At 39.1% G+C, this 144179-nt stretch overlaps 1 protein-coding gene across 1 annotated transcript; it reads left to right on the top strand.

Moving 5' to 3' along the window:
- Positions 1-32418: 32418 nt before the first annotated feature.
- PRKX (protein kinase cAMP-dependent X-linked catalytic subunit) lies at positions 32419-99468 on the top strand. Its single transcript, XM_060769898.2, has 9 exons — positions 32419-33020; positions 62001-62169; positions 66291-66554; positions 83635-83754; positions 88073-88168; positions 91059-91116; positions 92900-92977; positions 93738-93885; positions 94226-99468. Exons 1-8 carry the CDS (start codon positions 32837-32839, stop codon positions 93861-93863), a joined length of 1095 nt encoding a protein of 364 aa, XP_060625881.1. The 5' UTR covers positions 32419-32836; the 3' UTR covers positions 93864-93885; positions 94226-99468.
- Positions 99469-144179: the final 44711 nt, after the last annotated feature.

Genomic DNA, 144179 nt, shown 5'->3' on the forward strand with positions numbered 1-144179 from the left:
CTTATCATCCTTTGCCCATTCTGTTCCTTTCTGATGAAAACACACAACTCTGCCTATCTCTAGCCCTATCTGACTTGTGTTGAATGCTGTTTTCTTGTCAGGTCTTCCTTTCTGTCTCAGCTTTTCACCACCTATAATGCCATCTGATTCCTGGTTTCAGTCAGGTATTTAATCCGTTCCACTTCCTTTAAACTCTCTGACTCCCTGCTATCCTCTTTGCTTGCCCAAGTCTACCCCCATTCCATTAACAGGAAGAAATATTGCTAGTATTTTGAAGTCCTGTATGAACCACTTCCACAGCTCCCTTTTATTGAATTCACATTTCTTTTAGTCTCTTTTATCTGTCCCCATCCTTCTTTCCGGCTTGAATACCCAATCTTAAGGTTCCCTTATTTAAATGACATACCTTTCCTTTTCCATGTGCCTTCAATTTTCTTTGAGTCCTGTCTCTTCATGGGCCAACTATCCCTGGTCATCATCTCCACGTCCCTTTCCAGAATCAGTGCCATGTCAGAAAGAGAAGGGGGTGGTTGTTTTTTCACCCTTAACGTTTTCCCAGGATAGACTAAGCAATTGCCTCCCATGCTCTACTCAGAAAAGGGTGTCGTTCCTCCCCTCTCCCCGAAAAGCTAAGGTATGGTACTCACATTGATCCATGGATAAGTCATTCCAGTTTTTTTACAGCTGGTTTTTTGACAAAATTTTCTAGACCTATCTATGAGTATATAACAGGCATGGGCAAATTTTGACCTTCTAGGTATTTTGGACTTAAACTCCCAGAATTCCTAACAACCAGTAAGCTGTCTGGGATTTCTGGAAGTTGAAATCCAAAAAAGGCATAGGCAAATTTTGGATGGCCAAAATTTGCCTATGCCTGTTATATAGGGGTACTTCTACTTGATTCAAATACTTCAAAACACTTCTAAACATGTGTTTCTGACCTTTTGGTTGCCTATCTTACTAAGGAAGTATTCGAGTAGAATGCTAAAGGAGGATTTACTGTTTGAAATAGCTTGTTTTCAAAGAGGGCCATCTGGTATCTTATTACTTTAATGCATACAAACATGTAACACAATATCTATTCTACTAAGGATATACTGTTGCGGTGGTATTATATCCTCGTAATCCAGATGGTTTGTAATAATTTAGACGCACAACATTTTATACTGCACTTTAACTCCTTAATTTCTTATGATGATATTATACATGACATGTAAATTTGTATCATAAATAATTCAGTAGGATTTTTTTAAACTAAAAAAGAAATTAATAGCTAGTGATGTGTTCAAAATAATGTCTTTTAATGTTGATTGGAAATAAGGATTCACAAACAATATAGCTGTCTGTAATTCATAATATATTTAATAAAACAATTAAGATTCTAAATTTCAAAAGTAATATTATGAGTGGATTTTTTTTATCTAACAATTAATAGTTCTATTTTTGTATGCAGTTGAGAAACTGCAAGTCACTTCTGGTGTGAGAGAATAGTTCTAGTTACTCTTTAAATATATTTCTGGGCATTTAAAAGACCTTTTAAGCAGAGTGTTTAAACCTTTCTGCTATTCCTTCATTTATATGCTCATTTATTTTATTTGAACCCCACATTTCTTTCCACATATGACCTGATATTGCTATCAATATTTAAATAAAAAAGTATTGAAAGAGTAAAGTGCCAAGTAGCACATTACTGTGGGAAGCCTTTATAATAAGTTACAGGAAAAAGTGCTTTTAAGAAGTAACTTTCCAAGGTCCCAAAGGTACAAGCAGAGCTTAGAAGGTGTCTTTTAAAGAAGCATTAACACAGAAGAAGTTCATAACTAAGAAGCAGCAGGAAGATGCCCAATGGAGAAGTGGAATCATGCCCTCCCATTAAATGGTAAACAATCAATAAAGACATATGAACTACATCTAGAGCAGCACTTGGTTCATACCACTATCACTATATGGTTTGATCTTCTGGCCACCAGAAACCACATTCTCCTTTCTTGCAGGAAACATAGGTGATAGAGTAGCTGGGAACATACACTGACATTTTTCCCTACTACTGAGATCAAGAACCTGCTCACTTAGGAGCAGGCCCGTAGCCAGGATTTCGTTTTGGGGGGGGGGGGGGGCTGAATTTTTTTCAGGGGGGGTTCAGGGGGGCTGAGTTTCAGGGGGGGCTGAGTCTGAGTGAAAGAGGGTCTAGCCTAGCAAACCTTTTGTATCATTACCCCAATACCCCCATGCATATGGGATATATTGAGTATGGTGATCAGATCATGATATGAATAAACATAACAGTTTAAATAATGCACCAGTAAGGCCTTTTCGCGAACCATCATGAGAATTTGGGGGGGGGGGGGCTGAAGACCCCCGAGCCCCCCCCCCCCCCCCGGCTACATACCTGCTTAGGAGTTAAACCCTTGTGTTGGCAGGACTGCTAACCGACAGTTTGGTGGTTCGAAGCTGGGGAGCAGGGTGAGCTCCCTTCAAGGCTCTAACTTCTCATGTGGAGACATGAGAGAAGCCACCCACAGGATGGTAAAATATCAAACACCCGGGCATCCCCTGGGCAACATCCTTGCAGACAGTCAATTCCCTTACACCAGACGCGACTTGCAGTTTCTTAAGTTGCTCCTGACACAAATAAAACAAAAAAACCTGTATTTACTCAAATATAATGTGCCCTTTTGGGGCTAAATTGGATTGTCAAAATCAACATACACATTACATTCGGGTATTAGGTAAAGCAGAATGGGAAACCACTTCAGGAGCACCCATCTGGCAAGATTAGGAAGGCAAAGAGGAAACTGAGGGGAGAGAGAAGCCAGAAGCTTGCTTGGGAGGTGGGGAGGAAGCCCATGTGGCAAGTGGGCCAGAAAGAGAGAAAGAAAGAGTAGCCTGTAGGTGGCTTGGGATGAGGGAGAAAGGTGAGGGGTGCATGAGTGAGCAAGAGAGAGAAGCCTAAAAGTTGTATGGGAGAGGGGAGGAAGCCAACATGTGCTTCTAGATCAGGCATCCTCAAAGTGCAGCCCTCCAGCTGTTTGGGCTTCCAACTCCCAGAAGCTTGTTCAATTGTCAGGAATTCTGGGAATTGAAGGCCCAAACAGTTGGAGGCTGCAGTTTGAGGATGCCTGTTCTAGATCCTCAGACTTCTAAAGCAGAGAGCCAGTTCACAGTCCCTCAAATTGTTGTGGAGGGGAACACTATAGTTTGAAAAAAAAAAAACAATGAAAACATTCCTATGCATGCTGCATATATCTTATTTGTAGTACAAAAATATATATGAAAGAATACAATGTTTAAGATGAAAAACTATTTTAACCAACATAAATTTGCCATTATATCAATGGGAAGTGTGGGCCTGCTTTTGGATGATGAGATAGTCAAGTTAATTAAGGTTGTTCTTGTGTGATTTCAAGTTATTTCAGATTTAGGGCAACACTAAGTCTAAATTTTAGGGCAAGGCTGGGTAAATTATCTTGGAGGGCCACATCCGGCCCACGGGCCTTAGGTTGAGGACTTCTGTTCTAGATAGCTCCCTCATGCTGGCTATCTATGTACCATGCACATTTTAATAGACTTATATACTAAGTAAGCATGCTCAGAGAACAAATATGTTAACAACAATAACAAAAATCTGGGTAATTGAAGATGTTGACGATGTTTCTATGTTCTATAGTTTTTATATATATAATATATATATATATATATATATATATATATATACACATATACACACACACACACACACACACACATATATATATGTGTGTATGTAAAGGTTTCCCCTGACATTAAGTCTAGTCATGTCCAACTTTGGGGGATGGTGTCAATTTCTAAGCCAAAGAGCCAGCGTTGTCCATAGACACCTCCAAGTTCATGTGGCCAGCATGACTGCATGGAGCACTGTTATCTTCCCACAGAAACAGTACCTATTGATCTACTCACATTTGCACGTTCTCAAACTGCTAAGTTGGCAGAAGCAGGGCCTAACAGCGGGAGCTCACTCTGCTCCCCAGATTCAAACCACCAACCTTTTGGTCAGCAAGTTCAGCAGCTTAGCAGTTCAACCCACTGTGCCACCAGGGGGCCTGAGAGAGAGAGAGAGAGAGAGATATTTAAATTCACTATAAAGAGTTTAAGTGACACTTTTTTGTTGCTTTCTTCAAGAATATATGAAAAGTGTGCTTTTGAAGCTTTACCAAGAATATCCTAAGTACTTTCTTATCTCTGGAAGTGGCCAGGCTGGGTTTTGTTTTGGTCATTTCATAACCAAAGAAGGAACAAGACACACATTTCAAGATCCTCTAAAAGGGGATTCTTAATCTTGAGGCATTCTTTGGAGACTGACTAAAATCATACAAAGAAATCACATAAATACATAATATCACATCACATAAAATCATTTTTACATTTGTGTGCTGTCTACAGACTGATAGTATATGATGTGGCATTATGTATGTATTAGGGCTGTCCAACCACGGAAAAAATTGTTTCTAAACTCGATTTGTTTTTAGGGGGTTTTTGCGTTTTATTATTTAAAATAATTCCAAAATTTTTCTTTTAAAAAGTTCGATATTTACGAAATTTCGGAAATTACGAAACAATTTCGAAACAATAACGAATCGATTCGTTAATGGCGGATGCGATTGCGCAATACGCTAAAAAACCCTCCAAATGGGACAGGAGGAACTTCTGAAGCTTCCCTCTCCTTCTGTTGTTGACTGTTGGTGTGATAATTTTTTTTATCACTGATAAAACAAACAACGACTATAAAACTTGCACCAGACATACGGAAATAATAACGAAATAATAACGAAACAATTTCGAAACAATTACGAAACAATTTCAAAACAATTACGAAACGAATTGGAAAAATTCGTTTCGTTTTTTAGTTGCTCCTGAATGGTTCAATATCGCTTCGTTATAAAAAAAATAACAAATTAATAACGAATTACGAAATTAACGAACGAAACCGCCCAGCCCTAGTATGTATGTGTTCTTCTTTTTTGATTTTATATATTGCTACTGAAAGCCTTTAGAATAAAATGCCAAGGTCTTCAATAGAGATATCTTTTATGTTGAAAATCCTAAAATCTGTTAGGCTTTACAACATAAAATACATTCATCTTTTGAACATCTTGAGGCATGTCTCTTGTCTTTTCCCCTGGATTCTATTCTACTTCTTTTACTAGCAAACTTTAGACACATAAAATACTAGATTCACTCATTTGAAGAAATGATATGGCTAATGCTAAGGAGTGACAATTCAAAATGTCAAGTATATTTGGTTGCCTGAACCTGATAGAATTTGTTTTTGGCTTTTGTTGGTTTTTTTGTTTGTTAGGCGGTTCAGACAAATATGTGAATTATGTGAACGTACTGTTTACAGCTGCTGCTACAAAAACCATCAGAAAGAGTCTTTTGTTGTATCATGTTGGTATAAGTGCCTTATGTAAGGATATGACACTGCTGGTGATATATTGTATTAGCTTTGTTGTAAATTTTATGCAGCTTTCTATTCATCTTCATTTTTAAAAAATGATTTTGAATGACTTTGATAAAACTTCTAACATATCTATTATTGAGGATGTTTGAACATAATAGATGAGGTGGTGTATGGCCACAGATATTAATATCTCAATTGCTGTCTGTCAGCAAAAATCAGGACACATCTTCTGTATGCCATCGAATAAATATAATTTTATGAAGTGCATTTGAGGATGATTTTGTTGTATGGCAAGGTATTAGGCCAAGAGATGGGTAGCACAGCTATAGATTCCTTTTGTGATCCTGAGCCTGGCATATTCTACAGATAATCCTTTAAAAATACAATAAACAAATGCACTCTGGCCTTGCTTTGCCAAATGCTATGTTACAGCATCATCACTTATGACATTCTGGCTTGCTTGAATGGAGGCCAGTCAGTGACTAATGCGATTACATGTCCAGGATCCTTTTAAGTGGAAAATGGTTTAGAAACCTGCAATTGGATTGAATTTATAATCCCCTGAAAGCAAGGTGGCTTTTCAAATCCTGATGCTGAACGAAATATGTCTAGCAGCCCCACTTTTTAAAGCAAAGGCAGCAGAAAGCTACAAAACTCAGTGTAAAGCTGTTCTGTTATTTTCTTATCAGTCTAACCCTGAAATATATTACAATGCCTATCAGTTGGACATGGATCAAGTCAATGTTCACCTCAGGCATCTCTCTGAGGTAAAAGAAAGAAATCATTCTAATACAACCTATTTAATCTGTTGAGCTCTTCTTATGTAGGTTATGATCCTTAAAATCCATGTTACTCCTATACCTTTCAGCAGCCACCAATAAAGAAACTGATAGATGTATTTAAAAATAAACCTGTGTGTTTCCTCATGTAGTTTAGTTAGAATTACATGTACTGGAAAAATGTTTATTATGTCTGCATGGAAATACTAAGCACTAAACATCTGTTTATAGAAATCTGCTCAATTTAATCAAGCCACTTATGTTTACTTTCCATGATGTAATCTTTTCATGAATTAGATTTTGCCACCTTTCTTACTGGTAGTGCTCCAATGCATTCAAAATGGAGCCAGCCTTCCTTGTTCTCTGGGGTAAGGGGCACAGGAGGCTTGTGAAAGTGGATAAAACATAATGACATTCCTAATCATTTTTTACCTGAGATAACACCTCTCTAGGACCTCCAACATGATTCTTTAGTCAACCACTGCTGAAATTTGACTATAGAATTGCAGTAGAGAATCAAAAGATTGCTAAATAAGTGTTATCTCAAGTAGAAAAAAAACCCTCTAGCTTTCTTGAGGAAGTTGGCCATAGAGTTGTACTGAAAGACAGACATAGAGATTCCTAGAGAGAAAATTCAAAACAAATATTTGAATAATCAAATCTGCAAAAGTAAAATACACAGAAGCGGAGGGCTGACCTTAGTTTATTTATTTATTATTTATTTACCACATTTGTATACCACCTTTCTTAGCCCAAAGGCAACTCAAGGGGGTTCACAGTTGGCAGCAATTTGATGCCTTAAGAGTTATAAGAGTAAGGGGGTAAGAACAGAAATGATCTCTCCCGCCCCCCACCCCATGGTGAAAACTGAGAAGGAAGCGTTTGTCTGCTGGTTTGTGCATGCCAGACATAACAATAAAAAAGAAGAGCATGAAGATACCATGTATTTGTTTGCTAGTCAATCTTTGCGGTGCCATCTTAGCCTATTGGGTTCATGGCCAAACCTTTATACCAAATGTAGGTTGAAGCTATCATTTATGAGATTATAATAGTTCTCCTGGAGGTGGCCCCTTTTTATTTAATGGTTCGCCAAATTATCATTCCATGTGCTATGATCACTAGATGCCACCTCAGTAGTAAGAAAGCTCAGTAGCAACTGCCAATCCACATGATGAGCAACTGACAACTAATGAAATGGTATACACACAAAAAATATGCAGTGTGAAGTTACCTCCAGCAAGTGAATGTTTTGGGTGAATTGAGCCTTCAATTATAGCAACATACACTGTATAGTATTATTTTGTTGAGTCCACATCAACTCCTAAGATATTATTATTATTTCATGATGTCTCTGTATTTAAAGTGCATCTTTTTTCTACTCAGAGGATTAGATATTCTTTCAACCTAAGTCTAACCAGTAATATTTGGGAATGTAGTCTCACAAGTAGTGTTTGAGAATATAGTCAAATTAACTAAGCATCTTGGTCATGCCTACTAAACCCCTTAATAAATGCTGTCTAACATTTCTTTGGGGATTCTGTGTAGTGTCATTATATTACTGTGATTTTCTGTCATTAATGTGAGCATCATAACACTAAGGGAAAAGAACTTAAATAAACAAAGATGTGTATTACTCACTAAAGATCCCATAGTATTTAACTTAAAAGCATAGTTGCTAGCCAAACTGGAATGTGACCAAAGCACTGAAGTTATTTTTATACACTGCCTACACACATTCCTCTTGCCGTGTCAATTGATTTAGGGACTTGTCACTTCTTGTCCTGGATATCTTGTAGGCTGCAATTCTTGCCTGGAAGGAAATAATGTGACATGACCCACATTGCAACAATGACTGGATTTCAACAGGGTTATCTGTACAGTTTAACCCAGAGAATTGTTTGCCTTCAAGTTGGTTGCAGACTGAGCATTGGCTGCTACTAGTGAGCTGCACCTGAGGAAAAAGATGGGTTCTTAACCAAAGCAATGTAGCAACTGAGGAGTGTTTGGCAGAACTATTTTGAAGTGTGAATATCACATTCTGGCCTTGGCAGGAACCCAAGGTACAAACATGGGTCTGGATGGTACTGACAGAGCCAATCCCTGTCTAGCACCTTCCTTAGTCCCTTTAGTTGATTTTCTCCCTGGGCGTGACAAAATGCTTCCTCTCATATTGCGTTAAAGCCAAATAGTGTTCTGGAGTGTCAATTTGGGAATACTATTGGTGGACACTTCATTTCAGGAATGAAACTAATGTATTAGTCCATTGCATACCTCAGAGTGAATCAGTTTAAAAACAAAACTTCTCACCTATCATGAACAAGTAAACAAGCCAATACACACGGTTCAGTTGTTTTCATTTGGCTCCTCTGTCAACAGGAGCAACCAAACTAGCCAAGGATTCTCCTCTGCATTTTTTTGTTATATGAACTGGCATCTCTGACTTGGTCATTTGATAATAGGTTAATCATAATCCATAATTTATTATTGGGATAAAGTTCTGATTTGTTGGGAATCTAACAAGCTGAACTTACCAGTTCAGATGGAATGCTAAACAAACTAAAGATGGAAAATCTCTTGCTGAATAGTATATTGGTCCAAACTCTCAGCTTGAGGGACATTGAAAGATTGTGTTCACACATATACTATATTCCATTTCATTTAGATTCTTTCTCCACCACCCCTAACTCCCACTCAGAAATGCAATGTACTTAAAGTACACACAATAACAATATATTTCACTCACTTCTCTGCATCCATATTTTGGGGAAAGTGTGTATCAACAACTCTTTCTTATTCTCTAGTGAGCAATATGCTTGATGCTGGACTAGGACTATTGAATGCCACACACAAATCTCCACCTAGACATGAAAATCAGGGGCTGGCCTTGAATTTGTCACTGTTTTTGAAATTCATTTTTCTTCACTTGATTCTGATGAGAATAATAGTATGGGTTAGAACCTTGTCCTATCTTGAATTTGTTGGAAAACATATAATTGGGGGGGGGGGGGGCGGGGAGAGATAGCAAGGTGAGATTCAAGAAACATTTATGAAGGTATAGTATGTGCTCTTCCTGTCAGCCCACTTACACAGTAGGTGGGGAAGAAGTTGTAGAACATTTCTGGGATGTCATCTTGGCACTTCCCCTATGACTATATGATTAATGGTTCACGTGTATGGTTATATGCTTGTTGATTCATTCCATGGATGGCTCATGGAGGCATGCATTTGATAAGCTACAGTTATGGATGAATGCTGAAAGAGATGCATGCCAACCCTGGAAGGCAGGCAGCACAACATAAATAAAAATAAATAAACCAGTTGCTATGGTCTAACTGCCTATTTGTGTTGCTACATTAGATTGCTGCTGTTATGGATACCTCAGTACTTTTGATTTTGAGATTAAGGGAGAAATTACATTGCACCATTTTAAGTCTTATTGCAGTGAATATTACCACTTCAGCAGGATTGCCCCCTTACCTGTACTAATAAAGTGTTTCTTCTTGTAGGGCCCCCAACAGAATGAGAGTTCCTATCTCTATGCTCTTCTCGGTGGGGAAATAAAGGACTTGAAGGAGAAAGTCTTGTATTAAAGCGCTTTCAACAAATTCAGATCAGGGTGTTGTCTTTATCCAAGGAGTTGGAAAGTGACAAAGACACTCCAATTTCACATTTTTACACCTTAAGGAAGGAATAGACAAAGTGTGTCCAATTGAGTCTGTGTGGACCCTAGAGTGGTTTTTGCAACCCCAGCATTACAACATTCAATTTCTATGGAGCACAGAAGGCATATTGGCACATTTTGGCTTTCTGAGCCATTTTTGGACAAGTTGGCTTTGTTTTAAAAATCAATTGAAAAGTAAGGCCTTGAGTAACACCCCCCCCCCCCCCCCACACACACACAAAAGAGTCCTTTTCTGGCTTGACAGGTGAAGAATATAGTGAAAATGCCCCGCAAAATGTTTGGGGCACTTTGGGACAAAATTTATTTTCTGAAAAGGGTTTTTTTGGGGGGGGGGATTCATCCCATCGCTTGGACAGGGGCCATGTTGCCCCCTACCCTCTGACATTTGTTCACTCCTTATTTCAAGCACCATATAAAAATCATTAGTTTTATCTTGTACTTTATTATTCTAGTGGATTTGCTACAAGATAATAAACATTTCCCCATCCTTACATTCAGGATATTAGAGACAGACAAAAGAAATGGGACTTTGCTCACTTCAGCTGAAAGTGTATTAATAAAAGCTGAACATTTATAAATAGGAGAAATAATAGGGCTCACATACCTCCTTCTCTCCACCACCTCCCCTGTATTTTGCTAGGCTTCCAAGTTACAATGAAACATGAGTGACAGCCTAAAGTACTCTGTTCAAATGGGCACTCTTCTCTGTCCCAATATCCATGAAAAACAAAGGAAGAGCCATGCCCACTTGCAAAAGTGTTCATTATCCTATACATATACAAAAGCAGAATTTTTGATAAGACTGTGTAACACTTGCAGGAAAGCAGTGCTTTGATTAACCAACAATTATCCAGGAACAACCTGGAGTTATTTTGATGGGGTAGAAACTTGCCAAAGACATGGACTGCTAAAAATACATCTCATGAGCACTCCTACATTGTTTTGGATGGCATAATTGGTTGTTGTTGTGAACATAAACTGCAGACTATTCTTAGTATTTTCAAATTGTTGTTTTTAATCATATGTCTCTTACACATACATTAGTCCTAATCATTGTTTAGATCATTGATAGAAGACTTGCAAGAATATTGCAAGTCTTCTCTACCTACAATCTCAAAGCTGGAATATATATAGCCGTGATTCTCAATAGTTTTCAGTTATTGGTCCTCTCCATGCTCTCTGGGTTAAATGGATTGCCAGAAGTCCTAGAAGTCTATGACAACATGGCAGTGGTCAAGACTTCTGGGTTATTGAAGTTCTAAATATCTAGGGAACAAAAGGTTGAGAGCTCCTATCTTAGATGTTTTTTCAATAGGTTATTTATTTCCATCTTTAAGGAAGAGTCTTTTATCTCGCAAATTAATGATGTTTGTAGCATTTGCCTTATGAAAAATAAGTGCCCAATGTGACAAATCTGATAAACAGCTATGGATAGGATATAATAGCAGTTATAAAAGAGAGCAGCATTGTATTTGGTGGATGGTTTTAAAAAAACTCACCCAGAAAGGTAATGAAGCCAGATAGTGTGGCTTAACTAATGCACCATATCTGAAGGATATTCAGTTCATGCAAATTTTGCCTGGCATGTATGCATAGTTCCATCTAAGGTTGTCAGGTTAGCAGTATTACATTCCCTAAGATTTCGAGGCCTACATTCAAAGCCAGATCCTTGGAGTGCAATAGTGGGAGATCCAAATCACATTCTAGGGATGATGGACAAGCAGGTAAGGTTTGGCAGAAGGGCTAGAACTGAATATGAGTCAGTTGATTTCAGAAACGGGACTGGGGACTATTTGAGCAAATGGACTCAGAATTTGGTTAAAACACAGTTAACTATGTAATATGCAAATACAAAGAAAATACAAACAAAGCATTTTTGGGTCGCTTGACAGGAGCCACTCCTGTTCCACCCACATCTTATGCATCTTTGGCAACAGCAAATGTGGCATCTAGGATTTTTTTCCAAAACTTTGTAATGCTTCTGGGCTTTATGGGAGTTTCATGGCCAGACCACTGGAAGTATTTCTTCTCAAAGTCCTTGAGTTGCTACAGCTAGGCTCATAACTTATGGCGATGCTGCTCCATTCCCTACAACGAAGCAATGCATCCAAGTACATGCACCTACTATTTCTGTTTTGGTAGAATTGTGGTTCAGGATCATCCTATGCCCTGCTTGCGAGGGAGGGAGTTCTGTTTGAATATTAAGACTAAGCCAAAGGGGCTGTTTCCAAATCAAGGTAAAATTAGTTGATTTCTTCTCACTTACCTAGGGAGATGGGATAAGGAATATTTTAGGCAACCCTTATGTTTCAAGCCAAAAGATGGATGCAGAGTAGGGTAGCTTCTAACACTACAAAGAATGTGAAGAATGGAGAAAGCTCTTCAAATGCAGACTTCTCCCTCCTCATAGGTCTTTGAAAGTTGTAAGGACAGAAGACTATCACATGTTTTGCACTCATGTCCTGCCTAAAAATATCCCATGAGACCTGGGGACTTAGGATCAGGCCCTGAGATCTGATAAACCTAAACCCTGGCCCTATCCTTACTTCTGGCTGTCTGGTGCATCAGCAAATGCTACATGCAAAGGATAAACAAGGATCTTGGTGTTTTAAACTAATCTCACATACAAAATCAATTCAGTCTAGTCCAACAATATCTGGAAGGCTGCATCATTCCCAGGCATGCTATACATAATACAGGGGGACCTTAATCTGCTTTGTTTGGTTTTAAGACCCAATGTGGATATCATAATCAGTGGAAACCCAAGCCCCATTATATACAGTGGTGTAGTAAAGTGGTGGTGCTTATATAGATAAGATGGCAAGATCAAGGTTTGCTTTTTGGATATTTTTTCTTGGAATATTTTGAAGATGAGTATGGATGAATCTGGGGACTCAGAATCTGTGGCTACAGAAGGCCAAGTATAATATTCCTACCATATATATTTATTTATGTGTTCCATTGATGCAATTTTTTTTAAAATACCTCATTACAAAACCTTTTAAAAATCTTATTTTAGACTAACTCTCAAAAATGTTTCGGCCTCTTTACTTCACACAAAAGATTTGTTGTGATCAAGTGGCTGGAGTGGGGGCTTGGCAAGAGTATTATGAGTATTTGCAGTTCCTAAAATGAAAAAGAGCTTTTAAAACTTCAGTTCGGCAACTTGATGCAGTAAGAATGCTTTCACTTGAAATGAATTGTTCTGAATATTTAATCTTTATCCACCTTCCTCTTGCAACCCTCCAAAGGAACAGTATTCCCTCTTGGCAGCCAGCATTTCACATTATCAAACTAGGAAGCTATTACCATACTTTCTTTGGGTCATGAAGTTTGTACCATCTATACTCTCAGGTCATACTTGTATAGGCCAAACATATACATATTCAAACCCTTTCCATGATTAACAATTCGCATATAAACTCTTTGCAAATTTCTCTTACTAGTAATGCTTACAAAACCACACATCTGTTTCACATTTGGTTATTTTCAAAAAGGACAACATTGGCCAAAGTAAATGACCACAACAATAAACAAAGAACTGGATCTTGGCTTGCCTTGTACCATTTGAAACACACACAAAAAATACCTCCTAGCATCTGGTGCCCTTGTGAGAAATAGAGATCAGTTCCTACATGTTGAATGCCATTTTAATGGAGTCAATATTAAGAAATATTTATTTATTTATTTATTTACTCTATTTGTATCTCTCCTTTCTCTACCCCAAAGGGGACTCAAGGCAGCTTTACATATGGCAACTAGGGCTGGGCAATTCGTTTCGTTAATTCGTAATTCGTTAAAAAATTCGTTATTTTTTGAATTACAAAACGATAACGAATCAGTCTGGAGCAATCTGGAGCAATTTTTTTAAAAAACGAATTTTTAAAGCTGTTTTGTAATTGTTTTGTAATTGTTTTGTTATTATTTCAGCTCCCAAAGCTCCCGTGCAACAACTCGCCGGAGGGGGGTAGCAGCTCCCGTCCCCGCCAAGGTTTGCTGCTGCTGCTTCTGCTTCTTCTGCTGGGGAAAGGAAGAGAAGGAGAGCTGCCCTCTGCCAAGCCGCCTTCTCCCAGGCATGGAGCTGCTGGAGTGAGCAAGAGAAGGGCGAGCGAGGCGAGCGGGCAGAGCTCAGGCGGCTGCATGGATGGATGTGTTTAGCTTTGTCAAGATCGCCAAGCTTTCCGGGTAGGTTCATCGCCTCTCCCGGCGGCCCCAAGAGAGGGAGAGAGAGAGGAAGAGAAGCCTGAAGCGTGGAGAGGAGGAGGAGGAGGAGGAGGAGGAGGAGGAGGAGGCAGCAGTAGAGGCAGCGACGACTCCTACCAGGGCTCCTGGTTTCAGGGCCGCGCGCGTGCGCGCTCCCGCTCTCCCTCTCTCTGCCAGGGCCAATTCAGGGCGACCCAAAGTGCCTGCCGGGCGAAGAAGGGAGCAAGTTGCACAACCGCGTCCGCCATTTTAACGAATTCATTCGTTAATAATAACGAATTTTCGTAAATACCGAACTTTTAAAAAGGAAAATTTTGTAATTATTTTAAATAACGAAACAAAAAAACACCCCAATTACAAAACGATTACAAAACCAAATTTTTGCGTTGTTACCCAGGCCTAATGGCAACTATTCAATGCCTTTGGATAACAAACAGTTAAAATACACTTAAGTTAAAACATTCAAATTAAATGCACATTAAAATATATAAAACATTGCATTCACTATTAAAATCATACCACGCCCAATCATAATCTGGAGCCATTCTGAAGATCAATTGCACATATTTTGAGGCTATTATTGCACTATAGATTAATCTCCAAAGGCTTGGCCCCAGAGCCAAGTGTTCACTTTCCTTCTGAATGCCAGGAGAGAGAGGGTTGCTCTAATGTCACTGGGGAAGGAGGTCCACAGCCAAGGAGCCACCACTGAAAAGGTTCATAGGAGGAGATACGTTCGGACGGGTAAGATGGGCTGGGACCATTTAGGGCTTTATAGACTAAAGCTAGCACTTTGAATTGTTCTTGGTAGCAGACTGGCAGCCAGTGGAGTTGATGTAACAGGGGGATTGTATGTTCCCTGTGCACTGCTCTGGTGATCAACCTGGCTGTTGTCCATTGGACCAATTGAAGCTTCGAACATTCTTCAAAGGCAACCCCACATAGAGTGCATTGCAGCAATCAAATCAGGATGTAACCAGAGTGTGGGCTACCATGGCCAAGTCTGAAATGTGTGTGTGTGTGTGTGTGTAGCTGGTCACTCTATTGGAATCATGTTGAATGGTGGTGGTAAAAAAATTACCAGTACACATGAGCTGTTGTTCACTTTGGTCTGAGAACAGCTAAAGTCTAGAGCACAGTGAAACACATTTTAGATATCATATTTCCTATCAGTAATATTTATGTGCTAAATGTAGTTACAACATCAGAAGAACCTGGAGATTCATGATGAAATCACTTGTTAATGAGAACTGTGTGCTTTTAACTGAGAACTTCTATAATAATAAATAATAATAAAACTTTATTATACCCCTCCACCATCTCCCCAAGGGACTCAGGACGGCTTACATGGGGCCAAGCCCGATAACACATCAATAACCAAAAAAGCAATAAACAAAAAACAATACAATTAATATAAGTCCTATATAAACAATAAAACACAAAGATTTAAAAACTTATGGCTGGACCGAATGTAATAGTTTAAGATTAAAAAATTAACGCTGGGCTTGAACAAAGGTAGGATATATCTGGTAGGTGGGTTTTGAAAGAAATTAGGGAAATGAGGTTCTTCAATTGGTCATAATCCAGTGGATCATCAAATGTATGTAAGTTACTCTATTTGTTTTTGTGCATGTATAGAAATGTGCTTACAAACTACACATCACTCAGCTCTCCACATCCTTTGGACAAAGAGATTCCAACTTTCAGATGTCACATTTCCAGTTAAAAGGGCCTAAGACTTTGTAAGCTGCTGCAAGTGAAATGGAAAATACTGGGTTTAGATATGACTCAGCATAAGGCATGATCACATGTGGAGCATGTTTCCAAAAGGTATGAAATGAAAAATGAGTTATATGTGGAAGCAGATTTTTGGGTAGGAGTAAAATATTATGTATAGATCAAAATTATCCAAATACATCAAATCACTTCAGTATAGTGTAAAATTTCTATTGGAATAATAGCAATTTTTCACTTTTATGGAAATAAAAAGGTTTACCGGTTGGCTAGGGGATTCTGAGTATTATAAATTATTCCCCCCTCCCCCAACTCTGAAGTAGTCATAACAGTGCAATGGGAGCTAAACTCTCTTACTAATGGTTTCAATCAGTATCAATCAAATGTTATCTCCCACTTTGTCCTTTTTCCAGGTAAAGTCCATTCACTTTATAGCTGGCAGTTTTTATTTTTTTCACATGTTTGTGGAAATCCCATTTCATTATTCCTCATCACTGGCTAAAGAGACTTGCATTTCGAAAACTTCTGGGGGACTACGATGTATCCGGTTATGCTCTAGGTGCAGGGGTCCTCAAACTTTTTAAACAGAGGGCCAGGTCACTGCCCCTCAAACTGTTGGAGGGCCGGATTATAATTTGAAAAAAAAATGAATGAATTCATATGCATTCATTTTAGTGCATTTATTTGTAGTGCAAAAACACTTTAAAACACTATAATAATTAAAATGAAGAACAATTTTAACCAATATAAACATATTAGTATTTCAATGGGGAGTGTGGACCTGCTTTTGGATGATGAGATAGGATTGTTGTTGTTGTTATGTGCTTTCAAGTAGTTTCAGACTTAGGTTGACCCTGAGCGAGGGCCGGGTAAATGACCTTAGAGGGCCGTATCTGGCCCCCGGGCCTTAGTTTGAGGACCCGTGCTCTAGTGTAATACAAACTTGAACTGGAGCCTACGACATTAACAAACAACTATGTTTTATTCTAACTGGAGTATAGCCAATAGCCAAACTAGAGTTCCCGTAAATAGCCTTTAGTTTGTGTAGTATCAACTAGAACAGTACATAGTGAAAACCAATAACTTATAAGTGACAATGTAGGAATGTAACAGGAATGAGGTACGTTAGAACACAGTTGCACTTTGTCAAAACTGGGAAGGTAATCAGTCCCAGTTATGAAATGAAATGTCATTGATACAAAAGTAAATATTTAATGGAGAAAGCAGAGATGAGTGTATAAATGTTAAGAGCTAAGTACATTACTAAAGCTGCAAGGGCAATTAACTTTTGCTCTGTTTACATGTAACTGGGGCTGTCTGCATTAATAGCCTGATTTACTGAATATGCCTTGTAAGCCTTTGTACTAATGCCTCCTTGATTGTTCAGTTATTGGAAATATTTGCATTTGTCTGAACAATAAAATCTGAAGGGTTGCGCTTTAAAGTCCACTGAAATGCAAATGCTGAATTGCCTTCTTGTGATACGGAGATTTGAACTCCCTGACCCATAAATGAATTTCTCTTGTTGGAGCAGGATGTTTTATGCTTTAAACTGTTGTATTGGATACAAAAAGCTTAATTATAAGCAAAACATAATTAATCTTGAGCTTTAAAAAGAACCTGTTCTGCAAACACTTTAAACATGATTCATTGTTATTACAAGCCAAAGTTGTTGTCTCTGATGTTGAAATGCACACAAAAAAACTGGCTATATAATTAGCATTCAACTCACTTCATGGGGATTTTCTTCCAGAACTGATGTGCCCACTAAATGGCAGAAGAGTTTAAACTAGGAAACTAGGAATAATATAGCTGAGTAGGAAAGGGTGCATCTACACAGTAGAATTAATGCAGTCTGACACCACTTTAACCATCATGGCTTAATGCTATGGAATTCCTTGTGTTGTAGTTTGGTGAGACATCACCACTACTTGACAGAGAAGACTCGGGACCTAATAAAACCACAACTCCCATGATTCTATAGTACTAAACTGTAGTAGTAAGAGTGGTGTCAAACCGCAATCATTCTATAGCGTGGATGTGAATTTCTATTCGTTATCCTAGCCAACATTGTCCAGTTTCTCCAGTCCTTAATTCTGAAATGCTCCAAACCTTCTTACTTCTTCATATCCTTTTATTTGTTCTTTCCCATTTCCAATATTATTTTTAATTCTTTCCCCTTTCCCTCCCTGTACCTTTTGCTTCCTTACACCTTGTTCCATAGCTTAGTTGCCATACCTATAGCTCTATTCAGGTATTATTAGATGTAAGTAGAATACCTTAAGTAGCAACAAGTAGACTCCAGCTTATGGCAAGTATGGGGGATGGGACACCTCCAAATCTCAGAGGATAACTTTAAAAATGAGAAGTTCCACTATCTGCAGAAGTTCTCCACAAAACTTCGCATGCTATTTTTTATTGACCTAAAACTGATGCAATTACATAAGTCAATGGTGAATGAAGAATAGTGTGTATCTACTGCTTCTGTTGGCATAAAAGTACAGGCCTGTTTACTCTGATTAACTAGTTTTTCTTACTACAATTACTTTGTAAAGTTGGCACAACAGGGAGATTGATCTATAGCTTTTCGGATCATTACGGTCTTTGCCTGGTTTCAAGATGGCTATGACTCTTGCTTTTCTCCAGATTTTGGGAATCTGACAGGATGCAGTGCAGTTGTTCATCAGCTCCAGCAGCCAGCACCTTGCTTTTGGACCAAAGTTCTTGATTTGTTCCATCCGTAGATCATCCAGGCCAGCTGCTTTGCCATTTTTACATTTATTGAGAGCCATGTCCAATTCAGTAGAAGTAAAAGGTTCATGAAGGTTGTTGTTCTCAATATCTGGTTGTCTGGCTATTGGTTTCTTTCCTACTTTGGTGGCAAGGTTGGGTTTCCCATTCTTCAAGAGTTGGTGTGTTATCTGATCTGCCTTTATGTTGGCATTAGTTTGTGAGGGGTCATTACTAAACCGTCTTATCAGCCTCTGCGCCTTCTGGCTGCTCCTGCCCATGTCGATTTCTGTTATCAGCTTCTGCGGCTGAGTATGCATGCCCAGTGTGGAACACATCTCACCACGCTAAAACAGTAGATGTGGCTCTTAATGAAACATGCCGCATTATCATGGGGTGCCTTTGCCCTACACCACTGGAGAAATTACACTGTTTCGCCGGTATTGCACCACCTGACATCAGCTGGGAAGTAGCAACCAATAGTAAAAGGACCAAGGCAGTGACATCTCCAGCTCATCCCCTGTTTGGATATCAGCCAGCACGTCAACGACTTAAATAAAGAAATAGTTTTTTCAGCTCTACAGAGACACTCGCTAGAATACCTCAGCAAGCGAGAGTCCAAAAGTGGCAGGCTCAAACCCAGAACCTCAACCAATGGCTGATACCAAATGAGAAACTCCACCCTGGGCAAACATAAAACTGGATGACTTGGAAGGTGCTGAACTGACTGCGCTCTGGCACCACGACATGCAGAGCCAACCTTAAGAAATGGGGCTACAAAGTGGAATCCATGACATGCGAGTGTGGAGAAGAGCAAACTACAGACCACCTGCTGCAATGCAACCTGAGCCCTGCCACATGCACAATGGAGGACCTCCTTGCAGCAACACCAGAGGCACTCCAAGTGGCCAGCTACTGGTCAAAGGACATTTAATCAACTACCAAGCTTGCAAACTTTGTGGTTTGTTTGTTTGTTTGTTTGTTTGTTTGTTAAAAAATGCAATGCAACTGTTTGGTCTGCCCCTATCACGATAAAATAAACTACAATTACTGAAAGGAAGGGGAATTTAAATATATTCTTCCCTCATCCCATTCAAGTCTAACCAGATACTTCCCTTTCCCTTTCTTTTAGTTATCTTTTAATATTGTTCATTTTACATTTACGTATCACACAAAGCTTTCAAAAATTCCAGAACTATAAGGGGGCATAACATGTGAAATGCATCTTCTATGGCTATTGGTTCTATCTGAAGTCCTGTGATTCATTATTTAATGCATTCTATTTGTTTTCATGACTTCTATAACAGCTTCATTCAGAGTACTAAGGGTGAGTTAGGAATTTACCAAATACAATGGCTCCACTGTATCCATGGGGGTTTAGTTTCAGGACTTGGTGTGGATATGAAAAAATGTCAATGATCATGTCTCATATTTTAAATGATAGTAATATGAATGCACATGCTTCACATTTGCTAATATGGGGCATGACAATTTATAGTTACTGGAAATTGCATATCCCAATCCCACAGATCCAGGCCCCCACTATATAAACAAATGTATTTTTATGTACAGAGTAGTTTGTCAGGAAACACAGAGAAACATGGTAATGAAGACAAAATATATATTCTCAACTAACTCAACAGATTAATTAAAATTCATTAGTTCCATTAAAATGAATTCTCGATAAATGAAATCCACAAAACCTGAGATGATAGGCAATTGCTTAAATTGCTTATACCCAAACATTCAACAGGTGTTGTATTTTTAGTGTTACTGGCCCCCTACCCTCAGTGTCATTTGGACATGCTATATATAGTGTGTGTGTGTGTGTGTATATATATATATATAATTTTAATATGAAAGAAAAATGAGGCATTCTCTAGAGATATTATAACATTTATCCTGATCTTCTGTCAACATTAAGTCAGCATTACATTATAAAATAAAGCAGGATAAATTGAAATCACATGCAGATTCTGGACTTGCACAATTGCCATCTGCAAGAGAAAATGTGAGTCATTAATGTAATGTGTATGTTTGAACAAGGTCCAGAGTCTAGTGGTTATGTTTAGATGATAAATTGGATGGCAACTTGAGATACCTCATGAATCACAGAAGTCAAACAATGTAACGTCACAGTTGCCCCCACCGCTCTTATATGAGAGAAGGAACTTCACAATTTTATAGCCACATATACTTCATTTGTTTCTAAGCAAATTAACAGCCTGTTTGTCAAAGAGCTGAAATCCCAAGGCCACATCCACTGGTTGTAATGCTGCCCTGCTTCACTAGACACACAGTGTGAAATTTGGAACCACATCATACAAACTGGAAAAGGGCAACTGAGTATCAAAGTAGCAATACAGTAGTTTCCCTATCTATAAGGAGAACCTTTTATCTCCATTGCACTATCCAGGGAGAAAGGATGACAGAACAGGTGAAAATAGCTAGTCATGCTTTCCTTCCTAGTGGACATCTGTATTCCTTTCTATGGTGCTCAGGAGGAGCAAGCAAGCATGATTAGGAAATAGCAGCCACTGCCTTCTGTTTTTTCCCATTCTTTTCCTATGGTCATCCCTCAAAATGGCAAAGCTCAGATGAGGTGGCACCAAAGGACCGAGGTGGCAACTTAGGAGCTTCCTAACTTTGCAGGTCCACAAAAGCTGGGACACTTAACCCTTCCTCAGCCTGCTCAGAGGAACTTGTTTGCACTTGCTCTACTGGCTGCAAAGTGCTGTTTCCATGGGTTCTACTTCTACGCTTGGCTGAGGGAGCTGCTGGGCACTGCTGGGCTCTAATTCCAATGCTGACCCTTCAACCAGCATCTCCTTCCCCTCACTCTCTGAGCGAAACACATCATCACACTTTCCCTCTTTTTTGATAAAAAAGACTATTGATAGGCTGTTACATGTTGAAAAAATTCAGCTATGAAGTTTCTCTCAGCTGCCAGCCAAGGGAAGCCCCTTAGCTCCAAGGGGACAGGCATGGAGGAGGGTGAAGCCTCACTCACCCTTGGCCTTGTACCCTTTGCAGCTATGGGTGAGGCCTCATTCACCTGTGTGTCTGTCCTCTTTGCAGATACAAAGCCCCTTAGCTCCAAGGGGGCAGACACTCAGCCCGGCAGGTGTGCGGGCAAGTGAATAAAGGGTGCAACAAGGAACAGTAAAATTCCAATTCTGCCACCCCCAAAATGAGGGTGTGTTTTATATGTGATTGCCACTTTCATGCAATGAAATATAGTATACATATGAATGAAGCTAAACAACCAGTTCATGTAAGCATTAAACAAGTAACAAAAAACATTTTGATCCTTCTGGATATGTCTTAATGTCTTTGAAAATGCAAGGACAGCCTTCCCCCACTCCTTTACTTTTTATCTTAGAGCATCTCATAGTAGCAATCTAAATAAGCATGGTTCTTTGAGGTTTCTGCTGAAGGACTGAGATCTGAGTCACTGCAAAGCTGAATGTAAAGGGTTAATTTTTTTCTTACTAAACTGGGTGGGAGCTTTGAGAATCTCCTGCTGCTACATCCCACCTCTCTAAGTATCATTATCAGCCTCTTGGGCAGCGTTAATCAGCTCTACACTGTAAATATGTTTTAGTTCCAGTAAACCTTTGCCAGTAACCTAAAGAATAAGCCTCCTTCTAGATTGCCTGTTACATATAGGAAGTGATTCACATCTAAAGCTTTAAGCTTGATTGATAGAGTCCCTTGGGCTGCCCACTTTTTTCCTTTTACGAAGTGGAAATAGTGAAAAGAGTCCACTTTAACTCAAAAGCCTACATAAAAATAAGTTTTGTTCTCAGTAATTTCATTAACTGAAGTTGTACTTACCTGTGTAACTTCTCTCTTTGAGCAAAGAGTGGAAAGTAGTGTTATACATAATAATAATAATAATAATAATAATAATAATAATAATAATAACAACAACAACAACAACTTTATTTATAGTCCCTCAAAGGGACTTGGGGCGGCTAACATGAGGCCAAGTTCAAGCAATTACAATAAGGCAACCCCCCCCCCCCCAAACAAATATACAAAATAGACAATAATATCAAATAAAAATACTTATCAATAACATAATAATCCAATACAATAGAAACAATAACATAATAAAACAAAGTATGAGATAATAAACGAATTAAACAAGAGTGAGCTACATCTCTTTAGACAGACAAAAGAAACTATCTCCTTTCCATTTATTTAAATATTTATATTGTCAATTCAAAGATCACAAGAGACAATGTGTTGCAGAAGCTTGGATAGAGGAGTAGGATTCTGGGAGACATTTGAGTAAAAACCAGAATTCTAACTCTCATATGGCCATGGAAACCCACTGGGTGGGCTTGGGCAAGTCATGCTCTCTCAGCCTCAAAATAATGCAATGGCAAACCTCTACAGAATACATTTTGCCAAGAAAACCTTTTAATGACTTGGAGGCACACAACAAATGCTTCTAGCATTTGTTTCAGCATCAAATTGTTGCCTGTTGGTAGCCATCCTGAGTCCCCCCTTTGAGGTTGAGAAAAGACATAGTATAGATGTTCCAAGTAAATAAATAAATTTTAAGCTATACTGCGTTTTGTACGGGGAGAACAGTTGGATATAAAAATAGCAATAACAACAACAATAACAACTTACTAAGTTTACTAAGATCTCAGGACGCTACACAATAAAACCACTTTGAACAACTAAATATAAAACAGTAAAAGAAAGTTTACAGTCTAAAACATATTAAAGTACACATTAGAACAAGTTAAAACACATAAAAACTATGCACATGTGCAATTTGATTACATGTTAATTGTTTAATTATATTAATTGTTTTATATATGTATGTATTTGGATAAGGGCATCGAATTGTGCCTTCTTTTTGTAAGCCGCCCTGAGTCCCCCCTCGGGGGTGAGAAGGGCGGGGTATAAGTAGCAGAAATAAATAAATAAATGTGGTGAGTAAAAGTGACCGAGTTTTAGGATTAAAGGAGATGCTCTTGCCTTTCCCTGTTCACTCATGCTTTCTGGTTTAGGGAATTTTTATTAGCCTACTGAAAGGGGGTGCCTCTAAACTGTAGAATTAATACAGTTTGAAACTATTTTAATTGTCATGGCTCAATGCTTGGAATCATGAGAGGCATTGTTTAATAAGGTCTTTAAAGGGTATTAGTGTCCAACCAAACTACTACAACTCCTAGGCTTTCACAGCATTGCGCCATGGCAATTAAAGTGGTGTCAAATTGCATTCATTCTACAGTGTAGATTTCAAGATACCCTGTGTCATATAACAAACTAGTAAAGAAGATGCCTATATAAAAGTATAAACTGTGAATAAGGCAAACTTAGTATGGAAATGCCTGTAATATTCATGAGGTGGGATCGGAAATTTACACATCTCCAGCCTTTGAGACATATATTGGGCATCCAAACTATCCAAAAGGTATTGTCGAAGGCTTTTTTTTTCCTACTTCCAACAGACCTCACAACCTCTGAGGATGCTTGCCATAGATGCAGGCGAAACGTCAGGAGAAATGCCTCTAGAACATGGCTCTATAGCCCGAAAAAACCCACAAGAACCTTGTCCAAAAGGTTTTGATGTTCTGGCCAGTCAAATATGGTTCTTGAAAAGAACTCCTTATTGTTGATATGTGTGTGCATGTGCATGTGTGTAGAGAAATAGAGAATACGCCTGCAAGTACACCCAGCAATGCAGCCCAAACATTGTAAGTATGCAGCAAACACTGGGTACATCTACACTGTCCACTTACTGCAGTGTGAAGGCAGCTTGACAGTATGGTGTTTAGATGGTACACACCAGAAATACACAAAGCAATGTTTATTAGGGGATTTAAACTGGGATAATCAAAGTTGAAGGATACTCTAAAATAGAGCCCTTAATGTACATCAGCATGCTTAGTGTAAATCACATTGCATGGTGAAAGCAATTAAGGGATGGGTGTTCTGGCAATCAGCACATGCATATTGAAGCAGAGAGAGGTGAAAAAATGTGTTTTCTCTATGCCTGGGAAGCTGCAGAGACTGCAGATCCTGAAAATGGTTCAAGTTTAGCATTTGTGGTGCATATAAGCACCATGCAGACTTCAAACCATTTTAAGAACTCAAGATATAATCATCTGCAGAGTGAAATCACTTCATTCTCTGCCAGTTTTACACTAACCTGTGGGTAGTGTAGATGTTCCCTTTCTTAGGCCCCTTCTACACTATCATCAGGCATGTAGCCGTGGGGGGGGGGGGGGGCTTGAGGGGCTTCAGCCCCCTCCCCCCGAAATTCTCATGGTGGTTCACGAAAAGGCCTTACTGGTGCATTATTTAAACTGTTATGTTTATTCATATCATGATCTGATCACCATACTCAATATATCCCATATTCATGGGGGTATTCGGGTAATGATACAAAAGGTTTGCTAGGGTAGACCCTCTTTCACTCAGACTCAGCCCCCCCCCCCCCCCCCGAATCGAAATCTTGGCTATGGGCCTGACTGTCATATAATTCAGATTATTAGCTCTGGACCTTCCTGATTTTCTCTCTCTCTCTCTCTCTCTCTCTCCCCCCCCCCCCCCCCACTTCTCAGTCTCCTGGCGTGTCATTTCTATGCACCAGGAGGACTGAAGGATCACCTTAATGGCAGCCTAATAAGGTTTTTTTTAAAGGGTTGTTTTAGGGGGCTTCAGGGTGGCTGAATGCCAACCCAATAGTTACTGGAATGGCATCTAGAAACCCTCCCCCAAGAAAGCCCAGGGTTTTTTTGGGGGGGGCACTTAAATGCACACCAAATGGGGTTTTTAAGACCCCTTTAGCATGCATTTAAGTATAGTGTGGAAGCACCCTTTGTTTGTGCTAGGTACCAGTCACACCCAGTGGTAGATGAACTTTACTTCTAATGTTCATATTTAAATACATGTTCAAATATAAATATAAAGCCAGCCTAGAGACACACTTCAAGCTTCATCCACTTCTGCTATTTCACACAGAGCAAAATTTGACCCTTTTGCATTGTAGCAATATTAGCAACAGTTTGGATAATAGGTTACATCAATAACTTACTGTATTATTTTTCATATTACAAAGCATGTGCAAATTTTCATAGCTGTAAATCTTCCAGAGGGTTCTTTCCCTAAGTAAATAAGCATATGATTGAACACCAACAGCCCAATTCTACATGCTTATTCAGACGTAATTCCCACTTTGTTTAGCAAAGGCTACGCCCAAGTATGTACAAGATTGCACTTAATTAGGGTTGGACTAAAAATTCCTTGTGGGCAGCTAGCTTGCCATACTTGCTGCCCAAGCTTCCATGGGCTCTGACACATCAGATCACAAGTCAGGATGTTTGGAAATAGGTGTATTATTAGTTTGCATTTGTTTGATGAAAATGAGGCTGTGACAGAATGCTTTTAACAGCTGAAGACTCTTCTATTGATTCACTGAAACTACCTGGGCTTCTGTATCCAGATCAATCAAATGTAAATGCTTATGGCATATAAAGTGACTTATTAAATCATGAGTCACACCAAAAAAAAAAATTACACAAGCGGTCCCCAAGTTACAAATAAGACAGATTGTATAGGTTTGTTCTTAAATTGAATTTGTTTGTTTGTAATTTGGAACAGGTATATCTTTTAAATATAACTCCAGCCATAAATAGATAGATGAGAGAGAGAGAGAGAGAGAGCTTTGAATAGCATTGTTTTGCTGACTGTTCCCCTGTTCAGAAGATTTCACCTTACTTTCTGTCCCTGTGATCATTGGATTGTGAAAAAATTGGCTTCTTCTAAAAATTTGGGGACACCTTTCCCCCATAACACTTCCAGGGGTAAATTTCCCTTCCTTGGGCCAGATTTCTCTCACTTCTTGTTGTCTTGCCCCTGTTCATAACTATAAATCGCTTGTAAGTTGGATGTTGTAACTCTGGGACTGACTACATATGAAAAAATATTCAGTTCAAAAACAATTATCTGGCTAATTTTCAAAAAGTCTTTTCATTAGTCTTATACACGTCTCAGGAATTTTGAATATAACTGTATAGACCACAACTCAGGCAAAATAAAGCTATTTAGTCTTAAATTGTTTTGGTTGGGTTTTGCTCCATATTTTGAGATTCAAAATGAAAGGGAAAGCTGTTACTACTAAAGTAAAATAAAGGTACTAAAATCACATTACGGTATGAAATGTAACATACTTTGTGACTCTGTTTATATTTGAGTTTAAAACAGGATATTATTTACTATTTAACATGATGTATCCTATTCAACAATTCAAGCACCATTTCCTGATAACACCTTTGTTGACATCTTGTCATTTTCATTGTATGGATAATGGCCTTTGCTCATGAGTTACTTCAGTCAGTTATTGAGATGAGATGATTTCCTCAAATATTTATGAACACTTGTCACCGCAATTATTGTTCCTTATGAAAATTGCATTAGCAGCAACAACACATGGTAGTATTTTTAATAAATCAAACTCTAATATACACAATGAATCAACTCAGCTTCACTTCAGATCCATTGCTGGTTGTTACCACTATTTGTCAATGTCCGGTGAATATCAAGGGTTTTTTAAAAGTCACATTGATTTTGCTCCACTTCAAAGCAAAATGGAGGAATGCTCTGGAACTTGCTGGAAACTTCAAACTATCCTGTGGCTTTGGGGCAGGCTGGACAGTGGAATGGGGGCCGATTCAGCTCGATCTGCTCTCTACATGGGACATTGGTGCCAGTAGCACAAGGGAAGGGAATGGATCATGCCCATGTGGCTGCCACTCGAAGATGGCCGCAGAGCTCCTAGCTATCATGGGCACCTCATTCCATCATTAGCAATTGTGTCAATGGGACTAGCGAGAATGGGGGAAGATCGCTGGCTGGATTGTGTTGATTCTAACCCATATAGACGCAGTGGGTCTGGCCTCTGCATAAATGTTCTGGACTTGGACTAATTTTAGTGACCATTGTAGACTCATTCTAGCATTCTTTTAGTTTGCAAGCTTACACCAGTTTAAACATGTTTAAGATAAAATACTCCAATCCAATTGGAATGAGCAAGCCTGTTTGAAGCCCGCTTTTTGTGTCAATCTGTCATTTATAATAAAGCAACAACTTTCTTCCCTGGTGAAAAGAAAAAAAATGAACTCCTGTGTCTATTTGCCATAGAAATGTGGGTTTCCTTTTGCTTTCCCCCTTTTGAGCCAGTGGTTCAAGCCTTTAATGGTAATTACCCCGTTAAGATGATTTATTCAGTGACAGTTGTAATTAAAACCTTATTCTCATTATCATTTTTACTTCAAGGGGAGTGAAATTGCCCACATAAAGCAGCTGGCTTAAACTATGGACAAGAGGGAAGGAGAGGGAAGGAGAGGGGGGGGAGAGGGGAAACAAGTTAGTCCATAGGATGTTGTTCTATGTCCATTTTTTTCACAGTACTGAATCTGACTTTTCTATTTGAAACTCTCCATGGACAATAACCAAAAATGGATAAGAAGTCAAAATGTAGAACTGAAATGCCAATGCAGCAAGCTAGTCATGCAGAAATATTTCAGATTTCCAACTTCTACATTTTTAAGTATGTAATCACATAGAAAGTTTGGACTCTTTCATCTTCAGGTCTTTTTCTTACTTTCTTCTTTATGAAAATAACTTTTTAAAATTGTGGTATAAAAACTAAATTTTTAAAAGAAATAAAAAAGCAAAATGAAACTCACATTTTTTGATAAATAGACACAGGAATTCACTTTTTTTAAGGCTTTGTACTTTTTAAATATTTTTATATTGTATGCTAATGTTTTTAACAGTATTTTATGATTGTTTTACTTGTTATAATTGTTGATGCATCAAATTGTTGCCAATTGTGAACCACTCCAAGTTGCCTCTGGGCTGAGAGAGGCGGTATATCAATGTGGTAAATAAATAAATAAATATGGAGTCTACTATGGATCTTTTAGCCTTGGCAAGTTATGACTGGATGCACAGAATAATGTGGATCTCTCCCTCTATAGAGCCATGCATTGACTGGCACAGAAAGCTCTGCAATAGTACCTACTACCCTGCCATTGGTTGTCCATGGGTCTGGAAAAGTTTCTGATTATAAACTTTTGAGAGATTGTGGTAGAGGGAGCAATATCAGTGTATATCAGTAGAGATTTGGCCCAAAGCTCACATGTTCATTGACATAATTCTGGAACTGGATTACTCTGGAGCTGATACACTAATTTCCCCACATTTACTTGCCCAATAATGTGATTTAGGAAGGGTGTGAGCAATTCCAATTTGACAACAGTACATAATATGAAGACACTGATAAGTGCTTTCTTAGGTGTAACACCATGGCTGTGCAATGCCTACTCTTTGAAGTCCCAAATAGTGCTGACATTACTTTTATTTCTGCTGATCTAGGCTTGCTTATTGCTCTTGCAGTTTGCTTTTGTTTTTCCAGTTTAAATAGTTAAACTGTTTTAAACTGCTAAAATCTTTAATCTGTTACAGTGTTTGAATTATGTTAGTTTCTTTCAAAGAGATTTTATTTAATTTACTGTCTTGACATCTGTTGATAAAGGGCATGCTAGAAATTCTCTAATAAATAAATGCTTATATGAATACTTTCTACTTTGGCTCCCTTCCTCTGCAGACTTTTCTCCTCTCCATGGAATATCTCTATTAGTCTAAGGAGAAGACGTTGAGGCATTATGCTCCCAGTGTTATCTTTCTCCTTCTGCTTTGCTATCGGTTGATCCAGAGCCTCCAGAGGTTTTTTTTATCTTTCATTTATATTTTGTAGCTATCTCTAAAAAAAAAAAAAATGACACGAGTGCACTGTCTCTGGCTTGTTATTTGTACATACTTTTACAATTGTAGAAAGTGTCTTTAAGAAGAAAATAATAGGATACAATATTCATTCTTATGTTCTCTGCATTAACTGCACCTACCTTGTACAGATGGTGTAACCGTTGGCCAACTGTACCATCTTAGTGCATACTTAAGCAACATGCTTGCATTTGGTATAGGTTTCATCATCAAATCATTTCCTACATAGTATGAGAGCTGTAAGAAGCATGCTGCCCACCTTCCAAAAGCAAAAACAGTTGAAGTGGCAGTTGCAAGCGATTTTCTAAATAGAGTGGGCCCTTCGTATCCACTGGGTTGGTACCAGGACCCCACATGGATACTAAAATCAAGTCTCATTTATATACAATGGTGTAGTAAAATGATTTCCCGTATATAAATGGCAAAATAAAAAAGTGGAGGAATATTTTCAAGCTATGTATAGTTGAATCTGTAAGTGCAGAATGCATGGATACAGAGGGCTGACTGCAATACATGAAAACTACATGGCCCTTTAGATAGACTGTAAAGGTAAAGGTTTCCTATCGACATTAAGTCTAGTCAAGTCTGATTCTAGGGGGTGGTGCTCATCTCCATTTCTAAGACAAAGAACTGGCATTGTCAGCACCATAGACATCTTCTGGGTCATGTGATTGGCATGACTGCATGGAGTGCCGTTACCTTCCCTCCAGAGCAGTACCTATCGATCTACTCACATTTGCATGTTTTCAAACTGCTAGGTTGGCAGAAGCTGGGGCTAATGACAGGAGCTCATCATATGCTCTATGAATTCGAACCACCAACCTTTTTGTCAGCAAGTTCCGCAGCTCAGTGGTTTAACCCTCTGCACCACTGTGGCCCCCTTTAGTAGAATGTACCCACCAGAATCCCTCTCTATTAGCTAGGGAAGATGGAAATTGCAGTCCAAGAACTTTAGAAAGGTTGTTTGCACCCCCAGTCTAAATGGTTACTGCTTCACACTTATGAGTTTCTATGCAACTCCGTTCCAGACTTATCATGCTTTTATTCACCTGCATCAGATTTCCTATTGTCCCTCCTGCTCCTGGAATACGAAGGCAAGTGTTGAGCTCCTTATCTATCAATCTCTATGAATGTCAAGACACTTCCCAGTATCTTCCAGCTCATTTATGGCCTGTTTTGGCCATGTCAGAGAATTTATAGTGGAGATAATGGCAGCTGGGGCGAGCGGAGACCCACCTTGGATAGCTCTGGAGGACTACATCAAAAGAACGAAAAGAGGCCCAGGCCCAGTAAAGGCACTAGGAGCATGCCAGGGTGCCAACTATATCAGGTAACACCACTGGAGGGAGTGACACAAAATTTTAACTGGTTAACCAAATGCAAAGTATATGAGACGCAAAAAATTAAGAGTCCCTCCAGAACTGCAAACACTATCACAAGCAAATATTGACAATTTATTCACACTCTCATTACTTGCAGCAATAGCCGATGTAATAAAGCAACCAAATTGGCGGGGGGGGGGGGGAGGCGTTGTTGAATATTCTCATTAGGGAGGCCAGACTTGGTGGAGGTGGTTGACAGGGGCGGAGCTGCGGGCTACTGAAGGCTGCTCTGCCCCCCACTGTGCTCTTTGACCCTAACCCCCTCCCTGAAATTGTCAACCCCCCCCCCCCGAAATTGTCAACCCCCCCCCCTGAAATTTTCAACCCCACCCCCCAAATTTTCAACCGTCCCCCAAAAAATTTTCTGGCTACAGCCCTGTTCTGGATAGCAATCATAATGGGCCGGGGGAAGGGGATCACCTATGATGATGATTATGTTGTGTATCCCTTATTCAAAATGTTTAGAACCAGAAGTGTTTGGGCAAATGTTCCAAGATTTTGGGAACAAGACTTTGGAACATTTGCCTATTCTTGATGTGACATCTTGGGAGATTTGTTGATGTTCCAGATCCATGTTACACTCAATCTTTTGGAATAATGGTGTGCTTGAAAACAAAGTTTGCATAGCATGGATTCAAACGGCCGAACTTTCAGTCAGCAAATTCAGCAGCTCAGCAGTTTAACCCACTGTGCCACCAGAATTTAAAAACTCTAAAAATCAGGACAGTAAATATAAAGCAACACTCAAAAAGCAGAGGAATTCCAGACAAAAATCAATCAGCGCCAGCTAACACCTCCCAACAAAGGATTTCCACAGGCAGGAAGCAGCCAGGCATTGAAGTTTCAAGGACATTCAATGCTAATAAAGGTGGCTAATTGCACACTTGAATCAAGCAGACAAGTGTTCTTTCTCCCACCCTGAACATTCCACAGATAGATGAGAGATAGATGACACACACATACACCACTTGTGGTATTTCCAATAGACCTCAGAACAAATTTCTGAGGATGCTTGCCACACATACAGGCAAAACGTCAGGAGAGAATGCTGCTGCTACATGACCATACAGCCCGAAAAGCTCAGAGCAACCCAATCAGGATATAGATGGAAAGTCTGTCATAGCCACAGCTACATTCAGATTAGTCAAGGCAGCATATGCTAATAAGTTCAGGTCTCCATAAATCTGGGTTGTCAGGCAGCAATCAGCCAGGCTTTGAATCTACAAGGCCATTCAATGCTAATCAAGGTGGCCAATTGCAACATTCACACTAGCCTCAGGCAGACAAGAGTTCTTTCTCCCACCCTTGACATTATTCCACGGATATATAAACCTAGCTTGCCCAGTTTCCAAAGGAACCCCTCAACCTCTGAGGATGCTTGCCATAGATGTGGGCGAAACGTCAGGAGAGAGTGCTTCTGGACCATGGCCATACAAATCGGAAAACTCGCAGCCCCCCAAACCTAGAGGTGTTTGTGGACAACTTGAAATTTCGGCGCATTTCCAGAGACTGGCGAGGCGTGGAAGGGCTCCCCATCCGGTTGGTTGGGGCGGTCGCTGCGGCTCTTCCTCCTCCCCTCCCTCCTTCCCAGGCCCCGCCCTCTCAAAGCCTCTTGCCGCAGCTGCGGGAGCCCCAGCCCCGCCCCCGCCCCCTCCTCCTCCTCCTCCTCCCCGCGTGCCACCGGCTGGCTGGCTGGCTGGCTTTCTAGCTGGCGAGAGAGCGATCCGGCGCTCACCCGGCAAAACCCATTGTCTGCCAGCCAGGCGCCGGCGGGAAAGGCGCGCGCAACAGACAGCGCGAGAGCAAGAGAGAGAGAGCGAAAGCGAAGAGGGCGAGAGAGGAGCGGAGGCGCAGCGCTTCTCTCCAGAGGCAGGCGGGCAGGACACCCAGGCCAGGCGCGATGCAGGGCGCCGGCACTTGTTTTGCCAGGCTGAGGCCAGCGCCGGCCCGGAGCAGCTGCTGAGAGGAAAGGAAAGGGAGCAAGACGCAGCGAGAAGGAGGAGGAGGAGGAGGGCGGCCTCGGCGGCGACTCCCAACTTCGCCCTTTGGCCTGCCAGGGCGAGCCTCTTCCCGCATGGAGACGCTGAGCGCGGTGAGGGCCAAAGTGGGGGCCAGGAGCCCCGGCGGCTGCGAGGCGGTGGGCAGCGGCGGAGAGCCCCAAGCCTTACCCCAAGCCGGACCTACACCGCCGCCGCCGCCGCCCCCGGAGCCCGCCGCTGGGTATCGCCTCGAGGACCTGGAGACCTTGGCCACTGTGGGTGAGTCAGGGAGGGAAAGAAAGAGGGCCCACAAGGTAACAAAGGGAGCGCGAGGGGAGACGAGTCCGCCCCCTCCCCTTCCCTTCCAGGGACCACCCACCGGGCTAGAGAGAGAGAGAAGGGGCTTTTCTCCCTTCCCTTCCCAGCAGCGACAGGGTCACCGGCATCGCCTGCCTCCCTCCCTCCCTCCCTCCCTCGTCCAGGTCGGGGAAACCCTGGCTTGCAGCGCCGAGGGAGCCCAAAGAGCTGCCTTCCTCCAGGGCAGGGGTTCTCGACCTTCCTCATGCCTCCACCCCTCAAGTTGGGGAGACCCCTCAACCATAACATTATATTCCTTGTTACTTCTCAACTGTCATCTCGCTCCTGTTATGAATCCTCATGTAAATATTTGAGATGCAGGATGTATTTTCATTCACTGGACCAAATTTGGTACAAATACCCCATACGCCCGAATTTGAATACTGGTGAGGTTGGGAGGAGGGTTGATTTGGGAGTTGTAGTTGCTGGGATTTATAGTTAACCTACAATCAGAGAGCATTCTGAACTCCACCAATAATGGAACTGAACCAAACTTGGCACACAGAACTCCCATGACTAACACAAAATACTGGAAGGATTTGATGGACATTTACACTGAGTTTTAGAATTGGAGTTCGCCCACATTCATAGAGCACTGTGGACTCAGTGATGGATCTGGACCAAACTTGGCACCAATACTCAATATGCCCAAATATGGAGTTTGGGGAAAACAGACCTTGACATTTGGGAGTTGTAGTTGCTGGGATTTATAGTTCACTTACAATCAAAGAGCATTCTGAACCCCACCAATGATAGAATTGGGCCAAACTTCCCACACAGAACTCCTATGACCAACAAAAAACACTGTTTCCTGGTGGTCTTTGGTGACCCCTCTGACACCCCCTTGCAACCCCCCCCCCCCCCCGCCGGGGTCCCAACCCTCAAGTTAATGGGGCTAGCTGCTCTCTTGGGGCAAGCCCTGCAGGCATTCATGTCACTTCACACAAACAGGGCAACCTGGGACTCCTTGATCAAATTTAACCCCTCCCACACACACAAACGCCTCCCTCAGGGCAGAATAATAAGAAAAAAATAATCATAATAATTGATTAGAAGCAACTGGAAAAGCTGACACGGTATGAGGATTTAAAGATGAAACTGCAAAGACTGGCACAGACCAGTAAAGGTGGTCCCAGTGGTCATCAGCACACTGGGTGCAGTGCCTAAAGACCTTGGCCTGCACTTAAACACAATTGGTGCTGACAAAATTACCACCTGTCAGCTGGAAAAGGCCACCCTACTCAGATCTGCGCACATGATTCGCCGATACATCTCTCAGTCCCAGTCACTTGGGAAGTATCCAACGTGTGATCAAATATAAAAGCCATCATAGTGATCTTGTTTGCTGTGTACAAATCTATGTATCAAATAATAGTAGTATTGGTACTCTGCTAATGGCTCCCAGGGGGTCAAAACATATCCACATCAAATACACCCCCACAAAATAAATATATCAAAACACTGAGTGCAGTGGTCAACATGCAGCAGTAAAGGTAAAGGTTTCTGCTTGACATTAAGTCTAGTCATGTCCGTCTCTGGGGGGTGGTGCTCATCTCCATTTCTAGGCCAAAGATCCCGTGTTGTCCATAGATGTTTCCAAGATCATGTGGCTGGCATGACTGCATGGAGTGCCGTTACCTTCCCACAAAAGCGGTACCTCTTGATCTATGCACATTTGCATGTTTTTGAACTGCTAAGTTGGCAGGAGCTGGGGCTAACACCGGGAGCTCGGACCACTCCCTGGATTCGAACTGCCCACCTTTCAGTCAGCAAGTTCAGCAGTTCAGTGGCTTAACCTGCTGCACCACTGGGGGCCCTCAGTAAAATAGGAGGCAAATCCAAACTCATGGATCCAAAGTTGGCTGGACAGTCTTTCCTGCCAGAAGAGATGGGTCTTCAGTTAGCTCTTACATTCTGACATCTCATGATCTATTGGTGCTCTTCTGGCAGGTCATTCCACCTTGTTTTGTATTTCCTCTCCACCTTGTTTTAGGAGGCACAGCACAGGTTGAGTCTGCCTTATCTGGAATTCTGAAAAATGTCCACACCAATGGGAGATCGTGATGCCTTTGCTTCCTGATGGGTCCAGTGTGCACAAACTTTTCTCCATGCACCAATTTGGTGGAATATTGTGTATACAGTGATTGTCAGGCTATGTGTGTAGCTTTTTTATCATGTCAGAAGCCACTTAGGAAACTGAAAGTCACTTCTGGTGTGAGAGAATCGGCCATCTGCAGAGAAGTTGCCCAAAGGATGCCCAGATTTTTTAACATCCTGTGGGAGGCTTCTCTCGTGTCCCCACATGGGAGTTGGGACTGACAGACAGGAGCTCACCCCGTCTTGCAGATTCGAACCACCAATCTTCAGCTGAAACATTAGTGAATTTCATGCTCAGATTTTGTCCCATCCTTGTATATGCAAGTAGGCCAAAATCTGAAATATGGAAGACTTCTAGTCCCAAGCATTTTGGATAAGGGATTCTCAACCTGCCTTGTACACTCTGCCAACAGAGCCAGGGTTTTTTTTTACAAATGTCAGCAAAACAACTGGCAGGTGTCTGCTGTGGCTTCACAATCCACCCAACCCAAGATGTTAAAGTCTGATAAGCTTTCTCTCACTGTTTTTTTTTACTTTTGCTGTTGTTTGGTGAAAAACCCATCTGGTTTTGTAAACACTGTGAGGTACTGTTTATTCAGGAATACTTTGAGTTTGTGGCCCACCGACTCTTTAAATGGGGATATTTGCATTCAAATTGGTTAGAGTCCTGGTGAGCAACCGTATTTGAATGAGAAATTTGCTGTGTAAGTTGTGCATGCATCATAGCTTTTCATTCCAGAGAATGATCCTTGTTTTCCTGAGTGGTTGATGTGAAGTAGTTATGTTTAATTGTGTAATGTGCTCATAGCATTTCAGGTTTATGAGGAGTATTCACTAAACCTATGTGCTCTTCTTACCAGTTCCACCTAGGCTCTTGTTAATATTAAACATGGTCATGAACAGTGGAATTGTTCTATAGTTCAGGTACTCAGGTTTTATTAATCTTAAGCATTTTAGAATTACTCACATGATCAGCTAGAATGTGTGTATTGTTTTCCAAATGTAAGTAATTTGTGGCATTTCACATGTGTCCAGGGATGGGTGAGTCGTCGTGAAGGCATAGTATTCTTTCCTTGTTATTCCCTCTTCAAGGAATATTTGCTCAGATCTGCATATGTGATTGTTTTGACAGCCCTTGGCTACAGTGCCAGAGGAAGGAGAAGATACACACAGAGATACAGACAGGGAACCATATGATACATGAGAAAACGTGAGAAGAAGCGGTTTATGGGGGAGGGCATGTCATGAAAACAATCATCACATTTTAATTAAACACACAATCCTTTTTGGGTATTATTTTATGTAGGAATGAGTGCAGAAGTGGAGGTTAAGCATGGCTCTTGTGTCTATGGAAAAAGACCATAGGCTCTTTTCAGACATTGAAATGAATAGACAGTTAGGGAAGAGCCTCATGTCAGACAGGCTGCCATATTACTTATCATTTGAAAAAGGGTATAGCAACTTTATATATTCACAAATAGGGATGAATGAGTTACTGTGGTCTGTATCAGTTTCATAAGTACTGAGTCATCGATTTGGTCTGGTTTCCACATCAGTTTGCGAACTTGAAAATATGCAAGAAAATGTGACAGTTTTCCATAATATGCAGTTTTTGGAATGGAGAACTTTTTGCAAAACACGAAGTTGTGCAGCCTAAGAATAACGTGTGTTCTGAGGCAGGTATTAGGCCAGGAAGTGTATAATGAAATGGGTTGCTCAACCCAAATGAAATTCTAGCCTCTTCCTAGCCAAAGGCAACAATGAATTCCATGTAGGCAATTAAGCGGTATTGTGGAGATGCATATTTCCATCCATTCTTTATTAATCCATTCCATGGAAGGAATGCTCAGGCTGATTGGTTAAGAAACTCATGTGTTTCTAGACAGGGTTGAAGACTTTAATTCCTGTGCAACCTGCATACATTACTATTTCATGTCTGTATATATTCTAAATTGTGTCTCTGATAAGATAACTTCTAATTTAAATTAGTTTATGTTCATATATGACCATTGTGGTGAACACAAAATGGGGTGTAATCTCTGTGAGTTTTTCACTTACATTTCTTCTGGTTTGTATGGGATTTGAAGTAAATTGAAGTCTAAATACTATATATTTGTTTGAATGTTGGACTAAGTAAGACTCCGAGAATAACAGTTTAAATTTCTGCTTGGTCTTGGAAATCTACTGTTTTTTTGTTTTTGTTTTTGTCGTGTCAGGAGTGACTCCTGGTGTGAGAGAATTGGCCGTCTGCAAGGACGTTGCCCAGGGGACGCCTGGATGATTTGATGTTTTTATCATCCTTGTGGGAGGCTTCTCTCATGTCCCCTGCATGAGGAGCTGGAGCTGATAGAGGGAGTTCATCCGCCTCTCCCCGGATTCGAACCTGCGACCTGTTGGTCTTCAGTCCTGCCAGCACAGGGGTTTAACCCTCTGTGCCGTCTACTGGGTGACCTTGAACAAGTCACACACTCTCAACTTTAGAGGAAAACAGTAATACACTCCCTCTGAACACATCTTGTGTGTGTGTGTGGGGGGGGGGGGGATCCCATGATAAGTTTACTTTTCATTGTTGCTGTATGTGTATGACCTTAAGCTAGACAAACCTATCACGGGATTTTTTTCCTCACAAAATTTGGTCAGAGGAGGTTTGTGTGTGACTTGCCCAAGTTGACTCAGTGGGCTTCCATTAACAATTCATGATTTGAATCTTTGTTTCCCAGTGTCCTAGCCCAACACTCAGACCAATACACCACACTGGTCTTATGGTTATTTTTGGCCAGAAATGGCTTGAAGACACACAACAGCATTCAGAACCAAAAATATTATTGGTTACTACAAATTCTCTCACCACCAGTTGAAAAAATAGGTATACCTCATCACTGTGGGGATTTAGATTCTTTTTTTGCTATTTCTATATTAGTTTTTTTTTTTGTAACAAGATAGGGCAAGAATAATTGAAGGTGATTATCTTTTTCTGGTAATTGGAGAGTATAGTCTTTATTTTACCTTCACTATCCTCTTGGAGGTTCAGTAATAGAAGACTTTGAGAATTCATTTTCACATGAGAGCTAGGCTGGATTTTTAGTTGGAGCTATAATACCAAACATGCAAGGTTTAAAACAGTAAGGATTTTACAAGCATGAAGGGTAGCATGTATTAAATTTTGCCCTGATATGTGGCTTCACTGTGTCTACCCCTTGATGCCCACTATTAGCTATGGACAGGCCCACAGCCAGGGGGCGCATCAACCCCCCCCCCCCCCGAAATTCTCAGGGTGGTCCGCGAGAAGGCCTTACTGGTACATTCTTTAAACTGTTATGTTTATTCATATCATGATCTGATCACCATGCTCAATATATCCCATATGCATTGGGTATTGGGGGTAACAATACAAAAGGTTTGCTAGGATAGATCCTGAGCCCCCCCCCCCCGAACCAAACTCAGCCCCCCCCCCCCAAAATTACCCCCCCCCCCCCCCGGAATCAAGATCCTGGCTACGGGCCTGGCTATGGACACTAAACTCAGATATCTGCATCCAATGTGTGGTGATCATTAGCCAAGATTAGGAAATCTTTATCTTATGGCCTCCTCACTTCTCCTTTCTGTACTTGGGAGATAGTGCACAAGTGAAGCTATTTGCTTATGAGTGTATATCTTCTAATTTTAAAAAAAGCTTGGTGTTTGTGTGTTTCTTCTCATCAAAATAGCATAATCTCATTTTTCAGTGTAGTGAACACTATCCTTGACAGGTTTAATAAAATAATGTGCATCTTACAATAGAAGCAGATGTGGCAAAGGAAGCATAATAAAGCATTACATATATAGTGGGAAGCAAAGCACGCTTTTTCTCATTTCTTCATATGTTTTCCCCTGGGAAATTGGTTGTTTTCAGTCTTGTTTTTTCTTATATCTAAATGTTCTATAAAAACACTAGTCATCTTCTCTTGCTATGTATTATCTTCAGTGAATATGTCGAATAGATAGTTATATTTCTTTAACTACAGATTGTAACTGAGGTGGTTTTTACTGAATTTGAGTTGTAGATTTCATCATTAAATTATGAATGTTTTTGATATTGTTTAGTTTATAGTGAAGTGAATTTATAGTGTTTCCCTCCCAGACAAATGACATCACTCCTAAATAGCAGATGAATAAATATGTGAGAGGAAGCCACAGGGAGGAGGGAGCAAGCTTGTTTTCTGCTTCCCTGGAGACTAGGACGTGGAACAATGGCTTCAAACTACAAGAGAGGAGATTCCATCTGAACATGAGGAAGAACTTCCTGACTGTGAGAGCAGTTCAGCAGTGGAACTCTCTGCCCCGGAGTGTGGTGGAGGCTCCTTCCTTGGAAGCTTTTAAGCAGAGGCTGGATGGCCATCTGTCAGGGGTGATTTGAATGCAATATTCCTGCTTCTTGGCAGGGGGTTGGACTGGATGGCCCATGAGGTCTCTTCCAACTCTTTGATTCTATGATTCTATGAATGATTCTGCTTGTACTGAGTATAGTACATGCCAAAGTTGCTCTTGAATGTTATTGTTATGATCATTATTTTGTTAATTGGACTCTATATTTGGAAATGCAAAAGGAAATGGTCAGTAATTATATTCTATCTAATGACTGTAACATTTGAAATGGGTTCCAATATTGCTATTAAATGTGCCTTAAACAGTGGCATCTATTGGCACGCGTAGACTGTAGGATAAACAGGTTTGAAGCCACAATGGATTTTTACATGGTCTCCTTGTAAAGGAAATGAACGTAGGCTTCGTGTTTACCTGGAAGTAAGCTCTATCGAACAAAGTAAGACTTACCTGTTCTGAGTAAACACACATAGGATTGCAGTGTAAATTTGTGGTATCACTTATACCATTTATCAAGATAGCAGATTGAATCTATATTTAAGTCACCACACAATAGATAACTTTTATGGATGCAGTTTGTTTATATTCCATTGAATATACTGAGCTTCAAATAGTTTTAACTATGTGTGCTCAACAGCACCTTTCTTCTTAAGAAATAAAGATTCAGTTATCATGTAAAGCATTCCTGTAAATAACAAGGAAATCTGGCAGCTACAGTCCTTTTAAAACAAGTAATTTTTTAAATGGTGAACTAGGCAATTATTTCTGCTTTGAAATAAAGACTGGCATTGCATCTTCACAACATAGTACATGGCAAGAGAGCCTTTTTGGATGGTTTTGTTTTCATTCTGTATTTAAATTGTAGCAAAGGTAGTAGACAGAAGTGCAGCAATAGATCATTTTTATTCTTCATTGTTTGTCTACTTGTTTCTCAGCATGGTCAAATTTTCAGCTAGTTTTTAAAATAATAATAATGATAATAATAATTTTATTTCTTGCCCACCTCTCCTCATGTCTCAAGGTGGGTTACAACATCACAAATGCACCTTTCCATCAAGTGTCCCAGGAAGTTTTTCTGTTCCCCTTTCGGTCATTTATTCTTTCTGTTCCTCGCTTTTTCTCTCCCTCCCTTCCTTAGCACTGTGCCCATAACTGAAGAAGTGAGAAAAATAGTGTGTAAGAGAGCTGATGACTATGTAAAGTGCATCTATACCATATAGAATTAATGCAATTTGACACCACTTTAACTGCTATGGCTCAATGCTATGTAATAATGGGAATTGTAGTTTTACCAAGGCTTGAGCCTCCTCTGCCAAAAAGTGCTGGTACCTTACCAAACTATCATTCTTATGATTGCATAGCAATGAGCCATAGCTGTTAAAGTGGTGTCAAACGGCGTTAATTCTATAGTGTCAATGAAGTCAGTAATATGACCAAAAGGGAATTGGAACTCCTGTTTCCCTTTTCCTGTTCAATCTGTATAGTCTAATTACAACATTATACATCTCAAAATATGCTGAGACCTATGGAAATCTCTGTAAATGTTTAGAATTCGAACCTGTGACCTGTTGGTCTTCAGTCCTGCCAGCCTAAGGGTTTAACTCATTGCTCCAGGTCGACAGGTGGCTTGAAGGCATCTAAACATGCCTTTGGTGTGAGAAGGGTGTGAGGTCACTCTCTATCCCTGATATGAAGTGAGAAAATAATGCTTCTTGTTCTCCAGTGAAACTAAATCCTTTGGCACAAGTCCTCATTGAGCTCTTTTGAGAAGGCAGACCCCAAAACAGTCATCACAATACCAATGGAAACTGAAGCAAGACTCTGAAATGACTGGTTTTAGATTAATTGAGCAGTTTTTCATTTGTGTTGAATTGTTCTTGTAATAGTTGTATGTTCCAATTTCTGTTACAGAGTTTAAATGTAACTTTAGTTCTAATACGTAGTGCTGTTTAAAATAAATTAAAATTATTGTATGGGCAATAAGCATTTAGTCTTTGGTTCCCTTGGGCCAACACCATTTGTTATCTATGTCACTTTTCACATATCCTCTTTGGTTGTTCTGAATTTCATGAAGCCAGTTACTTTTACAGACAGTCTCCAAGTTACGAACAAGATAAGTTCTGCCAGTTTGTTTTGAAGTTGAATTTTTAAACCAGGACAGGTACATGTTTTATGTGTAACTCCACACACACACACTCACACACACACACGTATGCTTGGAATAGCACAAGGAAGGGTTAACAGCCCAGTGGCATTTGTTTTGCTGTCTGTACCCCTGTTCAGAGGATCTCACCTCACTTTCTGTCCCTTTGATCATTGGATTTTGGAAAATGTGTCTTGTTTTGGAAACAAGGATTGGTGATAAGGCTTCAGTGGAGACATCTTTCCCCCATGATAACTGTTTCAGGAGTGAATTTCCCTACCTAGGGGTAGATTTCTTTCACTTCCTGTTATCTCACCCCCATTCCTAACTATGAGTCATTTGGAAGTCAGTTGCTTGTAACTTAGGGACTGCCTGAGCTCTGATTTTCAAGATAGTTGGTTTCTCTGTTATGCTCAAGGGGTTGTGGTATCTTCTTATCTGCATTGACTGACAGTTCTGGCATTATAAAATGCAGTATAAAAATTGAGTCAGTGGTCTTATGAGGTACTCTGTAAATGTTTAGGATCTTTGTAGAATCTGTGGTCACTGGGCATGGCAGCTAGATCTAGTGACATTTGTAATCCAGAACTTTTGGGTTATCTGTTACCTCTGCTATGATAAGGTTCACTAGACAAACATTATTCTCAGTTTCAAGATCTGTTGTCCTAAATGAAATAACATTAGAGGGCACTTAAACCATGGCCTTCAAAATAACAACTTAGCATGATCTTAGTACTATAGCATTATTGGGTTTTTTTCTAAACTGCCTGCAGCTAGAATCTTTAGTAGCATCATTTAACCCTTATGTTTGAAATGCATTTGTTTAAACCAACTGGAGTATCCCATTGAACTAATGCCTTATCCTTGATATTATAATGATGCCAGTGCAACAGAATGTCCTTATTTCAGCTTCCTGCAGCCTTTGATTTAATCTGAAAGCCAGAGAGATACACAAGTGTATGCCTTAGAGAGATGAGTTCCCTCCAACCCTAAAACTTATGTTGGTGAAAGAAGTTCTATTAGGAAATGTCCCCCATTAGCAGTGGGATTTCTGTAGGTGTTGATTCGCCATAAAACTGTTGATTCAGTGAGTTGATGAATAGCAGTTCTGGAGCCAAATCAGTGTAGTAGGACTGTTTGACCAGAATATTAAGCTTTTAATAGTCACTGAGTCATGGAAACCCACTGGTGACCTTGGGTCAGTCACACACACTCTCAGCCACAGAGAAGGACAATGACAAATCCCCCTCAATAAATATTGCTTAGAAAACCTCATGATAGGATCAGCGTAAGTCAGACTCAGCTTAAAGACACACAACAATGACAAATTTGAAAAGTCTAATGTTTAGCAAGCATGTTTATAAAAAATGTTCTATTGACATGTGTAACATGTTAATAGAATAAAAGATTAGAGAGGTGGAGATAACAATTCTTCTTCAAGAGAAAGCTAACTTATTTATAACCTCATCCTATGTTTTTGATAGTTTAAGTACAGAGTTACTTCCTCTTTTGGTTGTCTTTCTCACTCTACAGTCTCTCTCTCTCTACAGTGTGAATAAAAAAATGCAACCAATTCCTTTTTTTATTGCCTTTGCCCACAGTTTTATCGATTCAAGCTGGATCTTCAATGTTGCAATTAGAAGATTCACATATTAAAGGTGTGTGTGGGGTGTGAGAGAGAGAGATTTCACAAATTAAGGGAGCTTGCATGCATGAATGTAACTTTTCAAACAAAAATGCATTGTATTACTAATTCTGTAAAGTCATCATTTCAGCATTTGTTTTAAAAAAACTACAATTTTTCACAGGAGATCCTAATAGTAACAGGTACATCTCTTTCACTTCCTTCTTTCTCCAGTGGCTTTGTCCTAATGTCTTGAAATTAGTGTGTTCACATGTGATAGATATCAAGCCATGGTTGATGCTCCAGGAAATGCACTCATGAAGTAATTAGCAATTAGCATACCAGAAGGGTGACAGAAGGAAAATTATGTTGTTATGGAACACTTTGTCACACTGCATTGTTCATGCATCCTTTTTACTAAGAGGAAGTTGTTCTTTTGTTTTTATGTTTCAGTTAAAGTGTTTGTCATATGATTCTACTACCAAGTTCCTTAGAACTTGTATTTAGTTTGTATTATGAAGTCACACACTTCTCTATGTCTGCTTGAATATGAGACCCTTTAATTTTTCTGTGATATATATAATATATGTTGTGTGTGCATGGAAACAAACAGAAATAAAGATATAGTGAATGTAATGTGTGAACTCTTCAGAATTCTTTTTTACCAACATAGCACTGTTTCATTTTTAATTGCAAAATGCCTTATGTGACAGACAGTATTGCCAGATGTCAGTATCTGACTTAGTCTCAGACCTTACTTATTTCTCTCTCTCCTGAGCCTAAAGGAGAGGAATCTGAGGGTAATAGCATTGTCTTTAAAACAAGTTTGTGCTTGTTTTATTCTGTTCACTGTAGGTCACGTGTCAAATGCGAGGCCTGTGGGCTGATTCCAGCCCACCATGGTAATTTTATGTGACCCACGAGGCTGTCAATGCTAGGACAATGTAGTTACATTTATATAATCTTGGTATTACAAGCAACCTTTTGAAGGCAATCATAAGACTGATGTGGCCCTCTGTGAAAATGAGTTTGACACCCCTGCTGTAGGCTGTAGCTCCCATGTCTATGAGTCTATGTCTAGAGTGATATGTTTGTAACTGATTTGTATTCACAATCTCTACACATTTAATAGTGTAGGGTATATATAGAAATCATAAAACTCTCCCAGTCCTGACTAATTGGGCATCAGCAACTGTGAGCAATTGATGTTTCCACTCCCTCCTTCCAAAAATCTCTGGTGTGAAGAGGAATTTTGACAGGGATCTCTCTCTTTTGAATGATGCACCAAATATTTCTTGTGGTCTGTGTATGTGAAAACATCAGGGAAGGACAGACTGCTTCATTAAGTATACTTAATTAAGTAGCTGATCTACAGGGTTGCCCAAAATTATATTTATAAGTTCAATTCTATATACATTTCAGATGTTAAATATAATGTTCAGACACCCTGTAGAAACTTGAGTCTATACCTTTAATTTGATGTAAATGTTTTATGTAAATGTCACAAAATTTCTGTAAGCCTAAGTATAATAATAAAACTGTTAAAAATACTTTCATGTGAACACTGAATAATCAATGAACCAGCTATAGAGAATCTGTGTGTACGTTGTGTATTTTAGCATAATTGTGATGGGAAAGAATATATAGTAGCTTTTTTGCAGAGTCACTTTTAATGCAGTTCAAATCAAATATTCATGCATCCATTATAAAAACTATAAATAGCCTTTCTGGACTTTTGCTGCTGTAACATGGCCATACAGCCCGAAAAGCTCATAGCAACCCAATAAGGATATAGATGGAAAGTCTGTGCTAGCCACAGCTACATTCAGATTAGTCAAGGCAGCACATTATAGTTATTTTAGGTCTCCAAAACTCTGGGTTGTCATTTCAAAAAACATATCATCCAATAACAACTACCGTTCTCTCAGCTATATTATATTTCATTTTCTAATCGCTTTTATTGTTTTGTATTATACAGGTTGGGCATCCCTTATCCAAAAGTCTGAAATTAGAAATACTCCGAAATCATGACACCTTTGCTTTCTGATGGTTCAGTGCACATAACTTTGCTTAATGTACAAAATCATTAAAATATTATGTCTAAAATTATTGCCAGGTTATGTTTTTACAGTGTGTATGCAATATTAATGAATTATGTGCTTAAATGTGGGCTCTATTTATAAAATATCTCATTATGTACATACAAACTCATGTATTCCAAAACCTGAAAAAATTCAAAATCCCGAACATTTCTGGTCCCAATCATTTTGGATAACTGGGTTGCTGTGAGTTATTTAACCTATCACTGTTTCGTGAATCACTTGAGAAACACATATTACGAGATGGCTCCTCCTCTACAAAGATCTTATTACATAGTAGCCACTATCAACTTTTATACCAGTGGATGTAATAAACTGATTAGACCATATTCTCAAACTCTTCATCCTGGAACAGAACATAATTATAGATGTGTGAGAATTGTAGCTTAAATGTGTTTTACATTGGCTGTATAGAAGGGACCCCTCTTGTTAGTCAAGATTTGATAGGCCAAAGGTCACAGACCTTGCATACCTGCTTGTAATTCGAAAGGAATTTATAGGTGGATATTGTACCTTTTGAATGAAGACAAGGTGAAATAAGTGCTGAAAGGAATTATAGATTTTCTTCTACATGTCCTTAAAAATGCCCATTAATGCTTGGACATCCCATCTCATACTATAAGGGTTCTAGAAAAAAACTCTTGGCACTTTTTGTTTGTTTCCTGATCTTTAGCCTCTTTGTAGTGGTCTCCTTAATCAGCTATAAATTTACTAAATTAGATAAGGGGTTAAGCTGGTAAAGAACCATAGTCCTGAACTTCATGTTGTTATTGTTATTCATCTTTCTGTAGTAGCTTTTGGATCTATTTACTTGGATTTAGTTTGAGTTTTGTGCTCTAGTGCATACTATTCAGCTCTTCTTCACTTCCCACCATGTTCCAAGCGAGCACATGTTCACAAGTTAAATTTGAAGGGCCTATATATTCAGCTGTTCTTTTTGATAATTGTTTCTAGCTGCAGTCCACACCACAATTATCTGTGTAAGCTGCATTAAAATTGGTAGGACATGCATCTACATATTTTGTGCAGGAATATGCTTTGAGTATGTTTCATTTTCAAATAACACGTCATTTAATAACTTGTGGACTTTGATGGGTTCATGTGCTATGCAATGCCATACTACTTGTTGACATAAGCAAAGCTATATATCTATGACATTCAATTGCAATGTTCTGTTAATTGCATTTGACATTCTTTATTTTATAATTTATACTATAAAGACCATTATACAGGCAGTCCCCAAGTTACAAACAACATAGGTTCTGTAGGTTTGTTCTTAAGTTAAATTAGTTTGTAAGTCAGAAATCCAGCCAAACATATATATATATATATATATATATATTCAGCTTTGGATAGCATAGGTAAGGATTAACATCCCTGTGGTATTTGTTTTGCTGTCTGTACCTTGTTCACAACATTTCACTTCACTTTCTGTCCCTGTGATCACTACATTTTGAAAAATTTGGTTGTTGTGGAAACAAGGGTTGGCGATAAAGCTTCAGTAGAGACACCATTTCCCATGATAACTCAGGAATGAATTTCCCTTCTGAAGGGTAGTTTTTTCTCACTTCCTGTTGTCTCACCCCCATTCTTAACTATGAGTCATTTGGAAGTTGGATGTTTGTAATGCAGGGACTCCCTGTATATCTGATTTTTATCTGCAAAATTCTGTATTAAAAACATCAGAAGTAAATAACTTGATATCTTACTATCTGGGTATATGTTGTACTGAACACTACCAAACCAGTTTGGCAGCATTTTATATGAAGTCGTGTTCAGAAAAGGAAGGGGAAAAAAGTATGAGCAGAATTGGTTGGTGGTAGTTTCAGTGACATCACTACAAAGTCTACTTAGTGTTCACTGCTAAACCTCCTACCTGTAGTGTTGTGGTAAATTTTTAGGGAAAGTAGTACAGTTATTCTCTATATGCTTTCAATTGAATGTGCAGATTATGGGCTTGTCTGGGGAAGGAAATACTCCAGCAAATTTTGTGTATCAATCCAGAAATCAGTAGCCTGTGTATTAATGTCTGCTTTGCTAAGCCATTTGTACTTGTAAACAAGGGACAAATCTTGTGATAGGATTTATTCTACATATGTAAATACATCAGTAGTTGAGTATAAGCTTGATACAGGCCTGAAACCACGCTAGAGACTCTGTATCTCAGAGATCAATGAGCACAGAAAAGTCCCAACACGGTGTTTTCAGGCATCTTCAACTAAGATGTGCATGCAAAGAACATAATATCTTCTGAAAACTAAATTGAGATTGATGCTATTTTGAGTGCAGAAGTGGATATATTATTGAATACTACAGTTATGATTGTCCATGCCATTCTATTTTCCATTTCTCTGCTGGACAGTGAAAAAAGCTGGAGTGTATGTAACTGTGGAGTGCTAAAAAGACAAATGGGTCCTAGGGTAAATAAAGCCTAGAAGCCAGGATGACTAAACTAACTAAACTAAGACGGTTGTCCTTTGGAAATGTTATAAGAAGACATGACTCACTAGAAAAGGCAATAGGAAAACAGGAAGACCACATTACAGACGAATAGACTCATTCAAGGATGCTACATCCCTGAATCTACAAGAGTTGAGCAGGGTTATTAAGGATAGGGTGACTTAGAGGTCTCTCATTCATAGGGCTGCCATAAGTCAAAGTCATCTTAAAGGAAGTTAACAACAACAGCAGTGATCTCTTGAGAGATCCTGATTGCAATTAGCTGTGATGGTTGTGGCCTAAAAGAACACTCTAACTAACTTAATTAAAAAGAAAAGAAAAAATGGCAACCCATATTAGTCTGTTTCTTGTGTGTCACTCTTTATTGAAAAGAGTGCTGGTGGATTGCAGAAATATCCATGTGTGCATGCTATAAGTAGACCCACAGGGGGAAAAAGTAGGACAGGCTGACTTGTTTGTTTGATATACGTGGACCTGCACTACACATGGGTAATGTTAAATGTTATTTTTTTTAAATAGGTGAGCAAGCTTTGCAAAATTCAGCCAAGATTAACTTCCCAGCAGTTATGAAGGTACTTTATCTCAGAAAGAAATGCTTAGCTTCCTTCCATAATAAAAACCCTGATAACATCACAGCTGAAAAGTTAATTTTAAATACTTGTATACAGTTTTCTAATTGGTGTACTTCAAGGGTTCTACCATGTCCTGAAAGAAATTCACTAATGGTGTATTGCTCAGTTTTTCGTTTCTGTTATTGCCACCCAATAAAAGATTGTAGTTTTACTTTAGTTTAGAAGGGGTGTATGGAGATCTAGGCCACATCCACACTGCCATATAATTAATTTTGAAACCACATTAGATGGTCAGGTGGACTCATATAATGCACTTCAACTCAGTTAAACTAGGATCTGCAGTGGTGCAGTGGATTAAATCCTTGTGCTAGCTGAACCTTAAGGTTGGTGGTTCGAATCCCTGAGACAAGATGAGCTCCTGTCTGTCAGCTCCAGCTTCCCGTGCGGGGACATGAGAGAAGATTCCTGTTGGTCCTGGGGGTTCTGTGTGCCAAGTTTGACCCAAATTTGTCATTGGTGGGGTTCAGAATGCTCCCTAGATGCAAGGTGAACTACAACTCCCGTGCAGGTGGGTCAGAAACACTGGGATGCCTGTGATAGAGGAAACAAAATTTAGAATGAAAAGGCCTCATATGAAACCCTTCACTTGTGCGGAGGACATTGAAAGGGCTCTTGTACATGTTCATTCTACTCACTATCACCTGCAATGTCATTGGAGGGAGGGCCATTGGTGTCTCCTGGGTAGTGGAAGTTATAGCTGTTTGTGGAGGCAGGAGTTTGTATGTGCAAGTCGACACCCCAGCCACACATACATATACAGATTTTCACTTTATTATGTGTATAGACATATGAGGCCTGGATAACAAACATGACAAGAACATTCTTAATAAAGACATAAATGTCTTCAGTGAGGTTGCAGAATCTAGGGATTTTTCACACCTATAGAGAGCAGTACAGTATGTTTCCCTCTTAAACATATCACCAATTCTTCCTGTATAGTACAGATAATTTTAATATGACTAGTTATTATGATAGTTCCAGTAATTTATGAGAGCCTTTCAAATTCGTTTTGGAAAAAGCAGTAAATCCCATTATGGAGAAACATTTATACATACCCTGCAATGTGTGCTGCAGCCATGCCTTTTCATTTGTATTTTAATAATTACCCACAATCTCATTAGATGTAGATGTGAAAAATATGTTGTGTCTTGCTTCACAAAATACAGTATTAGAGGCATTGTTGGTGATGATAGATGTGCTATGCAATAGTAAAGCAAGAAACAGGAATCTCTTATTTTTATCCTCAGTGGAAATGAAACAAGCATTTTCACTTCTACTATCAAATTGAGAAATTTGACTTCCTTCTTGGTACAAAGGAAAATCTGCAGAACTCGGTAGTTTCTGTGAAGAGTACAGAGTTTCCAGATTAAATGATAAAGTCAGTGTGAAACCTAAGTTCTTGTATAAATGATTAGCTGGTAAGAATGTTGCCTTTGCTGTCTTCAGTTCAGCTTTTGTTACCAGCCTTAACAAAAAAAAAAAAAGTCAAGGTGAAAACTCTTAACTAGAGACAAACTGGGAGAGCAGAGAATCTAAGTATAGTACTATTGCAGTGTTTGATACTTCAGAGAATGATGTAGAAATTAGGGAGAAGAACTGATTAGTGCCATAGGATAAAAAGTGAGTAACAATTACGTAAATATATTTTTATAGCATTTGCAACTATACAGGGTAAACAAAGAAAAAGAAAGTAATTTTTCCCATAGAAGAAAAAAAAAGATTCAAACAAGGGAGACCCTAGTTTAAAGGTTTGGGGAAAATGTTGGTGTCCTCGTCCAACATACCAATAATATTTTTACATCTTGGTTTTAAAAGTCTAGCATAGAAGCCACTGTGATTTAGTGCTTTGAACACAAGACTCTGACTGATGCCCAGGTTTCAAATCCTTATTCAGCCACAGAATTCCACTGGGTGACTTTGGACATTTCACACTTTCCCAATCTCAGAGAAAGGCAATGACAAACCCACTCTGAACCAAGCTTGCCAAGAAAACCCTAAAGATAGGTTCATCTTAGGGTCGGAAATATCTTGAAGGCATGCAAGAAAACAAAGTCCTACACAGGTTCGCCTTGCCATTTCACAGCAAATTATTGTTTTCTGTTCTATTTTAATCAAAAAAGAGATACAAAGAGATGGTGATGTAGAAACATTAAAAGGCACTTAGTCCTATAATGACACTATGAAGAAGAAGGTCAATTGTATTAAAAGGGAGAAAGGAAGGATAAAATACCGTACTATAAAATATGGTAATGTTCCAAATTCATGCAGATCCACAATGTAGGTAACCTCTGGTTCACTGCAAGGTGATAACATCTGTAGCATTTAGTTCAGATGGAACTTAGCCTGAGGTGTGTGCCAGAGTTAAACAGATGCATATAGTCTAAACTAGGGAGGCAAAGTTTTGATTATATCATTTTCTAAGTAGAACAAATAATTTCTGCAGTTATTACTGTGGGAAAAATGAATATTTATATGGAGTTCTCACCTGGTTTTTGTTCTTCTTAAGGTGTTTCATAATACTGGGGAGGTATGCATAAAATTTGTACAAAATTTATAGTTTTAATGAATAATTTTAGTTTTAACTTTATATTTTATAGGAAATTTGACTTCGACAAATCTCTCAAAACATGACATTTCTAGGGGCCTGAAAACTACATGCCATGAGAAATCAAGCCAATTAGGAGATGTGATTGTACAGCATTGTTACACAATCTGCATTTTAGGGAGTGCAGCTCTATCCATTTTTTGTAAGCATGTGCTGTTCATTTCATTTGACTTGGAACAATTTGAGTGTTGAGAGGTTTGATGTATGTCTTTATGTGGTATACAAAACTAAACACTTTGGTCTGCTTTGATCAGACATATTCTGTGAAGAGGTCTGTAGATAGTTTGTACTCTAAAATTACACTCTAAAATTACAACAGCAAAACAGCAGAGAGGAAACAACCAGGCACATCTTAACACCTCTCAATAAAAGATTTCCCCAGGCTCAGCCAGGCCTTCAAATGCTAATGAAGGTGGTCAGTTGAAACATTCACACCTAGCTCCAGCAGAGAAGAGCTCTTTGCCCCACTCCAGTCATTCCACAGATATATAAACCCATTTTCCTAATTCCAACAGACCTCACTACCTCTGAGGATGCTTGCCATAGATGCATGCGAAACGTCAGAAGAAAATGCCTCTAGAACATGGCCATATAGCCCGAAAAAACCCGACAAGAACCTAGTGATTCCAGCCATGAAAGCCTTCGACAATACATTGTGCATAAATGTTTATTTATATAGAGAGTAGCGATATGAATTGTATAACAATGTACACTCCAGACCCAGCCAGCCTCTCCAGTAATGAATCGTGTGTGGTAAAATTACTCCTTAGAGGCTATCGGAATATGTGCTGTATTCACAATTTTGAGGACCTGTACCTAAAAAAGACTCCAAAGCTGAGAGAGGAAGGTAGGCAGGCAGTGCCACTAAGAAGTGACTGTGTGTGGTCTCCCATTGGGTTCCCCAGAAGCCAGATCAGCCAGAGATAACCCCTGGGTGATTCACCAATTCCCATCTTTGCAATAGAGAAAAGAAAGCAAGTCTGACTATCAGATTTACTGTTCACCATACTCTGTGATACCAAGCAGTATATAGGTTATGCTAAACTGTTGGCTTGTTGGTGCAATAATGTTTCAGAAGCCTACTCCAGAGAGGCAAAATTAATGTGCTGTTTTGAACAACTGCTAAGTCAATGGATTTACAGAGTGAGCGGGTGGGTGATGACTTTGACTCAAAATATTGCCTGAGAACTTTTAAAAGAGGCACTTTCTGGTGGCTTCCTTGAAGTGTTATTATTCCTCATTGTGGTTTATGCCAGCCTTGTCAGGAAATAATTTATGGGTGTCACTAATGATCTGCCAACTGTGTTGGTGGGCCTCTGGAGAAAACTGTAAAAAAAAATGTCATTTATTACATTTCAGGTGATTCTCAAACTTAATCTTTGCTTGTTCTCACTTGATAAGTGTTGAATCGATAGGGTTTTTTGCTCCTTCTTGTTTGTTTGTTTAAGCATTTTAGAATTTTAAATAGCTACTGTTTAGGTTTACATATATTTGTTTAAGTAAGCAGAGCTGGGTCACTGTGCAGAGAGGTGAGAATCCTGATGGGAAGGCATGGGCTGAAAGAACCCCTTCTTTCAGCTCCACACCTTACCACCAGGACCCTTACACAAATATAAGCCGAGGGGGCTTTTAACCCTTAAAAAGGGCTGAAAAACCCGGCTTATATTAGAGTATATATGGTACTAGGTACCAAAGAACAATGAAATGACAGTACCTTTTTCAGTAGTTTTGGGTATATAGGTAGCTGAAAGTCAAGTTTCTGAGAGCTGAACAATTAAAAGACCTCCATCTAGGTACACAGATTTCTTGTTTGTTGTTCAACCTTTAAAAAGTGTGATTTTCATAAATTATATATTAAAAAACCACATCAAATTAAAATCTCACCTAATGAGCATAGTACTTGTGCTTTTTGAACACTTTATTTTAAAATGATTGAAGCTTGCTCTAATAGGTTCTTTCCTTCTAAGTTTTGAGCGAAATAAAAGGAGATCCCCCCCACCCACCCACCCACTGAGGATTTGGGTTTGGAGTTGCTTATCTTTTTCCTGCAGGGGGTCTGTAGGTGTGTGTTGTGGGGGTGTATTGTGGCACTGCAGTGCTCCCTTCCTCTACACTTTTTAATATGACAACAACAAGACAACAACTGCAGAGTTCTTTTTCTCCTATATAGGTTGACTGGTCCTCGGGGGCTGCCTAGTTAGATGATCTCAGTGTTTGTAGCTGGAGAAACAACATGTTTTTTTTTAAATTGAGAACTAAAAACAAAATTGCATCTTTTTATTTAAATAACAGAAGTCTTTCTACACACACACACACACACACACACACATATATATACAGGACCCCCAAAACTAGTGTCTATCAGTATTTTAAAGTGGTTGTTTTTTACCTTAATTTCTGCCACAGTATAGTCACCAGAGGTTTTCCTCAATTAAACATATTTGAAATGAAGTAGGAGAAAGCATGTTAAGGTAATGCGGTTTGACAATTTTGCATATTTTAGTGTCTGTTTCAGGGCATATAAATACAGATGTATCCATATTCTTCATGTTGAGATCCAAACAATCTTGACTGTTCTATTTTTTATATGAGGTAGCATTTCTATTACATATCACCCAGTTTCTTATAACCATGAAGTGATTCCCAGCACTGCTAGGCTACATACATACCTTTTTCATGACAAATTAAACTGCAATTTTCAGCTAATTTAACATGTGCATGATAAATCACAGCTCATCTTGCCTAATTGTGAGTTTTGTGCTAATATTTTTCAGCATATGTTTCCTGATTTAACTGTAAGTCCTCGATATAAAGAATGAGCATATTGACCTAAATCCAATGGTTAGTGCCAATTAGGGTTGACCCATTAAATAATTGGGAATGTGATAAATTCCCTTGATTGCGTGGATCTAATCTGGTCATTATAAAAGGCTATTTTCTGAACACAATCATTTCACCAGGTTTGCCATTCATGCATCTGAGGCATTTGAGACATGATAGGAGTAGTTTTCAAGTGCATAATTAAACGGCAACATTGTTAGAGATCATAGCAGTGTATTAGATCTGTCAACACTCAGCAGCTTGCAAGGGAACTTGAAATGCCAGTAGTTCCATGGAGTCAAGGGTTTTTGTTTGTGCTAGGGTTTTATGCTTCTGCTTAATTAAAACAAAGATAAAAGTTGTGTAACATTTTAAGCTTTTATGCAGATAAGCTCCGACAGAACATTGGCAAAGCAGAGCATTGTTCTAATATAATACAAAGTAACTTTTTACTGCATTCCTGGAGAATTGTTTTAAAACAACTTTCTAAGAGTTTTGTTTATTTTTTTTAGAAAAGATTATAATGTCAGGCTATTTTTGTGTAAAATGAGTTATTATAATGTAAGTGTTTCTTGTCTAATTCAGATTTGTTTATTTCACTTCAGACTTGTGAACATTTTCAATTCTTAGCATATTATGAAGAATATCTAGGGTCAGCAACCATATTTGGTCCCATGTAGAGCATGTTTTCTCAAAGGCACTAAAATGTGATAATCATATAAAGGATATATCTTGAGAGTTTTCCTTTGATGGCATAGACAAATATCAACTTAGCTAACTTTACACAATGTCCCAAGAACTTCTCTCTGACAAGAACGTCACCTTTTTGTTTTATTCTTTGGTTATTGAAATTTGAGAAGTAGTGTCTGTGGAAGTTGGGGGGAGGGAATTAGGAAACTTTTATGAATGTAAAACCCTGTTGGACATTGCATCTGAGTGTAACATTGTAATTGTTCTAGAATGGTAGATGGCATATTGTCATTAAATATGGGGATGGGTGGGGGTGGGGAGAATAGGAGGTCAGTGGTGAACACCAGAAGCAGGTGGCTAAAGACCAAGTTGCTGTTTTTCTCTATATCTTAGATAGTTTTGTTTTTTTCTAATTGACTAGTAACTCAAATTGCTACAGAACGAATATATGCCTTCCCCTTCATTTCTGATTCCACTGTTCTACAAATTTTCAGTTTTTCTCAGTTGCGGAAATGAAATGTGCCGTTTCTTAATAAATTTAACATGCTGAATGCAACAGCTCTTTCAATTTTCTCCTCAATAGGTAATTTGTTAATATTATGATAATGCGCCTAACCTTACCGCATGTATATAAACCGTGAATATTTACTAAATTTTAGTCAAATTATATTGCCAATAGTTTATACATGAGAAATCTTTATTTAATTAGTCTATTGTTTATGTTTGTGCAGCAAGAAACTATATTAGTAGGCCTAATGCAGTTGAAAAGTCTGAAAGTTTAAATGTCGCTTTAATCGTGACTTTAGTTTATATCCTGTTTGCTTCTCTTGACTTTTCTTTTGTATTCAAGGAAAGGATTGTCTCTTACAATGCTCCAGCAGTAGTCTGACAGCATTGACAGAGTCCATTTACCTTGATATCTTTTTTCCATAGTGCTTTATTTACACATGTGCGAGGCATAACTTCAGTAAAAAGAACAATGTAAAACGATGTTTAACAATACTGTCTCAGTCTTCAACTGACTGACCCTCACCGTTCAAAAGTCTGGCCTTATATAGGGCTTTCTGGCTTTTGCACACGGTACTAATACTGCGTCATCAAACTTTCTAGAATATTCTAGAATCTTCCATAGTGTAAGTTGCAACATGCATTTTTTCAACCATACGTGATCATGTGATTGCTTATATCATAAAAACTAGAGCCAGTATACATTTTTAAATGTCATTTTCAGCACCCCAAAATCATAAAAGAACAACTATTTTCAGGCCTGCAACTTTTTCTCTGTTGAACAGTGTTCTTTCTCCACTCAGGCTAGCTGATTGTTCATGGAAGCCTTGGCAATATCTAATGAAGGAGTAGTGACATGGAGACATTCTAGTGCAATAGTTCTCAACCTATGAGTCCCCAGATGTTTTGGCCTTCAACTCCCAGAAATCCTAACAGCTAGTAAACTGACTGGGATTTCTGGGAGTTGTGGGCCAAATCATCTATGAACCAACAGGTTAAGAACCCCTGCTCTAGTGTACTTGTGTCAAAACCATTTTCACCAAGGTCACATCAGAATTATGGTTGCTTTCAAAGGTTGTAAGACTGTGTAAAGTAACAATGTTGCTTTGGCATTGTAAACCTAACATGTGGTGGTGGTGGTGATGATGATAGAAAAAAATTAAACTTTGTTGCTCTGGTATTGAAAGCCTAAAACACCTCCTGTATGAAAGCTACCTACTGATTACCAAGGTCAGTTCAAAGTCATGTATCCATTATACCCAGACCCTCTGTGAGGAAGTGCAAAATAGGGGGAGGCACCATTCTTCGAAATCCTCTTCCTAATTTGAGCCATCAAGTGAGGCCCTTTGCATTCTGGCCCAGCTAGAAGGGAAGTGGACCAGAAGTAGGTTATTCTGATATGAGGCATGGTAAACATTGGTTTGTATACTTGCTGAGGTTGTTCAGCAAGCGAACAGGTTTGTTTGTTCTGTTTTATGGTATTTCTATGCTGCCCTGTAGCTTGCAAGTTATAATTCTTATTTACGTGCTGAGTCAGCAAAGGAATATCCTAAAAACTCTCAAGAAAAGACCTTGAGGCTCTGGAACAAAAAAGGATGATGAAGAATGGGTACGCAAAATGCTTACAAAGTTATTGTTTTCCATTTCTCATGAGTAGCAATGCTGTCACTTACCTTAAATTGTTGTGGCATGTTTTTAATGTGTTTAATGCAGAATCTTCTGCAAATACAAAATGAAAATAATGCTTGTGGGTTTTACAAGCATATAATTAAAACCTGAAGTTATGAAAAGTGTGCTCTTGTTTGATATTACAATGACAACTTCGTTGTTAGCAGATTTAATAACTTCTTCAATTTATTTTCCTCAGAGTTACATATGTTTGAATGAAATTGACTGGAATTTTAAAGAGAAAACTGAATTCTCTACTAAAGGACTAGCTTATTTTCTTTGTTAATAGGGGCTCAGGCATTTCCAATAGTTGGTATAGCAGAAATAAGCTTGCTTTCAATACCATGGTCTTGTTTAGTGACTATTGCTGGGCAGAAACCTGTTCGAGATGGTTAGTTATTCTGGCATGGTTACATTTCTTCCCCTAGAGCACAGAAAGTATGGAATTTGTATCACATCTGTGGACTAATCTGTCAAATTGTTTCTAGAGCCATATGCATAACAAAGCTACTGTTACTTACTAGAAGATTATTAGAGCCATGCTTGGAGCAAGTCTATTAGTAACGATCATTTGGGAATGTGCTAGTGGGAGACATTATATAAAAAGTAGCACATGCAAAGCATATATACAAACAAACAAAAACATATACAAATAAAAAATATGTGCCTTGAGACTTGTCACAAACAATGTATTCTGCTCTGAGCCTAGCATGGTTTGACGTGTCCGGGTTCCTAAGAAAGAAACAGCAAGTTGCCTTTCTCATTTTGCATGCAGTACCAGCAAAAATCTATAACTGATATGAGATAATTCATTTGAGCAGCCTTCTTTTTTCAAGATAAGAAGAGATGCCTTCCTGATCATGAATTATGATGTTTGTAAGCCTGGCTTATGGAACTGCCCTTTACTTTGAGGGTTGTTGTGCAATTTGAAATTGTCTTCTGACCATATGGTGAGCAAAAGTCCAGCCACACCCTACCCTTTAAGGAATGCACCCCTTCCCTTAACACCACAATTTCTGTGTTGCCAGAGAGCCATGGGAAGAACAGTGAAGTGCCCAGCTCTTTTTTTCCCTCCAATTGGATGTCCCATTCATCCTTCTGCCTCACCCTCAAGGACCATAAGTGAGGCACTGCCCAGCTTATAAGGAAGGTTGGGGGGAATTCTGAATCATAGCAATTTCTCAAATACTTTCTTGATAAAAAGATGGGATATAAATTTGATCGACAGATCAGTGGGTATATAGATGACAAGAACACATTGCATCTCATCTTGGGTCAAAGATGATCTACTAGACACGTGAAATGAAATCTCCACAGATTCATATCCTGATTCACCATCGTAGCCTATGTCTCTTACCTGAGGGCTTGTCAGATTCTAATATTTTATTTTGTATTTTGTTAAAACAAAGGGAGATTGGTTCCATTTGCCTTGCCTTTTGAGTTTTACAAACAGCTAAAGGAAATAGAATGAATCAATATATAGGCTTCCATTCATATCTCCATTAATTCCTATCAGCCAATTTGGTCAGGGTTTCATAATCTCGTGAAATCTTGTGTTGAACACTTGCTAGCAAAACTATATTATTGAAAGTTGAACTACAGTACTAAGACAGTGTGATTCAGAATTGCACAGATTGCTATTGCAGTTATTCTACCCAGGTACTATAATGAGCAAAATCACAGTTGTGTTGCAAACCCACCATAAAAATAAGGTTGTTGCAAGTCTGTTCATGCAGCATTACATCAGTGTTAAAGGGATTTCATCACATTTTGCATTTTTACAGAGTGGTTATATAACATAGTTGAATATGTTAAGGACCCTTTTCTGATTATTGTTTACAATTTTTCTGTTTTCATCAAAGTGCTCTAACTCAAAAAGACTATGATAAGCAACTGCTGTTAAATTAGTTTGCATTTACAAGGCTTTTGATCATTTTATGACTTTGGCTGTGTTTTATTCTGTTTGCTTTTTGATAAGCAAGTTAATACTGATTTAAGCAGCCCTTCATACAGGGACAATCACTAGAATTGATTTAGTCTGAGTTACAGATTCTAGGCAAATTATTCTCTTTACCATATTTAATTGCTGACTTTAACATATAGACAATTGTTTCAACAATGTGTGTCACACTCTAAACTTATTTTTAAAGTTTACCTGTGAAACGAGGCTAAGACATTAATCCTGTAATAAATGCAACAAATCTACCTATGAATTTTTTGTATTTGTGTGTGTAAAGAAAGAAGAAAAAAGATCTGTAAAACCTCTATTTAATTGTTAAATGAAACTACTTCAATCAGGATTTGATTCAAATTTATAAAATGGAGCTTTCTGCTAAGGACTGAAAATGTCACAAGTATTCAATATGTCTCAATTCTATTTGTGAAGTATAATATACACACAGCAAAGCTATGCTTTAGATATTATTCTGTATTTTTAAGAATCAATGTTTGGGTGGAGTGGATTTTTGTGCCTCTTCAACCTTGATACATATGCCCTAGGGAAGCTATCTGATTTTAGAGAACAAGATTTTGACATACTTCAGTTTACTCCAGTCACTAGTTTAAATATTGCTTTTGCTCTTTCACTTTTGAACAATAACCATAGAGGTCTTACAAGGTGTGCATATCAAGAAAAAGCGAGTAAAAGTTTGAACGTGGAAAAGCAGTGGAATTATGTGAAATTCTGTGAGCATTTCATGTTTGTTCTGAATTTTTATCTTTATTGCTATATCGTTTAAATGATTTGATACTATTTTGAATTATAAATGTTTTATGTGACAGTTAATTTACTGTATTTGTATTGTAACATTTCTATCATCAGATCAGATGTTTCATTGTACAGTGCAATTTCTTTATCCATGCACTGTGCTCTAGTGAGCACTTGGGGCTCTGAGAGAGCTGCTCAGGGGCTCTGCAGGCCCCCCACTTCCTTTTGCGTTCCTGCTATTCTTCTTCTTCTTCTTCTTCTTCTTCTTCTTCTTCTTCTTCTTCTTCTTCTTCTTCTTCTAAAGGCTGGATGGCCATCTGTTGAGATGCTTTGATTGTGTTTTTCCTGCATGACATAAAGGGGTTGGAGGGTTGGACTGGATGGCCCTGGGTCTTCCACTAAAATACTGTTAAGTTTATATTGGTTAAAATTGTTCTTAATTTAATTTTTATTTTTTGTTCTGCAAGAATTAGTTCACACAAACACTCTCCATCTATCTGCCACTGGCCTTGCCCATGCCTGATATATATATATACATTATATATAATAATACAATATAATATAATAACATTTCTTGGGGCTCCACAAGAAACTTTTGCTTCAAAAGGGCTCCACGGCTGAAAAGGTTTGCAAACCCCTGTTCTATGGCATGCTTTCAGGCCAAGTATAATAAGTGAAATTGGATATTGAATCTCTGAATAAGAGAGTCTTCCTGTATTAACCCCCCCCCCCCGCTCACCCCCCACACACACCTGTATAACTGTGAGTCTGTTAAAGTTCAATTTCTATCAGTTGTGCACAATTGTATCCTGAATCTGAAGACTACTGATGAACAGTCCCTTTCAAATCATTCCATGGACTCTAAATGAGTCTCTTGTCTGGGTCATTCCAAGAAACTCATTTTCTTGTTTTTAAATACTGCAGGGGGATACATCGGAACTTGTTTAGGCATTTCACTACAAAAATTGTGAATAATTATATAACCAAGGAGGGCCTTTTATTTTGTTAATTTAACTTTTATATTAAAAGGTATATCTCACGCTTAGTGTCTTCCATACATCAAGTGGTAACAATTCCAAATGAATTTATTTCAGTACTGTTCAGGATAACATTACAACATTCTTTAACATATAGACAATTGTTTCAGCAATGTGTATCACAATCTGAACTTATTTTTAAAGTGTACCTGTGAAATGAGATTCTTGGTTGGACTGGATGGCCCACGAGGTCTCTTCCAACTCTATGAATCCATGAAAATGGTTTTTCATAATTTCAAACTATTTTAACCAATTTTAATCTGTCTGTTAAACTTGTTAAGTTATTTAATATGTGTTCAGCCTTTTTAAATGGTGTTATTGCCAATGTTGTTTTACATTAGTCACTTTGGTTTTGTGGTACACTGTCCTGACATCCTAAGGAAGAAGGCAGGATATAAATGCTTAAATAAGTAAAGTGGGTGGGTGTGAATATTTTTGCACAGCATTATATATGGTAGTGAGTCAGGAATGGAAGTAATTTTGTTAACTCTTTAGACATTAAAATTCAAAGACACAGCCACATTACTCTTGATCAATATGCAAAGAGACAGAAAGAAGTTGATAGCATAAGCGTACTTCATCAGGTGCAAGTAGCTGTAAAGTTACTAATAATCATCATCACTTTATTTCTTACAATGCTAAAACCACACAACCATCTAAAATCATTCTACAAATGCACATATTAAAACAGATTTCTACAAATTACATATTAAAATACAAAGAACAAAGATTAAACACGAGATTCAAGTTTAAAATTTGTGATTAAAACTGGCTGGGTAGGTCTGCTGGAAGAGATAGGTCTTTAGATGATTTTTCAATTCCAACTGCATATTTAGCTGTCAGATCTCTTCAGACAGGTTGTTCCACACTCTTGGGGTGGCCGATGAAAAGATCCTCAGGGTTGCCAATCAGGTTCTGGCTGGTTGGAGTAACCACCCCCCAGACGACCTAAGTTTTTACGGTGGATTGTATAGTAGAAAGTGGTCCTACCTGGACCCAAATCATGTAGGGCTTCAAAGGTCAAAACCCACACTTTGCATTTGCCCAGAAAATAATTGGCAGCCAATAGAGTGACTTTAGTATAAGTGTAATATATTCATTCCTGGATGTTCCTGTAACCAATCTGGCTGCCACATTTTGAAGCAACTGGAGTTTCCAAACTTGATACAAAGGTAGCCCAATGAAAAGTGCATTGCAGAGGTCCAACCTTGAGGTTATCAGGCATGAACTACCATCTTTAAATCCTAGGAAGGGGTGCAGCTGTCACGTATTAGCCGAAGCTGATAATAAGGTTAACTATTAAAGATACTATTAGGACTCTAATTATATAGAAGTGTTCAATATCTGTCAGTTGGCATTTTTATAATCATTTGTTGCTTTTGTGCATTACTTATGCATCCTTATCACAGCATGTTCTTCCCAAATGATATATTTTTCTCTTTAATTTTCAGGAACAGGTACTTTTGGGCGGGTTCATCTGGTAAAAGAGAAATCAGCCAAAACCTACTTCGCGTTGAAAGTAATGAGCATTCCAGATGTCATTCGACTAAAACAAGAACAACATGTGCACAATGAAAAATCGGTCTTGAAAGAAGTGAATCATCCATTTCTGATCAGATTGTAAGCTTCACTAATTTCAGTTTTTGTATTTTAATGTTCAATTCTAACATTAAGTTACTTGTTAGTAAGAACTAATCCAGACATCTTTGGGTGGCAAAAAAACCCCAAACCATTTAATGTGGAGATATGTAAATCTATAGTCCTTTCACATGACATAATTGTAGCACTATGATTCCACTTTAACTGTAACAGCTCCATCCTTTGTAATTCTTAGATTGACAATTAAAAAAAAATATTTGGAATTCTGAGCCAGAGAGATTTGATGCCACATCCAACTACTTTTACATCAAGGGTCCAACAAGGACCATTGAAATTAAAGTAGAATCATAGTGCTATAACTGTGTTTGTTGTGTGAAAGAGTCCCTGGTCAAGATGTTTCTGAGTTCATGTAATGAAGGTGTCCCTGAATTTTCTTTTCTCAACTTCATTTCTTCTCCCAGGTTATGTTTTATGTCTTCTCATGATATTTGTCATGAATCTTGAGTTACCAAACCATAAATGTAAGGCTTCCTTCCATTTATGGAAGAGTTCCCAACAGAGGATTTTCTTGCTGACAAAAAGAGAAAGAAAGTGAGTTTTGCTCATTTTCTCTGCCTCTACTGTTGACATCCACACTGCCCCATCCTTCTGAAGATTTAATATTATCAGAGTGAAATACAGAAGGGATTGGTAAAAACTTTCTTTTTTCCTCAACATACTGATGGAGTTCTAATTTGATATAATTTGATATAAAACCATGGTGGTTTTAATTTCCAACCGTATTTTAAAAAATAACATTGTAGTTTTTTCATTCTATTTTTTAAAGCAGAGAATGGAAACTCTCATGAACTTGTGTAAATTTGACATTTTTTTCAAAACTTATATTTTTATTTTGAGTTACGCATAACCATATTTTTCCAAGTGATAAATAGAGCCATCTTGTGTAAAAGTTGGCAGTAGTATTTACTGAGAAGGAATAGATATTGGATGCTTTCCCTCTGAAAACTATGGTTATTAATTGCCATTGGCCTTTTAAAGTATCAGCTGTTATACTTGCCAGTGGGTCCTCTTTCTACTGATTGTAACTGTGTGAAATTTATTCCTATGTATGTCTAGGGGTTGTTTCAGCTATCTTGTGGTAATGGATGATGAAATATATACCACCGGAAATGTCAGAATTTTGCAAGTTTATGTAGACAAAAAAAGAGGGGTGCGGATACATATTGCAAAATAAATTTCAACATATAACATGATTGCAGTCTAATATTGTGAAGAAAAGCTAAGACAGGCAAGCACAGTTTTAAAAACCACTACTTATAGGAGCAGTAAAGAAATATGTATGCAGAATTTCAAATTTGAAATACAGTGATAGCTTGACTTAAGAGTTCAAGTCATTCTGTGACTGAGCTCTTAACTCAAAATGCTCTTATCTCAAAACAAAATTTCCCATGGAAACACTATTCATCCATTCCAGCACCCCAAAAACCCCTCCTATTTTTGTTATGTGTTTTTAAAATAAAAATGTACTTTATAAATAACAAATAATGTATAAATGCATATTCACGTGGAACAAAAAAAGATCAATTTTGAAATGGTAAAGGCACAAAGTGGTGGCAAAGAAACACATTTGAGGCAACAAAATGTGTGTTGGCCAGTGTAATAGCAAGGCAAACCTGCACATTGACATGGAACAATAAAGAAAGAATGATTAATTTTGAAATGGTAGAAGCACAAAGTTGTAGCACAATGGTAGAAGTGCAAAGTTATGGCAAGGAAGCAAAAAGCTAAGAGGCAAAAGCATCATTTTCGTTCTAGTGTACGCATTCCAGCCTCCCTCCTTCTCTTGCCCTCTCTCCCCTTTTCTTCATGAAGCTAAACATACCAGGAATAAAAACACACACAAAATTAACTAACCCAAACCTTGAAGTGGATAAGAGCAAAGCAGACAGTAATCTCCTTAAGCAGACAAGAGCATGAGGCACAGAGGCTGTTCCGTTGAAGCCCTAAAGCGCTGAATGCTTGTGCTAGCTCTCCCTCTCATGCTAGTTCTTAAGTCAAATGCTACTCTTATGTGAAAGCAAAACAGGTCCAAGCAACTGCTCTTAACTCAAAATGCTCTTAAGTTGGAACACTACTCCAAAATCTAAAATTGTATATTTCAGTGGCTGAGGTAGAGACACCTTTGCTTTGTGATGGTTCTATGTACATGAATATTAAAAGGATTATGTAAAATTATCTTCAGGTTACTGAAGTAACACCATGAAATAAGAGACAAGATAACAAAATATGGAACAAAGAGCCATTTACTAACCTATTTAAACTAACCTGGAGGAAGGAACAAAAAACTAGGTCACAACGGAGGCCAGGTATCACACAGTGACTACTTCCTTGTCCACCTCTGGGTAAACACCTGGCTTAATGGCTTGCTGGCCTGGATGGTCATTACTGGAAGGCCATTCCAGGGGCACTCCCTCCCAAGCCCCAAAACTCTATAAGAGAAAGCAGAAACCCCTTGGTCTAGCCCCAAGAGAAAAAAAATCCCAAGATGCCCCCAAGTCCCCAAACTTGGACCATCACTAGTATCCCCCTTCATCCCCATATAGAGTGTGCCAAGGTGAACACCAACAAGGTTCTTCCCCCAGATCCTGCCACTGGAAACTTAATTAGTAGCACCACCCAATCAAACTCCTTCTTCCAACGACACAATATGCGGTAGGCAGAAAAAACCCTCTCTTTAGGAGCGGGAAAAATTCCTACCCACCCCCCTAAGGCAACTAGCATTCAGTCATAATGAGGCTTGAGTGGCTTGGAGGAGAGCACGGCTGGGAGAGATACAGCTATAAGCAACAGTCAGCTTGCACAAAGTCTGGGATCCTCTGAATAAAACACCACTGGCTCGAAACCCAGCCACTCCTGACTCCAAACCCTGTACAGGGAGCTTGATGACATGACCCTCTTCTGTGCTCACTGGATGAAGAACTGAAGCAGGTGGGAGGGGCAAACTACTTAACCTTCTGCCCAGGCCCCTCCCTCCTGCCAAGACTGGTATAAAACGCCAGTCAATATATTAATATTGGTCTCTTCACGGGGGCTGCAATTGCTTGCCCCAGTCAAATCCTTTTGGTGCTGGCAAGACTTGTATAGACTTATCTAAAACAGAAATAAATGTTGTGTTCCAACACATGTCCCAACTCAGGTATATCATTATATATGCAAGTACAGGTATTTCAGAATCCAAAAATATAAATAGTATTCAAGCCACTTTTGATTCCAAGCATTTCCAGTATGTGATATTTAAATTGTAATGGAACAAAATCCTAAGATAGAACCATAGAATGATAAAGCTGTAAGAGACAACAAGGCCCATCCAGTCCAGTCCTTGGCCGTGCAGGAACACAGAATCAAACCACCCCTGATAGGTAGCTATCCAGCTTAGATATTGCTTCCTCCCTTGTTGTGGAATATACAAAGCTTTGTCTATAATAACACCTGAGCATGGTGTGTTCTGCATTAGGATGTCTATGCTGCTACCACCTGGATCTAATGCAACTTGCATCACTGAATAACATTGTACAAGACAATCCCTTATTTTCATCAGATTTTGCAATTCCATGAGACTGTTAATTATATAACAGATCCATTATTTTGTCTCTACAGTATGCATGAAATAAATATTCAAGAAATGCTTAACATTTGATTCAATATTTATCAATGGAGGTTGTTCTTGCTGATCATTGAAAGGCATTTCTAGTTTCTTTCTTGGAGAGATCCTTCTAAGCAACCTTCTTCATCTCTCTTCAGCCTGTTTCATCTAATCACCTTATCTGTGTTGCCAAACTAAAAAGACCTCAAGAAACAACTCATTATGTGTTGTGGCTGACTCGGGCAGTGCAGATGTTTAAGATAATGCTTCATGTGTCTGTTTGTGCAAGATACAGTTCTTATATTGGGGTTTGCACACATGGATAAACTATTGTAAGAACTTTCAACATTTGAACATTTGCCATGCATGTGGTCCTATGCTACACATTCAGAATGACTATGATAAGTTTTGTTAGATATTTATATTTCATATATTAATTGTTTATATTTACATAGCTTTTTCTCTTAGCATTTTAATTTGTGTATTTCTTTCATTCCAGATTTTGGACTTACCATGATGAACGCTTTCTATATATGTTGATGGAATATGTACCTGGGGGTGAACTTTTTAGTTATCTGCGCAACATGGGACGCTTTAATAACAGCACTGGACTGTTTTATTCTGCAGAAATTATTTGTGCAATAGAATATCTCCATTCAAAGGAAATTGTTTACAGAGACTTAAAGCCTGAAAATATTTTATTGGACAAAGAGGGGCATATCAAACTCACAGACTTTGGATTTGCTAAAAAACTGGTTGATAGGTAAGTTCTTTTATCCTCGCTTTTTTAATACTGTTGGTTGGGAGAATGATGGGGAGATGTTATAAGGTGAAATATCTTATGCAGCTATTTCTCTTAATATTGAAGAGGAATAGCACTCTTGATTTTAACTCTTCAGTTAATTGGTACCCTTATATACAGATTCCCAATCAGGAGTGTGCAGCTTCAGTAGGAACAGGGCTACTTTTGAAAATAGCCAAAACCAGATGCCATTGGTGGTTTGATTTCTGGTGTGTGTGTTTTAAAATGCATTAAAATAGCATATATGTGTGTATGTGTGTGTGTGTGTGAGAGAGAGAGAGAGAGAGAGAGAGCTTACATTAATTCAAAATTAATTGCAGAATTATAGTTAATTTCAACAAAATTCCCCTCCTCAATCTGTATAAATTATGGTAAAATATATGTTTATATTTAAATGGCAATGCCATTTTTGTTATGATATTGAATGTAGTGCTTTTTTCTTGTCATTGGTTGCAGTGCATAGGTTGCAAAGTTTTGGCAACTGATCGTGGTGTCATTAAGAAAGAATAACAATTGGGGAAGCATTCATTGAAGATTGTATATACATCGGAATCTGAATTTTATCCACCACAGTTTTAAATAAATAAACAAACAATTGATTTATACATTTAGAGATTTGTATTATGCTCTGCAAAGACAACAGCATAAGGGAAATTGACACAATATAGTTAATAAAACATTTGGCAACATTAAAGTAAGCATTCTTTTAAATCATATAAGAGACTAGCTGTCCCCTGCCACGCGTTGCTATGGCCTAGTCTGCTGATCTGTATAATAAAGTAAAGAGAACGTGTTGGTTTCTAATATATGTAATTTATTTATGCTTGTGGATAAACAGCATTTCTTGTTTCTTCATCAGTGTTGATGTGGAGATGATGTGGTTTGCCTACTCTGGAAAATGCAAAATATAAATTGTCCTTCTCTAGGGGTCCCTTTCAAATCTAGGATACTATATATATATGTGTGTGTGTGTGTGTGTGTGAATCATCTATCTATATCTGTGGCTGGATGGCTCTTTGTCAGGAGGGCTTTGATTAGGTTTTATTGCCCTGGTGAAGAGAGTTGGACTGGATGGCCTTGAGTATTTTCTGTTGGTCATGCGAGTTCTGTGTGGGAAGTTTGCCCCAACTCTGGTGTTCATGGGGTTCAAAATGCTCTTTGATTGTAGGTGAACTGTAAATCCCAGTAACTACTACCCACAAATGTCAAGGTCTATTTCCCCCAAACTCCATCTGTGTTTATATTGGGCATATTGAGTATTTGTGCCAAGTTTGGTTCAGATCCATCATTGTTTGAGTCCAAAGTGCTCTCTAGATGTAGGTGAACTAAAACTCCAAAACCCAAGGTCAATGCCCACCAAACCCTTCTAGTGTTTTCTGTTGGTCAGGGGAGTCCTGTGTGCCAAGTTTGGTTCAATTCCATCGTTGGTGGAGTTCAGAATGCTCTTTGATTATAGGTGAACTATAAATCCCAGTAACTATAACTCGCAAATGACAAAATCATTTTTTGAGCGATGGTCATTCCTTGTGTAGTGAGACGTTTTGTTGCCAAATTTGGTGTGATTTCATTCATTGGTTTTTGTTTTTTGTTTGTTTTTAAGGTACTCATTATGCACAGAGCATTTTATATATATAGATTAAACATTATTCTAAAAGACTGGGAGGGAAAATCCAGTTTTGCCTAATACCAGATGACAATGATAAATTTATTTATCATTTGAATGGTAAGGAGACTTTATGGACACCTTGTATCATTTCTCTTTTTCCCCCCAACACTGGGAATCAAGGCAGTTTACAAAAATTGAAACAAAAACAAATTACATAGAACAATTTCAGTGAAAGCATATATAAGATATTTTTAAAACACAATTAAACAGTCTATAGAATTGAAACTATTTAAACATCTATTAAAAGAACAAAATAAGCAATAACTAACCCCAATAAAAACCCATTGCAGACACTTCATTTGCTGGTGGAATGAAAGCAAGGAGGGAGGTCTTGGTTTTAGCATTCATTGAAATGCAATCCACTGAAACTACTTTGGTTTCTAATGGCAGAATGTGATATGGATGCTTTATCTTTGATTTTAGTGTCTGGTAACACTTTCACAAGCACCAGCAGTTGGTAGAGTTGCTCTTTTCATTTATTTTATAGAGATACAAGGGTGGGTGCTTTATTAAATATATATCTTTTGTCAAATGGCACAATAAAGGTGGTGCAATAATATAAACACACAAGGGACAGATTCTAAACATGCCAAGCAATGACTCTGTGCAGTTATGTTGTTGTTGTTGTTGTTTTTATGCAAAACGCAGGACCTCCTTATAGGAACACCTGAGGCACTCCCAAGTGGCCAGCTACTAGTCAAAGGACATGTAATATAATGCCAAGTTTTTAAACTTTGTGTTTTTAAAATACATTACAACTGTACCCTTGGTTTGCTTCTGATATGATGATGATGATGATGATGATGATGATGATGATGATTACTACTACTACTACTACCAAAAATTGGAAAAGGAGTTTGCAATTTAAAAGAACAATGCCATTAAAAACAAAAAAAAGCAAGTTTGGTGGGTGGGGATGCAAGATCCTGATGATCTCAGAACCTAAGTTTTCTCATTGGCTGCAGTGCAATTAGTAGGGAGATGTGTTCTGCCATGTTGTCTGGACTTGAACTATATAGGGCTTTATGAATAGGTATGGTTGTACCCTGTGCATGATTGAGGCTTTAATATCACTTTGTAGCAGTAAGTTTTTAAGATGGAAGAGACTGACGTGGCTACAGCTTTGATATCTCCTATTAAAATGTTCAGGCATTTCATAGGAGATGTACTACTCAAATTGCTAACTGTATTTTAAACTCAATTCAGAAATAATGTATTAGTTTTCTTAACGTTTACTCAGAAAATAGCAGCTTCCATTGAGAGATTCCCTTAAGATAAGAGCTAGGAAGGAAAGTTGTAAATATCACATCTCTGCCTGTGATCCTGTTTACTGTTTGCTTTCTAGAAGCTTTCCCATTTCTTTAATATTGGTTATCTTAGTTGATGCCTTAGATGTACTTTGCTATTTGCTCCAAAACATAATTTTGAGAACAGACTTGTAAATTCAAACTGTCCCACTCCAATTTAGTTAAGATTTCATTAAGGAACAAACCACAATTTTTTTTGAGGGGGGGGGGGGAAGGAGATGATCATTGTGTCCCATATGGGCAAAGTTTAGCAGTTTCCCCAAAAATATAATGATGTCAGGGTAGATGGTATGACTGACTAGTTAGTTGGGGAGGAGGATTCAGCTTCTCAGTTCCAGACAGTTGCCCACTCCTGCAACAGAGTATATGGCTTGGAGCAAAACTGATAAGACTAAGCACTGGTGGTCATGCACACAATGAATCAGTTTCTATATTCCAAACTGAACAATTTGTGGAAAAAATTGAAACATTGTTCTTTCTGTGTTCAGTGTTCAGACAAGCATATTTTAGTCTTAACATAAAGAAACTGCAGCTAGAGACCTCCAGATTCGTTCCATGACATTGGCTTTTAATTCTGTTCTTATTGATGCTGTTTAATGTGTTTTTATAGGTCTTTTATGTTATTGCTTTATATGATTGAATGTTTTATACTAATTATTTGTGTTACCTAATGTATTGTATCGTATGGCATTGAATATTTGCCATTTAATGTTGTAAGGTGTACTGCGTCCCCACAGGGAGATGGGGTGGGGCATAAATAAAGTTTGTTGTTCTTGTTGTTTTTTTCTGGAGACATTGTCAGTGAGGGTGAACATTACTGGATTCAATAGAATGTTTGTTTTATTCTGAATTGCTTGTTTCTGGATACTCAAAAGCTATCTATGATAATGAATGGTAAACTAGCAAAAAAAAGTTTAAATTCAGCAAAAAAGTTTAAATTTAGCTGTGTTACTCTTTTCAGAAAACCTCATGTATATTGGTAATAAGTGATTATATGTCCCAACAAAAAGCAAAACCCAAATTGTAGAAAATAAATATCTTGCTCCAGCATTCACATTCAAAATACTTATTTTGTGGTCTACCATTTCTTAATGCTGAACAAAATCATATTTATTATAATTTGTGAGCAGCCGTAAGATTGTTCTGAACAAATAATGACAGCGCATGACGGAGACATATTTCTCTGTGATTTTAAAGTAAGTTAAGTACTATATACTAGCTGTCCCCTGCCACGCGTTGCTGTGGCCCAGTCTGTTGATCTGGAAAATAAAGTAATGAGAAAGTGTTGATTTCTGAAATATGTAATTTCTTTATGCTTGTGGGTAAACAGTATTTCTTGGTGTTTTTTGTCAGTGTTGATGTGGAGAGTGTCTGGTATGCCCACCCTGGAACATGCAACATATCATTGTCCTTCTTTAAGGATCTCTTTCAAATCTATGATACTATGTGTATGTGTGTGTGAATAATATCTATCACCTATCTATCTATCTATCTATCTATCTATCTATCTATATTGATGGCTGGATGGCTCTTTATCAGGAGGACTTTGATTACGTTTTCTTGCCCTGATGAATGGAGTTGGACTGGATGGGCTTGAGTATTTTCTGTTGGTCATGGGGGTTCTGTGTGGGAAGTTTGCTCCGATTCTGTCGTTCATGGGGTTCAGAATGCTCTTTGATTGTAGGTGAACTATAAATCCCAGTAACTACAACTCTCAAATGTCAAGGTCTATTTCCCCCAAACTCCATCTGTGTTCATATTTGGGCGTATTGAGTGCTTGTGCCAAGTTTGGTCCCAATCCATCATTGCTTGAGTCCACAGTGCTCTCTGGATGTAGGTGAACTACAACTCCCAAACTCAAGGTCAATGCCCACCAAACCCTTCTTAAGGTACTCATTATGACCAGAGCGCGTATATATATATATATATATATATATATATATATATATATATATATATATGGCTTGGTTGATAAAAAAATGGTTAAAACTCATTTCAGATGTAGAGCGTGCTGGTGGTTTGATTCAGAATTGAATTCCGATTTTTTTCCGAAAAATATTGGAACTTTCCAAAATATCTGAATTGCTTGAAAGTATGGGATTTGTAGTGTCTTCTTAGGCAAATCACAGCAAACAAAGAAAATAACAAGCAGCCCTGACCTTTTTGCCTTGGAAGCTGATTTCACTACTTTAGGAAGGAGAGTTTGTGTTCAAAGAGTGGCTTGAATTGATGGGAGATCTAATTCTTTTGAGGCAATGTGCAACAGAAACTAAAAACACTGAGGCCAGAGAGACCAGCTACAATGTTGGCTTTTAAAAATGTTGGAGTGAGTGCTTTGGTTCCTCTGTGTTGCTCCTTCCACACTCACACACTACCCTCGCGGTGCCCCCCACCTGTTCTAAACCCCAACAGCAACAACACACAAGTGGCAAGGCAGGCTGCCCAACCAGCCAAGCAGGCAGCCAGGCACAGCAGGCAACAGCCCTTCTCCCAGCCCTTCTCTGCTTGCTTGCTTCCCCACCATCCTCTTCTTCCAACCTCCCTTCAACCCAGCCTCCCATCACTTTGTCTTTCTCTTTCACTTCTCACTTCTCCCTTCCTAGTTCTGAATGAGCCTCTGAGCCATGTACTTGCCTTTATATACAGCAATGGCTGCCAGTGCCGAAAACCCCTCCCCTCCCCAGAACTTCTCCCCTGATTGGCTGGGAGGCAAGGAGCCTCCCAGCAGCCTATAAGGCTGAAAATAGCTGTCATTTCCGACTCACTTCCTGAGTTGTAACAAAAATGGCAGAAAAAGCTTCGGAAGAGCAAAAGGACTTCCGGTTTTTAAAAATGCTTTGAAATCGCTTCAAAATGGTAATTTTAACAAAATTATTACAAGCAATGAGTTATCAGACGCAGTTCTATCCATGCTTCATACACACACACAGAGAGAGAGAGAGACAGTGATTTCCAAAAGCACCGTGTTACAAATCACAAAAGTGACATACTGTACCTACATTTTGCCCTGCTTATATTAATTCTACAGAAAGCTTTCTTTTCTTAGGGTTCTCCTCTTTTTACATACAGTATACAGGCAGTCTGTGAGTTACAAACATCCAACATACAAATGACTCACAATTACAAATAGGGATTTGACAACAGGAAGTGAGTGAAATCCACCCCAAGGGATGGAAATTCACTCCTGAAAGAGTTATGGGGGGAAAGGCATCTCCACTGAAGCTTTCTCGCCAATCCTTGTTTCCACAAGAAACTAAATGATCACAGGTACAGAAAATGAGATTAAATCTTCTGAATGGGCATAGGCAGCACAACAAATATCACAGGGGTGTTAATCCTTTCCTATGGTATCAAAACACACAAAACACACACATATGAGTGTGTGTGTTATATACGTTTAAGTTATACTTTTAAAAGGACCTATTCTGACTTACATACACATTCAACTTAGGAACAAACCTGCAGAACCAGGCTTGCAGCCAGGGGGGGCTTGAGGGGCTTCAGCTCCCCCCCCCCCCAAATTCTCAGGGTGGTCTGCGAGAAGGCCCTACAGATACATTATTTAAACTATTATGTTTATTCATATAATGATCTGATAATCATGCTCAATATATCCCATATTAATGGGGGTATTGGGACAATGATACAAAAGGTTTGCTAGGGTAGATCCTGAGCCCCCCCCCCCGAATCAAACTCAAACTCAGCCCCTCCCCCCCCCCCCAATCAAGATCCTGCCTACGGGCTTGTGCAGAACCTATCTTGTTCGTAACTTGGGGACTGTCTGTATATAAGGGTCCACAAGTGCATTGTCCATTGACTGCAATTAGGTTTTTTTTCAACATACAGTTAGAAACTCCTTCAGCTCTTTTTCTAGAGTCTCACCTCGATCTCCAAAGATAATTTGAAAGGCTTAGAAAACAGCAGTGTGTGTTAATGCTCCCCCAGCCCCTTTTTAGGGCTCATTCCAAAGCTTCATTTATTTTAACTTGAAGGATTCCATTCAGAAGTAGGGCATTTTTCAGTCCTGTCACTTGTTGCTCTGCTACATACGTAATTCAATGGAAACACTTGCTTTCTGTTTTTTGTATTGTTGCTATTGTTGATACCTTTTTGTCCAGGAAACCAAAGAAGCATACACAGGATTCCCAGGCTGTCTCCTGTCTGGGCGATAAAGACAAACTAAACATGAAAGGTTTATAAAAAGATTTTTGAAAAGTTAAAAAGTTATTTTAGTTTCTCTTAGCAATTTTGTTCTAGGTGTAATTATTTGTGCTGCTATGTGAGATTGGAGGAAGGGAAAGATTTGGGTTCTTACATCTGTACACTACTGCCTATATTTTTTAGTTATTGGTAAAATGTGATGAGACTTCCTATTGTTGCTTTTGTGTGTCTCTGCTTTGCTCATTGGGTCTCAGAAGATAGATTTGGTATGTCATGCCAGTCTTTTCATGTTTGTTTTTAAACTAATTGTTATTTTTGTATAGCACTGTATATAACAACTTAGTACTATCTCATTGGGATGTTCTGCATTTGGGTTTTCTAATTTCTGTTGAGATAAAAAATAGTGTTTCCAGTCATATTAAGTTGTATTCATGGATTTTTATTTAAGTGGCAATGCCAAAGTTATCCCTTTATTAATAAATCGTGAGTTTTACTATTTCCTTCATTGGGGATAAGTATAGGGTTTGTTGTAGGTGGTTTTATTCGCTGATTATACAATATGTATTCCAGAAACTCTGGTGGCTATCTGTATGTCCTAAGGAGGAGAAGGAAGCAAACCATCACATGTAATGCAATAGGTATTTTTAAAGCAAAGTAGTATGTAGTTAGTAATCTATATCCAGGCACTCTGGGAGTTACAAGCATTGTTTACAGAAAGCCTTGCGAAATGGTAGGGGACATGAAGCCTTCGGCTGGCTTTGATCCAGACAGACAGAGTTAAGCATTAAAAAGGTCCCAAATGTTTTCAATAAGAATTAAGCAAATGCTTTAGTCAGTGGGACTCAAAAGAGCTTAACCTCTAAATCAGAGTTTTCCAAACCTTTCATGGTTAATGACATGTTTTAGACATGCATCATTTAATGACACAGTAATTCAGTTTGATTAGCAAAGCAGAAGTTAAACAAACCATTTATAAGAGATATGGACACATAATTGTAATAACAAAATATATGGGACACAACATATCTTATGAAATCCTTTCTCATATATATATATATATATATATATATATATATATACACACATACACATACATATTAAAATATGATTTATTACTTATTTCACATAGACTCAGAGTTTTCTCATTACTTTTGTGTGCCACACATACAAACTGCAGCTGAAATACGAACGTGTAATGACACACATTTTGGAAAGCTCTGCTCTCGATCAATACTTTTTTGTATGTATATATTGGTTTTGCATTCAGGTTTCTCATTATCATTGCGTTTGGCTCATATAAACTTTATTTATACCCCACCACCATCTTCCCGAAGGGACTCGGGGCGGCTAACATGAGGCCAAGCCCAAACGAGTACAATGGAGCAAAAATACATATAAACAAGACAATAACACATTAACATCTAATACAATGCTTATTAATAACATAGTAAAATAAAAATATAAATCATAATAAAACAAATTATAAAATGATAATAGAATTAGACAAAGAGAGATCCATGACTAAAAGTGGATAGAATTGATAAAACCCATAGGTAAGATAGGTAGAAGTGCTATGATTTGTGAGGGGGCTCAGACAGGATAACAGTGGAATTAAACTTCAATTGAGAGATAAGGTGAAGAGCATCAGAAAGATAAATTGGACTTGGGACGGGACATGGCATGGAATATGTGTGTTTTGAATGGTCTTACATGTACATATAGTCTAACAAGCAGTGATATACAGGCAAATATAGATATTGTTTCTCCATGAAACTTCATTATGTGGAATCTTCTACTTTCTTTATAAGTATTATTTGGGTTCCTCATCTGAAACCTAATCATGGCAGACAAACTTAATTAAAAAAACAATCTACTCGCAACTGTCAATCTTCCTAAGTAACATAGATGCTGAGAAGAAGTTTCAGTTGTTGTGTGATCACAATGAGTCAAGAGGTCTGACCTGGCCCTCTGAATTGTATGTGTATAATAAAACATGTTCTAGAAGTCTTTAAAACACAATGATAGTACAGATTGCCCCAAGATGTGGAAATCTCAGATCTGATTATGTCTGTGAATAGCATTAGTATAAATCTCAACAAAATCTGAGAGGTGTTACATTTGGGGTGCAAGGTGAAACCTCAGAATTCACTGTCCACATTTTGGTCCACTGTTCTTGCTAGGGTAATCATTCCATTGCCTTATAAAGGCAGGGAAATGAAACAGTCTTCCTCTGTAGCTTGTGGAAATTCAAGCGGATCAGGATAAGAGTAATATGGACCTCCAAATATTGCAGATGTACAAATAATGAAGAATTCTGGGAGTTGCAATCCAGCAACCACATGATACCCCTCTTTCTACACATATCATAGGAGAAAGACACATAGATCATAGTGAGATTTACTTCTAAACAGGACAGACTGGCTACCAGTTTCAAAACTCTACTGTGAATACAGAATAAGTCATGAAACTACATTCTTGTTTGGCAGTGTATAGCAGAATGATATAACCCATACCTGTCGCTATTTAAAATTGGTAGACAAAGTTTAATAGTCAAATTCATGTATATTAGAAACAGGCTTTCTGAGTTGTGTTTGCTAAAACTGAAGGTGTACTGTAATACGACTGAATGCAAAGAAGAAAATACATATTCTAATCCTGTGTGATAAAACAGAACCAAGACACAATTTCATAACTAGCACCCTTTATAAGAAAGGTGAAGTCCTCTGTGTTATCTACCCCAGTGTGTTCTCATCCTTTGTGGAAAAGCCACAAAGTATCTTAGGCACCCATTCCTCCTGCTTTGTGTTACTGTGAGCTTCTCTGATATACTGTGGAGCTGAGGAGGAGGAAGTGGGAGGATATATGACTGGAGAGCAGTTGGTTCTTGACTCATACTAATGCCAACAGATTGTAGCATCCATGTATGTTTATTTTTAAAGGTTATGAGTGCTGCAGTGTTTACAGAAGCAAATACAAGTTTCCTCTCTGTTGCTGTTAGGTCTGTGCAATGCTATCTATAATTGCTCTAGTGTATTAATGTCCTGATGAACCTGAACTTTCTTTACCTGAAGCCTGAGCCATAATCTCTTTTAAGTATGTTCCAGACTACATTAACAATCCTGAGCACACTTTCTGGAAACAGGCCCCATTGGACACAGACTACATTCAAAGTGAATAAGCCAGAAGTTGCTCTGTGAATCATTTATGTGCGGTTTGCAATTGTTGGTTGAGACACAGGTTGAAGGCCAAAATAACATAAACAGAACTCATGACACATTCACAGCATTGTGAGTCCCCCTTCACAATTATATCATCTAAGCCTGCCCCCACCCTCTGTCCACTGTCATATTTGTCACTACCTGCTTTTAGGGGAAAGTTCACAATGTGTCTTGCATTTGGATGCCTGAAATAGAAGTGGCACAACCTATTCTTTGAAGCAGTTTAGATTTAGCTAGGTGGACCATCAACAGTAGAATGCAGGACCTATCTGTTGTCATGATTGACAGGGGCTTCATCTCCATCTATCAAAATAATCTAGGGTACTGTGCTCTGGAGCTGCCCTAGATGCAGCAAGTGTCCAGATGGCCATCCAGGCTGAGGGCACATTGGGACTGCTGCTGCTGTTCCTCCATCCAAAAGCAACTCCTTGACAGAGCATTGCTGGAAACATTTCTTCTGATGAGATCACAACAGGACAACCAGCAATGTGACCAGTACAAATGACATCACCAGCAGGACTCTACCAGGAAGCTGCTTCTAGCTGGTGACACAGTAGTGAGTCTGGCATGTGGACTGAGATCACTCTGGAGCTTTCTGAAAGCTCTGGAGTAAAATGTGGTTCCCCTTGCACTGGATTAACAGCAGCAATTCTTCTGCCAAACCAGCTGTGTGTCACAGCAATTGCAAGGGGAATCCATTTTGTTTGGCCTATGTAGATATAGGCTGAGTCTTGGGAGATCTTGATTCAAGTCTTCACTGTGACATTACATTCATTTGGTGACCTTAGACCTGTCAGTTTGTCTTTCAGCCTAAGGAACATCACAGGGTTGTTGTAAGTGTAAAGTGAGAAGGAAAAAAATCATGTAAGCCATATTGAGTTTATTACAAGAAATGCAGGATATAATTATAATGAATAAATGTTGAAATCAAAGTGCTTTGAAGCATCATCTATCTATCTATCTATCTATCTATCTATCTATCTATCTATCTATCTATCATCTATCTATCTATCTATCTCCATCCAGGTGGACAGTATTTTCCTATTTGATAAGTCATTGTGGGGGTGTTGTTTGGAGTTTTATTTGTTTTTGGAGGCCGTTTCCATAGATTACACTATGTTACACAAGTTTTGTCCTTGGGTTATAAATACCATTTCCTAATTGGTTCTATCATAAAAACATGGGAAAGGTTTATTAAACTTAAAAAACTTTATTTTTGTGGGACATCCTTCAGCACATTTTGCTATAGTTTTTAAAATAATATCTGATAGAGTCTCAACCAGTTCAGCATAGTTTGTGGCAGCCACAAAAATAAAGTTTCTGGAGTATAACAACTACTTTCGAAGTAAGTAATGCACAATTAAACAAAATGTAAGTATTTTTTTCAAATTTTGTTACACAGTGTTAGCATTAAATGCAGGTTAGGGAGGTGCCAGGTGGTAAGGCTGGATACTGTTGGATAAGGCATGGTATAAAATTGTCTAATACTTTACCAGTTGATGAATGCAAGCGAGAAAAAACGATTTATTTATTTATTTAAAACATTTTTATTCTGCCCTTCTCACCCTCAAGGGGACTCAGGGCAGAGCACAGCATATATACAGCAAACATTCAATGCCGGGACAAGAATTCATTATATGCATACATAAACATTAAAAACATTTGCCTCAATATTAAAATACACTGTTTAAAACCATCTTAATCATCTGCATCTAATCTAATTGGCCTGGTAAGGTATCACAGCTTTATTGCACTGTCCCGACAGCTTGGTCCCACAGCCAAGTTTTTACCATCTTTCCAAAGGACAGGGGAGAGGGGGCTGATTTGATCTCACAAGGAAGGGAGTCCCATAGCCAAAGGGCAATCACTGAGAAGGCCCTTTCTCTCATCCCCACCAATCACACCAAACTACTGATTAGGGAAATCTTCAAAGGGATGGCCTCATTCTATAGAAGGTAAGTTCTACTTTTTAAAAATAAAGTCTGAATCTAGATTTTTCAGCTTACTTCAGTCCTATTTCCAAATATCTCTTTTAGGGAAAAGTTTTTGAATTAATGGTTGTTAAGTAAGTCCAGGTATTGCTGGAAACATGGTCAACTGTATCTCTGTGTCTACCAAAATAATCTGGAATACAGTGCTTTAGAGCTATCCCTGATGCAGCAAGTGTCCACATGGCCATCCAGACTGAGAGAACTTTGGGGCTGCTGCTGTTTCACAATTCAAAAGCAACTCCTTGACAGAGCATTGCTGGATATATCACTTCTGATGAGGTCATAACAGGACACCCAGCTATGTGACCAGCAGAAAAGACATTACCAGCATGACAATGCCAGGGAACTGCTTCTAGCTGTTGACATAACACTGAGTCTAGCATGTGAGCTGAGATCACTCTGGAGCACGATGCTGATGATGCCGTGTCTCTGATCTGCTTGTGATCCAAGTCCTTCAGTTTTAGTCTAACCATGGCTGGCAAGTGAGCATAGACTAGTAAGTTGAATCCTAGACAAGACTAGGATACACAGTCTGCATCCTAACTCTCTAGAGGGGATGCATTACATCAACATATTCACTATCTCTCAGTTGTCTTGTGACATTTCTAAATGCACCAGATCTCATCTGAATTTATAAGCTAAGCAGAACCAGCTCTGTTTAGTACTTTGGTGCAAGACCACAAACAAATATTAGATGTTGTAGGCTATATTTCAGAGGATAAAACTGAGAAAACCACCTCTGAGTTTCCTTCACTAAGAAAACTTTATTAAATTGATATCGCCTCTGTAAGTCAACAGGTGACTTTAAGGCACATAAACATACAAAGGAAGAGATTGCAAAGCCCAGAACTGAGTGGAAATGAATTTAATATTTTGTGAGTAGATGGTACCCCGTTACTTCAAGAGATGGTCTTTTGGAAAAATTCAACATTAAATTATCTTTCCTGTTATTTTATGACATTTCCTTATCACAAGATCACAGGAAAGTTCTTCATGTTTGCTGCTAAGTTTCTCAAGTCTCAGCCCATAAAAAAGAGTATTTTATTTTAAAATGGCCAGCTATTTATAACTGTTTCATCATGTTTCAAATATTTGAAATCATACTTTTTGTCCTTTTTTGTTGCTTACTTGGTGCTGATTCTATGACAAGCTTATCAGACAGTTTAAAAAACAATGAATTATTTGTCTTCTGTATACCTTAGAGACTACTTCCTTTCCTCCGTTCCATTACACAATACATTTAGTTCTGCTAACAGAGTTTATTAACTGTGCCAATTTGGAGTTGGCCAGGAGTCCACATTTTTCCTTCTTTCACCTTCCCTACTTATTGCAAAGAATGTTTCATCATTCTTTGTCAAGGAAAATGAAAGAAATTCCAGTCTTCCCCCTCTGACTTAGAGCTGAATGAAGGAATGGATGGTCTTCTCCAGCAGATGTACTAAGCCTCAGAGAGCTTCATGTAGTGAAGCAGATGAGCCCTTCACCTTTCCTGATACAAGTTAGAAACAAAGCTGGGGGCTGTTGCTTTTGTAGTGGGTGGTTATGGGTAGTGCATGCTAAGCATAGTACAGTTTAGAGAAGGCATCCTCAAACTGCAGCCCGTCAGCAGTTTGGACCTCCAACTGCTCCCAGGAGCCCTAATGAGCTTGTTCAATTGTCAGGAATTCTGAGAGTTAAAGGCTCAAACAGCTGGAGGGCTGCAGTTTGAGGATGCCTAGTTTAGAGCTTCAGGCTCTATGAAAGCATGTCAGAAGATATTTTTTTTGGGGGGGGGGGAACCCTCTAGATGTCAAGTTGCACATTTGCAAGTAACTTGCCTCAGCATGTCTTAATCCAATTAGGAACATCTTAATTGTCCAGCACAGCACCAATATTCTTGCTTTCTCCCTGCAGCTCCACAAACTGTATACTTTGAACAAAATGCAACAAAAATATCCAAATATGAAAGTTTTTTTTGGGGGGGGGGGGATAGTAATGTGTCGCAAAACAATATGATCTGCACCTTTCAGGCCTTCTGATCTGGATATTCCTTGATTTTCAGAATAATACCTTATTGACTACATGGTAAACCTGTCACATGACCAATTTATGGTGAAGTTAATTCCCTATGCAATGGTGTAGAGTGGTTTTCAAAGTGGTGTGGTATTATGGCTGTAACTAAAACATTAGTACTGCTAAGACATTATGTTTCAAATTCATGATGTACGTCTTTATATTCAAGCATCAGCTTATTTTAAAACTTCAGGAATGGCTGATAACAATAAATATTGTGTATTAAAAATGAAGTCTCAGTCATCATCACCCTTGTTGCTAGATGGCACCAGAGTACAGAGTTTCAGTAGAGAAACAAGAAATGAAATGAAATAAAAATTTCCTATTTTAAAATATTGGACCTAATGTTTAATGAAGTATGAACAGATACTTTTATGTTTTTCTTTTTTTGTTTGAGTTGTGTTAATCAAAAACCTATTTATATTATTGTCTTCTGAAACTGAGTTTTTGAAATTAAAATGCAGCTGTGTGGTGTGATTATTTCAGCTACAACCTGATGCAAATGACTTGGACAACATAACTGTATTTATTGTATTACAAAACTTTAAAGAAAATATGGTGATTGAATTTTGAGTAGTTGTAATGTGATAGCAATGAGACCTCAATCCTTTGCACCAATATATTTGCATGCAATGCATATTAATAATTGTTCACATTCTGTCCAACAAAAACATGTCAAAATATCCATATTTGTTTATTGTTTTGGTGGCAAGTACAGTGAGATACCATACATGAACTGAATAGATATTCTTTCAGTTGCAGACCCCTCATTTTTCTTATATTTTCATCTGATCCTGAAGTATAACCCTTTCCTAAGTATAATCCTTCAGTTACATTTCTTAACAGTGAAGAGTTTTGTTTTTGTTTTGTTTTTTAAGATATGGAACAATTCTTACAGCACAATACATTAAGACATCTGAATGTGTCTCCCTCCAGATTCCATTTGTTTCTGAGGGATCCCTGTTCCATAGTAGTGATAAATAGTTTGGAAGTATCCAAAATTTGCTTATATTTTGGTGACATTTACTCATAGGCAAAGTCTCATCAATTCACCTAGGAACTCAGGATGGTATGCTGCTGACATATACACATGTAAGTGTGGTTTACACATGTCCTAGCCTAAACCAGCTACTTTTCCTTCACAATTGCTTCTTCTCCCTTCCTTCCCACTGGTAAGCAGTGGTGGAAACAGGGGCCCCTAGCAGACTTGACAGAAGCTGGAAAAAACTGTGGTTTGTCTTTTCTGTCCAGGAACAATCTCCTCTACCTGCTCAGTGCCTGGTCTTGGCCACAGTAAGTGCTTGCCCCATCATTTTAGAAACATTACAGGTTTTAGATGTTTTCCCTATTGATGCTGGCTCCTGTTTCAGCCATGCTGCTGTACCATTATCTGATTTGCTTTCAGCACCAAAGCCTTCTGGGAGAGAAAGCTTTTTTAGCTTTCCCATACATTATAAAGATCATTAAAATAGAGGGCAGAAAGAGGACAACTCCAAATATATAACAAGACTTTGCATAACCTGAAGGTCATTTGAGTTAGAGAACTTAACCAAGCACATTTCAATTCCAAACAATTATTCCAGTTTTTACATGCCTCCTCATGTTTTTGTGCCTCATATGGGACTTGATGTGCAAGCCAGCTTTGCCCCACATGGTCTTCAGAAATGATTCAATGCTTGCATTATACTTTAACATATCTTCTCCCCTTGTATTCAGGTCAACGTGAATTAAGTTCAGAGTACCTTTGGTTTAGTACTATTAAGGTGTAAACAAACTAGAAATGACATTGAGTTTACTGCTGCTTAAGAACATCATGTTAAAATTAGTCAGTAGTTGGTTTTGGGGACATTCTGCCAGTTTGCAACTCTAGGTAAAGGTAAAGGTAGTCCCCTGACATTAAGTCCAGTCATGTCTGACTCTGGGGTGTGGTGCTCATCTCCATTTCTAAGCCGAAGAGCCAGCATTGTCCATAGACACCTCCAAGGTCATGTGACCGGCATGACTGCATGGAGCGCCGTTACCTTCCCGCCGGAGCAGTACCTATTGATTTACTGACATTTGCATGTTTTTGAACTGCTAGGTTGTCAGAAGCTAGGGCTGACAGCGGAAGCTCACGCCACTCCCCGGAATCGAACCTGCGACCTCTCGATCAACAAGCTCAGCAGCTCAGTGCTTTAACCCACTGCGCCACCGGGGGCTCTTTGCAACTCTAAATGGATTGTTTTTATCTCAGGCTTGTTATGAATCATTTCTAACAATATGTGGCTATTTGTAAATGGTTACTCTGCACCTTCTGGTTCATTTGACAGTCCTTTAAAGAGGTTTTTGTTTTGTTTTAACCTGTGGTGATGTGACTAATGTTCTTTTACTAGTTTGGTGGGGACATATCCCAATGGCTCATGCTGCAAACCCTTCTAGTTCTTCCATTTGTAAATGCTCTAAAGTCTCCTCATTTTGTTTTTGTAAGTAATCAAACAATCTATACCTATACTGGAGTGCTGCCATGTGACTATAATGTCCATAAATCTTAGAACTTTCTGAATTATTATGATTGTTTTTTTCTTTATGTTTTGGAAGAGTTTGTGTTCCATGAACTCACTTGTTATAAAATTTAAATTTCAGTTTCCTGGTCATTGTTTTTTTTAGGACATGGACCTTGTGTGGGACTCCAGAATATCTTGCCCCAGAAGTTATACAGAGTAAAGGTCATGGAAGAGCAGTGGACTGGTGGGCCCTGGGGATTCTGATATTTGAAATGTTGTCTGGGTAAGTTCTTGGGGAAAGTGTGGAATGAGAGGAAGTAGAAATGGTTTGCGTTTTATGTTAAGACTAATGTGGAAAATCCCTTTCTGTAACTTTATTATCTCAGATGTTCTATTCATGTTGTGGATTTTTTTTTAAAAAAAACAATATTTAGAGATGCAATGAGACTTCTCAATATAATATCAAAGCACATAGCCATATGGAAAGTGAATCCTCTGAGAGATTAAAAATTATGTTTGTTGCATGGGGGAGATGGTGCCCTATGCAAAATCTCTCTGCTTTGTGCAATTTGGAATTACATGGGCAGCTCCTATGCAACTAGAATAACATCCATTGATCCAGTTATGTGGCTAGAGTTGATTATGTAGGCTGCCAATTTCATAGAAAAGATTTGGGTCATTGATCTTTCTACCTAGATCAGTTGTTTGCCCTATTCTGTGATTCTTGATTCACCAAACAGTAGCAGCACAAGTTGCATTTGTTGATTTTCATAGCTGAACACAATTCCATTGTTAATAACCTATATCACACTGCTCTGAATAAGTGAGTGAATTAATTTGATGTCCTATAGAAAACTATTTTAAATCCACTAGATGGCAGCATTTTCAGAATAATAAATAGGTTATTTTGATGTAGGAGGGACTTCTTAGAAATAAATGTTGCTAATGTGAACCCCAAATCAGTATTTTTTTTCAAACTGAATGTGTTTTCTATTACAATTTCTTGACAATTGTATTAGTATGAATGATTGCTTGCTTATTATCTTCCAAAGCTCTAAAGTACATACATTATCTTGTGCCCTGTCCAGTTAACTATGCACACAATAAAATGGAAAAATTGATTTTTTTTCCTTCAGAGCTATTGCAACAAAGGACAAACACTGAATCAAAGCATTTATCCTGCCAGTTTTACGAAGTCTTGTGTTCTGCAATATTCTGCAACCTTTTATATCTGTCATTTTTAATTACTTCATGGTTGTATTTTAATTATTTCATGGTTGTATTTTAATGTTTCTGCAGAAGTTTTTAAAGTGTGTAAATCTTTTCTACCCTCCAAAAAACTCTGATTCTATGTAAGCATACAACATTTTGGTTTGAACTTAAATTTATTGTAGCCGAGGGTATTTACTACTTTATAGAACTGGTTTGATTGTATGTTCACAAGTTAAAGTTTGCGAGTTAAGTGTTCCAGCCACATAGTGGAAGCCAAAGCCCATACTACCACTGCATGTGTCATAATCATGTTAGAGTATATGGGTACATAATGAGAGACATCCTCATGCTGTGTTTTCCCTATTTAAACTAACCCCATCTTCTCCATTTGGTTGACTTGGGGTGGGAGTGAGGGGCAAGTGTAATTAAGTCACAGCTTGTGGAATCAACAGGTTTGTAAGGTGAAACTGTGACTGAATGGAACAGTGTGTATTTGGAGATTGTTTATGTGTGAAAGAGAAAGAAATAACTAAGAGAGAGGAAGATATGAACCTGTGACCTCTCTGGGACAACTTTCCTTTACATCTACCAAGAACTTGCAGCCTCCAGCCCTGCATTCACTGTCACAGCCCTCAATTAGTGAAATGGTTATTATAAAATCTGTAGGCAATGGGTGATTTTAACCACTGTTTTTCAGTATAGTATTTTTTCTTCCTTTCTTCTGACGAAAATGTTTTGATACCATATCAAAAACTTAATTTCTCTACATCCAATAATAATAATAATAATAATAATAAGCTAGCTCAGCTCTTACGAAAATCCAGTAGTAGTTCCTAATAAGATCATAGCACCAAACAGATTAAATTACTTAAACTGTGTTCACACTGAAGGGAATAAAAATAATAATAAATGTTATTTCTATCCCACCCTATTCCTCAGTGGGACTCAGGGTAGTTTTTAGAAAGAGATTTTGACACCTATAACAGAGTGTGAGGCTAAATTGTTATCATTTATTGTTATTTTTTTAAAAAAAAACAATTGACAATGACTTCATTCTAATTTTAAAAATTTTAAAATTAAAGTCTATGTACATTTCACAGTAGAGGTTGAATATTCCATGTCCAGAATTCAAAATTGTCCACATGGGAGTCTGAGGACCCATCCAGGCAGACCAATAATGTGGGATCTGTCACGGTTTTACCAGAGGTGTCCAAACAATGATTCCAGGTCTCCCTGATTTGTTCTGAATTAATTAAACACCTGGATAGAGACCAAACAAAATGGGAATTTAATTGCTTGTTTGTTTCACTCACAGTTGCAAACAATGGTTGATCAGTGGGTTGTTGTAGGTTTTTTTGGACTATATGGCCATGTTCTAGAGGCATTCTCTCCTGACATTTTGCCTGCATCTATGGCAAGCGTCCTCAGAGGTTGCGAGGCCTGTTGCAATCAGCAGACAGCACACATTACAAAATGGTTGATCAGTTATTAACAGAAAGAACTCCTCTTAAATATTAATAGTAACCTCTGTTGAATTGTATCCAGTTAGCATCCTGTCACAGTCATAAGCATTATATAGTGACCTAAAATTGAGGGCTTAGACAAGTAAGAATAAATTAAATCCCCTGTGGTTATGGCTTTCTTGTCACATGTTCTGTATTTCCTGAAAATCTTTATTTAAAACGATAAAAACAAAACTTACCAACATGTGGTCTAGTGCTATCAAAGTACTTCCTGCAGAGATCTTCCTATGAAAACCATTATTTAAAAAAACAAAGAAAGAGGCATGGGCACAGGAACATTTTTAAAAATAGAAACACTTTTGTAAATAGTATTTTTTACTCAGGGAAGGAGATGTTATCTGCCTAAACACACTTCAAAGAATATTGTACCTAAAGCCCTTTTTAAAACTGTGTCAAACCAAACCTTCTCATGTATAATGAATTTGGAAACCTTGTTTAACAGAAGCTTCTGTTAGAGGGAATTCCATTTCTGCTTTCCCTCATATGTTTCCCTATTGCAATCTGCAGACTGCACACATTACAAAATTAAGACTTCAGTTCCAGCTGTGCTAGCTTGATACCAAACTTGTGTGACAAAGGAAAATATAAATTAAAGGAAAGACAGACCAGAAGGATTTATTAAAGTCTCAAAATTATCCATGTTCTTCCCCCTTCTTGGTTGCAGTCTGTGACAGAAAAATCTTTAAATCTTATCGGGATTCAGTTTCCTCTGAACTGGAAGAACTCATTTAAAGAAAACACATCTGAATATTTAGGTAGAAATGAAGAGTTATATTTGAAAGCATAGTAATTTTCCCTATTTGGTTGCTATTCCAATTTTAATAAAATTTGGTGCCTTATATCTTTTTAAACAGAGCAGTCAAATTCTACTCAATTTTGTATTCCGGTGAAATGTATGCTTTTTAATGTGATTCTGGAGCCCTCGGTGGTGCAGTGGGTTAAACCCCTATGCCAGCAGGACTGAAGACCGACGGGTTGCAGGTTCGAAGCCAGGGAGAGGCGGATAAGCTCCCTCTATCAGCTCCAGCTCCTCAAATGGAGACATGAGAGAAGCCTTCCATAAGGATGATAAAAACAGCAAATCATCCGGTGTCCCCTGGGCAACGTCCTTGCAGACAGCCAATTCTCTCACACCAGAAGCGACTTGCAGTTTCTCAAGTTGCACCTACCACGAAAAAAAAGGGATTCTAATTTAAAGATCATGTGAACACCATAGGGCCTAACATCCTCCTTCTTAGTTAAGGTCAACGAGCTATTAAAAGTATCATCTCCAGTTGGAAGTGGTGCATGAATTGTGGGCACCACAGGTATATGGAGAAAATGAAGTTAGGGCATGCTTTGAAGTCACTCAGGCCACTTCAGAGATTTGATGATAACCCATTTGGAATACCCAAATTGAAGCAAAGCTGGTCAAAAGCAAACTGAATCTAAATATGATCCGTTCAGACTTATTTTGAACAGTTGTCATATGAAGGAACAAGACACCAAGAAATGTTACCTGCAGAAATTGATATAGTGCTTCCTAAACTTTAGGAATAATAGAATGGAATCTAGTTTTATCCTGGCTATCTAATTCCAATGTTTTGAAGTATGATGGTTTTTAGTTCTGTTTGCTAGTTTCTTATGGACACAATTTTAGTTCTGTTTGCTAGTTTCTAATGGGTACAATAATTAATACATGCGTATGTTGGAAAGGAACAATTTTGACTTTACTTATTGTAGAGCTGTAAGAAAAAATCCTAATATCTTCATAGTAAGCATAGGGGTTTTTTTTTACGTAGGCTAATGCTTCATAATGTATTTCTCTGTACATTTTTCTGATTTTCTAAGCATATTGTTGTATGCTGTTTTATGTTCCTGCTATAGGTTTCCTCCATTTTTTGATGATAACCCATTTGGAATATATCAGAAGATTCTTGCTGGCAAAATCGATTTTCCCAGACATCTGGATTTATATGTAAAGTAAGTGTATTAATATCACTTTCTTTAAATTACGCTACAGCATTATTTTAAAGTAGCAAGCAAAATGCATATCACATATCACAATAGATATTGTGATAGCTATATTGTGCCCCCCCCCCCCCCGGGCGCACAGAAAACTGGGCGACTTGGAAGGTGCTGAATAGACTGCGCTCTGGCACCACGAGATGCAGAGCCAACCTTAGGAAATGGGGCTACAAAGTGGAATCCACAACATGCGAGTATGGAGAAGAGCAAACTACAGACCACCTTCTGCAATGCAACCTGAGCCCTGCTACATGCATAATGGAGGACCTTCTTATAGCAACACCAGAGGCACTCCAAGTGGCCAGCTACTGGTCAAAGGACATTTAATCAACTACTAAACTTGCAAACTCTGTGTTTTGTTTGTTTGTTTGTTTATCGTCCTGGCACGATAAATAAAATAAAATAAAATAAAATAAATCACAATAGATGGAGTCATATTTGAAATATAGTCATTATTATTGGTAGCATAAGCACTGAATAGTTATGGATTCAGGAGAAAGTTAAGGAGACACACCAGATAGATTTTTTTCTGTCTGTGTTCTTTAAGATTTATAAAGAAAGAGTGGACACTTATTTGTGCAGAGCTTTGCATATTCACTTATTCAGAGATATATTTACCATAGTGACAGTATAAAATAGAAAGAACGAGAAATTTCAAGCAAGATACTGTCATAATTAGATATCTGCTTTAAGCCATGACTTCATGAAAACCTAATACTGTACTAAGGTGTTTCATTTCTGTAATCTCTTTACTCTCTAAATAATTTAGAAGAAAGAAATTTCTCCATCTCTTACCAGCTGTCTCCCACTAGCAATTTAATTTTGTATTTGACTGGTAAAGACAGCTGAGGGATAGGGCTGTAGAATTTGTTTTCTGGGAGAACTATGTAAAGGTTTTGTAGATGTGATATGTAAGATATATGACACAAATGCATATGCTTTTAGGATTTTCAACTGCATACCTTTTTCTCAGTGTGCAGTGAATGTTTCCATAAGAATTTACAAAGTATAAGTAATGAAACGGATTACATCTTGGAAAAAAAAAACAGGCATAAAAATGTTTTATGCCTGTTTTGGAAGGGGATTTTTGGTCTTCCAGTCAGAATTCACTTAATAAGCCCACAGAAGGCATCAACAAGCAATTCATTTGGGTTTCTGTTTTAAATCTTCTAAAGCCAGGTTTGCTATTTAGTATATCGTGAAAACAGTAATGCACCGGGAAAACAATATGCAAAAAGAAGACAAGTTGCTTTTTGAATCAAAGTGGTAGAACTAGTTTCTGGCAAACATGGAGATTATGTCACTTTCCAGATGCTGTTGGACTCCACTTCCCAGTGTTCCTCACCATAAGCACTGCTGAAAGTTGCAGTCCAACAACATCTGGAAGATGTCACAAATGCCAACTGTGCTTTACAACTTCATAGGTGTTTGTTTACAAGTGTAGGGTTTGTGGTTGTATATGTGTCTACAAATTTCCTATCAGCTTTTGGTAAGTTTAATGAAATTTTCTTTGTGTTTTTGCCAGTGTCTTCCTTTTAAATATAGCTTACAGCATCTAGTATTAATTAATGGTCTTTCATCCAAGCACTAACCAAGACTGACTTTTCTTAGCTTCTATAGTCTTTAGAGCACAGGTTCGCAAACCTTTTCCGCCATAGAGCCCTTTTTGAAGCAAAAGTTTATTGTGGAGCCCCAATAAATGTTTATACAATATATTAGATATTATATTATTGTATAATGCACATATGTCAGGCATGGACAAACTTTTTGATCAACATAAACTTAACAGTATTTCAGTGGAAGACCCCAGGGACCATCCAGTACACTCCCTTTCTGTCATGCAGGAAAAGTACAATCAAAGCACCCCCAACAGATGTCCATCCAGCCTTTGTAATAATATTAATAGTAATAGAAGAATCCCAGGGAGCCATCCAGTCCAACCCCCTTCTACCATGTAAGGAAAGCACAGTAGATAGTTAATCTTCATCAATACCATCTGCCAGACAAACAGTAGCAAAAAGGTATTAGCTTTCCTTTTCAATTTTGATTTTGATTTTGGTTGCTTTACCCACTTGGTGATCTTCCAGTACCTTCAAAGTGTCTGCTATTTGTTGTGAATATCTTCTAAGTAAACAGGCAGGCAGCCCATGTACCTACAGAGGGCATTTGACCTTCTGTGTTACCACTGTGTTAATGATAAACAAAAACATCTGTAGGGCTACAGGTTGCCCCCCCCCCCTACAAAAAAACCCTTTGTCAATTCTCTGTTAAATAGTATGCCCTGCAGTCTTGGCTTTGGAAGAGGCCTTATATAAGTCTTGTGCTTAATTTTCGGTTGAGTTGGGAGCTTCCTCAAGTGTAGCCAGGGAAACTTGAAGACTTTACAGGGAGTTTCCAGGACATGTATTTTGTGGGTTAGAACATTCATAAGTACTTCCTCCTGGTGTGTAGCTTGGATGGAAAAGTTCTGGAAAGGTTGAATAGAACGTTGTAGCATACCGGACAACATTTTATCTCTGAAAAGTAACTCTAGATGAGCTCCATTCCAGTTTTAATTGATTAAAACAAAGATATAGCAAAGATTTGAGTAGGTGCATGCAGAATTATTACTCAAAGGCCTACCTACCTCTCTATATTTTTTCATTAGAACTCAATTTATAGTTACTGTTCCATTGCATCATTGCCCAAAAGTATAGAAAAGTAGATTTATTGTAAACTTTTCTGACCCCTGATGTCCTTATCAAAATTAAAAACACTGGAAATCATTTCCTGTAGTTGCAATTTCTCTCAAGTTAAAAGATAACCACATGAAAATATACTTTATTTTGTTCCTGTGTTTGCCTAGGGACCTTATTAAGAAGCTTCTTGTGGTTGACAGAACGAGGCGGCTAGGGAATATGAAGGTATGTTTTAAATATTCAAAATAACTTTTTAATCTGGGTACATTCAGTGGTTAATGTAGCAACATTCATTTTTATTATAAGTAAATTTCTGTACACTTGGATATTTGAAGTTCTTGCTATAATTATGCTATCATTATGGGAAAGCTCCATGACTCTTCATTTAATCCCCAGATAAATTACTTTTTGCATCTGATAAGCATCTTGCAATGTAATACTTCCAGTTTAAACATAAACAAAAGATTATCATTTGGGTTTATGTGTGTCCAACTGCAATATATCATAACCTTGAGAGTTTGCATATTGTTATTTCTGGAAAAAAAATTGTTACCTGGTTACAGAAATAGAATTACATATTTTCTCACAGGTAAGCAGTGTTTACATGTCGTCTCACAGTTTTTATTCATAACCCAATTTAACCTGATCCTCAAAAAAGATCAGTACAAAAAGTGTTAAAATTCCGATATTCAATCGACTACCTTTTCAATTGCTGTGGCAGTTGCCTAGAAAATCATACGGATGTGTGCAAGTGGTACATTTTTCCAAAAGGGTATTTCTTTGGGCTAAATTCTCTAGCAATTACAACTGGAATAGATCCATGAAGATGAGTGGCCTATATGGACCTTTCACTGTACCTACTCTAGTTCAGAGTAAAACTGAATTTAGCACCCTGTGTTCAGTGGGTATAAGAAGCATTTTTTTAAAGGAGAGACACATGAAAATATCAGTTAGCTAAGAATTGTGCAATATACTTCTTTTGTCTTCATATGAAATATAAGTGAACAAAAACACACTGGCACTTGGTGATTGCAGGTATCTGTTCTCTTTATTTTGATGTTCTTCAGTAAACACTAGCACAACCCACTGCCTCCAGAAATCACATAAATATTGTACTTCATTGCATAGCTATCACCATCACATAATAGTCTCACCCTCATTTTTGGGCATGGCAAAATCTGTATAATAATATTCCTCGCATAATAGTCACACTCTTAGGTCACAGGTGTGACTATTATGCAAAGGGGCAGGCACTTGAGTTGGTAATTTCACCTGCTTGCTTGCCTCTCCTCTATGCAACTACGGAGACTTGCCTTGCCAAGCAAGGCAATCCTCTGTAGCTCAGCAAGGCAAACCCCATAGCTCCAAGGGAAGGAGATAGGTGTGCAAGAGAATGAAGTTTTACTCTCCTACACACCTGTCCTTTTTGCCACTATGGGGCCTCCCTGGGCAGTCAGCCAAGGGAAGCCCCATAACTACATTTTTAAACCACATAATAGTCACACACCTCTTCCCCTCCCCAAAAAGGGGGGCAGGCGTCTGACTATCATACAGTAAAATTTCAGTGCAATACAATTTCAGATTACATTTATCTATTTTTGAATGAGAATAAATCATCAGAATTATGAAGACCAATAAGCTATCAAAAACTAGTCCAAAATCAAGTTTCACAAAATCATCAGTCAGTGTTTGATTATTTTTGTTTTTAAAATGTTTATTTATATATAAAAATGATATAACAATTACAGCTAAAACAGTGTTGGGTTATTAAAAGTATTTGTATGCCTGCATATCAAAATATTGGTTTGCTTGTTTAAGTATTTATATTATGCTCTTTATCCAAAGACCTCAGGGTGGCTTGCAACATAATCAACTTTAGACCATAAACGATTACAAAACTTTTAAAATAAAAGTTTTCAATTTAAAACTAGGGAATTTGAAGAGTATTTGCTATATTACATATTGATACATTCTCAATTCAAATTCATATTTTTAATTTTTTCAAAAGAATGGAGCTGATGATGTGAAGCGACATCGGTGGTTTAGGTCTGTTGACTGGGATGCTGTACCACAAAGGAAATTAAAGGTGAAGTACACATAGACAAATCAATCTTTGGAATGAAAGAATGCTATTTCATTTTATACTTTTTGGAATATTCATAACTCTTTGAAAAGTAGAAAATGCCACAGACACACAACATATATAGATAGACACACAGAGACTATTTAACTTTCCAGCTTCATGAGAGTATGTTTGAATTCCAACCACCGGGGGAGCTGTTGCTTCACTGTCCACTTGTGACACCAATAGAGTACCTCCTCATTCTTTTGCATGCTGCTGGAGATTTTTATGGTGTTGTAAATTAGTTAAAGTAACCTCCCCGCATAAGCGGTACCTAAATTTCCTACTTTAACAGATGCAACTGTCTTTTGGGCTGCAAAAGTCGACAGCAAGCTAGACAGATGGTCAGGAGCTTATTCCAACCCAGGCTGGCTTCGAACTCATGACCTTTCAGTCAGTAGTGATTTTCATGCAGCTGACTCCCAATCAGCAGCTCCACAACTTGAAGATGATATACACTTGTATATAATTTGACCACATGTAGAAATCATGAGCAAATATCAGGGCAAAATTATGTTTTTTTGGTTGTTGTTTTGTTTTGGGTTTTTGTTTTTTTTTGGCTATAGCCCATGAATAAGCTGACGGTTATTCTGCAGAAGGAAATGCACAAGATAAGTAGCTTCAGCTACTTCCAGCAGAAGAAATTTGAAAAGTTAGAGACTCACATTCATTTGACAGAATATTACATTTCCTCACTGAAGTTTAATTTCCCTTTCTCATTCAGCCTCCTATAGTGCCGAAAGTATCAAGTGATGGTGACACATCAAATTTTGAAGCTTATCCTGAAGATGACTGGAACAAAACACCTCCTGTACCTCCTAAAGATTTAGAAATTTTCCAAAACTTCTAATTTTGAGACAGACATTAATAAGGTACTGGCTATTTGTCTTCCATTACCACTATTTTGCCGAATTCCTAATCTAGTAGATCATCAAATCCATCATGAGAATGGCTTTATTCGATTTGTTAAATGCCTTGGAATGCTTTGTGATTGAAATTCTATGATTGACTATTGAGAAGAGAGAAGCAAACATATTTCTTGTAAACATTTCATTAGATACAAATACAGCACATTAAACTATGGACTTCTGTTTTAACATATGAGTTATTATATTGCTTACAGAAATTATGAACTTCTGCACTTGCAGATTCAGATGTCTGCTAAACTGAAATAATAAGATGCTGAACACTTTTTTATTATTTATTTACTAGAAACTGGAAAAAGATGGATCTGATATCTGGAAACTGGAAGAGAAGACTGAAAACATTATTGACGTTTTTATTTGAAACGAATGAGAAATGTTACTTTATTATGTATAGTCTTTGAAGAAATAAAGTTTAATGTTGGCGAAGGAACAATACTTTTAATTAGATAAACAAATCTGGCATTAGTTCAATAAATTAAAATAATACTGAAGCACCTATTTCAGGTGAAGGCATTGAAACTGTAATAGTTTTTTTAAAAGAAATGTTTTAATTTATGTTTCATGCTATGCCCAAATCTTTTTTGCATAGTTGTCTCATAGAGTAACTTTATAAGTTTATATTAAGATTGTCCTTTGAAGCACAAATTAGTATATGTATATAAAGAAATCAGAACACCTAAAGCACAGAAACTGTGCAGAAATGTAAAATTTTGTACTTTACAGATTCTATGGTTTTTATTCTTAAATGTTTTCAAAATGCTTCTAAAAATTAAAATTTTCAAAATGCTTCTTGAAATGATAGGTTTTTCAGCATCTTCTATACATTTTATAATTCTTTGTAAAGAGGAATATACATAAAATTGAGAAAATTGTAGCATGTTCAGTGCTTAACACCTGCAGCCATACTACTTGAAAGAAGAAAGATAAACAAGGCCTTGTTATATGTTTTAATTTAATTGTTTTTTCCTTACACTGCATCATGTTTTATTTACAAGGTTGAGTTGAAATGATGTGTTTGCACATCAAAATTCTTTGTGACTACGTACAATGTAAAATTTGTAAAACAAAATAATATGAAATCATAGCCAGATTTCATATATATATACACCTATATGCACCGCTGGTTGCGAATAAAGATAAGATCTGTTCTCTGAATGTATATTTACTTCTCACACTTGCAGGTATCTGATAGTCACTTAAGACAGTGGGTGCCAATATATGACCCCCCAAAATGTTATGTTCTTCAATTCCCAGAAATTCAAGCCAGTCTGAGTCATGGTTAGAGATACGTCTTGAGGGTCAAAGGTCAGAAATCATACCAATATAAACCAAGCCACAAATGGGTGCATTCTTGCCTATCATTAAACAATAGCAATCTCAGGCAATTTCTTGATGTGTGAAATAAGCATCACAGATGAAGCACTGTGGAAATTCTGTTACAAGATTTTCCATGAGCCATATAACCCTTCATGTGAGGTACATGGATATCTGAATCAGCTTTGAAATGTGATCTACATATTAAGATCCTATGTATTACAGGAGTTCATGAAATTTGTACAGGAATCCATGTAAATCACAGATCGGTATTTTCTCAGATCCGTTTACAATTGTGAAGTTATATAATTACACTTCTTTGCTTTTGTCTATGTATGGGGAAGGGTGCCCTACAAGGAGTTTGAAGTTATTCGTATCCTATTTATGAAAAACAGGTGTCTTGAAATGGTAATGCCAGTTTGACAAAAATATTTATTTCATTAAAAAGATAGAATAATTTGGCAGTTAAGGACTGGACTTTTTGTAATTATTATTCATTACTTTGTCAACAATACAGGTTGAGTATCCCTTATCCAAAATGCTTAGGATTAGAAGTGTTTTGGGTTTCTGATTGTGTGTGTGTGTGTATGGAGAGGGGGAGGATTTTTGGAATATCTTTATTTGCATATATATACATAATGAGATGTCTTGGAGATGGGATCCAAGTCTAAATATATAAAATTCATTTCTGTTTAAAGTGTACTTTATACATTGAAGGTAATTTTATGCAATCTTTCATAATAATTTTGTATACAAAAAAGAGTTTGTGTACATTGAACTTGAAAACAGATGTGTCAGAAAACAAATGTGCCTCTGAAAAGCTGCCTATGTGGATAATTTTGGATTTCAGATTTCAAAACTCCAGATAAGTGATGCTCAAACTGTATAACATTTTCAATGTTAACTTTCAGTACAAATGTAGAATGTAACAGTTTGGAATGGGAATATGCATTTGCTAGAGAGCTTGGGTTTGAAAGGAGATTGTTTTTTTTTCCTGTATTTTTCTAAAAAGTGCTACAATGACATGAAATAATCCAAGACTTCAAATACTCACTTTGGAATTTTTCAAAAAGCTCATTTTTAATTTCTTTTAAAAGTTGTGTCACCAAGTTGTACTTTGCATTTGACAAGTTAAACAAAACATGTAAATTATGTACTGTAAATTCAGTTCCAGAAGAAACTTATCATTCCTTTGAATTAGTAAATGGTACATATTACAGCATGTCTTCCCAGTAGTTCAGTGGTTCTCAAGCTGTGGGTCCCCAGGTGTTTTGGCCTACAACTCCCAGAAATCCCAGCCAGTTTACCAGCTATTAGGATTTCTGGGAGTTGAAGGCCAAAACATCTGGGGACCTACAGGTTGAGAACCACTGCAGTAGTTGTTGAGAGATGTCAGTTCAAAGTGCACAAATGATCCAAATCAAGTATCAAACAATAATGCCAAAAATCGTACAATTTAATCAAAAGTAACTTAGTAAAATAATAGGTTTCTAAGATCTAGTGGATCAGCTCAAGTTAAAACAAAAGTAGGATTCAGGCACAAAGGTACCTCACTGGAAATAGAACTGAGAGGGAGATGAATTAATGAAGGAATTGGAATTAATTAGTCACTAGGTTGGAACCAGAATATAAATTAGACTTGTCTCTTATTGATACTAATGGAATAAGTCAGTCATGAGTTGACTTAAATTCCAATAAAATTAGTAGGTGCTCAGTTTAAATTAATATAGTCTGAATGCTGTCTGATTTTACTCATCCTGCCATGACAGTCTCTGTCATGGACAAGCACTAATTAACACAGGGATGGCATTTTCCTAGATAAAGTTATATAATGAATCTTTTTGTTTGTTTTGGTCCTACGAGGAGTTTTAACTTACTTCACCTCTATTTATAAGCAATAGGTATACTGAAACACCTAGGTCAGTTAGACAAAATAAAATAAAATAATAATTGATTACATTTAAAAATGGAATAATCCAGTTAATGTTTGTCACTAATAGTTACATTACTTTATAGTTATATCAATCTTTACTATATAATAGTCACATTTGCAACCTTCTGAAAACAGTTTTAATAACAACTACCTTTTAGAACTATTTTCCCTTCAGCTCTGCTCGGAAGGTTCAGCAGCGTTCATTTACTATAGCAGCACTGTGATAATTTTTTTAACTTGTTATTTTAACCCTTATTCATAGTGAGACTTTCAGCCCTCTTCCCGGACTCACATGGCATTGCATTGTAGAATGTTACTAGTGATTCTGCCCTAAAAATATTAATGTAATCGATACAAAGCACTCGATATGAATACATGATTTGTTGATTCTTCTGTTAAGATGGGAAGCATTTAGCATTAAATACTAATTGTTCCTTTGAAAATGGATATTTGCTATGAACCATATATCTATGTTTATTATGAAGTCAACTTGTTTTCAAATTGTCAAAAGATCATACAAGTGCACATTTTGGAAGCAAAGAGAATGATATACCAAATAAACACAAAACTTTGCAAAGTTTGAGTTGGATCTAAATTTCATAACAGTTTCAGAGAGATTTAGTTTCCCATTGATTTATTTCTGTTTAAACCCACACCCTCTCTCTCTTCTTTTCTTGAGCAATCATTATAATACTTAGATTCTTTAAAAAAGCTTCAACCAGAACATGTTTTCCCCATATCAGGTAGGCGGGGGGAGACAGGATGAATGAATGGATGAAACCAAAATAACACACTTCTTGGCCTTGGTATAATATTCTTAAAAGTTACACTGTGGATTCCTGGCATGATATTATATCCCAAAAAATTGATATGGTGTATTTTAAATGGTACAATTGATTATCTTGTGAATTGCTTAAATGAAAGCTTATGCTTTCATTTAAGGAAGGTGATTAGCTGTAAAAAAGCAATTATAATCTATCAAAATATAGGTACTAAACTGTGTTTAACTGATAAACAGATCTTGAAGAGAAAATACGAGGTAGAGTATCTCAAGCTGAGTGTCTTGCCATGCAGGAAAATTAAAGTTCAGTGCTTCCTCTATTATACACTTTTCCAGCTTTCAAGAACTGTAGCATGATTCTTTTGTACTGTACTGTGTACAGATTTACTGTGTTTTACACTTTTCTATGGCAAACATGACAGCTTTATAAATATTCTGTTGCACAATAAGAGATGGCTCAATCTATGTACAAAGTCAATTTGAGCAGATAAGTTTTTTTCTAAGGCTCACTTGGATGGATGTCAGAGAAGATGCTTGCTAGTTCTAACATGTGTATAAGTACTGTACAAATGCATAATTCAGTCTTCATTGCACAATGAAAATCACTGTGATCTGTAAATAAAACCTAGTTCAAAAATGCATTAAAAGTATTTTATATTGTTGTATAGCTCTCAATTCTGAAACAAATTCTATGTTGATATATAACTTGCTTCAGTGAATAAGAAATTTCTGTACTAATTCTTGTGGGGGAAATTCTAGGGTTTATATTAAAGTTTTCACAAGGTTGATGAAGTGTTTGGCAGGAGATGAATGAATACTTGCAATGTAAATATTTTAGTGGACATTTATATTTAGGCAATTTCTGTTCAGTTCTTCATATTTAGTGGCTTGGAAATTAAAAATGCCAACAACTAGAGAGATTTAGAACAATTTAGAACAATTTCCAGTTAAGGAATATATTCTAATTCATCACTTTATCCAAAATACAAATGTGTTAGTTGTTTTGTGGTGGCAACTACGTAGGCAGATTTTCCAGCCCCCTGTAATGGTGATTTTAGCATGAGGCCAACCCCTGGTAGACAATAGGGATTTTCAGCAGGTTCCTTGGGATGTAGAGGCATATGGCTTCACCCTCTCCCAGGTGATGAAAAACACACAGTGGCTACCACCCACCCACATGAAATCTCATTCTTATCATTCCAAAGCTACCCAACAAGCAGACTGGTGGTAATTACCATTTGGTTGATCTGGACCCTCATTGAGGCCAATCTTTGCAACTGTAATCTGTAAAGTTGTAGCTTTGTGTTTTTCAACCTGGGATATCTCTGTATATTTGGGAATTCCTTCCTTGTGCCACAGTTCCTGTAATATAAGTGTAGAACATTTGATACTTAAAGAATACCAAAGTTATCCTACAAAAAGGGTCACAGTCTGATTATGTTCCTCAGAAGAAACTTAACTTCTCAGAAGTTCTTAAATTTAAATAAAGGATTTAAATCACTTGGGGCTTCTGTTTATGTCACTATTTGGCAACTTTATAAAAAAAGTTCTTCAAATAAATGTTCACAGATTATCAAGGAAGCGCTTCAAGTTGCAGAGTTTTGAAAGTCAATTCTAAATTTATTCTTATATTAAAAGAACTTAATGACATACATAATTCATTATAAGATATATTCTGCCTGCCATACTCCCACCTTGCAAATCGTTTATGTTGTTGTTAAAGACAATTTGAAGAGTTCAAGTGGTACAATTGGCACTCTGTATACACAGATTCTGTATCTTTGGTTTCAGCCATCCAGGGCTTGAAAACATTTTTCAAAAATCCAAAAGGCAAGCCTCAGTTTTGACACTGCATATAATATAACTTGAGCATCAAAGGATTTTGGTATCCACAGGGAGTCCTGAAACCAAACTACAGCAAATATCAAGGGTTCACAATACTGTCATTTTACATTTGCCTGCTATAATAGAATGGATTCTGTTGAAGAATTTGAAATACGGTAAACTTTCACAGTCAAATAGCTGCCATGGTGGAATAGCTGGAGTGGATTTGAGTTACTATATTAATATATCACGGCTATGAAACACATTTGATTGACAAGTTACTCTTCTTTCAACCCATTCGTGTGGTTGTGAGATTGTATCTTGAAGGGAAAAATCAATAGAATCTTATCACTGCAATGGTGGGAGGTTGATTGATGTGTCTTAAGGTGGTGATTGCATTTACCCATAATGTGAAAAACTTGTACCACCATGAGTTTCATGATAATATCACTAGAGTTCCCAAACAGTGCTGTTTACAACTAGGATGATTTCTCACCTTGATGTCTAAGGCCTCAAAATAAAGAGTGTGGCTTTCCCTGGATTTCTTGTGTTTAAAAGATTATCAAATCAGTCCTTCAGGCTAAAACAAAGCAATATTTTTGCTCCTGTACATCACAGTGGTAAATGCAGAGGATGTAAGATCTCGCCTTCCCAAGAGAGATCCACAAAAGTTCCCAAACACTGCATTTTTCAATTGGGATGGATTTCCTTCCTGATGTCTAGGCCTCTAAACAAAGAATATGGCTTTCTCTGGATTCTTTGTGGTTAAAGGACCACAATTAGTTCTTCAGATAAAAACAAAGTAGTATCTTTATTCTTCTCCATGGCAGTAGTAACCGCAGAATCATGTCAAAATAAGAAAAACTTGCCTTCTAATCAGTTAGTCTTGATGATCTCAAAATGTATCAAAAGAGGGTTCTGTTGCCATTAGCACACCAGCAAAAACACACCAAGGTGTTTGGGGGTATTTCCTTCCTCGAGGAAGGGCGGCAAGTAACATCTTCCATGCACACAAGTCGATGAAGAAGGTGAGTCACATCTTATTTTCTTTTTGTGTCGTCACCCATAACTAACAGTGGCAGTAACTATGTTGGCAGTTCAGCACTATTTTGCATCCTCCTGATTTTAGCATTGCTATGTAGCATTGTAGGTGGAGCAAGGCAGCTGTTTACCCCAAAAGTAGAAATGATAGAAGAAAAAGTTCAATAGATTTTAGTTTCTCAGATTGCTAGGAAACAACATCTCATTTGTTTGTTTCAGGAAATATAGACTTGTATGGTAAAGCTGGACAAGTGATTTTGACAAAGAGGGTGGGAGGTTGGGGGGAGGGTGCCTAAATGTACCTCGCCCCATCCCTGGGAATAGAAACACAGTAAATGGTTGCTCTTCTTTTATGACACTGAAAATTGCTTCATAACTCAAAGGCCATTGAAATATGTCCCTCCCCAACAAGAAATGTAAAAGATCACTTTATTTTCCTGTTAAAACAGTGACTGTGACAAAGTAATAGAGTTAGAAACAAAAAGGTAACTGATAGACACATGTGATAGACAGCTTTTCTCTTCAAACTTTGTATGAGGAAAGTTAACTCCATGCAATGCACTGGGACATGGAAAGTAAAATGTAAACTATGGTAGACCAGGAGAAATTCAGCCCTTTTGAGGACAGCATACAAACTTCTGGATAAGTTCCTCCATTTGGAATATCTTGGTTTGGGTCAGTTAATGGATATCATTGGTTGGTAATAGTTGAAGCTATTAGAATATATCCTTAATTTTAATCCTTTTATCATCCATAGATATATAGATAGATTCTTACAAAGTACACATTGATTTCTAAATTTGTGTTAATACATTTCAGTATTTCATATAGTGTGAAATAAAAATGTCTACCTATGAAATGTAAATACTGTTTTTCCTGTTTTGTTTCCATTAAAAAATCCTCAGGCAAATTAAGTCCATGAACATCATCTTTTAAACTTCTTGGCACACTTTGAAACAAAAGCAAAAGACAAAAGCTTCAAAAAGTTGATGGAAACAATAAGTGATTCTCAAAACATGTGTTTTCCAAATTTTTCTACTCTGCACATTTTTGCTCACAATCTTTACTCAGTCTATGATACTCTTGAGAAACCATTTGGTGTGGCTTGATAACCAGATTGCCCCCTCTTCTGTACCTCAAATGTCTGGAATCATAGTTACTCATTGCTCTGAGATGAGAACCACAGATATAGAAAATTTCCCCCACTGTATTGTATTTGTTCCTTGCACTTGAAATCTCATTTTAAAAGCTGTTAAATGCCATCTTACATTCAAAACCTGTATTAGAAAATAGAACTATTCTCACACATATATTATACCACACTGAGTGTTGTAAAGATCCAAACAAAGGTGCTCTCAGAAACATTTAAATTTGATGATCTGAATTATCACTACAATCTAAATCCATTTAGTCCCAACTAGAGTAAAGACACTGAATTAAGGGGACATAAATAAGCATTAATAGACGTCCATTTTTTCATAGGGTTAATAGGGCTTCTTAAACTTTTTCCATTTATGACCTCTTTATGTCCAATAATTTTTCCATGATCTAGGGATACATAAAATTGATTTTATACCTAACATTTACGGATAACAAATCAGCAGTTGCAAGGCTTGCTAAAGAGACTGATCTACCTTTTTGTGGAGTACAGTTTAAGTATTTCTGCAGAGTCCACTGTAAACACTGCGTAGTTGCTAACGGACATGTATGGATGACCAGATGGCGTTGAGAAACCTTTTGTTGCCAATTTTTTTTGTGACCCTAACATTGTGCTAAGGCAGTGGTTCTTAACCTGTGGGCTGCAGACCACCAGTGGGCAGCAAGGACGAAAATCTGATCTGTGAGCCTCCTTCCTTTTTATTTTATTTATTTTATTCCTGTCCCTTTCATGCTGCCTGCCACTCCTTTCCTGTTGCTGACCATGGGATATCTTCTATATCAGAAACTAGAGCTGATGTGGTCTATCCAATGCAATTTTCTGAATCAGCACCCCAAATAGAATCTAAAGTTGACCAAAAACTGATTTGTAACCTTTTTGGTACTAATGCTGGAGAGTGGTCCCTGCTCAAGTGGTCCTTGGTCAACGTGGTCCCTGGTCAAAAAAGGTTGGGAACCACTGAACTAAGGAGACCACATTTGGGCTCAAGACCCACAGAAGCCCTGGTCTATATAAAGCAGTGGTTCCCAAACTTATTTGGTCTACCCCCTGAAAATCATTTTTTTCTAAATCTTCTTTCTTTTATGCTTTCACTGCCCCCTTACAGTTATTCATCACCCCCAAATGCACCTGTGGCCATTATTGCCCCCTTGCCCCCCCCCCGGATTGCTGCAGTGCCCACCAGGGGGCGGTAACGCCCACTTGGGGAATCACTGATATAAAGGCTAGACTCCAACTGGTATACTGCTACTGAATCCCACACTTTCCCGCCAATGTTGTCTTCCAGTCCTGCACTCTTCCTATGTGTCCTAAAAACTGTTCTGGGGGGCTAGGAAAATTTGGAGTTGGTACCATGGTATTGGTTCGAAGGGTAGAAACACCATTACTAAGGTATATTCAATCTTGGCCTCTGGCTCTTATTATTTTATGTACTTTTTGTGGTCCCCGTTTTTGTATTTCTCTAAACTCTTTAATTGCTGTCTTTATAGTCATGATCTTTAAAACATTATGCATTTTAGAGAAATAACATCGTTCCAAACTTTGACCATAGCTAATATAGGCTTGATTGACTCCTTATGTGGCTTACTGGACAATACCCAATATGACATTGTTCTTCCTTGCATCCAGTATAAGGTGGAAAATAAATGTTCAGTGCTGGATACTGACCTTCAGAATAGGAGGCAGTGTGATGCAGTTGGGAATATCTGAGTTCAAACCTTGCTCAGCCATCCAAACTTATGGTTGACCCCAAAGTAGTCATTACCTCTCAGCCAAGTCTACCTTATCTTGCAAGGTTACTGTGAGAATAAAAGGGGGTGATGTATACAATTCTTACATTTTTGGAGAAAAAGTCATCAATAAAATAATTTGAACAAACACTATGCATAAATTAACAGTTGGGATAATGCAATTTCCATAATCCCTAACCAAAATATCTGATGATGATAGTTTGTGTTTAACAATATCTGGAGGGCCACATATATTTGCAAAATTTTCTATAGCTTTATTTTGTAGATATTTTGTGGGAAGCATGACAGGTTTTTAGTGCAAATAGTTGGATTTTTTAGAACTTTACAATATCTTTTCATCCCTGTGAATCTTGGCAAATGTCAGTGGCTTAGAATCAAGCAACTTTCTCGTATAATTTATAGATCCGAAGATAATTTTGTTGTTTTACAACAGATGTTGCTCATTCCACGATTTGGGATTAAATTTAAATTACATGCTGAGACCCCCTCGATGGACTGTCACCTTGTCGTGGTGAGGGGGCTTGCGCATTCCGATGAACCTGTAGGCACAACAACTGGAGTCGTGCACTCCCAGGAGTGGCTGCGGGGGAGGTTCCAGACCAAGCACAGTCCGAAGACCCAAAGACCTCAACGGCGGAGCAGGCAGAGGATAACATGGTACATGTTACAACGGCTGCGAAGGTGGAAGAAGGCTGCAACAGACTGAGAAGCCACGGTCATTGTGTTAAACTACATCACCAGTGGAACCTCACTCTGTGAAGTCTGTGTGTTGATCAGTTGTGCACTGACCTCCACACATTAAAAAAACCCATGCACAAGCGTCTTCCAAGAAAAAAACAAACCAACCAACCAAAGCCCCATGGCGATCAGCGAGTGGCGACGGGGGCAGGACTGTGAAATCTGGAAGACCCTAGTCACAGACTGGCACATGGGCGGTGGGTACGGACTCAGTCGTTCTACCTCAAGGTCCGAGGCAGTTGAGTAGTTCGGCAGCTGTATCCGCGACTGAGCAGCCCTATTGAGGACCCACTCTGCTCACCCCACATGGGGAGGGGGCTAGAAAAGGTGCCCTAAACATAGTCTGCCTCACTTATCCCTGACTGGACTGCCGCGTCCAGTGGGGTCACCACCCTGCGGCCAAAAAAGGAAAATGAACTTCGGTACGTGGAACGTACGGACTCTGATGGACAACAGTGGTAGTGAACGCCCCGAACGCAGAACTGCCATCATTGCAAGGGAGCTGGGACGCTTCAACATCGACATAGCAGCCCTTCAGGAGACCCGGAGAGCAGGAGAGGGACAGCTGAAGGAAGAAAAAGGAGGCTACACCTTCTTCTGGAAGGGACTGCCCGAAGAAGACAAAAGACTGCACGGAGTTGGCTTTGCTATCAGGAATGATCTGGTGAAACATCTGACCGAAGCACCCACTGGCATCAACGAACGTCTCTCAACCCTCCGAATCGATCTTGCCAAAAACCAACGAGCAACCATCATCAGTGCCTATGCACCAACACTAGATGCTGATGAAGACATCAAGGAAAAATTCTACTGTCAGCTGGACACCGTCCTATCGGGGATACCTAAGGAGGACAAAATCATCCTCCTGGGGGACTTTAATGCAAGAGTCGGGCGAGACTTTGACCTGTGGCCAGGGACCATAGGAAAAGACGGGGTTGGGAACAGCAACAGAATGGGAGGCTATTAATGAATGCCAGGTGCTGCAGGTTATATTTCAGGGCATGGAACATTTAAAAAACAGTTCTGAGTATTAGGTTCTTGTGGGTTTTTTCGGGCTATATGGCCATGTTCTAGAGGCATTTCTCCTGACGTTTCGCCTGCATCTATGGCAAGCATCCTCAGAGGTGAGGTCTGTTGGAACTGGGAAGGGGTTTATATATCTGTGGAATGACCAGGGTGAGACAAAGGACTTTTGTCAGTTGGGCTAGGTGTGAATATTTCAACTGACCACCTTGATTAGCATACAATGGGCTGACTGTGCCTGGAGCAAACTCTTCTTGAAAGGTAAGTTTGCTCCAGGCACAGTCAGCCCATTGTATGCTAATCAAGGTGGTCAGTTGAAATATTCACACCTAGCCCAACTGACAAAAGTCCTTTGTCTCACCCTGGTCATTCCACAGATATATAAACCCCTTCCCAGTTCCAACAGACCTCACCTCTGAGGATGCTTGCCATAGATGCAGGCGAAACGTCAGGAGAAATGCCTCTGGAACATGGCCATATAGCCCGAAAAAACCCACAAGAACCTAGTGATTCCAGCCATGAAAGCCTTCGACAGTTCTGAGTATTCTTTATGGGGTTTCCATAAGTTGACAGGTGAAGTGAAAGCACATAAACACACATATATAAACTTGAAGCTGTCTAAACAAGTGTGAGGAACCTATAGAATCATAGATTTGGAAGAGACTTCATGGGCCACCCAGTCCAAGCCCCTGTCAAGAAGCAGGAATTAAAAGCACCCCTGACAGATAGCCATCCAGCCTCTGTTTAAAAGCCTCCAAAGAAGGGGCCTCCACCACATTCTGGGGCAGAGAGTTCCACTACTAAACAGCTCTCAGGAAGTTCTTCCTTATGTTCAGGTGGAATCTCCCATTACACAATGCTACATGCATCCCACTGCTTTTCTGCCCTCTCTCCCCCCATTGTCCTCTGGACCCTGGTTATTAAGGGTAAGCTTATCAATAATGCTCAATCCCGCAACATTCCCATCATTTCTTTGTGCAATTGATACCTTGCACTTCTGTGCCAACTTGACAGCAGTAAAGTGCTGTCTCCCCTCACCTCCCCTTCATTATTTCTGAGCTGGCTTTTTTCACTTTCTTTTATATTTTATATTTAAATGCTGGAATTGTGCAATTGCACTAAAAATAAACAAATTAATAGCAGTAGTGTGGGAAGGAAGGTGTAGAAGTATGATCACAGGTCTACAAATTGGTAAATCAGCACAATTGTTATGAAGAGAGATGTAATACTGAGGATGTTCAACATGGTGTAAATCCACTACCAATGACAATGAGACTGTAGTGGAATACCGAGTTTATGTGACAAGGTTCCATGTCAGTGTTTCCCAAACCCTGGTCTTCCAGATCATTTGAATTTCGTCTCACAAGGAAAATGGAACATCTGGGAGTTAAAGTCCAAATCACACAGAGAATGAGAGTTTGGGAATTACTGCTTTTTACAGTAGCAAACTTTCAGTTTAGTGGCTTTTATCCGTGCATTATTATGACTTATCCTTTGGTCAGTTTGAAATTATATTTAAAAAATTAGGCTTCAGATTTCACAAAGGTAGTGCAGTCCTATTCTGAATCATTAAAGTTTTCTGTTTAACAGGCAGAACCTATGGATATTAATTGGTTTTACTTACCTAAAAGCAGGCTATGTATAGCAACTGATTTTTTGAAACTTCAGAACAATGTCCTCCTTTTCTTTTTCATCCTCATCTTCAAACATGTTTTTAATTTTCTATTCCATTCTTTTAACTCCAGGCAACGGCTTTGATCATTTTCTCCCAACATCTCAAAAGTTAAATGTGTTCATGGTCAAATATTTAACTGAGAAGTATATAGAATGTTTGTCTTTAAATATCATTGAAGTAAGTACTGTGATATCAAAAGCCTATGTATGTGTGCACATGTGTGTATTTGTATTGTTTGCAGTTACTAGTTGCCCAGTCTGTTTCAGTGCTCTCTTTTTTCTTTTTTCTTTTTAGCAGTAAAACAAAATTATCAGGTTTCACACATTGAGGTTTTTTTTTATGTCAGGAGTGACTTGAGAAACTGCAAGTCACTTCTGGTGTGAGATAATTAGCCATCTGCAAGGATGTTGCACAGGGGATGCCCAGATGTTTTGATGTTTTACCATCCTTGAGGGAGGTTTTGCTCATGTCCCTGCATGGAGAGCTGGAGCTGACAGAGAGATCTCTCCCTGGATTTGAACCTATGACCTGTCGGTCTTCAGTCCTGCTGGCACAAGGGTTTAACCCATTGCTCCACTTGGGGCTCCCATACATTGAGTATGATGGTGTCACTGAGCATGAAGATACCTGAATTAGTGCAGAATAAATATGGCATATATGAGGGTAAACCTTCCTGAAATGACCACATGAGTGTGTTTTACCAGTCAGGAGCATACACCCCTCCTCACTATCAAATTACTTAACATGATTCCTTGGAATATGTGTGTGTGTGTGTGTGTGTGTGTGTATCTTACCGTCATAGTTCCAAGCCCTGTAGTTTGTTTGTTTTTACAATTGAATTGTTATAAGGTAATTTACTTTTCATATCCTTGCAGATGGTTAAAATAATAGATTTTAGGTACATTTAAACAAGTTCTGGTCATTGTTGTTATGCATCTTCAAGTCATTTCCAACTTATGGCAACCATAAAGTGAATGTATCAGAGTTTTTGCTGCTTTAAGAGTGTGTCATTTACCCAGGATCGCCCAGTGAGTTTTCATGGCTGAGCAGCTACTTGAATTCTGGTCTCTAAAGTCATAATCCAACACACATGATGCCACCAACATTTAGTGTAGTCACTCCTTGTAACAGTTACAATGACTTCAAATTAGCATACACTGCAAAAATAATGAAACTATTCTACATGGTGTTCTAAATGCAACTTAGGGTCCTTCCAGACAGGCCCAAACTGTAGGATCTGTCTCAGTTTTACCTGAGACATCCAAATAACTCCTCAGGTAAAACGGAATTACTCTGGAGAAAACCAGGATTGTCCAGTTTGCTCTGGATTAATTAAACACCTGAAAGCTTCTACAGTCCCAGAGGAATCTCCGCAGTGATCCCAGTTTTAAGGGACTTAATGAACCCGAAGGATTGGGTTGGCACCCAACCCTCCCCTCCCCCTTCCATATTCTAACATGTCATTTTCTTGTATCAGGAGAGCTCCCTGGAAGAGCCTGTGCTGTTGGCAGGCCCATCAGGTCAGCTTTTTTTGGCAGGAGGGTGGAGTGTGCGAGGGTGGATGAATACCCTCCCAGATTTGGTTGACCCAGGAGGGCATGTAACTCCCTCCCACCAGGGAAAATCTGGGATTTGGGTTGGGGATGGGGACTAAATCCTGGGAGGAACTGGGATTTAATATCCCAATTCCTCCCCGGACTTAATCATGCCTGGAAGGGCCCTTAGGGCATGATTAATCCAGAGTGAGGCACTCCAAATCAGTGCTGCCGAAGTCTGTACAACCACTTGCCAAACTGGCTCAGGGACTGGTGGGTGTCTGCATTGTTTAGCCCCAAGCTGTCCCACAATTGGATGGTATCTGCATGTCCCAGCAGCACTGAACCAGTTCAACACCACTGGAATGCCACATTTACCCTGCCCCTGTTGATCTGACCTTAGTGGTGGCCAGCATGCATGAAAATGGCAGTGGTCATGTTTGATGCCTGTAGTCACAATAGCCAGATCCATAAAGCAACATGAGAGAGGGGAGGAAGAAAGGAAGGAATCACAACGTCTTTTCTCCCATCCAGTGTTAGACACCATAGACATCTCCAAGGTCATGTGGCTGGCATGACTGTACAGAGTGCCATTACCTTTTCACCGGAGCACTTCCTATTGATCTACTCACATTTGCATGTTTTTGGACTGCTAGGCTGTCAGAAGCTGGTGCTGACAGCAGGAGCTCACATCATTTCCTGGATTTGAACTTATGATGGACCCCAAACTTATTTTAAACTCTATGTCCCATGCTTTCAAGTGGTAAGAGTTTCATTCATGGGTGGTTCGTGGTTGTGAAGACATAGTGACTTCAAATCTGGTCCATCTTTTTGAAGCATGCTGTATTACTTGGCAGCAAACAGGAATATAGAATGCACGTGTTTCTTCGTGGCTTTTCCTTATTGCTGTTTTATTGCCAATTCTAATGGGAGCTTTTAAACATACATTGTGAATCTGATGATGATGCTAAATTTGACAATGGCTCATAATTTCCATTTTTCTTCCTGACTGTATTTTCCAAAGGGAGCACCACAAAGTTCAAGATTTGTTATGATTCATAATATGGCTGCTTCTTTACACAACCTCACAGATCAGAAAAACTTTTTTTAATACAAAAGGCATTTTTGTAATATCCAGCTTCTATATATATATATATATATATATATATATATATATATATATATATATATAAAAATTATTTTTGTTTGGCAGTTTCAAAATGCATCAACCTCAAGAATGTTCTTACTTTAAAAGCGCTATCTTTTGATTCCAGATTTTCCCACCAAGATAAGAGATAACATATAAAAGAACTTTTCAGCTTCCAGAAAAGCTTTGTGCCATTTATCATCAAAGGGTACTTATTGGGAAAGGGAGACTAATTCTGGACACTATAAACTAGTTTTACATTCATATTACTTAACTCATTTTTCTTAGGAAATATTTTACACTTCCATTTTGTCTTAGTATAAGCACAAGCATAACTGGAATGGCATACTTTTCTGCCAAATAAATTAACATAAATAATAATAATAATAATAATAATAATAATAATAATTTAGTAATAATAACAACTGTTTTATTTATCTCCCCCGGGGGACTCAAGGCGGTTTACAACAAAAAAAGTAGCAAACATTAAATGCTGACAAAGACATATCAAAACATAAATAGTAAAAAGACAAAATCAAAGTAAAATGTATAAAACAACCCAAAAACAAGAAGAATTAGAATTTAAATAACTAAATCCAGCTCTTCTGAGGTATCTTCTTTCGGTGACTTTCATAAAAGTGTGTTTTTATGTTTAAATAAATCACCTCACTCTGGTAGTTGTGTGTGTGCGTGTGTTGTAAAAAAGTTTTACTGCCAAATTTTACTTCATGAAAATAGTTTTGAATACATGTGGCACATGGCACCAAATATACACATGGCTAGGGTTGAGGAGAGACTAGCCACTTGGAAAGTGTCTTGGAAAACTACACATGATTCCCTGAGCTAAAGAACAACAGGACATTATCCTACAAATAGGAGGCCAGAGGAGTGTTTTTTGTATACTTCGCCCACTGTTTTTAGAAAGTATTAGTACATGTTTTGTCCTAAATACCCAATCCCATCTGATCTTGGAAGATAAGCAGAGTTAGTATTTTGATGGGAGACTTCTAATGAATACCTGGTGTTGTGAGCTGTATTTCAGAGGAATATTCCTTGCCTATGATAACCCAATGAAATCCATGGGGTGTTTGTACATGCATAGAGGACTTGTAAGTACACCACACATATACACATACTTACAAGGCATGATTTAATTAAAATGTGTAGATTTGGAGGTGATAATTTCAGCTTGATGTACATTATATCATGGTAGCAAGTGAGAATTCAGCCTGAAGATCCCTTAACTCTTTCCCACCACTTTCAAATAATACATGACATAAAATACAACAGAAATTGCTCTGATTTTACCAAGAGCATTTGTTTATGTGTATGTTGGTGTTCTGATTATATTTTGTAACTGTGCTATCTAATATATTGGGGGGATCCCAATGTGCTAAGGACTAGTACCATATCTGTGTGCACTGACTACAATTACAACTACAACTACAACTTTAAGTAACACTGTTGTATAACACACATCTCCAAGGGGCTAAAATGTCATATATTACCCCTCCTTAAAACAGCACCATGAGAATAAGTGAGTATAAAATCACAAGTAAATAGGAAATTAAAAGTTAAATTTAATCTATGACAAAGTTGTATTTTACAGAACAGACTAAACAATTTAAGAAAATTAAAGTAGAATTTCTTTACTATGATGCAAGTGGGGAGAAGGAACAAGCGAATGAACACATTTAGGCCCACATTGAACTGGATTATGTGGCAGTGTGGACTCAGATAATCCAGTTTAAAGCACATATTGTGGATTATCTGCCTTGGTATTCTGGGTTTTATGGCTGTGTGGAAGGGTCCTTAGCCGTGCCAAAATGGTTTATATATTGGTGCCCTGTTGCACTTATCTAAAATTTCCCTTTAAATCTCCATATATTCTCCACTACCCCCATCTCTATAGGGTATAACTAGATCAATATTTCCGTTGTGCTGGATAGGCCCAATGAAATGTTTCGGGACCTCTGTTTAATCTGAAAGATGTCAGAGAACCATAATGGCTTCTAGTATTTCAAACCAGCTTTGAAGTTTGTCATTGACCCATAATGCATAGAAACAGTGCCAAATTGCCAGTGGTGGTGATTTGTGTCTCCTTCCAGATTTCTCTGGGAGATATTTTTCCCCTTGGGTAAGAAAGCAGTGAATTTGATCCAAAAAACTGAAGGTTTACTATACTGAAATGTGGAGTAAGATTAAGAACTGCTGCCAATAAGACCCAAATGCTTGAGGATTCTTTTAAGGTGAAATGCAGATGCAAGCAATGGCTCAAGAGTATTGTTTAACGTTCAAATAGACAGGAAATGGGGGAAGACTGAGGAAAGCACTAAAACAGCTGGAGAGGGGTGGGAAAATTGATGAAGGAACAGTGAAAGCAATTAATGTTTGAAGTTATTAGTGCTGCCCAGGGCTCTACATGATGATAAATCAGATTCTGAGCCAACAATAGCAGAGTTTTATACTGCCTGTATAAAGTATGTACATTAAACATATTTATCTTCTGTGTTTTTGCATATTCTTTCCGTTATCCACCCTTTGTTATAGGAGAAGAACTGTTTAAAGCATGGGAGTCCTGCCTCCTAAACCATGAGAAATATTTGTGATCACTTTTGTTTGATACTTTCCACTAGTGATACACTATATCAAGCCTTGTTTGTTGAATTCTTCATCAAACACGACATCAACATTTATTTTATTCTGCATCTGCGTAGAGTTGTGAAGCACAGACATTATGGATGAGAATCTATCAAGGAAAACAGAGTCTAGCAAAGTCTGTGGCCTCCTGGCTAGTTGTTATCAAAATCCGATGAACTAATTTGTTTAGTTAAGAGGCAGGCCCGTAGCCAGGATTTCGTTTCGGGGGGGGGGGGGGGGGGCTAAAATTTTTTCGGGGGGGCTGAGTTTCGGGAGGGCTGAGTCTGAGTGAAAGAGGGTCTAGCCTAGCAAACCTTTTGTATCATTACCCCAATACCCCCATGCATATGGGATATATTGAGCATGGTGATCAGATCATGATAGGAATAAACAAAACAGTTTAAATAATGCACCAGTAAGGCCTTTTCGCGAACCACCATGAAAATTTCGGGGGGGGGGGGCTGAAGCCCCCCGAAACCCCCCCCCCCCCCACCCCCACCCCCCCCCGGCTACATGCCTGTTAAGAGGTCAGTGGCTTGGCTGCTTTAGTCACTAAGTAGCTTTGGGTTGCTTTCCTGGCAAATGGTTCTCCACTTCCATGTAAACTGGTATGATGCTGAAATGTTTGGCTACCTTAATTGCATCTATGGGTGCATCTACATCATAAAAATAATGCTGTCTGACACCAGTTTAACTGCCTTGGCTCAAGGCTATGGCATCCTGGGAGTTGTAGTCTAGTGAAGCACTCTGGAAAAGAAGGATAAAGATCTTATAAAACTACTGTACCAAAATCATCTAGCCACTTAAGGGGCGGTGTGGATCTGTCACCTGGCATGACAGCCAGAAGAAATATAGATCAGGTTTGAAGGCAATAACAGTCTTCACTCTAAAGGAATTGTACATAACCATGCAGTATAGTGCAAGACATTTTTATCCCCTTTGACAGACATTGAAAAGACTCACTCCTTCTTCTGATTGCCTCAGGAATGATTGAGCCAGGATCCAGGTTTTCATTGACTGGGGACTCCCGCTGACTTCAGAGATGGAGGGAGTTTCCTTCATGGTGGGAAGAATTGACAGTTGTCATTGGTTTCTTTGAAGCTGGATTCATTCATAGTGTCAACCAGGCTCTGGCATTATCATATGGTTTGAGGCAACATAAAGAGTCCATGTTGAGATTATATGAGTCCACCAAAGTTGTTTGTCTCTGACATAATTGGAAGGTTTATGCAAATATAGACAGCTGAATGGAAAACAAAATGCAGAGAACAATACAAATCCTCTTGTGGCTCAATTCATATCTGATATCCCTGAAACACCTGGACATTCCACCAGAGCCTAATCCTAATTGCATTTTAAAATAAGCTTTTCCTGTTGGCCTTTCCTCCCTGAGGGGATTTTCTCCCAGCAGGACACTGGACCAGTTTCCCAGATGTACAAACCCCAACAGTACCACAAGCACATACATGTCACCAGGGCCGTACCCAGGGGGAGGGGAGGTTAAGGGTTCAACCACCCCACTCCCAAATGTGTCAGGTTAAAAAATCTGGTTTACTCATCAATTCGCTAACCAGTTAATATTTGTGAGTAAAAAAAAACCTAACACATTGGGGGGGGGGGGTGAACCCTTAATCGCCCCCCTCACCTATGGCCCGGCATGTCACCATGAGATTTTAAATTCCCCAGGGCACACTGGGTCATACATATTGCTGATCTAGCCAGTGCACCCCAATACATTTATGAGTCCCCCTTGTATATATATTTTCAATAAATCATATCTATAGATCCAAACATGAGGGAAGCCTCAGAGGGTTATTTAAGTCATGTTGAAACTCATTGGATGAGAGGCTGGAGATTATTCCATTATCTAAGGTAGCCGGTGGGGGGGGGGGCTTGAGGGGCTTCAGCCCCCCCTCCCCCCCCAATTGTCAGGGTGGTCTGCAAGAAGGCCTTACTGGTACATTATTTAAACTGTTATGTTTATTCATATTATGATCTGATCACCATGCTCAATATATCCCATATGCATGGGGCTATTGGGATTATGATTTGCTAGGGTAGATCCTCACACCCCGCCCCCTCGAATCAAACTCAGCACCCCCCGAATCAAAATCCTGGCTACGGGCCTGGCCTGGGTAAACAACTGATTTGGCATCTGTGGACCCCAGGTGGTTTCAGAAGAAACAGTGAATCATTCCACTTTCACAGCTGCGGAAGTTGGATGATGATAATGATGATGATGATGATGATGATGATGATGTGTGTGTGTGTTTGTGAAATATTGGTTTTGATTTATTCTTTCAAGAGGTGGTAGGTTTTTTGACAACACTATAACTTATGTGGTTCCATTGCATTGCCATGGTGGCAAATTCCATTAATTTTACAGTGCATATGCACCCTTGTCATCATCCTTCAGGACAGGTACTGACAGGTCAAAGGGCCATTTTAGCTTTTCCCCAAAACACACATAACAGCAAAAAATAAACAATATGACAGCAAATAAAAGACTCCACTTTAGGAAGCCTAGTTTCTTATCAAACAGGTCACTCAAGTGGCTTTCTAACTGGACTTGGTTTTCTCCCTCTTGTCTCGATTTATTTGATCCTGGTTTTCATTTAACATTCTGCAGTACGGATCAGTCACATTTTGTTTTGTTTTGAGCAGGTAAGCATGTAATTTTAAGTTAAAAAATTTCAGCTGGAGAAAAATCCACATACACCCTCATCTCCTAATGAGACTGGAGAAGAAGAGGGGAAATATTTTCTTGGGTCCTAAGACAGTGACAAGGAATATAAAAGCTATTGAATTTTCACCCTCCTTAAATTGTTATAAATTGCAATGCACCTATGATTACTTGAAATGTAGTATTTTATAAAGCAGAGTTTGCACTAACATATTTGTGTTAGAAACATTAGAAGACATTAGTTAGATTAATATGAGTGAAACAGGGGGAAATATTATTTTGTCTCAATGATTAAAGGTGCACAGTACTCTCTTTTTCTTATACTGAGGGGCATCATCCTGAAATATAAAAATTATACTTAACACAGCATACAAATGGCAAGAATTAAAAACAATCTGGAATTCAAAACTTCCTTCCTTCTGGCAAATTTAGCATCCCATAATTTAATGTATAGCATAAGGACCTTCTGGCATTCCTCTTGTAAATGGAAGAAATTAAAGCAGTTATTGAAACTATGAGAAATGAATTAAGCTCAAGTCCAGATCTTTTCCCCTCTTGAATGATGCAAATCATACTCAGAGCCATTGGTTCCTTGACTTGTCTGTTGGTCAAGATGGTTTTAATTGAACTTTCCCCATTTTTAAACTTTTCTGTTCAACCAACCACGCAAACTGTGTACACTCCAATCCTTTTGTTGAATGTTAATAGCAAAATATTGGCTGCCATTCTGGCTTCAAGTGCAATAAAACAAATACCTCAAAGTGTGTTTATTCTTCACATGTAGAGAACTCATAATTTGTTACAAACCTGGTTGTTTTTAATGCTAAAAGGTTCAAACCTCTTCCTATTATATGGTTTGATGAACAAGTATTTGACAAAACTAATTGATAGGAGGTTTTTTAATGACTTAGAACAAATAATAATAATAATCATCATCATCATCATCATCATCATCATCATCGAACTGCAAAGACTATAGCACAAGCTAGTAAAGGTGGTCCCAGTGGTCACTGGCACACTGGTCATTGGCACACTGCCTAAAGACCTTGGCCTGCACTTAAACACAATTGGCACTGACAAATTACCATCTGGCAGCTGCAGAAGGCCACCTTACTGGGATCTGCACACATTATTTGCTGATACATTACACAGTCTTAGACATTTGGGAAGTGTCCAACATGTGATCAAATTCAACAGCCAGCAGAGTGTCTGCTATGGAATCATTTTCTTATGTTTCATGTAATAATAATCACAACTTTATTTATATCTTGCCACCATCTCCCAAAGGGACTTGGGGTGGCTTACAAAACAGCACATATTAGTGTTAAACACATAAAATACAAGTCATACAAGTCAAATATATCAGCATTAGTAACAACAATATCAAAACATAACTTACAAAAGTAAAACACAATTTAATTTAATTAAGATATTCAATAAAAACACAGGAATTTAAAACGGGCAATACAAAATTCCAAATTACAATTAAAATACACAGCAATAGCAATTAAAATGGACAGTGCTAAGTTCCAAGTGACCTAAAGTGCCAGAGTCAGTTTGTTTGGGCAGCTGATGTCTCAGGCATTATCAAAGGCCTGTTTTAAAATCCATGTCTTCAGCATCTTCCAAAAATATTGCAGAGTAGGGGCTTGTCTAATTTCCCTGGGGAGGGTGTTCCAAAGCCAGGGGGCCACAACCGAGAAGGCCTTCTCCTTCGTCCCTACCAACTGCTCTTAAGGCAGAGGTGGGACTGAGAGGAGCTCCCCCCCCCCCCCCGGCAGATCTTAGAGCCTGTGCAGGTTCATAGGGAGGGGATGAGGTCATGAAGATAGGCATGGCCTGAATCGTGTAGGGCTTTGTAGGTAATGACCTGCACTTTGAAGGCACACCACAATACAACAACAAATGTTTATTATCTTTTGAACTATATCTCTTGGAACTGAATCTTCTGTAGCTGCGTAGATAAAATAATTATTTGGGGGCCCTTTCTGGTTATAATACTAATAGGTCTAATCTGAACTTCACTTAGAGTAAGTCAACTGATAATTTCAATGGTATACAAAACATCTTAGATATTTCACTATATTGATTCTTTGGAATATTACTGAAATTATTGGTGAAGTATGATGTGAATATGAAGGCATATTCTATTTTGCAGGCTTCAGATTCTGTCATAAGGCACTTGACTGAAACAAATAGTTGGCAAGAATGATTTAACTGAAACACCCCTTCAGTTAATACTTTTTGTACCACCTTGGCCACATCATGAGAAGAAAAGAAAGCTTAGAGAAGACAATTATGCTGGAGAAAATGAAAGGAAAAAGGAAGATGGGTCAACCAAGGGCGTGATGGATGGATGGCATCCTTGAAGTGACTGGATTGACCTTGAAGGAGCTGGGGGTGGTGACAGCCGACAGGGAGCTCTGTCGTAGGCTGGTCCATGAGGTCATGAAGAGTCGGAAACAACTAATTGAATGGACAACAACAAACCTCTTTGGTACTAGACTGCCTTAGGTTCTGTTAATTTATGGGAAAAACCCATCAGCTTATCAGCTCCAATTTGATTTATGGTCCCATTACAAACAAATCTTAAGAAGCAATCTCTAAATAAAAATAAAAAGGGAAGAAATTGGATGATTTTAAGATGTATGTAATAATCAACTGATAGGGCCAGATAAAAAATGGTTACCATTCTACATATTGCAGTTTACATCACATTGACAGGGTTATTCCACAGGACAATAAAAAATAATTAAAATGTTTTTGGTAGTCATATATAAGCTAACCAGATATCATCCATTCTTAATGTGCTGGAAAACCCTACTATCCTCAGATAAACTGAAACCAGGAAATGTAGTTTACAAATATATATTGGAAAGCAGCATGGTTTGAACATTTGAGTCCAGAGTTAAAATTCCCACCCAACCATGAAACCCATTGGATGAATTTGTAGTTTTCTTTTACTTCCAATCTAAACTTTGCAATTTTCTTTTTCTAGCAATGAAATTAATAACTTATATCTGTCTCGTAACTGAACAGGACGTGTAGCCACCATTTGATCTTTCCTTTGCTCTAATGTAGCATCACAGATATTATTGCTTGTATAGAAAATGAAAGGATTTTTAAAAATGGAAGCAATCTATCAAGATGAGATCACTTTCAAGAAAAGCAAGAACATCTGTTAATTCTGAGTTGTTCAGTTCTTGGATCCATCAGCCAAGAAATCACAATCTCTGTTAAACATTACTAGAAGGTGATACTTTGAGCAACAGGAAAGAATACGGAAATAAAATGTATCAAAAACATAAGTGTTCTTTTGTGAACAACTATAGTGACCCTTTTGCTCAGCAATGCAAGAGTCATTTTCAAATTGTTAAACTTCTGTTGAACTCTACTGGTTGAATTATCAATGACCAGAGTTCTAGATTCATTTTATACATTGGTCAAAATTTAATTTACTGTGATGCTTTATACAGATTCCCATTTTGTAATGTATGATATATATTCAATTTCCAAAGGGTATTCCGATTAGGACTGTAGATCATCAACTATTTCATCTTTGTATGCAAGGACAAATATTTAACTTTTTTACCTACAGCGGGAAAAAGGAGCATTCTTCCACAATGTTGACTTCATATTGGCCTCTTTAAACGTGACAGAAGAATTATTTTGTGACAAAAAGAAATCTATTATGCAAAAAGAAACCTCAGTGGAAACAAAATGTTTCCTACAGAAGATACCCGTGTTTTCTATACAAGAAATCCACTTTCTATACAGAAAACACAAAACACCCCTCCCTGTACAATACTTTAAGATATTGACTATGAGGGGGAAACTGCACAACATTCTTACTGTACTATTGTTTTTCTTGAATTCCTGAGAATTCTATTTTTCAAACTTGGGAGGAATAATTAATGATTTGCATCCTTGGTTTAGACTATATTCATGAAATGGTTCCCCTATGTGCACATCTAAATAATTTTTGTAGCCTACTTTTAACACTTATAATCAAGAACATTAAAAGATTGAAAAATTGTGAATAGTTGTGGGAGGGTGTTAACAGAAATCATATTTTCTTTTTCCTGGCACTGAAGAGATTAAAATGTAAGTGCTGAATAAGTTTCTATAAAGAGAGAATTCCCTAGATCTCATGCACATTTTTTCCATTTTCTGCTTTCTAGTGTGTGGCAATAGGGGCTTATTTAATTATTTGACTCCAAAGGGCTTCCAAACCAGCACTGTGACTTCCACTCTGATAACTTAAATTAACTTTATTTTTGTACCCCACCTCCATCTCCCCGAAGGGACTCAGGGTGGCTTACATATGGCACAATGTGCTCTAGTGACATTGCATCACTTGGGGAAAGCTAGGTTTTCACGCATCTGGTGAAGTCCATGTATAAAGACGGCTTTATACATGGACTTCACCAGATGGTCAACACCGAAATCAGATTGACTACATCCTTTGCAGCCAAAGGTGGCGGACATCTATCCAGTCGGTGAAAACAAGACCTGGGGCTGACTGTAGCTCAGATCACGAACTTCTTATTGCCCAGTTTAGAATAAAACTAAAGAGATCAGGGAAAATACACAGACCAGTTAGATATGATCTCACTAACATTCCTAGCGAATATACAGTGGAAGTGAAGAACAGATTTGAAGGACTAGATTTAGTAAACAGAGTCCCAGAAGAACTATGGACAGAAGTCCGAGACATTGTTCAGGAGACGGCAACAAAGTACGTTCCAAAGAAAAAGAAAACCAAGAAGGCAAAATGGTTGTCTGCTGAGACACTGGAAGTAGCCCAAGAAAGGAGGAAAGCAAAAGGAAACAGTGAAAAGGGGAGATATGCCCAGTTAAATGCGCAATTCCAGAGGTTAGCCAGAAGAGATAAGGAACTATTTTTAAATAAGCAATGCATGGAAGTGGAAGAAGACAACAGAATAGGAAGGACAAGAGACCTCTTCCAGAAAATTAGAAACATTGGAGGTAAATTTCAGGCAAAAATTGGTATGATAAGAAACAAAGATGGCAGGGACCTAACAGAAGCTGAAGAGATCAAGAGAAGGTGGCGAGACTATACAGAAGATCTGTATAGGAAGGATAATAATATTGAGGATAGTTTTGACGGTGTGGTGAATGAATTAGAACCAGACATCCTGAGGAGTGAGGTTGAATGGGCCTTAAGAAGCATTGCTAACAACAAGGCAGCAGGAGACGACGGGATCCCAGCTGAACTGTTTAAAATCTTAAAAGATGATGCTGTCAAGGTGATGCATGCCATTTGCCAGCAAATATGGAAAACACAAGAATGGCCATCAGACTGGAAAAACTCAACTTATATCCCCATACCAAAAAAGGGAAATGCGAAAGACTGCTCAAACTTCCGTACAGTGGCCCTTATTTCTTATGCCAGTAAGGTAATGCTCAAGATCCTGCAAGGAAGACTCCAGCAATACATGGAGCGAGAGTTGCCAGATGTTCAAGCTGGGTTTAGAAAAGGCAGAGGAACGAGAGACCAGATTGCCAATATCCGCTGGATAATGGAGAAAGGCAGGGAGTTTCAGAAAAACATCTACTTCTGCTTCATTGACTATTCTAAAGCCTTTGACTGTGTGGATCATAATAAATTGTGGCAAGTTCTTAGTGAGATGGGCATCCCAAGCCACCTTGTCTCTCTCCTGAGGAATCTGTACAAGGACCAAGTAGCAACAGTCAGAACTGACCACGGAACAACAGACTGGTTCAAGATTGGGAAAGGCGTACGGCAAGGCTGCATCCTCTCACCCAACCTTTTTAACTTGTATGCAGAACACATCATGCGATGTGCGGGGCTGGATGAATGCAAAGCTGGGGTGAAAATTGCTGGAAGAAACATTAACAACCTCAGATATGCAGATGACACCACTCTGATGGCCGAAAGTGAGGAGGAGCTGAGGAGCCTTCTAATCAAGGTGAAAGAAGAAAGCGCAAGAGCCGGATTGCAGCTAAACGTCAAAAAAACCAAGATTATGGCAACAAGAATGATTGACAACTGGAAAATAGAGGGAGAAACCGTGGAGGCCGTGACAGACTTTGTATTTCTAGGTGCAAAGATTACTGCAGATGCAGACTGTGGCCAGGAAATCAGAAGACGCTTACTTCTTGGGAGGAGAGCAATGTCCAGTCTCGATAAAATAGTAAAGAGTAGAGACATCAGACTGGCAACAAAGATCCGCATAGTCAAAGCCATGGTATTCCCTGTAGTAACCTACGGATGTGAGAGCTGGACCTTAGGGAAGGCTGAGCGAAGGAAGATCGATGCTTTTGAGCTGTGGTGTTGGAGGAAAGTGCTGAGAGTGCCTTGGACTGCGAGAAGATCCAACCAGTCCATCCTCCAGGAAATAAAGCCCGACTGCTCACTGGAGGGAAAGATACTAGAAACAAAGTTGAAGTACTTTGGCCACATCATGAGGAGACAGGAAAGCCTAGAGAAGACAATTATGCTGGGGAAAGTGGAAGGCAAAAGGAAGAGGGGCCGACCAAGGGCAAGATGGATGGATGGCATCCTTGAAGTGACTGGACTGACCTTGAGGGAGCTGGGGGTGGTAACGGCCGACAGGGAGCTCTGGCGTGGGCTGGTCCATGAGGTCACGAAGAGTCGGAGGCGACTGAACGAATGAACAACAACAACAGGTTTTCACGCAGCTGGAAGAAGTAATGTTTTAAAACTACAAGTCGCAGAATTCCTTAGCCAGCATGGGCACTGGGGAATTCTGTGCTTGTAAAGTGTTTTTGGTTCAAGACAAGAGAGACTTTTATTGCAGTGTAATGACAACTCACATGCTTTTTCTAAGTGCATAAAATATGAAGCATTAATTCCTTTGCCATATTAGTAGGACACTGTAATTAAAATTTTATGATTCTCCAAGAAATAGAAAATATATGTGTTGTTGGCAAAAGTCAGAGGCATAATCCTAAACATCTGATGTTCTTTTGCAAAAAGAATAAGATTTCACCAGAGGACATCTGAGTGGTAAACACAGTTAAGCAAAACTCAGATGTTCAATAGTTTAATGGTTACATCACTGAAGCAATAAATTGTCTTTATCTCCAAAATTTATGTGCTATCCCCCAAAGGATCGTGATTTACATGACACCCTTCAGCTCAATGGATTAACTGTCAAAACAGTAACCTGGTTCTGTATTAAAGATTCACATATGTTTGATACACACATACATATACATATACAAAGGCAATGCTCTGATTTAGGTCCCACTTGACAAACACAGATCAAGCAATCTAAAGCTTAAAAAACAAAATGTACCACCCCTCTTCCAACTCCTTTCCAGTCTTGTCCACCATTGACAGGAAGCCTTCTGCGGTATCTCTTTAGCAGCAAACACAAGAATGTCTGTTGGAAGTGTTGGAATGGAGGAGTTGCTCTATGAGCAACACAGCTACTTTATAACTCCATGGCCACACTCCAAATAAGAATCCACTGGTGGGGGTCCTCCATCTGCAGATGAAATATGCATCATGGAGTTGTGGAGATGCCTCCTCATGTCTAAATACTTACTCCCTGTTTTTGTCCAGCAATCTTCTCTACAGAAGCATCAATTTACAGACTATTGCTTTTCCAGGAGGAATGCTGCATTCTAGAGTTGGTTATGCTGTAATCATTAAAACCATGATGTAGAGAAGATATGGCTATGGCCATGGGCCTCAAAAAATAAGGTGTCACATTGGAAGTGGAAGCCATAGTTAGAAATGAAGCCAGAATGAAAATTATTTTAAGCTATTCCTTTTACTCTTTTTACTGGAACTATCCTTATTTTTTCCCTTTCTATCACACACAAGGGATGGGACAAATTCATCTTACCAGAAGCCTGCTTGTTTGCCTCTGCTAAAAACACCTGTGCATTGTTAGTGTGTCTAGTATATAAGTGGAATGTTCTGGATATGTATTTGAGGTTTAAAAGAAGAATAGCATGGCTTACTTTCCCAGTAAGTGCTGCAAGCCATTTGAAGTTTGTAGTTATCACAAACTACAAGGCACAATTATGGTAACCAGATTGATTGATAACTGGCAAATACAGGCAGAAAATGTAGAGGCAGTGGCAGATGTATTTCTAGGAGTTAAGATTACTGCAGACGTAGACTGCAGCCAGGAAATCAAAAGACGTTTATTTCTTGGGAGGAGAGCAATGACCAAACTCAATAAAATAGTGAAGAGTAGAGACATCACACTGGCAATGAAGATTCTCATAATTAAAGCAATGGTATTCCCCGTAGCAACCTATGGATATGAGAGCTTGATCATAAGGAAGGCTGAGCGAAGGAAGATAGATGCTTTTGAACTGTGGTGTTGGAGGAAAATTGGGAGAGTGCCTTGGACCACAAGAAGATCAAACCAGTCCATACTCCAGGAAATAAAGCTCGACTGTTGACTGGAGGGAAGGATATTAGAGGCAAAGATGAAGTACTTTGGCCACATAATGAGAAGACAGGAAAGCTTGGAGAAAACAATGATGCTGGGGGAAATGGAAGGAAAAAGGAAGAGGGGCCGACCAAGGACAAGATGGATGGATGTTATCCTTTAAGTGACTGGCTTGAAGGAGCTGGGGGGTGGTGACAGCTGACAGGGATCTCTGGTGTGGGCTAGTCTATGAGGTCACAAAGAGTCAAAAACAACTGAATTAATAAACAACAACAACAACAACAACAACAACAACAACAACAACAACAACAACAAAAGCACTGCTTAGATCTTCCTGCAATTATACTAAAACATTGATGCTAGCCTGCTAATTTGCTTCCAAATTAGTGAACAAGTTAAATTTCAAGGCCATTAAATTTCCAAGACTTTTTTTTTAATTAATGAACTGCTGACAAGCTTCTAAGACAGTGTTCCTCAACCTTCCTAATGCCCTTAATACAGTTCCTCATGTTGTGGTGACCCCCAATGATAATATTGTTTTCGTTGTTACTGCAGAACTGTAATTTTGCTACTCTTATTAACCGTAGTGTAAATATCTGATATATAGGGTATATTTTCATTCACTGGACCAAATTTGGCACAAATACCCTATATACCCAAAGTTGAATACTGGTGAGGATTGATTTTGTCATTTGGGAGTTGTAGTTGCCATGACCAAGAGAAAATACTGGAAGGGTTTGGTGGGCATTGACCTTGAGTTTTGGAGTTATAGTTCACTTGCATCCAGAGAGCACTGTGGACTCAAACAATGATGGCTCTGGACCAAACTTGGCACAAATACTCAATGTGCCCAAATGTGAACACTGGTGAAGTTTGGGGAAAATAGATTTGACATTTGGGAATTGTAGTTCACCTAATTTATAGTTCACCTAATATCAACGAGCATTCTGAACCCCACCAATGATAGAATTGGGTCAAACTTCCCACACAGAACCCCCATGACCAATAGAAAATACTGTTTTCTGATTATCTTTGGTGACCCCTCTGACACGCCCTTGTGACCCCCCCCCCCCAGTGGTCCCGACCCCCAGGTTGAGAAACATTGTTCTATGGAATCATTTGTTGTTGATATTTATATGCCAAAGCAACTATGAATCCACTCTGGCGTTTACTATGAACTGTCAAAATGCTAAGGCCTCTCGATTCTGGAACTCACTCCCCAAGGACATTAGGCAAGCCCCAACTCTGGCAGTTTTTAGGAGGAGCCTGAAAACATGGTTGTTTCAGTGTGCCTTCCCAGAATAAGGAAACTCCCAGCAATATGTCCCTAAATGCTCTTTATTAGTGATCTAAGATTGTCTGCACATTTCATCCCTCTCCAAAACTTCTACCCCAGTTACATGTCACCTTGTCATGCCCAGCATTTTTTTTATTTTAATTATTACATTTGGCCCAGCCAAATAGGTTTTTAAATGCGTCGTGTTATTGTTAATGTTTATTGCTTATTTTTGCTTCTGAGTTTATTTATTGTTTTGTATTATTGCTGTTATTGTTTATTGTTGTATTGTGGGCTCGGCCTCATGTAAGTCCCACCGAGTCCCTTAGGGAGAAGGTAGCGGGGTACAAATAAAGTTTTATTATTATTATTAACCCCAGTGCAAGTTCACTCTGGTGAACTCCTTTCATATAGGGACTATAATCTATAAGGGATTCTCTGCCCCACTGACAGGGAAGCCATTGGAGTCACAGCTAACAGAACAATTTCTCAGAAATCAATTTGAAACCTTCTGCTTTCAGTGCTGATTTGTAAAACTAGTCATTTAAAAATATTTCCAACTACTGGTCACATTCATTGACTAGTTTCTACAATATGTCACTCTATTTTAATACATCTTGTTTTAGCAACTCTTTAGCTCCTCTCATTGCTCTCTTGTGACTGCTCTCTTCAATATCTTTTCTAATGCAGTTTCCAGTTGAGCCCCAGTTAGTGCTGAGGAAATTATTCTTCTTGTCTTAGAATATTCTTCCCAAGCTGGTACTTGGAAAGAATAGTTTTAGGTTTTAATGCAATTGAATTGCTCGATTCATACAGATGATCCCTGGTAACCACAGACAATGTTGACATCTTTCATATGCTATTTCTAAATTGATTTAAAGTGAGTATATATTTGAAAGCCTAAAGCATTCTTCTGGGATGTATTTCATGTTTCAAGATTTTCTGCTGAATGTCTGACAAAAATGTCAACTGTTTAGCTAATATGATGAAGCTTATCTTGGTGTCTGTTGCTGAGCACTTCTGCCCAGACTCCTCAGAGTAAGGATGATAAACATAAACTCATAATTTCCAGAAGTCCTTAGCCAAGGTTTTATAATGAAAAGGCAACTCATTCCTTGGTGATTATGTTCAGATGTATTATTTTTTTGGAGAGACCATAAGGTAAACCAGGTGGATGGTTGTTAAAAGAAAATGCTTTTAATGGGGATGTCTTTAGAGAGGGATACTCTAACTTAGATTTATAAAAGCTACAGAACAAGTCAAAACTTCTTCTAAATTTTATTTTATGAGGGATATAAAACAGGACTATACTGTAAAAGACAGAAATGCAGTAGAAACTCAAACCATGGGCTTTTATTTTAAAATGAAAAGCTTTTTCTGTTTGTTTGTTTTTAATGTTGATTGCAGTGAATCAGAGCTTTTACCTCTTGAAAGGTTAGAGTGGCCCAGCACTTAGAAAAAGCAATTGCTCAGAGTAGTGGTTCCCAGCCTTTTTTTTTTTTTTACTATGGACCACTTGACCAGGGACCACTTTGACCAGGGACCACTCTCTAACACTAGTACTAAAATCAGTTTTTGGTCAATTTTAGATTAGATTTGGGGTGCTGATTCAAAAAATTGCATTGGATAGACCACAACATCTCTAGTTTCTGATACAGAACATATGCCATCCAGTAGTCACCATCTCCTTGTCCACAGAACACAATATTTAATAATCTAGAGCTGAAGTGGTCTATCCAATGCAATTTTCTGAATCAGCATCCCAAATAACCCCAGGAACAGGTCTAAAAATGAAGACAGCAAGAAAAAAATATTTTTGGTTGGGCTGTGTTATTTTCTGTGGATATTGTTAACCTTCACAAAAAAAGGAGAGGGGCCTGAGGTTGAAAAGAAAATACAAAAAGCAGAGTGTATGACCCAAGAAACTGTCCCTAATGGCAACAACAACAACAACTTTGGAGATTTTCTGTCTGTCTACATCATGCCTTGTGTGTCAGGAAACTGTGGGAGTGGAGGGGAGAAGACCTTCAGGGATCATCTTCTGAGCTCAGAAACTGGAGAAAAGGGGGAAAACACATGAGATGGGTTCTGTCAAATTCGTCCATGTTGAATCACTTCAGTGATGTGTATTAAGGAGCATTCCTGTGAGAGGTCCCCTACCAAACATGGACATTCTTCTCCCAAAATCCTACTCCATGAGCCAGGCATGGTAATTTTTAAAAATTAATTTAATATGAAGAATACCCATGTTTCAAAATATATTTGTTTTTCTTATAATTTTGCTTTCATAGTCTTCTTGGCTTTTGAAGTTGTGGTATAGCTATCTTTTTTAAGTTTCAGGCTTCTGTGATGGAGAGAGGAAAGCCCAGAATCCCCAAAGATTGGGAATAAAGCCCAGAATCCCTAAAGTGGTGTCCAGTTATGATCAGTGCCTTGGATCTACTCCAGTGCCTTGGGTCTACTTTTTCATTGCAGGATTAAACACTAAAAAGTGGCAGGTTTGTGTTAGATTTCAAGTAATAATCTCCCAAATGTGGCATTGTCTGTCTGCTTGGTTCTGCCCTCAAATTTCTTAAGAAAATGAACTTGTCAAAGTGGTTCTGCTGTTGCTACAATCTGGAGAAGGTATAGTTGTGAAAATGTGTTAGTATTTTAGGGGCTATTTGTGGAACAATGAGAGAGATGGGGGGCATACACACAACCATTCCATCTAGGCATGGTTTACTACTTTTAAAACCAGTAATTAATTCCAGATATAAACAACCCCAAATGAACTAGTACAACTTCAGTAGCAATGAAATAATTGCTATGTTTAATATTAATCCCATGATTGAAATTATCCAATAGTTACAGTTGACAGTACCTTACTTTTTAAAACATTCTTTTGCATTGTAAATTATCATCTAATAAAAGCCAAACCCACAACAAAGGCACAGTATAGAAACACTTGATTTCATGCAACTGTGAAATTAGAGCCTATCTGGAAATTGTAGGCAGTAGTCGAGTCTCTTGCTTTTTGAAACCAAAGACTGAATTGTTCAATTATGAATGAGAACAATGGGGGCTTTTAAGAGAAGGATGTGTGGAACATTTGCTTTTATGCAGTGCAAGATGCAAGTCTAAAGTGACTGAGGAATTGGGCCAGTTTCCTCTGTTGTGTAAAATTTCAGATACAAGTTCATAGAAAGCAGACTGTTGTAATGGCTCCAGTCCCATGTTAATCTAATACAGACAAGAGACAAGATTCCCCTCTTACACAGGGCACTGTTTAAAACAAACTGTGAAGGGTGCTCAGTTACCAACAAAATTGAACAGATTCCATCTGGCTCTATGGCGAAGTCCACTGTTTTCTTTTTGTTGATGCACTAAGGTTTTAATTAAAGGCAATATTTTGTTTGCAAGTCAATGGAGTCTGAGCTTCTTTCTTCTTAAGAACAAGATGCAAAGCACAGAATGGTGGGATAATTTGGAACAGTACAAAAGACAAGCAGTAAAAGCACCATAATCACAGAGCTGAGTGGCCAGATTAAACTAAAATTGCATCTGCTAAATAATGTGTGTGTTAGTGGAAAATCTTGACTGTGTAGAGCTAAAGATATAGGATGCATTGTCAAAGAATGCCCAGATTATTTAGTAATGTTTCATAAAAATTTTACACAGTGGGTGAAATGACTTTTCCATTGATCAATTGAGCATCCCTCCAACATGACCCTCGAGTTATATTTTGTGTGTAGATGCATATGTACAGAGAAGTGGATGTAGGTGGATCACTTCGGAAATTTGTTTGGGATCTATAGTTGTCTCTCTTCTTTTATTTATTCCAAAATCAGGGATGGAAGCAATATTATTACAAAATGAAAAATGTTTGAAAATCATGTTTTTGGAGGTCAAAGTTCAGGACTCATTCTGCACAAAATTCACATTTTCCACCTGGAAAATAATGTTGTAGAAAATAATATTTCTGCACAGAAAATCTGTTTTGTGAATGAAGCAACCATGCAGAATTTGTGAAGAACAAGTTCTCAACTGTGAAATCAAGAAAAACAATGAGTCCCCATGGGGAGATGGAGCAAGATATAAATAAAGTTTGATTGAACACAATATTTGAAGACTTTTTGCAGAAGAAAAAAGCTAAAATTACTATTGCTTTTTTGGGGAGAAAATTAGTAAATAATTACATCCCCAATTAAAAAGAGCATGGAAATAAGAGTTTAACTATTTCTGTTTGTGCTACTTCTTTTCCTAATCTAAATTCCTTCCCATAGCTAACATTTGGCCTCATTACGGAAGAAATATGTATCTCTACATTTTTTCCCTAGCAAAAATTTTGTCCCTTAATTGTCTGCCCCTATTTGGAGCAGGTAACATGTATATCATTCTTTGTGGCTGCTTTTAAATAAATAAAAGAGTGAAGACATTATACAAATAGTTTAACAAGTCACACAGAAATATGATTTATTTATGGCAATAATTCAATGCCATAAAAACATACAATTAAATAAAAACATACAATTAAATAAAAATTTACATTAACAACCACAGAATTAAAACATCAAACAATTATTGAATTATTGAAATTACATCATCCTGGTACAGTCACCCATTTGCATAGAAATCCTGCCTTCTTTCTCACATTTGATGGTGGTTACCTGACACATCTTCTACGGTCATTCCTATAATGAAAGAAGCCCATGTAATTATGCTGCTATATAATGATTGTAGTAGTAGTATGACCACAAGACATTTTTATTTAAAGAAATCCTAAGGCAAACCTGTCACAGGTAGGCAATATTTGTTCAGCAATGATTTGACTTTGCCTTCCTCTGAGAGTGAGAGTGTGATGTGACCAAAATCACCCAGATTTGAACCCTGAGCTTCAGTCTTAATCCTATTTTTAAAAATGGTAAAATAATTCAATATATTTATAATACAACAGACATATAATGTCTAAAGTGCGTAATCTTTTACCCCATTAATTTTGTTATATTTACTGTAAATTTCATTCCTATATATATAATCACCTCACTGCTCCCCTCCCTATTGTGTGTTTTTCTTCTTCTTTTTAACTATTTGTTATTATACAAAGATAACAAAGCAATACTAGGATTGGTTTCCATTTTTATATTCGTATTTTCTATCTCTCTAAATACTTCCCCCCCCCAACATTTGCTTACATATTTACATGTCACCACATATGTATATATATTCCCATTTGACATACTCTCCAGTAATGTTTGAGAAATTTTGTTAATATTAGCTATTTTTACCAGTCTGAATCCAAAATTACACTATACTGGCATTGTTAAAATGTATGAAACCAAGAACAACAGAATACCCAATCATGTTGTAGTGTTTAGTTTAGCTGAGTGTGGATTAGTTACTCTTATGCTGCCTTTAGTTTCTCTGTTAATTTCACAGTCAGGACAAAAGGTATGCTTCCTTCTTTAGTATTACTTATTTATTTACTGTATTTATATACTGCTTTTGTCACTCCTGGGGGGACTCAAAGCAGTGTACATCAAGTAATGGCAAGATTCAATGCCAACATATATACAAAACCAAAGCATAATCACTAGAACTATAACATAACAATAAATTAAACCATTAAAATCATATTAAACATAGAACATAGCATGCATTCTTATTTCTAATATGTGGTGTTGAATTTACAATTTGCATCAAATGACGAGTAGTACGAGCAAAAAAGCCTGGTATCTTACAGTAGTTCTCTATGGAAGCATTCACTATGGCTAGCAGGGAAACCACCTCCACAGGCTAAAACAGATCACTTCCAGAACTCTCTGCATTTGATTTAAAACTAATCAAGGAGTGCAGAATCCAAAAAATATCTGCTTGCATACATTCCTCCTCACCCACTGGTTCATTTTGGATTCCCCACTGTATACTGTAAAATTGACTAATAGAGGGCTGTACTTCTGGGGAGTTATTAAATGAATGTACTGGCAAGCAGTATTCTAGACGTTGGGCAGCAAGGAAGGTATAAATACTTCAAAACAGTAACTTAACAGGGCTAACATTACTTCTTTGATGACCAACCATGGAATAATGAGAACAGAAAGATAGGCCGTATTATTTTACCTATAACCTATTTGCATTTAATCTAGAAAGGAACAGGAAGGAGGGGCAACTTGATGTGGATCCAGCTGAGGTGAAGTGTCAACCTTGACAACCCCCTCAGCCTTCCCTTGGGTGGAACATCTAAGCCCCAAACTCATCCTAACAATTGGGTTGCTCCCTGGCTGGCCATTAACTAGAAGATAAACCCAGGGTTTTCTATCCAAGACCCAGGACTTTATGAATTAGAGCAAACCCACATGTCAGCCTCAAGGGTGGACTTCTTCCCCAGCCAAATTCCAAGACCTAAAGCAAGGGTCCTCAAACTTTTTAAACAAAGGGCCAGGTCACAGTCCCTCAAACTGTTGGAGGGCCGGATTATAATTTGAAAAAACCATGAATGAATTCCTATGCACACTGCACATAATTTATTTGTAGTGCAAAAAACGCTTAAAATCAATACAGTAATTAAAATGAAGAACATTTTCAACAAATATAAATTATTAGTATTTCAATGGGAAGTGTGAGCCTACTTTTGGCTGATGAGATAGGATTGTTGATGTTGTTGTGTGCTTTCAAGTCATTTCAGACTGAGGTTGACCCTGAGTGAGGGCCAGGTAAATAATCTTGGAGGGCCGCATCTGGCCCCTGGGCCATAGTTTGAGGATCCCTGACCTAAAGAGATGGCTGCAGAACCCTGTTCTTCACCAAAGAGGTGCCAAGGTGTGCATCAAAATAATATATCCCCCTCTCACTACTTACTGACAAGTATCACCCTTAGCCAACCATCAGTCCTCCAGTTATAGCATGAGCAAAATGGCAACCAAGCCTTAAATAGCCTTTGGGTCTTTCTCTATTATGTGCCATGTGCAACAATCTTTTATCCCTGGAGGCTAATAGCTATTAAATCCTCCACTGCAGGATTGTTTGACATGCACCACATGTATTAGTAGTATAACGTTAAACATTTAAATTACTTATACAGTTGTGTGAGCATGGCCTTACAAAATAACTAGGGAAGCAAGTTCAGATTTAACATTACAGTTAGGCCTGGGTAACAACGGAAAAATTTGTTTCTAAAATCGATTTGTATTTGGGGGTTTTTTTTGTTTCGATATTTAAAATAATTACAAAATTTTCCTTTTAAAAAGTTTGATATTTACGAAATTTCGTAAATGGTAAAAAATTAACGAATCGATTTCCGAAACAATAACGAATCGATTCGTTAATGGCGGACGCAACCGCGAAATACGCTAAAAAACCTCCAAAACCTTCTGAAGCTTCCCTCTCCCTCTGTTGTTGACTGTTGGTGTGATATTATAATTTTTTTTCACTAATTAAACCATAAAACTGGCCCAGACATGCGGAAATAATAACGAAACGACCTCAAAACAATAACGAAACAAATACAATATCGAAATACGAAGCATTTACAAAACGTTTTTGAAAATTCATTTTTTTAATAATTGCTCCAGAATGGTTTGTTATCGTTTTGTAATTGAAAAAATTAACGAATTATTAACGAATTACGAATTAACGAAACGAAACCGCCCAGCCCTAATTACAGTACAAAGGGGTAAAGGTATCCCTATGTTACAGTTACTTATGTCTTCCATATTGGAAGAAAGGGAATAATTACCAGAAAGTTGTTCTCTTACTAGAAATTTTGGTCCATTGTTTAAAAACTAGAAATGCATTTTGCAGCACATGTCCCAATACTGTGCTTGGCTCCTGTTGTGCTGCATCAAGGGTGTTGAAATAACAGTGAGATGGACAGAAAGATGGTTGTGCCAATGCCCAGTGGCCTGTAGAATTCCACTGGGCTTTTTGAAAGTCACTTAAAATCACTATTTGATTTAGATTTGTGGAATGGAAATTAGACTTCTATATTAAAATGATAATTACAGTAGTAACTAATATGAAGTGCGCTTAGAACTATAATTATGACTACTTATTTTTTGAAATGTAACTTTCCAAGATCTGCAATGAACCCTTGGCTTGAAGCTCATACATGTGTTGAAAGTATTTGTAATACAGTTTTTGTTTCTGTTCCTTTTTACTGCCCCCTGAAGTCTGGAGAAGCCATCAGGTTCTGGCTCCCTGGCAAGAAATATCCAGACCTCTTGTAGTTATGTACAGGACTCCATTGTTTTCTCTGGACATGCACCAGGCTTAAACAGAGGCATTCACAGGGAAAATATACTTTCTTACTGTCTGGTGAGAGCAGAGAGATTTTGTCTGACAGCAAGGCTCCATTTGAAAACAGGAAGTCATCTTTGTGATTCACTGCAAGATGCTAAGCTGTCCTTGAACCTAGACCAGGGGAGCCACAGCCCATCTCTATATCCATAACACCCACCCACATTTGTAAAGCCACTACTTAAAAGCATGTGTGCATTTGGAGTTAAAGTTTTGCAAAATAGTTTAATACGCATCATTTCTATCAAGACTTTCATCTAGGAATTCTCATTTTCAGAGGGCAGTCCTTCACAAAAGCAAACCTCTCATGCCGCTTGAGCAAAAGAAGTGGGCCAGTTTATGAGGTTGGCACGTTCTTAGTGTAAACATATTACCAGTTCCCCAGCCAAAAATGCCACCATTATCATTTTACAAGAACGGCATATAAGTTAAAGGCTCACTCAGACTCATTTTAAAAGTGTCAGGAAATGGAGGCATTTACTCCTGTATATGTGACTTCTTTTTCACAAAATCAGATAATGTTTCAGTTATTCCAGGAGGTTTGGGAGTTTCCCTCTATCTTGCCTGATGATTTTTAATCCTAGCAAGAGGGTATTTTTTATCAGAATGGATACTTTCAAATCCATTTGTTGATGTACAATAGGCTGTAAAGTTCAGTGTGGGTAAGTCTAGTGCCCTTCTCCTCCCTTAGTATTTACTACATAGTGATTGTAATCTACAGTCTTCTTCTGTTTCTGGCTCCAAATAGCTCCATTAGTTTATTTAGTAAGATCACTATAGTATTCGTGTTATAGTGAAAATAAATGTTATTTCTGTGTTGGGAATAAATTTATTTCCTTCTTCCTTGTCCTCTCCTCCCAACATCACACCCATAAATATAGGTCACAATTTGTGGTTTAGGAATATAAGCTCAACTCTTCCTTGTTTATTCATTCAGTTGCTTCTGACTCTTCACGACCTCATGGACCAGCCCACGTCAAAGCTCCCTGTCGGCTGTAGCCACCCCCAGCTCCTTCAAGATCAAGCCAGTCACTTCAAAGCTCAACTCTAGAATGCATTAAACAATTAGTTTTCTGGCAAAATCCTTCCTTGGTTCCTTTCCCCCATCTCCTTCTTTTGTTCTGGTATCTCCAACACTTTTTTGTTTACAATTGATATTTTTCCTTTAGTTTCGTTTTTAAACTAACATTATCTTTTTGAATTTCTCTAAGTTTTAACTTGAACCTTTAAGAATATCACTTTCACATCCTAACTCTTTAAATCCTGGTTCTTCATAAGTATTTCTGCTATGCAATACAATAATTGTTTTCTATCCTGAAAGGTAACTATGGGAATTGCTAGAGTTAACAGGTTGGCATCTTCAGTAACTAGTCTCACTTCTTTTCCTGGTGCAGCTTTAAAGTTTGTTTTGTAGTGTTCCTCATTTCTGGCTTGTAGGCTCTGCTGGCCCCATTAGCATGATAGTCTACATAATTTAATTTCAAATACTATTTTAAATTAATTGCTAGCAGGCTCTATAAATTGAGGTTTATGTTTCATGTTTTATATAATCTGATTGATAGGCTATGTTACTGCCATAATTTGATCTTAGCTGTTTGAATCATTTTGGGAATTGGGTGGTTTTCTTGTTATTGTACCTGTATTTATTATTCATTAAGGCATTGAATTTTTGCCTTTTTGCATGTTGGAATGCACCCTGAGTCCCCTCAGGGAGACAGGGTGAAATTCAAATAAAGTTGTTATTTATTTATTTGTTTCATCAATAATTTGCCTCTGTAATTCAGTTTGTTGGTCAATAAGAATCAGTATTTCACTGTTTTTTGTAAATTTTCTTTCATGTTTATTTGTTTTCTCCATTTCTAGTGCTAATTCATTTTCCAGTAAGTAATCCATATAGTTTCTACTGATTACCTCTTTATTCTACTGCCGCATTGATCTTTGCAGTTCTTCAAGTTTTATATTTTAACTTTGGTAGAATGTCAGTGCTCTGTAAGAATATTAGAGAGTTGTCATTGTTATTGGCTGAATAGTCTTTAATATTCCCTCCCTCTCTGATGGAATCTTTTTTGAAACTGGATATACCAGATATTCAAGATACAAATTTCCATTCACAAATTATTTATTTATTTATTTATTTATTTTTTGCATTTATTGACCGCCCCTCTCAGCCCGAGGGCGACTCGGGGCGGTGAACAGCAACAAAAAGAACAGTGTACAATAAATCACGACAATACAGACCAGACAATACAAACATAACATATACTTATACTAAAAATCCGCTTCGTCAAGTCCTGGGGTCATAGCCAAAATTCATAATTCTAGTTCATTCCAGTGTCGTTTCAAGATACACTCAGTTGAAGGCCTGCTCGAAGAGCCATGTTTTCAGGCCCCTACGAAAGGCCATCAAGGAGGGCGCCTGTCTGACTTCAACAGGGAGGGTGTTCCACAGCCGGGGGGCCACCACCGAGAAGGCCCGCTCTCTCGTCCCCGCCAGACGTGCCTGTGAGGCAGGCGGGACCGAGAGAAGGGCCTCCCCGGATGATCTCAAGGCCCTCGTGGGCTCATAGGCCGAGATGCGGTCTGCAAGGTATTTTGGGCCGGAACCGTTCAGGGCTTTGTAGGATAACACCAGCACCTTAAATTGGGCCCGGTAGCGAATCGGCAGCCAGTGGAGCTGGGACAGCAGGGGCGTTGTATGCTCTCTGCGTCCTGCTCCCGTTAACAACATGGCTGCCGCGCGTTGGACTAGCTGAAGCTTCCGGGCCGTCTTCAAGGGCAGCCCCACGTAGAGAGCGTTGCAGTAGTCGAGGCGGGATGTGACCAAAGTGTGTACCACCGTGGCCAAGTCAGACTTCCCAAGATACGGGCGCAGCTGGCGCACGAGCCTAAGCTGTGCAAATGCTCCCCTGGTCACCGCTGAAACCTGAGGCTCCAGGCTCAGCGATGAGTCCAGGGTCACACCCAAGCTGCGAACCTGCGCCTTCAAGGGGAGTGCGACCCCGTTCAGCACAGGCTGTAACCCTATACCCTGTTCGGCCTTGCGACTGACCAGGAGTACCTCTGTCTTGTCTGGATTTAGTTTCAGTTTGTTCGCCCTCATCCAGACCATTACAGCGGCCAGGCACCGGTTCAGGACTTCGACGGCCTCCTTAGTAGCAGGTGGGAAGGAGTGACAGAGTTGGACATCATCTGCGTACAGGTGACACCGCACCCCGAAACTCCGGATGATCTTACCCAGCGGCTTCATGTAGATGTTAAACAGCAAGGGGGACAAGATGGAACCCTGAGGAACGCCACAGATCAACGGCTGTGGCGCTGAACAGGAGTCCCCCAGCAACACCTTCTGAGTACGACCCTCCAGAAATGACCGGAGCCACTGCAAAGCAGTGCCCCCAAGACCCATCTCTGCAAGGCGCCCCAGAAGAATACCGTGGTCGACGGTATCGAAGGCCGCTGAGAGGTCCAGGAGCACCAACAGGGACACACTCCCCCTGTCTAGCTCCCGGCGCAGATCATCCACTAAGGCGACCAAGACAGTCTCGGTACCATGTCCCGGTCTGAAACCAGACTGTGCCGGATCCAGATTATCCGTGTCTCTCAAGAATACCTGGAGTTGTGAGGCCACCACGCTTTCCATGACTTTGCCCAAGAAGGGAAGATTGGAAACAGGCCGAAAGTTGTCCAATTTAGTGGGGTCAAGTGATGGTTTCTTCAACAGCGGCTTTACAACAGCCTGTTTTAGGCTCGCTGGAATCTTGCCTTCCCGAAGGGAGGCATTAACCACCACCGTTACCCACTCGGCCAATCCCCCTCTGGCCTCCTTCAGAAGCCAGGATGGGCAGGGGTCTAGGATGGACGTAGTGGGTCTCATTCCTCCAAGTATCTTGTCCACATCCTCGGGTTTCACAAACTGAAACGAATCCAACAAAATCGGACAAGCAGGTGCTTGTGTCACATCCACAGAGACTGCATCTAATGTGGCGTCCAGCCCAGAGCGGATCAAAGCGACTTTGTCTGCAAAGAACCGAGCAAATGCTTCACAGCGCGCTGCCGAGTTGTCAGGGCTCCCACCTGAAGTAGGGGGAGTTAAAAGACCTCTGACAACCCGAAACAACTCTGCCGGACGGTTTTTTGCAGACGCAATAGTGGCCGCAAAGAAAGTTTTCTTTGCGGCTTTTATTGCCGCGGCATATGCCCTTAAAAAGGACACAAACCGTGTTCGGTTTGACTCGCTTGGGTCTGAGCGCCACACGCTCTCTAGAACCCTCTTCTTTCGCTTCATCGCTGCCAGCTCCTCAGTAAACCAAGGGGCTGGTTTAGCTCGGTTACTCGAGAGGGGACGTTCCGGAGCGATCTTGTCAATAGCCCTGGTCATCTCCCCATTCCAGAGAGCGACCAAGGCCTCGACATGATCACCTACCGCGGCGGCGGGAAACTCCCCAAGAGCCGTCAGGAATCCACTCGGATCCATTAGCCTCCTGGGGCGGACCATCCTAATGGGTCCTCCACCCTTGCGGAGGTTAGGGGGCGCAGTGAGCCTAAATCTAATCAGGAAGTGGTCGGACCATGGCAACGGAGAGATAGACAACTCCTCCACACCGCCACTCTGCTCCCATCCCTGACAGAAAACCAAGTCCAATGTGTGTCCAGCACAGTGGGTGGGGCCAGTTATTCGTTGGGACAGCCCCATGGTTGCCATGGCGGACATGAAGTCCTGAGCCGCACCTGTGAGGGTTGCCTCGGCGTGGATGTTGAAGTCCCCCAGCACAAGAAGCCGTTGGGACTCCACCGCCAGGCTCGAGACCACCCCCGCTAGCTCAGGTAGGGAGACTGTAGTGCAGCGAGGTGGACGGTACACTAGCAGAATCCCTATTCTGTCCCGGTCACCCACCCTCAGGTGGACGCATTCAAAATTTGTGGTCTGCGGGATGGGGCTCCTGGTTAGATGGATGGAATCTCTATAGACCACTGCGACACCGCCTCCCCGTCCTCCGGCTCTTGGTTGGTGCTGCACGGAGAAACCTGGAGGACAGAGCTGGGAGAGGTTTACGCCCCCCGCTTCATCCAACCAGGTCTCCGTGATGCACGCCAGATCTGCCCGCTCCTCCAGGATTAAATCCTGGATCCAAGATGTCTTTCCGTTGACAGACCTGGCGTTCAACAACACCACCTTCAAGCCAGAGGGCCCGCTCACCTGGTTACACCAATTTACCTTAGGAGACCGATTGGGAATAGTCAATTTAGATAAGCGGTCCGAATTGAGCCGAATTCGAGGTCTCCTTCTCCCGCATCTCCTCCTTCCCACCACGACCTCTATGGGGGCCCCTCGGCTGGTGGAACACCTCCCCCCCTCCATGCCGCAGTTCCGAGCCATACGATCCCTTTCTCCTACACTTGTTGTTAGGCTTATAGGTTCTTGCCAACATCCCCCCTCCCCCTCCTCCCCCCTCCCCACCACATCTTCAATCACAGGCTCCAGAACACCACCCCTTCTGCCCCCTCCGCTACAAAAAAGCAACAGGAACAATACACAAATGGGGGCAGGGGACCACATGGGTAGCAGCAAAACAGATGGTAATTGATGTTCCGACTACTACAATGGGACAGTTCATAAAGTGCTTAGAATTTGGAGCAATTCATCAGTAATCGTAATGATCGTAATTAGTTAGCAGCAGCACACATACATAAAGGCACATTAACAAAGTGCAAGGTCTAAAGGCACATTAATAAAGTGCAGATCTCAATAAAGTGCTAGGTCTGAAGTGCTCTACTTAGTGATAATAAAGTGCGGCACAGAGGGACGGGGAAGGGGCGTAAGTGCTGGTGCAATCTGGCAATCGATGGCAGGCGCCTAAGTGCTCTATCCTATTACAGATGGCAGATGACAACAATGACTGCCAGGAATGGACTGGTTGGTATTATACAACTCCCTTTTATGGGTGGTAATGGTGGTAATTAATTAAATATTGCCATGACCCCAGAGTATCTAGACGGATTGTAAGCCAGCGGATGGGCTTCCGGAGTTGGTAACTCGGGGGTGGGGCAGCACAGATAGACAGTCTCTACCGGGGTGGTTCCCCACAGATGGTCAATCAACTCTCATTCAGTATGTATCCATAAAAGGCTGGCTTAGAGGTCTACACAAGGTCTACACAAAAATCTACATAAAGCCAGCACAAGAAACTACGCAGAGGTCTGCACAAGAAAGTCGGCACACAATGACTCAAAGAGGTCTACACAGAGAAACCAGCGCAGAGGGCCTGCACAGACACAGTCAAAATCCTTTATCGCTTTGCCCTGATGGAAAATGGCAACGATGGAGGCCGTGGCTCAGCGGCAGCGGCAGCTGGTGATGGCCACGATCTGGGAGCGACTGTCGCCTGATGGAAGGTGGTGGCGGCCCCCAGTCGTGAAGGCTGCGACAGGTCTGGCGGTTGTTCGGCCTCTCCCGCGAGATGGAGTGGTCTCGTCCGGACGGCAGCAATGTCGGCCCAGCGGCATAGGCAGCCAGCCGATAGCGGCTCGCCGGAGGTGGGGTGCAGCGGCCGCAGCTCTGTAAGGAGATGCTGGTGGTCCGGCGGCCTAGCGGTGACTCAACTCCCGCAGGGGGCGGCCCTCGCTTGGAGGTCGCAGTCCAACGGCGGCCCCGCGAGGCCTAGCAGCGACCTGGTGGTGCCCCACCCCGCCGCAGGGCTCCTGTGGGGTGGCACCAACCTCTTCCTGGCGGTGGCGGCAACGGCCCAGTGATGGCCCGGATTCGCGGCCCGGCGGTAATGGCGGCCGCGGCAGCGTCAGCAGCGTCGGCCTGATGACTGCGGCCTGACAGCGGCCCGGCGCTGAGGATGGATCTGAAGGCCGCGGCCGCGGCGGTCCGGCGATCCGGTGACGCGGATGGCCGCCCAGTCGCCCAGCAGGAGCGGGGCCCAGCAACGTCCGAGAGGATGGCGACTTGGCGGAAGCTGAGGAGGCTCGGCGGCGGCGGCCAAGCCGGGGCAGGGAGCAGGGAGCCGATGGAAACCTGGCGGCTGCAGCGGCAACGGCAGGGAGCCGATGAAACAGGGAGCCGATGGAACAGGGACAGGGAGCCGATGGAAACCTGGCGGCTGCAACGGCAACGGCAGCGGCAGCAGCGGCAGCGGCGGCGGCTTTACGATGGTTTTGCCAGCCGACCGCCGCCGAAAAGCCGCGGGGAGCGCCGAGAACGCCGAGAACGCGAGGCCGCAGGTAATGGCGGCCACTCCTCCTTCTCCTTCCCCCTTGCTACAGCCTTCCTCCTCGCTCTTCCCAGCTCCGCTTCCCAGCTCCGCGCCCTCTCTGAGGAGCCTATGGCTCAGGGTCTCTCACCCCTCAATTTGTGGATGAATTGGTGAGGGGATGGCCCAGATTCCTTCGGATTTTCGAAGGTTAGGTGGAGCAGCTTCTGCGGTTTCCAGCTGCCCTCCACCATGCCGGAACCGGAAGCATTATCCCAGCCTCCTACCCATTTTCTGGAATATTGAGAAACACCTGCCATTGTCATTTATTACAGGTATAGCATAAGTTGAAATGTCTGTGCTGGGAAAGAATACCAATCTTCTGTGGAATAAGTAGTCCCATTCACATCACTGTGTAATTTTTATGCTCTTTTGTAACTTCTACATTAACTCCTCTAGTACCTTAGAAGGCTACAAAACAGAGAAGATGTGATCAGTCATGGAGGAACAAAAGTCTAGAAGTTTTACTCAAAAAATCAAACCTAAAACACTGGGTTAATGCAGGGCCCATCCAGACAGGACTTAAATTTATTTATTTATTCCATACATTTGTATCCCGTCCTTCTCACCCCCGAGTGGAGACTCAGGGCGGCTTCACAACAGGCAGAGACCTGTTTTGGTTTTACTGCAGGCATCCAGATGACACCTCTGGTTAAACCAAATTAATTCAGATCAAATTAGATACTCCATTAGATCCTGTAATATAAAATATAAGAAAAAGTACAATAAAAAAGAACAATCAAAAATCCAAAAGGCAAATCCAGAAAGTCCAAAGTTGCTGAATATAGTCGACAATTGGTTTCATGAATTCAAAAACTTGGCACTTCACTTTGAGTCAATACAGTGAAACAAGGCAAAATCCATACACTTGATCAAAATTATATCCCGAACTTGAGAACAAAACAGAGAATAAACCAGACCAAAAACCATGAAGACATGAACCAGAATTAAAATCCAGAAACTTGAAACTTAACAAAGAAAACTAAACAATACTCAAAATCCAGAAACTTGGACACTTGAAGCCATAGAACTTGAGAGTTGTTCCCACTTGAAATGCAATGTTACAATGCTGTCCACTTGGAGCCCAGTTAAAAGTCTCAATTCCCTCCCATGACATCACTCCTTGTACACCTGGTTCTTCACTGCTTATCTTGAAGCCACTGAGAAAAGTGAGTCTGTCTCTCTTTCATACTTTCTCAGTGCAGCTGTGGCCACTCTGACCTAGGAAAAGCTCACACTCCTCCACATTCCTCTCAGGAGCAAACTCTGGCAGATTCCCATGGAAACAGATTTCACATTCCCTAACATCTTGAGAACTACCAGGAGATTCACTAAAAATCTATCCATGCCACTTCCATCCCCCCAAGCCCCCATCCTGAAACCCCGTTAAAATCCCCTTCCCCATCCTCTGAAGCATCATATTAATCACAAACCACAACACAAAATCATAGAATCATAGAGTTGGAGGACACCACAAGAGCCATCCAGTTCAAACCCTGCCACACAGTAACAGGGTCAAAGCACTACCACAGATGATCATCCAGCTTCTGTTTAAAAGCTTTCAGAGAAGAGACTCAATCACACTCCAAGGTAACATGTTCCACTGCCAAAATAGCTCTTGCCACCAGGAGGTTTTTTTTTTTTTGCAACGCTTTTTTCCTGGTAATTTGAATCAATTACTCCATGTCATAGTTCTAGGGCAGCAGAAAATAAGCCTGCCCCCTCCTCAATGTGAGCTCCTTTCAAATATTTCAGCATGCCTATCATGTCCCTTCTCAACCTTCTCTTCTTCAAGATAATCCTCTCCTTCTGGGGCTTGGAATCCATTTTGGTAGCCCCTTTTTGGACACATCCCAGCTTGTCAATATCCCTCTTTAATTGTGATACCCAGAACTGTACACATAATTTTGGCCTCGAAACTTGCCCTTGATTTATACATGAGGTTGACTTATACATGAGTATACAGGATGTTGTCCTTTCACGGTTTTATTTAACAATTAGATTACAGTGTTAAATTTCCAAATTAAGACATTTTGAACTGCAAGTCCCATCCACCCAGCTAATATGGTGAATATGAGGGCTGAAGGCCTAATAGTATTAAAGAAAACAGGCATTTTAATGTAATATCTTGCTGCAGACTTAGATGTTACAATTTCAGCCCTACATTACCTCTGGAATAATTCTATGTTTTAACTTCATACACAAACATTTTAAAAGAATGAACAATAATGCAAAATCCAAAATGCAGCATGCAAGTATGAAAATTATTGGACATTGCGATTGACTGGTTTTATTTATGTTTTGAGAAGTGAGCAGACCAACCTTATAACAAGAAGGTATGATATTATTATTAATTATTATTATTATTAACTTTATTTGTACCCCGCTAGCATCTCCCGTAGGACTCGATGCGGTTCACACAGGCCGAAGCCTCAAACACAATACAACAGAACATAATACCACAACAATACAAAAGCAAATCAAAACAGTTAGCATAAGCAAAATAAACAACACAGTAACAATACATCAGGACGCTTTAAAACTGGGCCGGCCAGGGCAGTGGGTACAGGATTAAAAGTGCTGAAGTGGCAGGAGGAATGTAGGATTATAAAATAAGTGCGGTGTGCAGCGATCTTAATTCTACTAAAGTGCTTCTAGGACTTGGTGATGGGGATTCCTAATCTGGAAAGGCACATCGAAACAGCCAAGTTTTTAAATTCTTTCTGAAGACTGCCAATGTAGGGGCCTGTCTAAGATCTTTTGGGAGGGCGTTCCAAAGTCGGGGGGCCACCACAGAAAAGGCCCTGTCTCGTGTCCCCACCAAGCGCGCTTGCGACGCGGGTGGGATCATGAGCAGGGCCTCTCCAGATGACCGAAGTGAACGTGTGGGTTCGTAGACGGAGATGCGGTCCCAAACCGTTCAGGGCTTTGTAGGTAAGCACCTGCACCTTAAATTGGGCTCGGAAAATAAATGGCAGCCAGTGGAGCTCCTTAAACAGAGGGGTTGACCTCTCTCTGTAATGAGCCCCGGTTAGCATCCTGGCTGCTGCCCGCTGGACCAGTTGGAGTTTCCAAGCAGTTTTCAAGGGCAGCCCTACGTAGAGCGCATTGCAGTAATCCAATCTAGAGGTGACCAAGGCATGGACCACCCCGGCCAGATCAGCCTTCGCGAGGTACGGTCGCAGCTGGCGCACAAGTCTCAGTTGTGCAAAGGCCCTCCCGGACACCGCAGACACCTGAGCCTCAAGCGAGAGCGATGAATCCAGGAGGACTCCCAAGCTGCGGACCTGTGGCTTCAGGGGGAGTGTAACCCCGTCCAACACAGGTAGCCACCCTATACCCCGATCCAGTTTACGATCGACCAGGAGGACCTCTGTCTTGTCAGGATTGATCTTCAGCTTGTTCCTCCTCATCCAGATAGACACAGCGGCCAGGCACTCATCCAACACCCGAGAAGCCTCCTTGGAGTTAGATGGAAAGGAATAGTAGAGTTGTGCGTCATCTGCGTAGAGATGGCACCCAACTCCAAAACTCCGGATGACCTCTCCCAGCGGTTTCATGTAGATGTTAAAGAGCATGGGAGACAAAATAGAGCCTTGTGGGACCCCACAGGTCAAAGGCCAGGGATCCGAGCAGGCGTCTCCCAGCTTCACCATCTGGGTTCGTCCCTCCAGGAAGGACTGGAGCCACGACAGAACCGTGCCCCCAAGGCCCATCCCAGAGAGACGACCCAGAAGGATACCATGATCGATGGTATTGAAAGCCGCTGAGATGTC

Source organism: Anolis sagrei, chromosome 3 (genome assembly GCF_037176765.1).
Source record: "Anolis sagrei isolate rAnoSag1 chromosome 3, rAnoSag1.mat, whole genome shotgun sequence".
NCBI classification, from domain to species: domain Eukaryota; kingdom Metazoa; phylum Chordata; class Lepidosauria; order Squamata; family Dactyloidae; genus Anolis; species Anolis sagrei.

Coding starts and splice junctions, on each gene's coding strand:
- PRKX (XM_060769898.2), top strand. CDS start 32,837: ATGGAGACGCTGAGCGCGGTGAGGGCCAAAGTGGGGGCCAGGAGCCCC. Junction 62,170..66,290: donor CATCCATTTCTGATCAGATT/GTAAGCTTCACT, acceptor CTTTCATTCCAG/ATTTTGGACTTACCATGATG. Junction 83,755..88,072: donor ATATTTGAAATGTTGTCTGG/GTAAGTTCTTGG, acceptor TTCCTGCTATAG/GTTTCCTCCATTTTTTGATG.